The 135,822-nt window shown below is 57.0% G+C and overlaps 8 protein-coding genes across 13 annotated transcripts in view; 5 read left to right on the plus strand and 3 right to left on the minus strand.

Moving 5' to 3' along the window:
• Positions 1-6,158: 6,158 nt before the first annotated feature.
• PLEKHA6 (pleckstrin homology domain containing A6) lies at positions 6,159-46,228 on the plus strand. 5 transcript variants are annotated; one of them, XM_065740462.1, is made up of 28 exons: positions 6,159-6,215; positions 6,521-6,578; positions 30,214-30,294; positions 30,421-30,535; positions 30,635-30,739; positions 30,847-30,919; positions 31,240-31,340; positions 33,323-33,498; positions 33,691-34,179; positions 34,461-34,965; positions 35,241-35,327; positions 36,118-36,171; positions 37,722-37,802; positions 38,867-38,938; positions 39,214-39,294; positions 39,541-39,690; positions 39,831-39,926; positions 40,307-40,418; positions 40,545-40,684; positions 41,208-41,357; positions 42,105-42,228; positions 42,326-42,435; positions 42,701-42,883; positions 43,028-43,192; positions 43,399-43,532; positions 43,611-43,753; positions 44,300-44,423; positions 44,797-46,228. In XM_065740462.1, the coding sequence occupies exons 4-27, from the start codon at positions 30,434-30,436 to the stop codon at positions 44,413-44,415; spliced, it is 3,549 nt and encodes a 1,182-aa protein (XP_065596534.1). In that variant the 5' UTR covers positions 6,159-6,215; positions 6,521-6,578; positions 30,214-30,294; positions 30,421-30,433; the 3' UTR covers positions 44,416-44,423; positions 44,797-46,228. The 5 variants fall into 5 exon arrangements, with proteins under 5 accessions (XP_065596534.1, XP_065596535.1, XP_065596536.1 ...); XM_065740464.1 differs by lacking the exons at positions 6,159-6,215; positions 6,521-6,578 and adding an exon at positions 28,350-28,580; XM_065740463.1 differs by lacking the exons at positions 6,159-6,215; positions 6,521-6,578 and adding an exon at positions 28,348-28,580 and having other exon boundaries at positions 30,421-30,739; positions 43,387-43,532; positions 43,611-43,758.
• Positions 46,229-47,345: 1,117 nt separating this feature from the next.
• Positions 47,346-48,862, plus strand: GOLT1A (golgi transport 1A). Its single transcript, XM_065740217.1, has 5 exons — positions 47,346-47,477; positions 47,962-48,053; positions 48,137-48,315; positions 48,433-48,496; positions 48,660-48,862. Exons 1-5 carry the CDS (start codon positions 47,453-47,455, stop codon positions 48,696-48,698), a joined length of 399 nt encoding a protein of 132 aa, XP_065596289.1. The 5' UTR covers positions 47,346-47,452; the 3' UTR covers positions 48,699-48,862.
• Positions 48,863-52,001: 3,139 nt separating this feature from the next.
• Positions 52,002-55,962, plus strand: REN (renin). The gene is made up of 10 exons (XM_065740218.1): positions 52,002-52,102; positions 52,580-52,733; positions 52,833-52,956; positions 53,130-53,248; positions 53,389-53,585; positions 53,922-53,930; positions 54,205-54,327; positions 54,833-54,977; positions 55,053-55,151; positions 55,477-55,962. Exons 1-10 carry the CDS (start codon positions 52,002-52,004, stop codon positions 55,636-55,638), a joined length of 1,233 nt encoding a protein of 410 aa, XP_065596290.1. The 3' UTR covers positions 55,639-55,962.
• Positions 55,963-57,893: 1,931 nt separating this feature from the next.
• Positions 57,894-65,173, plus strand: ETNK2 (ethanolamine kinase 2). Its single transcript, XM_065740491.1, has 8 exons — positions 57,894-58,160; positions 61,293-61,552; positions 61,976-62,113; positions 63,131-63,273; positions 63,354-63,437; positions 63,791-63,966; positions 64,528-64,601; positions 64,716-65,173. Exons 1-8 carry the CDS (start codon positions 57,894-57,896, stop codon positions 64,786-64,788), a joined length of 1,215 nt encoding a protein of 404 aa, XP_065596563.1. The 3' UTR covers positions 64,789-65,173.
• A 2,187-nt stretch (positions 65,174-67,360) lies between these two features.
• Positions 67,361-86,013, minus strand: SOX13 (SRY-box transcription factor 13). 2 transcript variants are annotated; one of them, XM_065740478.1, is made up of 14 exons: positions 85,887-86,013; positions 72,950-73,139; positions 72,261-72,366; positions 72,039-72,116; positions 71,589-71,761; positions 70,937-71,005; positions 70,717-70,831; positions 70,558-70,640; positions 70,315-70,474; positions 69,985-70,094; positions 69,806-69,902; positions 69,579-69,722; positions 67,731-67,947; positions 67,361-67,637 (listed from the first exon to the last, which is right to left on the minus strand). In XM_065740478.1, the coding sequence occupies exons 2-14, from the start codon at positions 73,136-73,138 to the stop codon at positions 67,361-67,363; spliced, it is 1,818 nt and encodes a 605-aa protein (XP_065596550.1). In that variant the 5' UTR covers position 73,139; positions 85,887-86,013. The 2 variants fall into 2 exon arrangements, with proteins under 2 accessions (XP_065596550.1, XP_065596549.1); XM_065740477.1 differs by having other exon boundaries at positions 72,938-73,139.
• Positions 86,014-98,541: 12,528 nt separating this feature from the next.
• SNRPE (small nuclear ribonucleoprotein polypeptide E) lies at positions 98,542-100,470 on the minus strand. The gene is made up of 5 exons (XM_065740498.1): positions 100,358-100,470; positions 100,209-100,235; positions 99,762-99,824; positions 99,483-99,561; positions 98,542-98,836 (listed from the first exon to the last, which is right to left on the minus strand). Exons 1-5 carry the CDS (start codon positions 100,409-100,411, stop codon positions 98,781-98,783), a joined length of 279 nt encoding a protein of 92 aa, XP_065596570.1. The 5' UTR covers positions 100,412-100,470; the 3' UTR covers positions 98,542-98,780.
• A 25-nt stretch (positions 100,471-100,495) lies between these two features.
• Positions 100,496-107,995, plus strand: MTCH1 (mitochondrial carrier 1). Its single transcript, XM_065740162.1, has 13 exons — positions 100,496-100,602; positions 100,781-101,018; positions 101,864-101,948; positions 102,058-102,164; positions 102,577-102,654; positions 102,957-103,014; positions 103,356-103,407; positions 103,769-103,828; positions 105,489-105,582; positions 105,748-105,795; positions 105,995-106,062; positions 106,762-106,837; positions 107,219-107,995. Exons 1-13 carry the CDS (start codon positions 100,496-100,498, stop codon positions 107,291-107,293), a joined length of 1,146 nt encoding a protein of 381 aa, XP_065596234.1. The 3' UTR covers positions 107,294-107,995.
• Positions 107,996-129,612: 21,617 nt separating this feature from the next.
• Positions 129,613-135,822, minus strand: part of PI16 (peptidase inhibitor 16) — an 8,782-nt gene continuing 2,572 nt past the window's right edge. The window contains exons 3-7 of the mRNA XM_065740163.1: positions 134,625-134,843; positions 134,028-134,137; positions 133,414-133,502; positions 131,395-132,999; positions 129,613-131,014 (exon numbers count right to left, since the gene is read on the minus strand). Of these exons, the coding sequence (XP_065596235.1) occupies positions 130,875-131,014; positions 131,395-132,999; positions 133,414-133,502; positions 134,028-134,137; positions 134,625-134,843 (2,163 nt within the window). The 3' untranslated portion in view covers positions 129,613-130,874. The remainder of the gene's footprint in view (positions 131,015-131,394; positions 133,000-133,413; positions 133,503-134,027; positions 134,138-134,624; positions 134,844-135,822) is intronic.

Consider the following 135,822-nt stretch of genomic DNA (forward strand, 5'->3'; position numbering starts at 1 on the left):
TTTTGGAGCTGAAAAGTGCTATATTTCAATTGGCCAGGCTGCGAGGTGGTGCAGTGGAAGAAGTGCCAACCTTTAAATGTAATGAATTCCTATCACTTTGCAAAAAGTGGGGTGAGTAAATGCTTTGCTTCTTGGCTTGTTCCTCAGACGTAGTGCTGTTGTTGGAAGGGAGAAAGCTGTGTGCACTTCAGGTTTGGCATCTCTAATGGATTCCAGTTTGAATCCAAAAGGAAGTTATGGAGAGAAGAGCTTCATGAAGCACTGACTTTTCTGCTTATTTTGCCCTACTTCTGGCTTTAAGTGTCTCACATTTCAGAGCTCCTGGGGCTCAATCTTTTTGAGTATCCTCTTTGGGTTTAAGAATTGCATTGCTTTGCTGCGGGATAGAAGTTAACGTTGAAGGAGTGCAGAGGGTCAGCTGAAATCCAGCAGAGCTGTCACAAAAATACAGGCAGAGCTCCTTCACCTTTTGGATTGGTTCACTAATTTGGATCCCCTTGGCACCAAGAAATCCTTCTCCTCCCCTTCAAACCGTGGCCTTGGATGGATGTGTTGGAGTGACAGCACGTGGCCGTGTGGTGGCTGATAAATCCAAGTGCTGTTGCCTGCTCTTGCTAAAACACACAGCATTGATTTTTCCACTGCATTCGTTTGCTCTGGGATGGCTTGCTGTGCTCCGACCAACACACCTGGTGTGCTGCTGTTTGCAGGGAGCTCCAGGATGATGGGAATGAGCAGCTGCTCCTTGCAGAGCCCTGGGAAGGGCTGCAGCTGGGAAGGAGCACGTGGTGCCCAAACTGCATTTCCAAACTGCTGCTTCCAGCAGCACTTCTGAGGTCGTTTGTTTCAACACACAGCACTCAGTCCTAAAGCTGATGGTTCTCAGCTGCTTGGTGAGTCCTTTCCCTCCTCTCAAACCTCGTGCTTCCAAAGTGTCCAATGTTAGGTGACAGGAAGTCAGCAAACACTAAATCCACGAGCAAGCTGCTCTCTTTTGTCACCATTTTCCCTATAACATACCTTAAAATGATCCTGCAGGACATGTACAGGTGTGTGTGGGTTAAGTGAGACGTGAAAAAGAAACGATACTTGTCGAACTTTAAATCAAAACTGTAATTATCAGATTTTATTTTTGTATAATTTAGAGGAAGTCGGGAGCCCTTCCACGTTGGCTTTATACAGATTTTAATTGATTTGTGTCGAGTTTGTTGGGTTTTTATAAATCTAAAGCTCTATTTCTGTACATAAAACTATTCAGAACTAATCTGTAAATTGTAATAAAGATCTTTGCAGGATAAGGCTGAGTTGTGCTGCTTTGGGTGTTCTTTTCCAGTAAGGGCTCCTTTCTGTGCTGGGATAGATCACACAGGGTTGGAGGGGATGTCCAGAGATCATTGAGTCTGACCCCACACAGTGCTGAGAAGAGTCTGGCCTCGTCCCTTTGCCTCCTGCTCCTTATGGATGTGGATCAGATCCCCTTCGAGTCTTCTTTACTCAAGGCTGAACAGCCACAGCTCTCTCAGCCTCTCCTCGTAAGGGAAATACATCCTTTCACATCCTATTATCATCTCTGTGCCCTCCACTGGGCTCTTTCCAGCAGATCCCTGTCTGTTTTGAACCAGGGAGCCCCGAACTGGACACAGTACTCCAGGTGAGGCCTCACCAGGGCAGATAGAGGGGGAGGATCCCCTCCCTCGACCTGCTGGCCACGCTCTTAATGCAGCCCAGGATCCCATTGTCCCTCTTGGCCACCAGGGCGCACTGCTCATGGCCAACCTGTCATCCCCCAGCTCCCTCTCCAGCAGCTCATCCCCAACCTGTACTGCTGCATGTGGTTATTCCTCCCCAGGTGCAAAACCTCATCGGGTTGCTCTCTGCCCAGGTCTCTGGATGGCAGCACAGCCATTCCTCCAGCTTTGTATCAACAGCAAACTTGCTGAGCATGGACTCCATCCCCTGATCGAGGTCACTGGTGACGTTGATGAGGACTGCACCCAGCACTGACCCCTCACCTGAGGTGGTGTTGTCAGTGGGAGTGACTCAGGGCACCAAGCAGCTGAGCTCTCTAATTAGAGCCAGATCACCCCTACATTTTGCAGTGTAGAACTGGCCTTTAATTCTGCAGATTATTTCTTCACGTAGTAACAGCGTAAGAAGAGGACAGCAGTGTCTGTCCCATCTTATAGCACTGGCAAGTTTCACCCTGAGCTTGCAGCTCTTCCAGGCCCCTCTGGAACCAAACTTATTCTGTAAGAGCACTGAGCTGCACCAGGAAGAGCATTTCAAACTGCCCAGAGTGCTCGAAAGCAGGGAGCAAACCTTTGTGACTCCTGTGAGCTGCAGCAGCTTTTTGAAGCCATGCTCAGCTGTTCTGCTGGCTCCAAAATCTGCTGTAAGAAATGAACATTGTCATTTCTTTTTATTCAGAGCAGTGGCTTAAAGGAATACGGTTAGTGTGCTAACTGGGAGCTTCTCCCTATCTGGCAGCACATCGAGATACCATCTGGAGCAGAGAAACCCTGCTGGGATTTCTTTATTCCATCAGCACCAAAGCCTGCAGTCGGAGTTCAGGTGATGATTTATCTGCGTTGGAGTCAAATTGTTCCGTGGCTCCATCTTCTCCCGGGGACTTCAGAACTTGTTTGTCAGCAAAGCACGTGGGGAGTAAACGAGCTGCTATTTTTGTAGCCACTGCTGACTGCATCCACTGAAGTGCTGCTTGCAAATGAGCCCGGCTGCAGAGCTGCTTTGGTCCCACAAAAAAACGGGTTTCTCCGTGCAGGAGGAGGCAGTGGCAATTGCAGGAGGGGTGAGAGTCACACGGGGACTGCAGATCCAGAGAGAGCTGCACTGCACCTCAGATGTAATCCCAAGGTCCCACTCAGTGCAGCAGAGGTGGCAGCAAAGTGCTTTCTGAAAGGCGTCCATTAGTCTTGAGGGTATGGAGTATTAGAGCCCATTAGCAGCAGGCATCTATCTGCCCCGACTGCTACTGCTGCAGATACAGGGGTTGGCAATAAAAACACATGCTGCCCTTGTAGCAGCTGCACCAGCACATCGTGCACGCATCGCTCCCATCTCCTGTTTTCAGAGCTTTATTCAACAACAGACATCTTCCCCATTCTTCTTTCAATCAGCAGCAAAGCCAAACAAACCCAACCCAACCAAACCTGGCTCAGTGCTGAGCTGTGCTGCCTCCCAGCTCTGCAGCCCCGTGCTGGCAGCTGGACTTGAAGCTTCAAACCTTCACCTGAGTGCTCTGAACACGGCAAAGGCCATTTCCTCAGCGTCCTCTGGAGGAGCAGACCTCACAGTGATGCTTGGGATCAGCCACAGCCCCACAAAAATGAAAAAGAGAAAGCAGAGACTGACCTGAGAGCTAAGGTTCAGTGTAGGAACAAGGGCTGGCACGGAGCATAGGTGCACAGCAAGGCCAGGAGCTGCTGGGGGGGGGGGGGGGGGGGAGGGGGAAAACAGAGCCCTTCTGCACCTGGATTTCAACAGAGCAGCAGCCTCAGGTGCTCCCAGTTGTTATGGGGCTCGGGAGCTGCTGGGTGCTCAGCAGCAGCGGATGAGCATCGCGCGTAGACTCCACCCTCCCTCCCTTTAAATCCCCTTACGAACTTTTTTTTTTTTCCCCTAATACGAGAAAAGAAAAAATAAAAATAAAACAAGCCCACGAATGGGAGAGGGGATAACAGCGGGAGGGAGAGGAGGGGGATGCGCAGCAACGAGGGGAGGAGCGGAGGAGCCGTTCCCCGGGAGGTGGTGCCAGAGCCGCGCGGATGCAGAGCCACGGGCGGTGGGATGTCCTCGGGATGCTCCCGTGCTCGCCATCCCTAAAGGGATGCTAAGGGTGCGAAAGGGAGACACAGAGAGCGAGAGTTGTTCCGAGGAAGCCCTCGAAGTGCTCCTGCCCGTCCCTAAGCTGAGCGGGAATGAGCGAGGTGCTTTGAAAAGGATTTGAAACCGAAAGGAAAAAACGAGCCCTGCTGGTATTTCCCCTTTGAATTTCCATTGGCTTCAGCTATAGAGAAACAAGAGAGGAGGGAGGGGGAAATCTCATGTGGAAAGCAATAAAAGCTGCTTTATTTACCTGGCAGAACAGAGTTCAGCATTCTTGGCCTCCAACAGCTCTGCCTCCCTTACCCCAGCCTGGAGCAGCTCCACTGCTTCTGCTGCTGGCATCTGATTCCCTGCAGGATTGCCACAGATGACCTCAAAATGAATGAGGTGATCCCAGTGTTACCCAAAGCCAGGGAAAGGTGTCCAACCCCGGGGCTTGGAGAGAAGGAAGGAAATCTTTTAGGATCATCTGAGCTTATCCCACACAGACTCTGATCCCTCATTCCCCTGGGGAAGATGTAAGGGTGATGATGCTGCAGTAATCAGAGAGGTTTCACCCTGGGCTGCACGCAGCACCACGGCTGTGTGCCATGGGACAGTGCTGCTCGGGAGGTTTTGGTGTCACAGCTGTAAAAATGGTTTCAAAATAAGGGAAGAAAAAACCCAGCAGGTGCTGGCTTTGTGAACTCCTCATCCTGAGAGCTGAGATGGGGACATCTCTGCATACACTCGAGGTGGCATTGGCTCCAGGTCACCAAAGTGTTTGTGCTGAGTGCTGATCCGGGCTGAGCTGTGACTCAGGTTGGAGGTGGCTCTGAGTAAACGAAACTGTGGTGAGCAGAGCTGGGCTGGGCGGGCAGGGAAGGAGCTGTGCATTTGGGGTGACCTCGTTGTCCCCAGTGCCTCCCCGAGAGCTGACGTTGGGCTGAGCCAAGGAGAGCACGAAGGGGAGGGATTTCCCAGCTGTGTTTTGGCTGCTGTGGGTTCCCACCTTCCCGACGCTGGGATGCGTCGTGGCACTCGGCGTGTGTGGGTTTGTGGCAGGGCTGTGATGTTGGATGGGGATGCAGTAAGGGCAGAAATGCTTGTGTGACCCAGACAAGAGCTGTAGGAGCATCCTTCAGGTGACCTGGTGCCCCTCATCCCATCAGAGAAGCACGGTGATGTGAGCATTGCTCAGCAGAGCGTCCCCTTCGTCCTGCTTTGGGACCAGCTCCTGCATTCACCTCTGCACCCCCTCCCCCCAGACCAGCTTCTTTCTCCCTGTGCCATGAGAAACTCCCCAAAGGTGCCTCAGAGACACGAGGCCGATTGCTTCCCTCTCAGCCACCCAGCCCGGCTGCCTCCCAGACCCCACCTTTCCCCTTGAAAGACGTTTAATTGATGGCTAAGAGCGAGCAGAGAGAAAATCCCCATCGGGCAGCTCCGGGACTGCAGCAGATAGTCATCAGGGTGCCCTACATACTGCCTCTGCTTGGCTGCGAGATCAGACGGGGAGAAGAATTTGACATTGTTTCAAATGAACAGGAGAGGGAAGGAACATCATTACTCAGCCCAGAGTTAATTGACGGTAATTACACTGAGTAGGCAGTGGAGGAAGCAGCGATGGGCTTAGCCCCACAGAGTCACTCGGAGCCGTGCCCTCTGAACCCTGCAGCCTGGCTCTGGGAGGGTTAAGTTGATGGGTTTGGTTTTTCCTTTTTCTTTTTTTTTTTCCCTCCCTCCTTGGTTATTCGCAGCAGCAAACACAGCCCGGGTGGAAGGTCTGAGCCAAGCAAGTGTTTGCTCGGGGTGGGGGCAGGAGTTCTGCACTTCCCAAGCTGTGTGAGGAGCAGAAATTCGGGGCTGCTCGGTGCTGGCCCCATGGCCGATGACATCGACTGGCTGGACCTGCCGGGCAGGTGGACCTACGGGGTCTGCGGGGACGGACGCATCTTCTTCATCAAGTAGGGTCTCACCATGGGGCTGGGGATGGGGCATGGGGTCCTGGGGGAGTCTGGCTGCTGGGTTGGTGCATGGCTCGGGGGCTACAGGGGGTGGAGGCTCAGTCTGGGGTGAGAGCAAGAGAAAGCAACCCTCCCTGCTGCTTTCCTATTGCATGTGGTCCACGCTCCTCGCTCCCCATGTCTCCCTTCCCGGGGCTTTGTCCCAGGTGCTTCCTGATGGATGCTGCTCTTCTCTTACCCGAAAATCTGCTCCGTTCCTTTCCTTTGGCTGCAAAAGTTATCCCTATCACCAAAGAGAGTGTGGGGATGCCCGCAGTGCTCACTGTCTGCTCCTTGCCTTTCACAGCGACGAGACCAAATCCACAAGCTGGGTGCATCCTGGCACAGGTTACTCCATCCAGAGCGGGCACTTCTCCTGTGCTGGTAAGGAGTGGGCCCTGCTCCCCATGTGTGCTCCTTTGGGACAGCTGGAGACGTGTGATGAAATGCTCCAGAAATGCATTGGAGATGCTGAGAAGCTGCTTTGCAGCTCCAGGGCTTGGGGGGCTTTGAATGATGTGTGAAGCGTTGCTGCATCCTTCAGGGAATGCACAAGTGATCTGTGGGGTGGGTTTGTTGCTGGGGTGATGAGGAGGGGACCAAGTTTGCCCCTCTGGTGCAATGCCCAAAGCAGTGATGAGGGCAGGAATGAGGAAGGATGACCCCAACTTCTGCTGCATTGCTTCCAGGGCTGCCCCGAGGCTGGGAGGTGGACACCACGCTGCACGGGGGCTTCTACTTCATCAAGTAAGTGATGAGGGTTGGGGGGAGCAGCTCTGCCCTCTGCTCTGGTGCTGTTTGCAGCCTCAGCAGATGCTGCACCCTGTGCCTGCCTTTTCCCAGGGCGCTTTTATGGGGTTTGGCCCCATCCTTTGGGATGCTGCTGCCTTCTCATGCGGTTCAATGCCAGGATGTGTGGCCTGGGAGGCTTCAGAGCACATTACTTGCTGAAGTTTGGGGCTGGGCTCCCTGTTGTGTGCCGAAGCGTGACATAGAAGGTGGGCAGGGGGTTCTTGTGGCTCAACCTATGCTGCTGAAGATGCAGTTGTGACAGTGCTGTGGGTACCAGCAGCCGAAGGACAGCAGAGCTCTGTCCGGTGCAAGCCCTTGCTTTCCTGACCCTGGCAAGGACATGGGCAGTGCCTGCTCTCCTGCATTCCTGCACATGAAGGTTTCCTCCCTGCGTGCTGCGAGCAGCTCCCTTTGTGCTCCCCTCACCACAAAAGCCACCGAGGGCACCCAGCAGAGGCAGCAGGACCTGCTCCGTGCCCGCCCCGCACTGCAGGCAGCTCCTGCACCAACTTCCCATTCCGGATGCAAATGGCCCCAGGGGTCCCCACGGTGCGTGGGCAGCCCCCCTGCCCACGCCTGACCCTGCTGCTGCCCCTGGGGAGGGGTCCCTGGAGCCACTTTGCATGGGGAGCTCAGTTCAGGGCTGGTGCTCTCACTGGGGGCAAGCACAATGGGATCATAGCTCCATTGGGATAGGGGTGACTGTGCTGTCTGTGCACACTGGGGCTGTCTCACCTCCCAGAGCCTCATGCAGAGCTCCAGGTGAGGTGAGGGCATCTCGGATGGGATCTCTGAGCCTTATCAGCCTCACACAGAGGCTTTGCCGTGTGCTCAGCCCACGCTAAAGCCTGAGGGAGCAAAGATCCCGAGGCGAGCTAAGGGCTGCAGCGACTCACCGCGATGATCGGGCTGATCCACGGAGCAGAGTCAGTGTCCTTGAGTCAGCCCAGCTCCGTGTGGAGCAACGTAACGCCTCCGGGAGCGGGGCTGGATGGGTGAGAGCAGCGCGGCTGAACCTCCCTTTCAGGTTTGAGTGTCTGCAACGCTGCTTCTGCACCAGAGATCGCCCTCCCCACCGCTACCGTCGTGCTCCCATTTCCCCCTGCACCGCAGCAGAACAGGGAGAGGGCTGTGGCTGCGGGCAGGGGGATGCTCCCCCCACGAGGTGGCACTGGGGCTGGCACAGCCATGCATGCCCTGCACATCAGCCTGGCTGTAGGGACGGGGTTTCTTGTGCAGGAGCATTGCTGGATGCCATCCCTCCTGCACCAGCCTTGGGGGGGAGAGGGGGGGGGGGTGAAGTGGCAGCATCCAGCCCCTGCCCCGCTGAGTGCAGCTACAAAGGGCTCTTTTCCACCCCGTTCCTGCCTCCGTTTTGCTGCCTGGTTGGTGTCAGGAGAAGGAAAGGCCTCGCTGTGTGTGTGCCTTGGGGCTGAGACGTGATTGGGACCGACGTGACAGCGCCGTGTGGCTTTTGTCCTTTGGTAGGGGGGTAGGGAACAATTGACTCCCCCAGTCTGGGTGGAGCTGCTGTGCCCTTCCTGCTGGGGGGGGGGGGGTGCCCTAAGAGCCCCCACTGCTCACATTCATGGGCTGTTTCACACCTCTCAGGGCTCCTGTGGGTGACAGGAGGGTTGGGGGGGTGCTTGGGGGCAGCAACTGGGAGAGGGGTCCCTGAGCAGTGCAGGGAGGGGAAGGAGGATCTCACCCGTGGGCTGCAGGGGACGGAGGGGGAGATGCAGAATGCAAAGCCTAAAGTGAAAGCCACCCCCCTGCAGCCCCTAATACCTAGCAGCTAAGGGAGTGATTATAGGATCAAGGGCAGCCATAGTGTTTTCCCTCCTGGAGAGCCCCATCCCTCCCCACACCAGCCCACATGGTGGGGGGGGAGTGGGGGGTCCCTGGGGGGTCCGGGCTGGGTGCAGGCAGGGTCCTGACTGCAGTGCCTGGTGGCTGTGGCTGACAGAAGTAGGGCAGTGCCATAGATTGGGGCACGGTGCCATGGCTGTAGGGCTGGAGTTTGTTGCTCTGCAGCTCAGGAATTGCTGTGATGCCGGGGGGGGGGGGGGGGGGGGGGGTGAACTGTCCTGGCTATCTTCCACTGCTGGCATGCAGGGTTAGGGCTCGTGGTCCCGGCAGGTGGGGCACGGTCACCCCCCAGCAGCTGGGATGCACCCCCCCACCTTGCTGCACGATGCTTTCCACTCCCCACGAATGCAGAGATACTGGGGGCACACAGCGGGGTCCCCCCCTTCCCGCAGCAACGTGGGGAGCTCCGGGCTCCTCGGAACAGTGCCGGAGCCATTGGAGGGGGAAGGGGGGAGCACAGTGCGGCGGGGAGGGGGTGGTGGCTCTGTATCCCCCCCCCCCCCCGCCGCTCGGTGCCAGCCCGGCATCACGTGCCGCTCGCGGCCCCCGAGCATGCCCAGCTCCCGCTCCAGCTCGGGCTCGGGCTGCGGCTCCGGCTCGGGCTGGGGCTGCCCCGGGAGGATGCTGAGCCCCTGAGCATCGGGGGGGGGGCCGACCGCTGCCCGCCCCGCACGGTGAGTGCCCCTCAGGGCTGCCCCCTTTTCTCCTCTTCCCCACCGGATTTGCGGGGGGGGTGGGGGGGGGCGGACGTGAAGCGGCGGAGCATCCCCTCATCGGGATCAGTGCTATGGGGGCTGCAGGGGATGGGGGGTCTTTTCTTGGGGTACCTGTGTTCCAGCCAAGGGGGGACTCAGGACCCATGGGGTACCCTAAGCGTGCCCCATGGTGCTGCAGGGTGGCACCTTCTGGCTGTCCCTGGGGATCCCCTTCCTGCAGTGACGTCGGTGAGACGTGCCCCCCCTCCCCCAAGCTGTCCCCGCGGTGTGTTTGTGTGCTGAGTGATCTCTTGTGTCCCCAACCCCCCCCCCCCCAGCTTGGCCCCAGTGCCGTGGCTGTAGGAGAGATCTGTGCTTTATGTGGGGGGAGAAGAAGTTTTATCTCTATATTTCATGGTTGGAATGGGGGGGCTCAGGTTGTAGGGTTCCCCCCAGATCTGTGTGCTTCCACGGCTGTGCCAGGATGGGCTACGAGCAATGCAGCCCAGGATGTTGTCTGGCACTTCCCCGGGCTCCATCTCACTGCCCACTTGTTAGCAGCACTGAGCCCCCCCACCCCGGGGGTGCGTGTCAGCAGTGAGGTGCTGCATTTTCTCACCCCCCCGCCGGAGCACTGAGGTGTCTGGCAGAGCTGGAGACGCTCTCTGAGCAGTCAATTGCAGCTTTGTGACGCTGCTGCTATATCTGAAGGCACACGCTCTGCTCCGTCATATGATGGTGCGTGCTAAATTAACCACGAGCCTATAAACCCGTGCAGAAGAGCTCAGACTGACAGCCCCGTGGCAGTGGGGAGGGGGCACGTGGCCGCCCCTGGGGTGTACAGGGGAGCGGGCAGCTCTGCTGGGGGCCCTGCACCGAGGGGACCAAGGTGGCATTTGCTGGGGATGCTGTTCCTCTCAGGCAGATGAGGCTGTTGGTAGGCAGTGCATGCTGCTCTGCAGCTGAGAATTAGCAGCACCCGTCGCTTTCTCCCGCTGCATCCTGCTGTACATCCCATCCCATCTCACCGTGCATCCCTCTCTGCATTGCCAGGCAGAACCTGAGCACTCTGCTCTCCAGGAGGGATTGCTCCCAGCCTGCTCTGATCCACACCAATCCTTCTTGATTCCTCTCCTCTGCCGGGGAAGAACCGGTGCAAGGTTCTGGCGGAGCATGCAAGCAGCTCTGCACGGCTTTGGGCAGCCAGACCTCGCTGGGAACCGTGTTTTCCTGCTGAGTTCCCATAGAAACCGGCGGGAGCAGCAGCAGCATGGCTCACAGGGCTGAGGGAGAGGAGGGACGGGCAGGCGAGGGTGGAAGAGCGAGCTGCATGCCTGGCACTGCAGGAGGAAGCTGCTGCACCCCCCTGGTTGCTCCCTGCTGCAGGAGGATGCGTCGGCATCACCCCGTCTGCAATGCTCGTGTGTCTGCGTGTGTCCATGTGCACCCGTGCACGCTGCCGGCTGCCCCCGTGCTCTGCAGCCAGGCCTGGCACTGCCTGAATGCTGCAAACATCACCCAGATGGGCAGAGCAGGGCTTAATCCCCTGCCAGGCTGCCGAGCTCGGCTTAACCCTTTGCAGCCAGGTAGGGGCTCGGGGTTTTTCCCTTCTCCATCTGTGCCCACAGGAATCAGCTGGGCTGGGATTTAGCCTGCCTGTCGCTGCTCGCTGGAGGGGAAAGCACGGCTCCTCCGCCTGCCTTCCTCCCTCTCTTCTCTCTCTCTCTCTCAGGCATTTGTAGCAGCATCCCCCCTTCTGTTTTCCATAGCTTGAAACACGATAATCCGCAGCAGGCAGAAAGAGCGCAGCGAGGAATGTGCTGTCTCCTCCTCAGCCTTGTTTTCCCCCAGGATCTGCCAGCTCTGTGGCTGCAGGGGGACTCCCATCCCTGCAGTGCTGCCCCATCCCAGCAGTACATGGGGGTATTCAGTGCCCCAACCCCTCCCCAAACCCAGATCTGTGTGATGGGTGCAGCTGGACGTTGCAATGTGCCGGTGTGGGGTTGGCTGTGCTGGGGCTCAGGTTGTGCAGGAAGGTTGTTGTTGGCTTTTTTGTTGTTGTTGTTGATGGTTTGGGGTTTTTTTCTCCCTGGATTTTCGGTGCAGTTTTGCTTTTGGTTCAGCTTTCACTCCGTGCAAAGCAGTGAGAGCAGCTGCTGGGTGAGTCAGGGTTGGGCGATGGCAGCGGCCGGCGGTGGCCTTAATCTGTGAATTTACCAAAGCTCTTTAATAAAGATTCAAAGTCACCAACTTCTCAATTAAGGGATGAGACAGCGCTTGATCCACGTTTCTGGGTCAGCTGGAGAAAGGCCGTGTCGGCCCTGGCTGGTGGCTTCCCTTTGATGTTTCAGAAGGAGACATCCTTTGCATAAGGACCGTGCTGTGATGCGGCAGCAGAGCCGTGCTCTTCCCTCACCCCCCAGAGCCCCGAGACCCGGGGGAAACCTCTCCCTCACCGGCAGGGACGGTGCCATCACCCTGAGGGTGACACTGCTCTGCTCTGGGGCTGGGTGGGCTGCGTCCTGCCGGAGCCCCCCAGCGACTCCGGGATGCTCATAACCCTCTGTTTACTCAAACAGCAGCCTCTCGCATGGGTGTTAATTGCAGGAGCTGGCAAAGCACTAATTAGGGGATAATGAGACGGCTTTTGTGTGTGCCGGGCGTCCCGTCGACAGGCAAACTCCTCGCTCCCTGTCCGGGTGATCCTTATGGGTCCCTTCCAGCTCGGGATGTTCTGTGATCCTATGGTGATTCTGCCAACCCCACTCCGTGTTAGGATTCCCCACTCGGGGTCCCACCCGCTCGTCTTCCCCCCCCCCCCCCCACACACACACTGAGCTCTGGGCGCCCCATCCCAGCAGAGCGGGGCAACTTGGGGTTTCCTTCACACCCCCCATAGCTCCGGCCCCCCAAAACAGCCGTGCGATGCCTCTCTGTGAAGGGTTCCCCTCACTGCAGCAGAGCAGCTGTGCCCTGAGCTCCTGTGCTATTAATCAAACGGCCGCCGGAGCCTCCACAGCTCAGCCCTTTGTTCTCAGAGCAGGGCTCGAGCCGTCCCCTCTGTCCCCCTCCTCCCACTGTCCCCATCTCCTGGTGGCAAGGGACACGGGATCGGGGCTGGGTGGTGTAGAGCATCCCCTGCACCCCAGCATCCTCACACCCTGCACAGCTCTGGCACCCATCTCCCGCCGAGCAGCAGAGGCTGCTGTTCCTCTCCTGCTGCCTGCAGTTGCCGGGGACTCACAGCAGCTCTCTCCTCCTCGCTTTCCTTACGTAAGCAGCAGCAGCTCCGACAGCTCCGCACCGCCGGGGCCTGGAGCCTCACACCCCAGGTAAGGGTCAACCCCACACTGTATCTAGAATAGGTGAAGGGGGTGCTGCCGTGCTCAGCCTTGAGGGTCCCACACCGCGGTTGAGCGGGGAGGAACACACCACGCTCGGATACATCTCCATCCAGGCTGGCAGAACAGCCAGGACCAGTCTGGCAGCACTGGGAGCACTGGGCTCCCCATCCAGCTCGGCTGGTTCTCACCCAGCCCTGTGCTCCCCGTTCCTGGGGCACTGCTTGGGCAATGCAGTGGGTGCCATGCTCAGCACCTTCCTGGGTGCTGTGCCCCCGGGGGACGGTGCTCGGCGCCGGGTGAGGACGGGGTGTGTGCAGCTGTGGCACTGTGCCTCGCACGCAGTCATGCTGGGACTCAGCATCCCAAGGGCTGAACGTCCCCACCGAGCTGCAATTTGCACCCGTGCTCAGAGCTGGGCACACAGAGGGCTCCTGGGGGGCGGGGAGGGGAGGGGGCTGGGCTCTGTGTGGTGGGTGCTGAGCTGTTGTGCCGTGCTGTGATCGGGAAGGGGAAGGCTAATTGTGGTTTTGAATGAGCTGGTGCAAAGGGTTCACCTGGCACAGGTGGTGTGGGCGAGGGTCCTCAGGCTCATCCTGTCCTCTCTGTGCACACCGTGATCCCCTCTCCTCTCTGTGCCCGCAGGAGGAGGGCCCAAAGGATGAGAGATTCCCATCCTTCAAACCCATGGGTGACGTGGAGGTTTGGGTTTGAGCACCCCGTGAGTGCAGGATGGGGTTGGGCAGCGAAGCAGCACCCGTCCTCATCGAGGACCTTTGGAAGCATTCATTCCACAGGGTCGGGGCGGACATCCCCTGGACACAGAGGGAAGGGGGCAACGCAAAGACAGCAGCCCCCCCCGTCCCCCCTGGGTGCTGGCAGGGCTCAGCTCTGCCCGTGCTGCTGAGCAGGGCACGGTGGTTCCCCAGAGCCATCCGCTCGTTGCGCCGAAACTAATTTTCAAGCCTTTATTCTTATGGAGAATTTGAAAACGCGAATAGAACCCTCAGGGCCCGGGAAGAGAATCAGGGGGATGGAAATCTGCGAGTTTCACTTGTGGTTAATTGTTTTAATTGCAGAGCATTGGGCTGTGGGGCAGAGCTCCGACCCTCAGTGCTGCGCTGCTCTTTTGCGACGCGTCCCCCGTTCCGAGCGTGGGATTTCTTTTCCTCCTCCTTTTCTTTTCCAAGCGTGTTTGGTGAATGTGCAAACGCAGTGACCTTTGGTGGGGGCCGCCTGCAGCCCCGGAGCAGCCCCAGGCTGCTCTCCAGCCTGTCAAGGAGATGAGGGATTCGAGAGCTACGTGCGAACTCCGCAGCCCCTGGGCTCCAACTCTCAGCTGCGATCTCGGTGATGAGTTCCCGGAGGGGAGAGCAGAGCCCTTTCCTCATCTCTCGCTGCGTGTCGGGAGATGCGGGGCTCTTTGCTCAGCCATCAGCACTGCTGCTTCGTGCCTTGTCCCTCTCGTCTTCCCTGCCGGCTGCGAGCTGCTCTTGGGGTGACCTTGTCCCTGCTGCCATCGTTGCTGGAGGAGCGGGTGCTGATGCTTCCATTGGGGTGGGCAACCAGGGTTGGAGCCAGAGAGTCCGACTCCTTCACGGGACCACCAGCCCCGCACGCTGCCCCATCTCCCAGTGTCCTCGGGCACGAGATACGGCCATGATCTCCTATGGGTCGCAGACAGATCTGTGTGAGCCCTCTGGAGATAAGGGCCGTGCCAGCGAGGAGCCAGCAGGAATGTGATTTATGCGGGTAAAGTTCACCTGCTCTCAGGGGCCGTCCCCACTGATGGAGGGTTTGGGGTGGCCGAGGGCAGCGCAGACCTCCCTGTGTCTGTCCCTGGTTTAAATCCATGGGATGAGGCTCTTGGGGCTGCTGGGGGTGCTCATGAGGTTTCAGCATCCTGCTGAGGTGGGGATGTGCTCCAAACAAAGCTCCTGTGCAAAAGCTGAGATCTCTGAGGATGCAGAGAGAGAGGGGACAGCTGCTGTGTGCTGTGCTGGTGCCAAGTAGGGAAACTGAGGCACATCCCCCCAGTGGGGAACCGGGAGCCCTCTCTCTGCTGTACCCTGCCCTGAGGTTTCCTGGTGTGTGTGTGTGTGTGCATGCACACGCTTGCAGGATTCAGGTAACCAGCAGTCCCATTTCCTGATCAGGGTTTGGGTGTTACCATAGGATAATTATTCTATAATTGCTCTGTAATGAGGTAGCAATCCTGCGGTGGGGCTGCAATTAGGGCTTCCCCCCACTGGGCCGTGCCCTGAGCCCCCGCCTCCTCCGCAGGGTCCTTGCAGGTGGGTGCCCCTCACCCCCGTGCCAGGATGGGGATACCCAGGCTGGGATGTGCTGAAGGAGGGCAATCCTCTGCACACATCCTCCTCTCCCACCTAGTAGCCCTGGGGGCACTGGAGGGGGCTGGGGTCTGCCTGTGTGTTCCCACAGTGCCAGCACAGTGCTGGCACACGGCCCTGGCACTGACCTGTACTGCTTTTCACTCCCTCCTGGCACTGTCTCTGCTGCCTCCGAGGCCTTGTGGGGATTTCCTCTGACTCGCCCTCTCTTGCCCCTGCTGGCACAGCTGCTCCATTCCTGCTCGGGGCATCCCATCCCACCCCACCCCTAAGCCCCCTTAGTGCTGACAGACACCAGCTCAGGATCCATCCCACAGGAACACTGTGGCCAAGGGGACAGCGTGCATGCTCCCCAAGGGTCGGGCTGGCTCTGGCCAACACTGTGCCCTCTTTCCTCCCATGCTGCAGGGCTGTTCCCTTCAGTCCCTTCCTAAATCCGGATGCTGCTCAGTGCCAGGGATAGTGGAGCTCCCACATCCGGCGCTGGTATTTATAGCCTGGCATGATGCTCGGAAGCAGGCATGGAGGGGGGTTGTCTTGGTGTTATTTCTCCCCAAATCCTCCTACTTTCAAAGCCAGGCTGGCTCTGCTGGAGATAGAGGCATGCAGCGGGGCTGCCCCATGTCACCCCATGAGGGATGCTCACACCTGGGGACCCCGGATGGGATTTTAGCAGCAAGGAGGAGAAGCAGCCGAGGTGGGGTCAGCAGAAGTCTGCGTGCCCTGCTCTCACCCTTTGGGTTTGTTTTCCTCAGCAGCATCTCTCCTTTCAGCTCGGCTGAGCAGCAATGATTAGCAATTCCTGCTTTCATTGCAAACCCAATGCATGCCTCATCCCTTCCCCCCCCCACACCACCACCATTCCCCACTGTGGGGATCTGCTCCACATCTCCTGATGCAAACCGTTTCGGTGCTTGGTTCACGTGCCTTTTGTTACTTGGTTCTTTCTCCTCCTCATCCCAGAATCAAATAGGTTCTCTAATTTGGAAACAAGGAGCAGCTGTCGGAGTGTGAACGTAATGAATCTTTTAAAGCTCATCAGCGTGAGAGGTGGCATCACGCTGCAGGGGACAGAGAGAGTCTCCCATGGGGGTGGGCAAGGGGTGCCCATGGTGAGGGGTCAATGGGGGCCCTGTAGGACAATGTGTGCCATGAAGAGTGGGGCTCAGCCCCACTTTTTTGAGATCATGGGCCTGGAAGGGGTTGGGATGAGCCCCAGCACTGAGGCAGTATTTGGGGTGTGAATGCTGAGATCTTGGAGAGACCCCCTCAGCCTTGGGGGGGACGGTGAAGTGGGACAGCAGCTGCCCCATGCTGAGGACTGGAGGAAGGGCTGCTGATAGTGAAGAGGCTGCTTGGAACCTTATCTTATCCCTCATGTGCCGGGCTTATCAGCAGACATGCTGGTGCTAGAGATAAGGAGGACCTTGGGTTCAGGCTGGGGCTGGCGGGGAGACTGATGCTCCGTGTGCTGGCACTGGGTGGGCAGTGGGGATGCACAGACACGGGGGGCTGCACGCCCCCTCCCCCCCATGGTTGAGTACTGGGGAGCAGTCCCCCCAAGGCTGGAGCATGGAGCAGCCCCTCCAGCTGCGCTCCCACCTCCAGGGAGGATTAGGGTCATGGGAATGGTGTGTCAGGTTCGACCCCATCGCTTCTTCTCTGTAAGCAAAAGAAAATAAGAAGTAAAAAAGCCTTTCAGACAGCCCAAAGTCCTGCAGGGTGGTGGCTGTGGGGAGGAAATCCCTGCTCGAGGGAGGATTGCACCCAGCACAATCCCGTTGCTGCAAAGGCAAATTTGCTCTTCCGAAGGAGCATCACAAGATCCTGGGGTCAGACCCACAGGGATGGACGGGTCACGGGGCTCTGTACGCTGCCAGCACTTCCATGGGGGCAACTGGGGGTGGGGGAGGGACGTCCCTGGGAGGGACGGCAGAGGGTGCTGGGAGCTGTGCACGGAGCAGGGCTCGGCACGTCTCCCTGCAGACAGGTGGAGCGATGGGAGAGGAGGAGGAGGCAGGTGCTGGGCTTCGTCAACAGGCTGTGATTGTTTGTGCCGCAGCAGCTCCCACGGATGCTTGTGCAAGCGGGGCGGGGAGCTGTCACACCTGGGACAGAGGATCTTCAGGTGGATCCAGCCCTGGGAGCTCGAGGAGTGCAGGAAAACCCTGAGCTGTGCCTGTGCTCCATGCTGTCCCAGCTCTGGGATGCCACGGAGTGAAGGGTCCGCATGCATGTAGCCACAGAGAGCCTCTCTATGCCAAGGATCAGCAGTCGTGGAGCTCCCATTCCCCGAGGGCAGTGCCCCAGCCCTGTGTTCCCTGAGCAGGGGGTACTGCTCCTGCTCTCCCCGCAGGCAGCTGCAGGATGAAGCAAGCAGCCGAGCGTGCAGCCCGGCCCCGCCGATGGTATGTGGCTGCCCCGGTTCTGGGCTTCAGGTGAGCCTGGAGAACTGGGAAAAACAAGGCAGGGTTTTTGTCTTCTCAAATGTTTCCTCCCACTGCAGGAAGCACAGCCACGGTGGCACTGGTACAGAGATGCCCCACGGTGGCACTGGCACGCTCTGGTTGTTGGGAGATGGAGAGCAGAGGGGCTCTGCTGTGGGAATGGCAATAGGCACGGAGCCCAGGAGTGAACCTTTTGGCACCGTGGTGGTCGTGACCCTATCATGCACCCATCGCTGCTGGGTGAGGGATGCAAATGTGCTCGTGACCACGGGCACCTGCTTGGCTGACCCTGGGTGCTGCTCAACCCCTCCATCCGACAGCGTGAGGTTCAAACGTGCACCGTTTGCTTTTCCCACACTGCTGCTCTTTGCACCCCCGTGGTACTCAACCAGTGCCCACCGCGGGGTCACAACCCCTTTACCAAGAAATACAGAGCTGGGGGAAGGAAAGCCCACCTGCAACACACCATACCCCAGCTCCAGGCTGTGCTTGGAGCCCAAACCAGTGTGCTTAAGGCTGGCACTGGTGGTGGGGGTCTCCACGGCACGGCTGTGCCCGGCTGAGTGCTGGCGTGGCCACGAGCGGGCGGGAGTGGCGTGCGAGCTGGGGGTGTGTGTGTGTGTGAGTGTGAGTGCCTGTTTATATAGCACGGAGCCAACCTGCAGTCTCAGATTTCAGACCTTGCTTATCAGCCCCCGGCAGCGCTCGCTCGGACGTGGCAGCTCTCGGCAGCGGCTGCTCCCACCCCCCCCCCACTTCGCTGCAGGGTGAGCAGGTTGTGCCTGGGTCTGGGGGGTGTGTGGAGCTGGGAGTGGAGGGTGGGCACCTGGAGGAAAGGGTTTGGGATAGTGGAGGGGCAGCAGCAAGCTGGGCTTTGCTGGATGTTGGCTGCAGAGCTGCTCGTGCAGCGCTGAGAGTTTTGGAGCTGGCCCCGGTGGGCATGGATAGGGTGAGGATTTGAAGGAATGCCTGTCCCCATTTTGCTGGCCAATGCAGCAGGCAGTCAAGGCTCTGTGCCCATGAGTGCAGCACAGTGCCTGCGTGCACCCTGCCAGGGGTTAAACACCTTGCAGGGAGCTCAGAGGAGCCTGTGGGAGCACTGATAGGGCTGGGAGCAGGGCAGGGGCACCGCAGAGTGCTGGGCTTGCAGAAGGATGCAGGTTGGGGTCCTGCAGGCTGTGCCCATGCTCTGTGCCATAGTCTGACTCTGAACCCACGGAGAGCCCCAACCCTGCTGGCTGGGAAATAATGCAGTGAGCTGCTTCAAGCTGCCTGTGTAGCTGGAAACAGCACGGGGCTGCATGCTCCTGGCACCAGCCCCATCCCTCCTGCAGTTTCCACAGGCTGGCAGGGCTGCCCCTGACTCCTGCATCCCCTCCCTGGGGTGTGCATGGATGCTTTGCTCTGGGACCAGTACTGTTTTTCCGTGTCTGTGGTCGGCATTCAGTTGTGTGTGGCAGCAGACCTGTTGCCAGGGCAGTGGTGGCACCTTGTGTGTTGGAGCCGGTGACCGAGCCGTCCCCACGTCTCTCCTCTTATCTCCTACACCTCCAAGATAAGGCAGGGAGCACCCACGTGCACGGTGTGTCTGTGGTTCCAGATGGATGTGCAAAGCTGGATGTCACCTCTGCTGTCCCTGCATTGAGCCTGCCCTGTCCTGCTGAGCAGGAATAGCACACGGGGAGGGAGAATAGGCCCGTGAGTCCAAGGCATGGCTTGCTTCCTTCCATTCAGTGGTTTCTTGAGGAGTTAAGATGGGTGATCGCACCTCCAGGTGCAACTCCTCGATTCCTAGGGACTTCCTGACATCCTGGCCCAGAAATTTCAGCCAAACGTGGCTGAATCTTCATGCATGATCCTACAGTTCTGAGTGGACAGCTGAACACGAGCCGAGACTTGGCACTGGATGGATGATTATGATCTTCTGTACCTGCCCATGGAGCAGCAGGAAATCCAGCTCTGACACGAACCCATCCAGAGCTGCTGGGCTGCCCCAGCGCCTGCTGAAGGCAAGCACCCACGTGGACCTGCCTGTCTCTGCCCTCCAGAAACTCAGCACCAGCCTCTGGCTCTTCCCAGTGCCGCCTTCCTGGAGCAAACCAGTTCTTTATAGAGGGCAATAACCAGCTTTGCTCATCTCCACTGGGACAAAGAGGAAACCTGATGCAATTCCCCAGCCCCTGCTGCTGAGAGCCTCCTGTGGGGGATGCTGCAGGCAGGTGCAGTGGCAAAGGGATGCACACAGGCTCCAGCACCAGCTCAGCAGCTCCTGCCCCACCTGCGTCCCTCCCCAGGCACGGCTGTAGGCACCGAGGTCCCATCAGGGTGTCACCCCATGCCCAGGGCTGGGAGCAGCACTGCAGCCTCTGCAAGATGAGGATGGATTCAGGGCTGAGCTGCAGACAGAGCCCGGAGCACTGCATCTCCCTGCCTCACTTGGAGCTGGATTTATTTACTGGATGCTGGGGGAGAAGGGGGAACTGGCAACAGGCTCGCTTGCAAATGGGATTTCTGGGAAGTGGAAAGCTGGCTTGCTTTCAGCCTGGATCTGTCCTGATTTCCAATTGGAAACATCCCACGGTGACTAAACTTCATTCAGGGGAAGATCTCATTCTGCACAACGCGCCCGTGCGGAGGTGGCAGCGGGAAGGTGACGAGCAAAGGGCCATTTGTGGCAGAGAGGCACTGCTCAGCCTTACACTGAGTTTACCCTGACCCAGGGAGCTCTGATCCACGGGGGTGCAGAGCATTGCAGCTCTCTTTCCTTTCCCAAAGCAAATTTCTCGCTTTTCTCCCAGCAAATCCCTTGCTTTTCCCCCTGCAGCTGTCCCTGGGACCTCGCTGCCAGCTGAGAGCACTGCTGAGGACACGGCCTCGGTGATTCACCACGAAGCCGTGCCAGGGCCCTGCGACACGGGGCGTGATGGGCTGGAGGCAACCATAAACCCAGGGCACGGCCGTCCCATGGCTGCTGAGCCGGTCCCGGTGGTGATGGCTGGGCTGAACCCCGGGCACTTTAATGGCTTGTGGAGGAGGCTGATGGCTGGGTGTGCAGCGAGCCCGGCCCTATCTCCTGCAGGATGCACCGCAGCGGTGCCGCCCCTGGTTGCCGATAGGAACCGGTCAGAGCTGTGCCAGGAGCTGCTCTGAGGATGGATGGGGGACGGGGAGGCAACACCTTTTGCCCCAGGTCCTGGTCCCACCCCGGGGGTCCTGACAGCTATGCTGGGGAGCAGAGCCCCTCTGTGCTTGGTTTATGGAGCACTGGGATTTGCTCCGAGCGCTCCGAAACACTGATGTGTGTCTGCCCCAAGCACTGCTCTGTGCAGCCCCTCTGAGCACAGCAGTGCTGATGTCCCCCACCTGCCCATGATGGCACTGCCTCTATGAAGACAGCCACCACGGCAGTGAGCTCATCCAGCCCGGCCCATCCCTCTGCCTGGGCTCCGTGTGTTTGGTTTGGTCTGAAATGTGTTTGCTTACAAACAAAGCTCTGGCTGTGGGGAACCTTTGGTTCCTGCTCTGTTTGTACATGGAGGCTGTGGCATGGATGTGTGCACAGGCAGTGCCGTGCTGGGGGCTGCTGGTGACAGGGTGACAGGGCCAGGGCATGCAGCACGTTGCTGTCACACTGGAGGTGCTACTCCTGTATGCTGGGGAGCACTTGTGGCTGCTCCTCCATTGCACACCCGTGCCATGCTTGCAAGCTGCTCCCAGGGCTGTGTGCAGGACTGTGGGTGCCTGCAGGGACCGAGAGCCCCATTCACCCTGCACAGATCAGAGCTACTGCTCCCACCGTCCTTGGGAGCTGCCTGGCACCACGCACTTGCACAACTAAGACGCGTGTGCGCTCTTGCATCACAGCACAGTTGCAAGCTGTTCCAAGCCTGCAAAGGCACGGGATCAGATCTAAATCCAGCAAGTTTTCCCACTGCCACCATCACATCCGTGCAGAGGTGCAGAAAGCACAACACTGCACGAGGAAGGCAGGCCCTTGGGGTGGCAGTGCCAGGGTGAGGATGTAGCAGCTTTGCTGCAGCACAGGGACCGTGGACCATGACACAGGAGCCTCTTTGCAGAGGTCTGAGCTAGCTGCTGGTCCCCACCCCTCCTCACCACTGCAACAGGTGTGGGGCTGAGCACCTCGCCAGCACGGCACAGCCAGCAATGCCAGGAATGTGCCGAATGCGTCGGGGCTTGACTGCGGGAGGTCTGGGCACAGAGCAGCTGATGAGTCACTTGGAGGGCTGGCAGCGGCCCACGACGGGGACAAGTGAACCCAAATTCTCCCCAAATCCATGCGAGAAGCAGCCGTGCTCCCTCCTGCAGCTGGCTGGATGCTCCGAGCCCGTGCTGTGCTGTGGTGGTGGCAGAGGGGCTGAGGGGTTGGCATTGGGGGTGGAAGCAGAACTATGTACTGTGTCTTCTCCCCCCCCCCCCCCAGCATCCCAGGCTGCTGCCCCAGGAATGGGAAAACCAAAAGCTGCACCCATATGCAAAGGGGCTGCTCCGGCCGAGCCCTGCTGCAGGCAGATCTTATCAGCCGCTGCATCTGCGCTTATTTACAGCTCACTCCTGTCCGTGTGGGTTTTTTTGGCTGTTCGATGGTCTTCTATCTTGATTAAAACCATCCCCACAGCAGCCCTCTGCTTTCCAGCCTGCGCGGGGTGGTGCCGTGCAGATGTTTGTCCAAAGCTATTTATGAGCACTCACAGCCCGGACACCCCCGGGGCTGCAGCCAGAGCTGAGCTGCCGGAGAAGACAAAATCCACTGCGTGTCAGAGTCTGAAATCCCTGTCTGCATCGGGCTGTGAGTACCTCCACCCCATGGCTGCATGCATGGGGCCGTGCCAGAGGAGGGGAGCATGGGCTGAGTGTTTTGGTTTGCTCTGTTATTGCAGGAAAAGGGGAAGCACGGGGTTGGGGCAGCTTTCCTCACCCTGGGGGTCTCCTTTGGGGGCTGAGCTTTCTCTCATCCCCTCTGTGGCTGTAAGCTGTGGTGTGCTTGGCATGGGATGGTGGAGGTTGGTGGCAGCTGCTGCCTGAGGTTAATCATCAGCTGCCCCAGAGGTTGGCTAACAACAGTGGGAATGGAGGGGGGGGGGATGTGTCCGATCCCCACAGCACTGGGGGGGTCTGTGCCTGGGGAGCGGGGAGATGTCCCTGCTGAGGGATTAACCCTTCACTGACAGCACGCCTGGCACTGTCTGCAGGCAGTGACATTTGTGAGAGGGAACTTGAACCCTCCCCAGACACACGCGGACGGCGCCAGCTGTGTGCTGCACACCCAGTTTACCCTCCAGCGTCCCCCACTCTGCTATTCCCCGCTCCTCCTCGGGCTGCAGGATCAGGCCCCGCTGCACAGAGGCAGGATGCAACCCTCAGGGTCTGCACCGCGCAGGGACACGGAGCAGCACGGGGTGCTGACAACGGGGACTTTGCAATCCCCCCCCACACGTGGAATCCCGGCTCTGCAGTGCGGTGCCGAGGGGGTTAAAGCAGCCGGGCTGCGGTGGCTGTTAATGATTGATACTGACCGCGGTCCCGAGGGCTCTGCAGGAAATCATCCAGCGGCAGCACACAGCCGCCGGCACACGGTGCGGACGGAGGGGACGCGCGGTGACAGCGGTGAGTGCGGTGCGGTGACACACGTGGGCCATTGTCTGCGGTTGGGGACCGCGGGGCGACGCGGATGTGGCCGGTCGCCGACGGGATGATGTCGCGATTATCGTGCGCGGCGGCTTAAGCAGGTGCTGAGGATTTGGCCCGATAGGATTTCCCCACGCTGCTGCCGTAATCCCCCACTCCTGACCCGAGCTGCCCGAGGAGGGCTCGGCTCCGGTTTGCCTTCTGCCTCACACCCGCGATTGCTTCAGACAGGTATTTCTGCTGCTGGAAGTGGTTTGGTAAAGAGCTTAGGGAGAGCTTTATATCCCCCAGGCTTGGGGTTGGTGAGCATTTCTGGGGCCGTGCAGCACTTTGTTTGGAGGTGGTTCCCCTCGCTTTGCCCGCAGCACCGCACCGGACCCCGCACCCACGTGCAGAGCCGGAGCGGTTCCAGGTTGGTGGGGGATGTGGGGCGTGGGGGGAGGCTGTGTCCTGAGATGTGCACTCTACATCTCGTGTCTGCTCGCCCACACTGTGCCGTGTGCGTCTCAGTGTCCGTGCAGCACTCCGTGGGCACGGTGGGAACTGGGATGTGGGTTTGTTTGGCCCCAAAAAGGGACGGCTGAGCGATGCAGGTGAAATGGGGAACGGGGCTGTGCTCTGCTCTGCCCCCATCCTCGCGTCACTGCTGTCGCACCGCTGGGCCATTCCCAAAATGTCAGCCCGTGGATACGGGCTGCCCCGAGCTCTGCGTCTCCCGTTTCAGACAGGCTGTCCCTTTGAGGGATGCCTTCACCTCTCCCCCCGCCAGAGCCGGAGCTGTGATGGATCTGGAGTTACCACGGAGATAAAACATAAACTCTCTGCTTCCCCCGGACTCCTCTCCTTGGCCGGAGCAGATGATGGGAGCGCCGGCTCCCCCCCTCCCCCCCCCGCCGCAGGCAGTGCTGGCTGCCAGCAGCCGCTTTGTTCTCTGGAAATCCCCTGAGGTCCCCAGGCTCCGTCCCGCCTCACCATCCTATCTCCCATCTATCACGGCCAGGACCCCAACCCCATTAGGGTCCCTCAGATCCCAGCCGTGGGGACGTCCCGCTCAGTGCCACCACCGCCCAGCTGCGTGGTGATGACGTTACGTGTTGTGCTGAGTGATGCAGAGTCACCCCGCGGGACGTGGGCACACGGGCAGCCACTGTGCTCCCTCCCTTCCGGGGACTTTGCCCAGCAGCTGCCAGCCCCGGTGCTGCGTGCAGGATCCAGCTCAGGCTTTGTGCCTTTCCCTCCTCGTGCATCTCCCACGGATTTATTGCCAGGGTGTGTTTGCAGCCCGGAAAGCCCGGCTTGGCTGTGGTGCTGGTGGGCTCGGTGGCTCACCCCGTGGGGTGCACAGGATGCAGTGACCCATGGGTGCAGGCTGACGTTGGTGATGGATGGCGAGGCGCGGTGCTTGGTCGCTGCGGTAGCAGCTGACGTGTGGGGTTTGTCACCAGGGTGGGGTGGCAGAGGGGACGGCTGCTGATGGCATTCTCCCTCCTGGGGCTGCTCAGTGTTCCCCCATGCATGTCCAGTCTCGGTGGTGCTAAATAGCACATGATGCCCAATGTGTCCCAGTGTTGTCACCTCCCGGGCTCAGGACAGGGGAGGAGGTCCAGTTAACCCATTGCATTTATCCCCAGCAGCTGAATGGGGAGCACAACAGCACCGGGCCTGCAGGAGCAGGGAGTGCAATACTGCTCAGATGCATCGCTGTGCTGTGCCAGGAGCAGCAGGAGCTGGGAGCTTGTTGTTAGTGTGGGGGCTGTGCTGGCTGCTGGCCCCCATCCCCACCTCGGCGGTGAATGCGGCTCTGGAAACGTTCTCTCAGCTCAGCTGGGGTTAGGACATGGATTGGGTTACAGAGGAAAACCGGTGTTGAGAGGGAAACCTCTGTGCCTGGCTGTGCACCCAGTGTGGTGTGTGGGTGCCCTCAAAGCGCTTTCAGCCCATGGCTGAGCTCACTGCATTTCCAGGCTGTGTTGAGCCCGTGTCAGTGCCCGGTGAGGATGTGGGGCAGGCCAGGGGAGTTACGTGGAGCTCTGCCCTCCTCTCTTTGCCCCTGTGTCCTCCTGTCCCCGCAGCCTTTGCCCCCACGAGCGAGCCAAGCCTCACGCATAACTCCTGCAAGTAGAAGGGAATTTGGAAACGCTGAGAGCAGCAGTTCCCAAACTTCTCCCCCATCAGCTCTGCTCCTGGCCGAAGATTCCCCGCTTTGTTCCGCTGAATTCCTGTCCTCTTTCACTGCCCATCCTCCCACGGTGCCGTGACCCACGCTGGGGCCAGCACCGGGCACCCCACACCCCTCATTATCCCACTTGGATCAGTTGGGAAGGCTGCACAGGGAGCAGCCCGGCCCCCTCCTGCTGCCTTCCCCGTGGCCCCTCGCTCTGTGCGGGGACGGCGGAGGAGCCGAGCGCTGGCACTCATCCTCTGGCTGTCGGGTCGCTGCTGTGCCTGCAGAATTCCTTCTATTTATTTTCTTCTCTCTCATCCTGCTCTGGCCCGATGTGCAGAGCTGAGCCCTGCACTCCGAGCAGCACTCAGAGGGTCTGGTTTATTATCACTCGGGGGAAAATAAATCATCCCGGAGCGTCACCGATTCCTCGCAGACAAAGCTTCTCCTTTGTGCTCCCGGCTGTGTGATGGGGCCGCAGTGTGGATGGAGGAGAAAGGCTCCATTTCCTGGTGCTTTGCTCCCAGAGCCTTTGCCCCGTGCTCCCCTGGGCTTGGCAGATTGTATGGGGTCACTTGGAGGTGGGTTTCTCTCCCACCTCCTCGCAGGGTGCCCGTGGGTGACGCCGTGGGTGCTGCCGTTCCCTTCTTACTGGGAAAACAAACAGATTTCAAGGGCTTGGTCGGAGGACAGGGATGTGGCTGAGGAGGAGGGAGGGAGGTGAAGAAAGGGCTGGAAAAAGAGAGGAAGGAGGCCAGGATGCAGGGCGTGTTTGGCTCACAGCCACCTGAGCCCCTCACCCGGGAGCCGCCTGGATGCTCGTCCCCAAAGCCGCTGTCGGAACATGTGCAAATGCTCCAGATTTACACCTCCAGATTTACACCGGGCCCCTCGGTGGGGCTGGGGCCAGGGCCAGGGGGTGGGGAGGTGTGTTCAGAGCTGAAATTCGGGTTGGGGTGTGGGAGGACAAGGTGCTTTGTTCCCAGTGGCGTGCGGCCAACGTGGGAGCCGGGGGATGCTGTTAGCAGGCTGGGAGCGTTTGGAGGGGTTGGCGTGGATTGAGCCTGATCGAGGAGGGGAGGGTGGTCAGGATCCCCCTCCTCAAAGGTCTGCTGTGTGTTCAGTGCTTGTCAAGCTCCCAGGGATGGGAGGAGAGGCTGCACTCCCCTCCTCCCCTCCTTTTTCCAGCCCGTGCAGGTGACAGTTTGCAGCCCCGACACCGCAGTGTGGGAATGGTTCCTGGGTGCAGCTCAGAGCTCTCCCGAGCTCTGTGCCCGGCTCCAGCTCTCAGCTGGCTGTGAATCCTGCCATGAGTGCATGGTGCCACTGATGGCCTTTGGTGATGTGCGTGTGGCACAGTGCTGCTTGCACCAAGGGGCAAAGGATGCACCCATGCAGCACGTTGGCCACTGCAGGGTCCTTGGGTTGCGCTCCTGGCTGTGTCCCAAGCTTTTGTTTGCAAGCACTGGGCAGCAATGACCTTCACAGTGCAGGAAGGGCACCAGGTGAGCCAGGAGGGTTTTCCCCATGGGGAAAGGGTGGGGTTGCACTCCCTGCGCTCAGCAAACTTTAACTTTGGGGAGGGGGAAGAAAAGCAGCACCCAGCAAAAGTTTGCTCTTCAGTTCCTGTTGTTTATTCCCTTCCCTTTCTCACTACCTTCAAGACAAAGCAAAGGGAGACTGAAATGGTGCTTTTGGGGTTTTGTTTTGTTTTTGGTTTTGTTTGTATTTATCCTAAGGAAAAGTCCCAGCTCTTCTCTCCTGAGAGATCCAGGGCAGCCCCCAGCCAGAGCTGCTGCTCAGAGCTGATGGCTGTGACATGGCCCGGATGGCACAGGGAGAACAGCACTGCTGTGACACGGCACAGCCAGGCCTGGACCTGGGTCCACAACTCCTGAAGCCACCGCTGAGAGCAGCTCTGTGCCACCCTTGGGTGGGACCTGGGATGGGGAAGGAGGTGAAGCACTGGGGCGTTTGCTGGCTCTGGTATCTGGTGTTGGTGCTGGCACCGGGTGCTCAGCAGCAGGTTGGCACGTACCCATGGGCCGTTGGGGGACCTTGACCGCCCGTGGCAGATGGTGGCAGTGATTGGGGAGCTGCAGTGGTGCGGATGCGTGCTTCTGTCCCACCCCACAGCCAGGAGTGTGCCTGCAAAGGGAGCAGTGCATTGCTCCTGGCTGCTCCCAGAGCATCAGCCCACGGTGCCCTGAAGGAGTGCATGGGGTTGGCTGGGAGCTGCCATCTCAGCCTGGCAGACACAGGGACTGCTTGTGCTGGACAAGGTGAGCGTTGGGGTGGGCGCCAGCACTGACCCTGCTGTGGTCAGTGAGGCTGTGCCTCCAGGTCCTGCTTTTTGGGAGGAGCAGGTGAATGATGCAACACTGCTGACGCTGGGCTGAGCAGCACTGCGTGCTGGCGGTGTCCTGAGGTGGTCCCAGGACGCGGTGCGGTGGAGGCCGGCTGCTTGCTGAGCTCCGCTTCCTTCTTTGGAGGTTTCCTTGCAGGGGAGGGAAGGCAGCGCTGACATCGCAGCGCATTATCATAACAGTCCTGGTGCATTCGCATTGGCTTTTTGAAGCGCCGTGCCGAGGGGGAGGGCTGGGTAACCCCATCTCTGCCTCCCCCCCCTTCTCCTGCTGCGTTGCAAAGGGCTCCCCAGACCCCATCCCCGAGTGTCGGAGCCCCACGCCGTCCCCATCCGCCGCGTTGCGCAGCGGTGCTGGTGAGGGTCCCGCTGCTCCCTGGGCTTTTCTCCTGATGTGACCTGGGAAGGGACGGAAGCGCAGCAGGGGGAGAGCGGGGAGGGTTTGGGGACAGAAGCAGGGGGAAGGGACGCAGGCAGCGAATGCGGGGCAGCAGCATCGCCGGCACCGCGCGGCTCCCCTCCTCACCGCCGCCCCATCCCCTCCCTGTGCACACCGGGAGGAGGGGGGACCCCGCAGCCCCCATCCTGCCCCGCTCGCCCTTCTCTCTCCGGATCGCTGCACCTGGGCTGGGGAAGGGGGGGGAGATAGGAGGGGGGGAGGTGGGAGGCGGCGAGCGCTGCGCTGCCCTTCGCTTCTCCTCTGCGTGGGGACGCGAGCGGGAGCTGCGAGCTTGTCCCCGCTTTGCTGCCGCCTCGCCAAAGCCGCACCGCATCGGGGCTGCCAGCGCCCACGGGAGCCGCGCTCTGAGCTCCACGGCGGCCACCGTGGGAAACACCGATGCCACCGGCGCGGGGCTCAGCGGGTTGGCACAGCTGGGAAAGGACAGCGAGCCCCATCTCGAGCTGTCGGTGTCCCCTTCCCCGTGCGGCATCGCCGTGGCACGTGTGGTGTAAGCGGTCGTTGGGTGGCACGGGAGCTGCTTTGCCCGCTGCTGCCATGGTGGGAGCTGGCAGCTGGAGCTGAGCTCGGAGGGCCCAGGCATCATGCTGAAGTTTCGGGCGGATCGCAGGGTGAGGTAGGAACCCCCACTCCCCCCCCCCGGGGTGGGCAGGAGGAGGTTGGGAGGTGCGGTGCTGGCTGGGGACCCTCAGCCCGGGCAGGGACTGCTGCATTGCAGTGCTTGGGAGGCGATGTGAAGTCGGAGTTTCTGGAGCAGGGTCAGGCGTGGCAGATGGTTTTGGGGGGGGTGTTAGGAGCTTCTCTCGTGTTGCTGAGGTCTGGGGGTGGGAGAAGCGTGGGGAGGGAGCGTGGGTGCCTGGGTCGGTGTCGGGTGGAGACACAGGGGCTGCGATGCTGGGTGGGCAGCTTGGCCTTGGGGCAGAGCTCAGCCTTTGGGCACAGAAACCCACTGCAAAGTGTGGCTGATGGGCACGGCTGGGGAGCCAGGGGACCTGGGGGATGGCTGTGCCAGTGGCTCAGGGAAGCCTCCACTATGTAGGGCTGAGGATTGGGGTGCTGCGAACTCACTGCATGCATCCTCCCTGCGTGTCAGCATTGCGAGCTGCCCTGTCACTGCTGTGCTGTGCCTCTCCAAATTGGGGGCAAACAGTGGCAGAAAGCCCCCCTGGTGCCTTCAGAGTGGGAGCAGGGACAGGGGACATTGCCTCTGTGGAGGACTCACATCAGATGTGCTGTCAGCACAGAAAAACCTCGTGCCAGGGGAGCAGGCGCTGCCCTCACTGCAGGTTGAAGAGGTTTTTAGGGTGACCCCCAGCAAAGGGGACAGTAGAGCTGGGTTCAGGGCCAGGACAAGACCTGCACTGTGGGGCAGCTCCCAGTAAGGCTTTTTTTGGCAGAAAGCAGTGACCATCCCCATGCCTGGCTGCAGCCCAGCCTCGGGGTGAAGCGTGTGTGGATGGGATGGTCTTGACAGCTGTTTTCTTGCTCAAACTTCCCCTGTTTTGCTGACACTCAGTGCTTCGGCAGCGTGATGGGCTGTTTGCACGCTGCCTTCATGGGTGGCCGTGGGCAGCTGTGTCCCAGTGCCTGGCTGTTTTGGGGGACCGTCACTGAGAGGGGGTCCTGTGCCCCCCCCCCCCAGTTGCAAAGCAAACTTCCCAGGATGGAGGTGGCAGCCTGCAGCCAACACGGGGCAGCTGTGCTGCATGTGGGGCTCAGCTGGCTGCCAAAACCCCACCTGGGGGTCTGCTGAGAGCCCTCCCCATCAGCAGTGGGGCCAGGTGCCTTGTGACCCTCACCTTGTGGCAAATGGCTCTGAAAGCAGTGAGCTCGAGCAGAGGATGTGACGTCGGCGTTGTTGCTTTTGGTACAGCCCAGGCTGGGCCACGGCTGCTGCTCCTGCAGCGATTTATTCCGACAGCTTGGGGGGGGAGGGGATGGGGGTTATGGAAATGTCTCACCACGCGACAGCCGCTGCTGTGTGATGTGTCCAGCAGAAGTAATGAGGTCTCAGCTGCCAGAGACCTCATTCCAGCTCTCGGTGAGGCGAGCACATTCTGGGAAGTGCAGGTGAAAGCCGGTGCAAACGGTGCGAGGCGCACAACAAAGCGCTGGTGCTGGAGCAGCAGAACGATGCTAAAAGCAAAGGGATTTGGGGGGTGAGCAGCACCTCGCTGGGATGCCGTGCACACTCAGACCCCGTCCTCCTCCTCCCTGGGGGCTAACGGAGCCCACCGTGTGTCTTGCAGCCACAATGAAAGGCGGAACACCTTCCTGCACCCAGTGACGGGACAGCTCCCGGAAGAAAACTCAAGATTAGACTTGCAAAAGTAGGTCGGCTCCCACCTCCCTTTGGTTTGGGGACCAAAGTGGGATGGGGGAAAGGGGACCGTCACCTCCTGGGGGGAGGGGGATGTGGGAACGCAGCCATACTGACAGCCCCCTCTGTGCCACAGGCCGACCTTGGACATGTCAAGCAAAGCAGGCAGCAAGCGCCCGGCCAACAGCAGCAGCGAACCCTCCAACCACACCATGGTGACGGAGGTGACCCCGGAGCGGCCCGGAGGCCGAGTGCGTGCCCGGACCCACATGGCACAGCGGACAACGACAGAGCAGACGGGGAGTGGGGGCCCCCCCCGGGCACTGAGCACATCCTCTCCCCCTCTGCAGGCGTCGCGCTCCTCCCGTAAGGGCATCGCCTTCGGGAAGCGCTCCAACTCCATGAAGAGAAACCCCGACGCCGCCGTCACCAAAAGCGGTTGGCTCTACAAGCAGGTGCCCCGCTGCCCTCCATCCCCCCCACCTGCAGCAAGGGCTGCCCCACAGGGGTGCACCTCCTGATGGGTGTGTGCTGTCAGCATCTCACTGCTGCTCTCTTGCAGGCCAGCTCGGGGGTGAAGCAGTGGAACAAGCGCTGGTTTGTGCTGGTGGACCGCTGCCTCTTCTACTACAAAGGTACAGCATCATCTGTGGGCGGTTGTTTTCTTGCAGGTGCTTGCTTCTATGGGAGCTTGCTCCTGCAGGTGCTCACCGTGCTGGGGCACGGAGGGGGTTAATGCCCTTCGCCCGCCTCCTGGCAGCTCACTCAGCTCAGCTCTCCCTGGCAGCTGAGGGCGAGCATGAATTATTGAGCAGGTTGGCGTGCCGAGCAGCGGCACTGCTTGCAGGGGAGGGTGAAGCAACAGGAAGGCAGCACGTTGCCACAGGTGGGCTGCTCACCATGCATGCCTGCCGGGATCCCACTGTGCCTCTAACCACCCCCATTTGCCCACCAGATGAGAAGGAGGAGAGCATCCTGGGCAGCATCCCCCTGCTCAGCTTCCGCGTGGCGGCCGTGCAGCCCTCTGACAACATCAGCAGGAAGCACACCTTTAAGGTGAGTGTGGGGCCAGGTGGGGCTTGTGGGGGGCTGATGCTTGTGGGGTCCCCGCTGTGCCCTCCTCTTGCTTTCTTGGTGATGGGGCATGGAGCAGAGCCCAGCTGCAGAGAGGGAAACTGAGGCACTCAGGGGGTAAAGCAGCATCACCTCCCACTGGGTGGGCTGGGGATGCTTTCTCCTCCGAGCCCTGCTCTGATCCAACCCATCCCTTGGCATTTCTCAGCAGAGCTCTCTCCACCAGCCACAGACTGTCCCCAGCTCCATTTTTTTGGCTTGCTTTGACTGGTGCTTAAAGGAAAGGAAACACGACTGCAATTAGCTGTAATTAGTTGCTGCTCATCCTCCCCCCCTGTGGTGAATGTAGGAGGGCAGAGCTGTAAGGCAGAGTGTGACTGCCCCACACCTGACCCCGAGCAGACCCCATCTGTTCCCCCACCACAGTGATGTTCGGGGTCACTCACGCAGCACTGGAGGACAACAGTGTGCACCTTGGGGCACTGCCACCCCCTGCTGCCACAGCCCCCGAGCTCCTGCTTGCTGCCCTGATGCACAGCCTGTCTTGTGCAAAGCCAAGCACACACCTTCCTGCTGATGAGCTGCACAGACCCATCCCTGCACCTCTGCACTCCCTCAGTGCGTGTGCACCCTGAGAAACCCACCCTCACTGCATGGGGTTCCCCATCTGTGGGCAATGCACACTGGTGGCTGTGGGCTCCAGGACCTCAAGCATCACTCTGGATTTGCTGTGGGGATGTTTTTGCAATCTGATGGGTGCACTTTTGTAGCTGCCACCCTGAAACCCACAGTGAGCGTGGCTTAGGGTGAGTGCTTGCAAGCAGTGATTACCACTTGCCCGTGCCCAGCAAGCTGTGTCTGTGCTGGGAGCAGAGCAATGACCCAGAGGTGGCTTGTGATGCTGGTGGGGAAGGAGCCTTGGAGGGCTGATATTGGCCAGCCGTGCTCTAAGGACGAGGGGCTGTGTTTTTGTGTGCACCTAAGTGTGCTGGTAGATGGCTTTTCCATCCCTGGAGGTGCCCGAGGTCATGGACGGGGCCCTGGGCAGCCTGAGCTGGGAAGGAGGAGTGCAGATTGCTCATGGCAAGAGTGGGGCTGAACGACCTTTAAGATCCCTTCCAGCTCAACCATGCTACGGTTCTCAGATTCCCTGGGTCCTCCCACTGTGCTCAACACACACCCCAATGTCCCAAAACTGCGGTGTCACAGTGATCCCCATCCACCTCCAGGGCTGAGCAGTCCCCAAAGCAAAGCGAGGGCTGTGCCCGCGCTCCCCCCGCTGCGCTTTGACCCCATCTCTGTGTTTCCTCCTCTCTCCACGGGCGAGGATCCCCCTGGGCAGGAGGTCTCCACGCACCCATCGGCCACACCAGCACCCAGCAGCATAGGTACATCCGCTTGCGTTATGGGTGCATGCAGAGGGTGAGGGGCTGCATGCTTTGCCTGCCCCGCTCCCACTAATCTGGGGGAGGAATTGGTTTGGATTGAGCTCTCGCTCAAAGCTCTCAAGCTACGAGGGCTGGAGGGGCCAGGCAGGAGGCATCCCTGCCCCCAAATGGGAACCATGAATGGAAACCCAAGGGAAGGGTTTTGTTCCCCATTTCTTCCTCCTTGTTGCCTTCTGTTCCTCTCCAGAAAGGGGGAAGGTGGTTGCTTCAAAAAAGCCCAGGGCAACCAAACCACCCTGTCCCCAGCACAGGGCATGGAGAGTGAACCCAAAGGGATCTTTTACCCCCCTAAAACATTGTCTGAGCCAAGAAGCCACCTTCCCCCTCATCCTGCATGAAGGGTCTGACCAGCGCTGGGGTGAGGGCATCACAGTGAGCCTTCATCCCACCCAAAGCTGTGAGGATGCTCCTGGGGAGGGAAAGGTGGAGCACTGCAGCACCAGGAACTCATGCCAGGCTGGAAATGGAGCTCTCACACCTCCTGTTTGTCTCTCTCCCCACTTTGCCTCCCTGCAGGTCACAGTGTGCTGGGTGGAGGAGGTGCCAGCGAGTAATGAGCAGTCCCTGTCTCCCCAGGCCGAGCACGCTGGCATCCGGACGTACTTCTTCAGTGCTGAGAACACAGAGGAGCAGGAGTCCTGGATCCAAGCCATGGGCGAGGCTGCCCGGGTGCAGATCCCCCCAACCCAGAGGTCAGAGCATTGTCCCTGTCATACAGGGCTGGAGATGCTGCTCTGCCTCTCGGGAATGGGGTGGGGGGACAGAATGGAACTGGGGAGCATCCGCATCCCACTGAGGCTGTGGGAGGGATGGGATGCTGACAGCCATCCTGAGGGTGTTAGAAAAGAAAAGTAATGCTCTGCTTGTGTCTCCATGCCCCCCAGACACGAGAAGACAGACTCTGAGAACATCCCCCCCAGCAAACACCACCACCAGCACCGTAATGCCCCGCACCGCGAGCACCCCAAAGCCGACCCCGACACCAAGACCCGGGGTGAAGGCGACGGCCGTGGCTCGGAGAAACTTGAGAGGAAACCAGAGAGGATGGAGAGCAAGAAGGAACCCTTGACCAAAGCCAACGGCATCGCCGGGCAGGAAATACCCTCAGAGCCTGGCAGCCCTTACCCCGAAGCACCGCGGGTGCCGGCGAGCACAGAGCGGCCGCCCCAACCCAACGGTTGGTCCTACACATCCCCCAGCCGCCCTGGCAGCACTGCATACCCCCCACCCGATGGGGAGAGCGCTGCCCACCGCCGCAGCTTCGCCCCCCGCACCAACCCCGAGAAGATCGCGCAGCGGAAGAGCTCCATGACACAGCTCCAGCAGTGGGTGAACCTGCGTAGGGGCAACGTGCCCCCCGAGGAGCTGCGCAGGTGAGGGCTGCGAGGTCCGGTGGGGGCTCTGGGGGTCCTGCTCCGTTTCTCTATGGTGATGTTCTGGCAATGTTTTGCCCCTTTCTATCATTGATATCCCCTCCTGGGGTCAGCAAATCAGCTCCGTGCTGTAGGATGACCCAAAAGCCAAGCAGGGTGGGTTTTGGAGCAGATCACCTTGGGGTCCCCAGGATGCCAACCAGCTTTCTCGATGCTGCTTGCTCTAAGGGTGTCCTTGCCCATCGTGACCACTCGGTTCTCACTCCTCTCTTCCCTTCCAGCCCCACCAGGTTTTACCCCGTGTCTCGACGGGTGCCTGACTACTACCCCCCCTACTCACCCCAGTACCCAGAGGACTACCAGTACTACCCACCCGGCGTGCGCCCCGACAGCATCTGCTCCATGCCCGCCTACGAGCGGGTCAGCCCTCCCTGGGTGCTGGATGACAAGCGGCATTCCTTCCGCAACGGGGGCCCCTATCAGCTCCGGGAATGGAAAGAGCACCCTGGGTTCTCCAGGCAGGATGTCCCAGTCTGGCTCCCTGGTAGACAGCCAACTTATTTCGATGAGGTGGATGCTGCCTCGGGATCGCTGAGGAGGATGTCACTGCAGCCCCGCTCCCGCTCTGTGCCCCGCTCGCCCAGCCAGGGACCCTACAGCCGGGCACGGGTGTACTCCCCTGTGCGCTCACCCAGTGCCCGCTTCGAGCGGCTGCCGCCCCATGGAGAGGAGATTTATGCTGACCCCAGCACCTTCGTGATGAGGAGATCCATCAGTTCTCCCAAGGTAAACGCTGGGGTGGAGGGGACCCCGGTTGAGGGCTGCAGGGTGGGGACCTTAGGACCACCATGGGCAAGGCAATCCCAAAAGGGACACGCTGGTGTTCCTGTATGGCTGCTGAACTGCTAGAAGTCAGCTCTGAATCTGCTGCAGGGCTGGGCTCTGCATAGAGGGGAGCAATCTGCCCTGAGTTGCAGCATAGCAAAGAGGGGATTTATGGGGAGCTACCATGCACCCCTCACCTGTCCATAGGGTTTGATGGGGGTCTGCTCTCTCCTCAGTACGACTACCTGGGTGACAGGCGGCCCATCCCTGCAGGAATGTACCCCTACCACTACCCAGCATCCCCCACGGTCCACGACAAGATGGTACGTATGCTTCCAGTGCCAACGGGCTGAACTGGGGGGACTCACAGCCAGGGGGCTCACGGCCATGTGCTCCTCGCTGCCCTCAGCCCCATGGGATGAGTCTGCTGTGGGGCACAGCTCGGGGCTCACCCTGCCTTGGATGGGTGAGAAGGAAACGGCTGCTCCAGGAGGGTCGGAGATGGGATGCAATGGGGCATGTTGGGATGGTGGAGCTTGGACTGATGTCTCCAGTCCCTCCTGGCTGTGCTTTGTGGAAAGTCCCCGGCCCTATGCTGGGGCTGAGGGTGCACTGAAGCTCCCTTGTACCCCATTATGCTCTGCGATGCCCATCTCTGCTCCCCTGGGGCTGGAGTGAGGCTGGCACGCTCCCTGCACCTCTCTCCTCCTGGTCCCTCACTTTGGGCTGCTGCTACTGCTTGTCCCTGGATGGTGTTTTTTCCCCTCGATCATGGAGCTGGAGCCGCAGGTGCCCCGTAGTGCAGCACAGCCCTGAAACTGCACAGCAGGAGCAGCCACTGCAGGAGGGAGAAGCACAAATTTTCATCAGCTATCCATACCGCCATCCATCCTCACCAGCAAGAGATGCAGGGACAGTGAGCAGAGCCCCAGCGTAGGGAGAGGACTCTACACTGTCTGCAGCCCTCCTTGCTTTGGGCAGAGGAGGTGGCACTTTGCTTCCCCAGCCAAGAGAGGTCTTTGCATTTCTGCAGCCTTCACCTAACCGCTTTGCTTCTTCTTTTATATGTTTTGTGTGTTCGTTTCTTGCCGCATGCCTGCTGGCTCCGGGTAGGATGAACTTTTAGACCTTCAGTTGCAAAGAAACCTAGAGTATTTGGACCAGCAGGTAGGCAGAGCTGGCTGCAAGCCTCACGCTGCTTACGTCCCCATGTGCCCCGTTCCCCAGCAGCGTCCCCGTCCCTCCCAGCGCAGCATCTCGTCCCCTAACATCCATCCTCACCCTTCTTGGCACTAAAGCAGCACGAGTCATCTTTGATTTGCTTCTTCCATCCTTCCCTTCCGTAGGGTTGTTCATTGCTTGGCAGAAAACCACCCCCAACAGTGCCTTCTGTGTGGTGTGCTGGAGCTGGGAGGCAGTGGGGGGGCATCCCTGGGTCTGGGGGTGCCTACAGCATCGGTGCTGCAGGAATGATGGCCCAGCACGTGGCACCCATGGGCACAGAGGTGCTGGGGGCTCGCCCAGGATCCGTACTGTGCTGCAGCAGCAGGAGGGCGAGCACGGTGGACGTGGCTTTGTTGACACAGGGGCTCACCCTGCACATCCTCCAAGGAGAGAGGTGGGATGCAGGGCTGGGATTGGCTGACCGGCACTGAAACAGCAGCTCCAGGGTTTGGCATGTCGCAGGGTGTTTGGAGGAAAGCCACGAGCTGACCTCATTGTGGGAGCAGGGAAAGGGAGAGCCCTGGGGACAGCTGTGGGAGTGGTGGGGTGGGAACCATCGGCACCGGTTGCCACCAGCGTGGGGACAGGAGCCAGTGGCTGCTGCCGCCGCCTGGTGCTCGCTGCAGGAGCCAGGCTTGCACTGAGGGAGCTGTTCCAGTCCAATCTCATTAGTCTGTGAATCCCCATCGGTGCAGCAATCACCGAGATCTGTGTCTGCCTTGGAGCAAAGCCAGGGACACGCAGGAGCACTCGGTGCAATAAAAGCTCCCTGGATTATTTCAGCGCCGTCGGCAGCAACGCTCCCTCGCCGAAGCACTTTAAAACGCTCCCTAAAAAGGCTTTCCATCTCCTCCTCCTCTCCTGCTGACCTCTAATTCAGGGCAGTGCTGCCGAGGAGCTCTTTTAAAACAATTTGCTGCTTCATTTTCACTCTCCGCGTTTATCCGGAGAGCTGCGATGTGTCACAGCTCGGCTCCCTCAGCTGCACCCCGACTGGTGGTGCTCCCCAGTGGGATCTGCTCCTGGATCTGTGCTGTGAGGGCATTGTCACCTCTGTCTGCAGCACACACATCCCCATGGCAGCACTCAGCTCCACTGCTTGAGGCCGCCAGGCTAGAATGGGGGATACTGCTGTCCCCATCCCTACTCGAGCAAGGCCATCCCTGTGCTCCGAGGGCAGGACATGGAGCTGTTTGTTGGCCTGACCTGTCTGTCTGTCTGCTGGGGTCGTGCAATGTGTTGCAGCCGTGGGCATCGTGCAAGTTTGTGTCTGTGCGTGCAGTTTGCTGCCCAGCCCAGGCTGGGTTCAATTTGTGCTCATCCACAACAAAGCTTTCAACCCCTGGGATGATCTCAGCCTGGGGCAGCCGTCCTGATGTGGCTCGAGCCCCTGGGACATCTCTTGGAGGTGGCACCTCGCAGCACAATGCCCCGAGGGGTCCTGGCCAGCACTCTCCTCTGACCTCTGACATTTCCTTCCCTGTCTGTCGCAGATGAGTGAGAGCGAAACCCTGATCAGTATGGTGAACAGGATGGTGGAGAGCTCCTCCCCTAGGGCTCAGCTCTACATGCAAGTAAGCCTTGCTAATGCCCGTGCATGGCAGGCCACGCCAGCCGCCCCATGCCATCCCTGAGGTCACCTCCTGTCATTCTGCTCATGCAAACTCCAGCATCCATGCAGTGCTGGCACATCACGCTCTGGGGGTCCCGCTCGTCCATCCCAGGCTTTGCTAAATCCATCCATGAGCCATTCCAGCCCCGTAAATCCTTGTGGTCCTGAGAGCACGAGGTGGGGAAGCAGCAGTCCTGAGCTCTCACCTGCATTCGGGTGCTTCTGTGTGTCGACGTGACCAGAAGGTGGATCTGGAGGAACCCAACCCAAGGCTCTGCAACCAAAGCAACATCAGGGAGAGGAAGCATCCCGTGCACAAAGCTGTGGCATGCTGCTCTTCTCCTGCCTGGAGCTGAGAGAGGCTGCAAAAGCCTGGGGACATCTGTGCTGATGGGTGCAGCTCAGAGTGATGATGCTTCCTGAAGAGGGGGGGAGGAGTGTGTGGTCCCATCCACGTGCCGAGGCAGTGGGGATGTGCTGCAGGGTGAAGCCAAAGCTGCTGTGATGCCTTCGTTGGCTGAGTTCTGTGCAGGGTCTGCATCCAGGTTTGGGCCTGTTTGCATTTTCCTGTGATTTTAAATCACTCTGAAGTAGCATCTTGCTTTCTAGCAATAATGATCCCCTTTTTCCTATCTTACGCCTTTCATCTCGAGGTCTTGGAGGCATTTAATTGGTGAGGTCCCATTAGTAATTTAGATTTCCAGGAAAGGCAAATGACTCACAGAGAAGCTGGATGGTAAACAGGTCCTGATGCGGCAGCTGATTTATAGGCGCTCTGACTCCGCTCAGTGAGATTACAGCTTAATCTTGCTGCCTTCATTTCCCTGCCCATGGAACGGTGGTGGCTGTACACCAGGCACTTAAAGAGTCACGAGACATCTCTTGGCATCGGGCAGAGAGCCTGGCTCAGTGCTGCTCACACAGCCCATGGCACCAGGGCTGGAGCAGAGGGGCTGCTCCTCCCCGCAGGGCTCCTGGCAGCCCCTGGGATCCCAAACCCAGACTCACCCCGTGCTCTGCTTGCAGGTCACAACGCCCTTCCCAGAAGCCTACAGGGAGACCCTGCATGGCTACAAGATAAGCGAGCAAGACACTGATGTAAGAGCAAATGTCCGTGCTGCATGTTCCCGTGCTATTACCCCTGTCTCCATGTGCTCTGTTTCCTGCAGGCTGGAAACCCTGGGACCACACGTTGTCCCATGCAAACAACACCATGTTTTATGCCCTGGCTGCATCCTTTCTCTCCTGGAGAGAGATCTTGGCCCTCCTCTTGGCCCCGGTTGAGCACAGATCTGTTTGCAAGGGTGTCTGGAGCATCCCACACCCCATTGCTGGGCTCTCACCCTTCCCTCCCTTTCTCTTTTTGGGAACAGAAGCTGCTGGGGAAGCTCTGTGAGCAGAACAAAGTGCTGCGGGAGCAGGAGAGGCTGGTGCAGCAGCTCCGAGCAGAGAAGGTTTGTGGCATGTGTGGTTCTGTATGGTGAATACCCCAGGGCTGAGTGCATCTGGGGACAAACTCCACTGCAAGGGAACAGGGATGCTGAGGAGGTGCCACATCCTGCTTTCCTGGGGGTCATCTGTGGGCTGGGGGAGATTTTGTGCTCATGTCATGGTCCCGTGCATCCATGGTCCATTGAGAAGGGAGAAAGCTACTCCTGCAGCAGGACACTCACAGCTGCAGCATCTCTTGTTCCCCTCAGGAGAGTCTGGAGAGCGCCCTGATGGGGACGCACCAGGAGCTGGAGATGTTTGGGAGCCAGCCAGCCTACCCTGAGAAGCTGCTGCACAAGAAGGAGTCCCTGCAGAACCAGCTCATCAACATCCGTGTGGAGCTGTCACAGGCCAGCACGGTAATGGTGCTGCTCCACGCTCCCTGTCCCCACCCACCCGTCCCTAATGCAGGGAGCACCCAGCAGAGCTTGCAGCAGGTGACTGCTGCAAAACTGGGGGACGAATCCGCCAGCCCAACTCTCCCAAACTCCCTCCACAGGCCTTGGCCAACAGCACGGCTGAGTACGAGACCCTGGAGAGCGAAGTGTCCGCCCTGCACGACGACCTCTGGGAGCAGCTGAACCTGGATATCCAGGTGAGCATCCCCTGTTGTCCCCGGTCCTGTGCAGGTGGAAGCTGCCTGGCTCCTCTGCAGAGAGCTGATTTGCAAGCAGCTGCTGGTGCTTGGTGTCCTGCTTTGACTCTGGCTAACAGCACACAGGTGCTGATGAAGTTGCTTTGCCTCGGGTGCTGGTGAGGGGCTGCAGGGGGTCAGGGGTTCCACCAGCTCCACCCCCAACCTGCAGCTCCCTGTGGCATTCGAGCTGTGGGAGCGATGGCTCAGCCCCCCCTCAGGGCTGAGTCTATCCCAGCTGAGCCCCCCAGGCCCCGATGCTGGGATGCAGCTGGGATGGGATGCACAGGGCTGGTGGTATTTAGGGCTGCTCTGATCACTGCCTTTCTCCCCTTTTGCAGAATGAAATGCTCAACCGGCAGATCCAGAAGGAGATCTGGCGGATCCAGGATGTGATGGAGGGGCTGAGGAAGAACAATCCATCCCGTGGCACCGACACCGCCAAGCACAGAGGTGAGCAGGCTCTGTCCCTGCATGGCACAGAGCTCAGCGTGCCACAGCTTGGCACATCCCTGGTGACAGCACTGCTGGAGGGACCGTGCCGTGGTGCACACACTTATTTCTGTTTTTTTTCCACAGTGGCCATCGGCCCCTTGGGCACGTACAGCTCCAACAGCCCTGCCAGCCCACTGAGCTCTGCCAGCCTCACCAGCCCCCTGAGCCCTTTCTCCCTCATCTCTGGCTCTCAGGGCTCACCCACCAAGCCAGGTCCCAGTGAGGTGAGTGAGCCAGGGTGTGCCCTGGGAGCCCTTCGTCACCGTCAGGTCCTTCCTTGTCACTTTGCTCCTGAGCTGGCCCAGTATCCTTGCTCTCAGGTGATGGATGAGCACGTGGGGGATGTGGGGATGTCTGAGTATGTGCCCCTCGCGAGGTGTTGCAGCCTTTGGGGTCCTACACCAAGAGTTGCTCAGCTCTTGCTGCCACAGCATCCCTACTCGGTCAGGGTCCGGCTGCACTGAGCTCAGTCACATCCATGTGAAGCTGAGGGTAGGAACGTGGGGACTCCCCACAGCTGTGCCAAGCAATGCTGATGTCTTCTGGGGGCTGACAGCTCCTGACTGTACTGGGACGTGGGAAACGTCCCCCCCCCCTCATGGGGAAACCCATCAGGCAGCAGCCACTGCGCTCCCTCTTCTTTCCCTGGCCTTTCACTGTGTTTTGTCTCAGTCTCTTTCTAACTCTCTTTTCCTTCCCATCTCTTAGTTTCTCTGCTCTCACGCCTCATGCTCCTCTCCACCCCAGGAACCCGGCCCGCCTCGACCTCCCCTCCCCAAGTCGTACGTACCCCTGGAGCCTCCTCCGACCGTCCCTCCGCTCCCTAGCGAGAGCCGCCCCTGGCCGTACCCCACCTCCCCTTCCTGGCAGCAAGGCAGCGAGGCACAGAGGGGACAGGTACCAGAACCTCTCCAGAGCAGCTTCAAGAAGTGTCCCACCCCTCCCTCCCTCCCTCCCTCCCCAGAGGCCGGGATCAGAGGATGGGGCTGCACATGAAGGTGATGCTCGGGGGACAGCAGCACGTGGCACTGCATCCAAGGAGTGCAGTGTTCCCATGGCAGCTTCACCGTGTCCTCTCCAGGTCCCCTGTGCCCCGTGCACATGATCAGGACAGGGACAGGATGCTCCTGTGCAGCTGGAGGAGATGCAAAGCTGCTGCAGCCTCTCTGTTTTTCTCTGCCCTCTCCTCTCATGCTGTTCTTTCACTCCCCACTGTGCTGGGGGCTCGGCTGGCCTGGGGTGACCACATGGGCACACCCGATCCTAAGGATCCCTGGTGACATCTCTGCCTGGGAATGGGACCATGTTTGTACTCTGGAAGAGAGAAGGGTCCCTGCAACCCCCGAGAGGGGCTCAGGATGCGTGCACTTGGGGCTGTGAAAACAGGGAACATTTGTTTGTGCAAGTAGCACCCTCAGCATCCATGCAACCATGGGGCACCACAGACACAATCAGTGGGCTGGGATGACATCTGCAGAGCCCTCCCAGCCCACGTCCCCACTGGTGGAGCACGTTTGGGGGTGTGGATACTGCCTCGCCAGCAGCTGTGTGCCCACCTGAACCTGGGGCCGTGTGCTGCCCCCAAGCAGCGTGTGACCACCCAGCAGAGCAGTGGCTCACTGCACGCTCACTTTCTCCCCACAGCCCAAACCAAACTTGGAGCAAAACAAGAAGGAGATGCAGCGGACGGCTGCTCCCGGCCCCACTGCTGAGGGGCTGCAGAGCCGGCAGGAGCAAGAGGTGGAGAAGCAAGCCACCCTCAACAAAGGTAGGTGCCACCCAGTGGGTCTTTATCAGCACCATGGGCAGGATCCTGCTCTGTGACCTCAGGGGGGCTCAGCTCGATGTTTTGCTTTGTCTTGCAGTGGGCATCGTGCCGCCCCGAACCAAGTCCCCGACGGAGGAGGAGGTGGTGCCCGCAGTGGGGATGCTGAGGAGGAGTGCCAGTGGCATGGCCAACGGGCTGGGCTCCCGGGTAGGGGCTGCAGGAGGGGGTTGGGCCGGGTGGGCAGTGCCAGGGGCTGGGCTGGGAGCTGGAGGCTCAGCAGTGCCATCAGGAGAGGAGGGGGGGACGCATGGCTACGTCCCAGCACCTGGCTGGGGGTTCCCCCGACAGTTTGGGTGCCCCAGGATCAGGCTGAGCGCAGCAGCCCTCGGCAGAGCAGTGCAGCACAGGAGAATGAGGCTGGGTCCTGTTCCCTTTTGGGGAGTGTGACGATGGGGGTCGGGCTCTCACCCAGGAAAGGCCAAAGAGCGCTGTGTTTGCCAATGAGACGAAGGTGAAGATGAGCGTGGAGGAGCAGATTGACCGCATGAAACGTCACCAGAGCGGCTCCATGAAGGAGAAGCGGCGCAGCCTGCAGCTGCCTGGCAGCCAGCAGCCCGACCCCCCCGGCACAAAGGCACCCACGTCCTACAAGGTGGTGAGTCCCTGCACCCACATGGCTGGGTGCAAAGCTCTGTGGGATGGGCTGAGGTCCCTGAAGGAGCAGAGGGGGCACTCGGGGCTGTGGCAGGGCGCTGTTTGCTGGGTGTGGGGGGGCTCAGCAGGGCTGGGGTCCCCGCAGGTGCGTCGGCATCGCAGCATCCATGAGGTGGACATCTCTGACCTGGAGGCAGCGCTGCGCTCTGATGATCCCAGCAAGGTGCACGAGACGCCCCGAGAGGAGATCGCCCGGCTGCGCAAAATGGAGCTGGAGCCACAGCACTACGACGTGGACATCAATAAGGAGGTGAGGACAGGAGCTCCGTGGGGATGTGGGCACAGGGCAGCCCTGTTGCTGGAGGGTAGATCCAGCCCCCTGCATTGTGTGGGGCCCTGAGCTGTGTTGTGCTCATGGCTGTGCCCGAGGTGCTGGGGGAGGGTGGGTGGGGAAGGCGTGTGCTGGTGGGGGGATGGGTTCCGGGTGAGTGGTGCTCAGCTCAGCTCTACACCCAGCTGTCCACGCCGGACAAAGTCCTCATCCCCGAGCGGTACGTTGAGCTGGAGCCTGACACACCTCTCAGCCCAGAAGAAATGAAGGAGAAGCAAAAGAAGGTGGAAAGGATAAAGACCCTCATTGCCAAGTCCAGGTGAGGTGCAGCACCCGCAGGGAGTACCCCTTCCCCAGCACCCCGGTGCATCCCGCTGAGCCAGCGCTGTCCCCCCAGCCTGCAGAATGTCATCCCCCTGGGTGAGGGTGAGGTGGATGCCCCCCAGGACCCTGAAACGCAGCTGCAGGAGCAGGAGAAGAGGATAGAGATCTCATGTGCACTGGCTGCTGAAGCATCCCGCCGGGGCCGCATGCTCTCGGGTAAGGCATGGAGGGACACAGAGGGCCCGGGGCACACACTCACTGCCTTCCAGCCCTGCAGGAGAGGGACTGCAGGTCCAGATGGGCAGGAGCAATTGCTGCAGGGGGGGAACAAGCAGATTCTGTGAGCAGATGTTGGACCGGACAGGCAGCAAAGAAACAGGGGCTGTGCACACAGAGAGCATCCTGCGTTGCTGTAGGGCAGCACCGTGCAGCAGCCAAGGCAGGCGGTGCCAGCAGCTGCCAGGGCAGCAGCACAGAGCATTGAGGATGGAGTGCTCACCATCAGGGAAGGAACCCAGCTCGGAGTGCTCAGGGATGGGGATGCACCGACCATGCCCAGCAGTGCCACGCAGCCTTGTCCAGGAGGAGCCCTGGGGGAGCTCACGTGTGCGCTGCAGCCGGGCTGTGGCTGCTCGTCCTGCTTCCTCCCTTCCTTCCTCTTGGTCTTCCTCCCCTCGCTAACCTGCCCGCCGTGCCGCCTCCTCCCCTCTCGCTGCCCTCAGCTTGTGTTCTTCATGCCCTTCTCCCATTTCTTGTTTCCAGCTCAATGCGCTACCCCAAGCCCTCCCACCTCCCCAGCCTCCCCGACTCCACCGACCAACCCCCTCTCGTCTGAACCATCCCGGGTCGCCGACTGCAGCCATTTTATGCGTGTCTGAGCCATGAAGTAAGCACCTTTTCTCTTGTACTTCATCCCATCCTCTCCATCTGGGGACGGGCGGAGGGTGCCTCTCCCCCCAGTGTCCTTTCCACCCAGCCTCCGTCCATTGCTGCTTGCTCCAGCTAACACCTCCGAGCCACGTCAGCCCCATCTCCTCCTATGGAACAAGTGCAGTGCCCTCTGCGGCGTGGGATGCTGCCAGGGACCCCAATTTGGGGATGGGGCCGAGCAGGCTGCTGCCCAACCCCCCCCCCCCCAAAGGAGGTGCTGCACCCCAGGAGGTGCTCGGCATGGGGTTGAGTCTGTGGGGTTTTACTCCAGGCTGCTCAGGGGGAATCTGTAGGGAGCACAGCACTCAGCTCTGCTCTTCTTCCTCCAGCTCAAGCCCTGGCAGCTGCCGGTGCCACCAAGTTCCATGGGCCCACGTTCTAGCACAGCACCACGTGTGCCCTGGCTCAAGGTCGACCCTCTCTGCGCCATCGTTTTTGGTTCTCCCGGACCCCCTCCCTCCTTCCCATCGATGGCATCACCCCGGGATGGATGAATGGGGAGATGTGGTCCCGACACTCTGCCCAACCTGGAGGAGCCGTGCGGGTGCCGCAAGCGTCGTCCCCAAGGACAGGGGACACTGAGCTTCCACCCAGCACAGGGACACAGCTGCAGCGTCCTGGGTGCATGGAGGGACATGTGCAGCTGGGACAGCCCTGGAGGAGTGCAGTGTCCCTCAGCTCTCCGTGCATCGGTCATACGAAGGGGACCATCTCCACCACGGATGGTGCAACCTCCACACGTGTCTGTGCTCCCGGCTGTGCCCTGAGACTGCTTTCAGCACCTTGCTGGAGGGAGGTGCCAGCCCCACGGCGGCTGTGCTGGGGACAGGGTGCATGGAGAGGGGACACAATGGGACACAGGTGTCCTAGGGGCCGGGATGGTGAGGGCTGCCCAGCGTAAAGCCATGGGCATGGAGCAGCAGGTGCAGACAGGGAAAGGGAATGTGGGGAAGGAGCAGAAGAGCAGAGCCAATGGGCCGAGCAAGGATCTGCAGGATGGATGGGGCGGGTGATGTGGAGGGGGCCGGACAGGAGCCATGAGCTCTTCCAGGTGGCAGAGATGCTTTGTGCGTGGTCACCTCTGTCCCAAACTGGGGGACCCAATGGGAGCTCCACGGGGCTGCACACAGCCGGTGCTCCCTGGGCAGCCCTCTGTGCTGGGGGAGGGGTTCCTTCTTCCACGGCACCGGGGACGGATGTGGGGACAGGATGGGGCACCTCCACTGCACAGCATGGACTGGATCCCTCTGATCTCACCCCACGGCCTCGCCGTTGCACTCCAACCACATCAGCTTGGTCGTTTCTCCTATCGCAAGCCTACCCTTAATTTTATTTTATTTTCGCTTTCCAAACGGAGGGGAAAACGCTGTTTCTGCCTGAAAACACAACACCACTCATCGGGGGGAGCGGGGCAGAGCTGGGGGGATGGGAGGAGCGGGTGGGTGAGGAGCCAGGTGCTGCCCATCCCATGGCAGTGTCCCCATGGCCGGATCCTGACACGCTGCCCCCCAGTGCCCCCACTGCGTCCCCATCACCCTCCCCCCCAACTCTTAGCAATACTCATAGGATCCCAGGAACCCCTCTCCCAAACCTCCCGCAGCCCCCTGAGCTCATAAAGCTGGCCCTTTATTTTGCTATTACATGCCTTAATATATGTTTTATGGAAAAATTATACATTTATAATATATATATATATATATTTGTTTTTTTCTCTCTCTTCTTTTACGGGAGGTGCTGATCTCTCTGCAGGGTTTTGGACAGCAGACCTTGCCAGCCAGTTAAGGGAGCAGATTCTTCACCGATTTATCAGAAAATGAAAAATAAGAGGGGAAAAAACAAGGGAAAAAAAACTGGGAAAAAGGGGGAAAAAAAAGGAAAGAAAAAGGAAGAAAAAGAGGGGAGGGGGGAGAAGGAGAAAAGGAAAAAAAAAGAAAAAAAGGAAAAGAAAAAAAGGAAAAAGGAAAATAAAAGAAAAAAGAAAATAAAACCTATTTAAATATATATATGCCTATATTTTTTTTGCTTTTATGAAAAGCAAATTTATTTTAAAATTATATATATATATATATAAAGAGACTGTAAGATGGAAGAGGTGGCACCTTTATTTCCCCAGCTGGCGTGCAATGGGGTGCACAGGGCAGAGCCCTTTGTGCAGAGGGGGTCAGGGGTTGGCCAGGGGGAGGGGGGAGTCACAGATCACTCCCACAGCTCTAGGAGGGGATGTCCATCTGTGTCCTCATCCCACAGCTGCAGTGCGTAGGAATGGGTCGTTGTAGGGTTTTATGTTTGTTTTGTTTTGTTTTGGAGATGACAGCAACCAAAAGAAAAGCAAAAAAAAAAAAAAACCAACCCACAAACCAGAGGTTTCGATGCTCAGTTTTTATTTTGGTTATTATTTTTTCATGGGACACTTCATACAGCGTCGACTTGCAACTGAGAAAAGAGTTTGCATTGGGAGGAAATCTATTTATGCACCGGAGGGTTGGGGGGGGATATTTTGTTTTCGGGGGGGGGGGGTATTTTTTTTGGCTAGTGTTAGAAAAATAAAAGTATCTCCGAAGCGATGTGATGTCAGCATCGTTTGTGCGGTGGTGATGATTCTGATGTTGGGCTGAGTGGGTGTGAGACACACAGCCCCCATAGCTCAGCCCATGTGTGCCCTCCTCTCCCCCTCTCGTGGGGTTTCTTTTCCCTGCAGTGCCTCTTTTTGCAGTGGGGACTCTTTTGGATGCAGCTGCATCCTCATCCGGAGCAGGAATCACATTGATACCTGGACGACGTGTGAAAAAAAAACATCCCAATGGATTAAAGCTTTGCAAACAGAGCTGTGGGGTGAGCTGGGGTGGCCTGTGCCCCATAGGGAGATCACCCCCCAACCCTGAGCAGCTGCGGGGCCGTTAATGATTTGCAGGATGACGTGGGGACTAAAGGGCTTTCCAAGGGTCACTGCCAGGAAGCGCCCAGCCCGCCGAGCACTGGGGCAAAATGGTGACTCTGAGCGACTTCCAGCGTGAGTGGGCACTGGGGTGGGATGCTCTTGGGGTGCACTGGGGGGTGCTGACCCCACAGCAGGGCTGGGGGCACTGGAGGAGGGAGAGGGTTGATGGCAACCCCCCTGCGCTGCTGGTGCTGGGGGCATAGGTTGGATGTGTTCCGTAGGGGGTCTGGCACTGTGGGGTGGGGGCTGTGTAAGGAAGGCAACCAGAGAGGTGTCTGGCCCCTTGTGCCCACCAGAGCATCTCCTCCACCCTTTGTGGATAGTGCCAGGGGTGGTCTTCTTTTATGGTTTACCTTGTGACTGATTCTGCATCTCGCAGCCCCTCCCCCTGAGTTTGTAGGGTTTACAGCCTCCCCAAGGCTTCGGCAGCTGGAGAGAAATCACAAGGACATTTCTGGGAGGGAATGGGATGAGGTGGCCCTGGGAAGAGCAAGCATGGCCCCGGGGGGGAGCAGAGCAGTGCACACAAACCCTCATCTCAGCCCATCCTTCGTAGGGATCGGTGTGGGGCTGGTTGGCTTTGGCATCTTCTTCATCCTCTTTGGGATGCTCTTGTACTTCGACTCGGTGCTCCTGGCCTTTGGGAACGTGAGTATGGCACAGGAGGATCTCTAGAGCAAAGGGGCCATCGGATAGGGCCGCTCTCACCCCTTCCCACTGCCTCCTCCCAGATCCTCTTTCTCTCCGGTTTGGTCTTCATCATCGGCTTCAGGAGGACCTTCACTTTCTTCTTCCAAAGGCAAAAGATGAAGGGCAGCAGCTTCTTCCTCGGAGGGGTCCTCATCGTCCTCATGCGGTGGCCGCTCCTGGGCATGCTGCTGGAGGCTTATGGTTTCATCACACTCTTCAGGTCCTCATGGACCCACACAGCCCAACCCATCTACCATGGGGTGAAGCACCCCTGCAGCTCGCTGCCCATGGCACAGAGCTGCTCCCAGGCTTAACAGAGCCTTTTGTTTTGGTGCAGGAGTTTTTTCCCCGTGGCTTTTGGCTTTTTGGGCTCGCTGGTGAATATTCCTGTTGTGAACAAGGTGAGCAGGGTGCCGTGCGAGGCCGTGGGTGAGGTCCTTGGGGGATGCAGTCCTTGGGGGATAGAAATCGCTGCCATAGCTGAATTAAAGCAGCACCATGGGTGTGCAGAAGAAGGTCAGCACGGTCTATTGTGCCACTAATGAGGGACGGTTCCTCTTGCAGCTCTTGGAGAAACTGGGTGACAGCAGCTCCATAGTGTGACCACGGGATGGGTCACGTCACAGGTGGGACAGCACAAGATCCCTCAGTCCCTCTGGGGATTGGAGATGGCTGTGCTGCAGGGACAGTGCCTCGCAGGCTGAGCCAGGCAGGCTTTGTAATTATTATTATTATTTACTATTATTATTGTCTTTCCCTCGTGAGAGATGGATTTAATTAAAAAAATATATGTGTCTGAGACCATACCGAGACTGTGCTCCTTTTTTGGGGCTCAAAGCCTACTCCTCTTAGTGCCACTAAGAAGCATCATGGCCAGGGCATGGGGACCTTCTGGTGGCAGTAATTGGAGGTGACACCAGGACCTTCCTATGGCCATGGCTGGAGGTGGCACCAGGACATCCCCAGCAGCAGCAGAGCACAGGGAGCAGTGGGAGAGGGCAGGGGAGGTTAGGAAAACACCCATTAAACCACATTAACATTTCATGACCTGATCAGAGGAGAGCGAATTACCCCTTTGAAATCCAGTGACCTCAAGAAAGAAAAACAAGGTTATTAATTAATTGTGATATTTGGGTAGGGGGGGGGGGATGAAGCACTTGTAGGGCAGCACACGGACATGGGGCTGCTACCTGAGCACTCCCATTTCCCACAGGCCCATTTCCCAGCAGGGCTGGGTGTACTGGTGGCATCACAGTGGGACTGGTGTGGGGACAGCTCTGGGCAGGGGACAGGACCCTCTCTCCAGGAGAACCCCACAGCTCCGCTGTCAGAGGAACAAGCTAGATAGATATGAGCACTTGGGAAGCCAGGTGCAAGCCATGAGTTTAATTAAACCAAAGCAATCACATCAAAGCTGGTCCCTGCGCTGATAGTTTCTTAAACAGCAAGAATTAATTAAGGAGTCGGTGTTCAACCTGTTCCCTTCTGATTGGAGCGCAGCCTGAGCAGTGCTGGCAGGGTCTGCAGCAGGTGAGAGCAGATTTGGGAACAGCTCAGCTGATGTGGGGATGGTGTCTCCTCTGCCACACCTGAGGTTTCTGAGCTCTCCAGCAGAGATAAAGCATGGCATCCCCTTAGGGTTGGGATTCTTCTGCTGCGTGTGGGGCTGTGCTTTTGGGATGCTGCTGTTTGGAGGGGGATGTCTACAGCGTGAGTTGCTAGCTCTTCTTCTCCCCTGGAAGCTTCCTCTGCAGTTTCCTGGTGTGAGCTCAGAGGAAAGCAGAAGTGGCACTGGGCCTGCTGGCATTAAGGCCAGCAAAGCACTGAGGTTTGGAGCAGGACAGCTGCTTGGAGAGGTTGGGTGGGCTCAGCCACCATGCAGGTACGTGGGACCCACAGCATCCCTGGTGTGTGGTTATGATGCTGTGTCTCTGTTGGCAGACAAAAGCCCTCATTTGGGCTATAACACAACTTCTCGTGTCCAAGCTACACCTTTGAGATGTTCATGAAAAATTTTTCTGTGTTTTTCCCTCTGATTTGGTCAGGATGTTGTTTCAGTGTGCCCTGCTGGAGCAGCACTGGCTTTAAGAGGCATTTTAGGTGGAGCCCCAACATTGCTGATGCCAATGGCCCAGTTTCCCCAGTGCTGGTGCAACCCAGAGCCTCCCCAGTCCTTTCCAAAACTGCTTTTTGTCCTCAAGCTTCTCAGTCATTCAGAATGAGGATCTCATGAACCTGTACAGTTTTTCTCATTAACAAACAGAGGAGTGTGTAAAACACATGGGGAGGGCAGAAATGCTTCTTCCCCCCTTTTGTGATGTTTTAGAGACCCCTTGAGAACTAAATATATCAACAGGTTGGGATGATATACGCTGAGCAGAGCTCCTCTGTGCTGTAAAGCTGCATGGGAAGAGCTCAGCATTGCCCCTGCAACTCTGCTCTCCCAGGGGGAAGGGATAACATCAGCAAATCTCAAAGCAGCTGCTGTCCCTGGGGCTGTTCCTCCTGCAGTGCCCTCCAGCAAGCTTAGCAGTGCTCCTTCCCCTGCAGCCCTGTGTGCAAATGCTGGGGCTCTTTGCCAGGTCTTTCCATCACCGCTCCCGTGTACCAGCTGCTTGTGTTGGAAAATGCCTCCTGGGGTTTTTCCCTGCATGGAGGAAGGCTCCGTGCACCAAGGAGCATCCTTAGGGTCCCATGGATGTGCTTCCCCCTGTTCACATCACAGCTGGAAACCCCGGAGCCCCATGCCCTGGGTTCACCTTCCCCAGGCTGACGTGGCCCCTTTGGGAGAGGCCAAAGCCCCTCCTCTGAGGACTTATGAGCACTCAGGATGCCCGGAAAGGGGATTTATGCCTGGTGGCTCCTTGCCAGGGGCTGGGCTGCTGCCTCCTGACCCCACGAGGCTGCCCCCAGTGACGCAGCCCCGGTGCCTGGCATGGGAAAAGACGTCAGGACTGGGAGAAATGGGGCTGTGGCCGATGAGGTTTCCCCCCGGGTTGAGCCTTTCCCTGGCTCTGAACAGTGTAGCCCAAAGCCCCGAGGAGATTGGGGTGGAGGAGGCTGTGAAGCTTCAGGCTGGGACGTGAGGCGGGGGGGAGGTGGGGATGGGCACACTCCTTGTGCCCCCCATGTTTTTGTCCCCAGGTGAGGGTGCCAGCAGTGCCCTGAGCAAATGTTGGCTGCAGCAGGAGCACACCAGTGTGTTTGTGTAGCTGAGGGCTTCAAGGAAGGGGCAAGTGTGTCATCAGGTTTCTTCTGAGAACATTTTTATTGCCGCTGCAGTCATTTCCCACCGAGGTTCCCTGGGTCCTGAGGTCAAGTGCTGGGCTTGGTGCCACAAGACTCCATGCAGCAGCCATCCCCTGTACAGCAGGGGATTTTTCCCCTGGGCAGCCCCCCATGAGAGCAGCAGGGTTTGGTAGGTTTGTGGGCAGCATCTGCATGGCCACAGGGCTGTATTTGCCATTCCTACCCCCAGCCCTATAGGAAATTCCTATTCCTCTACTCCCTTATTTTGCTGCTCCTTGGCAGCCTGGCTGGACCAGACCTGAGCTACCACTCCGTATGTCCCCACCATTATCCATCACTCTTGCCTTATGGCTCTTGCTCCATGCCCTGCATGTGCCATGTTAGTGGTGCTCAGGGCTGCTACATAGCAGTGATATAGACAGCAAAGAGTGTGGGTTAGCAGCTCCCAGCTGTCCACATCTGCCCTTGCTGGCTCTGATAACTGGCTGTGCCCACCTACAACAGTGCTGCCCTCCATTGTGGGCAGCCCCAACACTTCCTCACCCAACTGGGAGGAGAAACCCACGGGGAGGCAGAAACCCAGGCTATAAAAGCATCCTCCCCTTTGGGATGTGGAGAAGTCTCTGGTGAAGGAGGAGGCCACACTGGGAGAGCAAGATGCTGGCAGGAGGCAGCAGGAGGATGCAGCAGTGTCTGCTCATCGTGGCCATCGTGTGGGGCACCAGCTTCTTCCACTCACCAGCCCTGGCTTTGCAGAGGTAGTGTGTTGCTAGAGGAGCACGATGCACCGGGTTCTGCTCTCTCCTTGTTTTTTGGTGCTGAGGACAGAAGAGATCTCCTCTCTGCTCCTCCAGACCTACTGAGAAACACCTTCCCTCCTCCTCCTCTCTCTGGCACTGAGCACACCTCACCCTCCTTGCTTCTCTTCCTCTCTCTGAGCACTGCATGGCTCAGCAGCACCTCTCCCTCCAATCCAACCTCCGAAGCCAGCACGACGCTTTCCACTCCCAAAATCAACGAGCTGAGCCTCGGGCTGAACTCAGCACAGCGTGAGCCCACGGTGTGGGGGGGTACCCCCACAGCAGGATGTCACCCCCCCGTGTCCGCGCATCCCTCTGCGGGGCTGGGACCCAGCGGGCAGCTGCTGCCACCTAGAGCCCGGATCTCCCAGGGCAGGGAGCTGGGGTCTCCTGGAGGTGCTCCCCACCCCTCTCAGCCCTCTCCTCTGCACTCAGGATCGCGCTGCGGAGGATGCCCTCCATCCGGCAGACGCTGCAGGAGATGGGCGTGAAGGTGTCCGACATGCTCCCCGAGCTGCGGCAGAGGCGCGGTGGGGCGACCGGCCCCCGAAACGGGACAGCTCCCACCCTCCTGACCAACTACCTGGATGTGAGCCCCTCCCCCACCAGTTTCCCCAGCCCGCGGGTCCCGCCAGCCGCAGGAGGAGCCGCAGCCCGAGTAATTCTGCTGGTGCTATGCCTCTTCCAGACGCAGTATTACGGTGAGATCAGCATCGGCACCCCCCCGCAGACCTTCAAGGTGGTCTTTGACACGGGCTCAGCCAACCTGTGGGTGCCATCCTGCAAGTGCTCCCCACTCTACAGCGCGTGCAGTGAGTGCTGGGGTTTTTTGGGGGGGGGGGGACGGACACTCTCCAGCCTCGCCCTTTGGTTTCCTGCTGGATGTGGGTGGGCAAATCCCTTCCTCTCAAAGGATGCTCGGAGCTCTTGCTGGCCCTGCTGGCCCCTCCCTCGCTGCTTTTGATGCTCTTCTGCCTCTCCCCAGTTTCCCACAGCCGCTATGACTCTTCCAAGTCACGGACATACATAGCCAACGGCACGAGCTTCGCCATCCGCTACGGGACGGGCAGTGTCAAAGGCTTCCTCAGCCAGGACGTGGTCATGGTGAGGGTACACCCTGAATTTTGGAGCAGCTGGCTCTGCTCCCCTTCGTGAGCACACCCATTTACCCAAGAGTATGGGGGCTCTGCTGGGATTTCCCCCCCACTCCCATCTCCATGCAGAGACCCTTGTGCCCTCCCCAGGTGTCGGACATCCCCATCATCCAGGTCTTTGCTGAGGCCACGGTGCTGCCTGCCTTCCCCTTCATCTTTGCCAGGTTTGATGGGGTTCTGGGCATGGGCTACCCCAGCCAGGCCATCGATGGCATCACCCCTGTCTTCGACCGGATCCTCTCCCAGCAGATCCTCAAGGAGGATGTGTTCTCTGTCTACTACAGCCGGTGGGTCTCGGGATGGGGTTGCTTTGTAGGGTTGTGGGTATTGCAGCCTCAGCTGTGTTGGGCCACAGCTTGGGGTTGTTTAGAAGCTGTGGTTGGGGGACCCAGGCTGAGTGGAGGGTGCCTGTGAGAGCTGGGCTGGAATGAGGCAGCACGAGAGGCAGATGCATGCCTAAGTAGATCTTATCCCATCTAAAGATGGGTTCCTTAATAATGAATAAGTCTCAGGGATGCCAGCAGCCACCACAGCCTGGTCAGGATGCTGCTCAATTGCCCTTGACACTCTGGGATGCAGCCACCCACAGATCATGGGCTCATAGGGCATCACTCTCTTTGCAGAACTTCAAAGTAAGAAGATGAAAAGCACGAGACCTCTGGAAGCAGCACCCACTGACAGCATCCCATTGCTGGCTCCTATAAGCTCCATCCCTACACTGGGCTCTGCCCTCCCCTGTCCTCAGCACCCACCTGCCCCAATCCTCACCCTGTGATCCCACATCCTCTACCCTAACTCAGAGTTTCTCCTGCTTTGCCGCTGCTCACCAGGCTGACATCACTGCATGTTCCCTGCCCCAGGAGCCCTGAGTGAACGAGGGTCAACCTGCTGTGCTTTGCACCCTAGGAATGCTCCTCTGAAACCCGGTGGGGAAATCATCCTGGGGGGCAGCGACCCATCCTACTACACTGGGGACTTCCACTACCTGAGCATCAGCAGGAGTGGGTACTGGCAGATCAGCATGAAGGGGTGAGGATGAGGGGAACATCGTCCACATCCTGCAAACTGCCCAGGGCACGTGAGGGTGGGCTTGGGAGAGAGGGGCTGTGGGTGGTAGGGTGCTTTCCCTTCTGGGAGGGAGAGGGAGTGGGGTCAGTTTCTCCAGCACAGAGCTGCACCACGATGATGCTCAGCTCATCTCACAGCACTGGGGAATGCAGAGGGGGAGGCACCGTGGGCTGATTGCACTTGGAAGCTGTGGTGGAAGAATTTAACCCATCAGCCTACAGGAGCAGTGTGAGATGCCGAAACAATTCTGCTTTGTTTAGCTTTTAAAAGAAAAAAAATATATACCACCACCACCACCCAAAGATACGTGATGAAGCTTTGCTTTCACGTTGGAGGAACTTGAAGGGAGCAGTCCTGGAGGGTTTGTGTGCAGGAGGCTCTGGGAGCAGCACGTGCTCTGCTGCTTCCGAGCTGTGGTCATCATGAGAGCTCAGGGTCCCCCTCTCCCCTCCTCCTCTTGTCCCAGGGTGTCTGTAGGAGCTGAAATCTTGTTCTGCAAGGAGGGCTGCTCAGTGGCCATTGACACAGGAGCATCCTACATCACTGGCCCAGCTGGCCCTGTGTCCGTGCTGATGAAAGCCATCGGGGCAACAGAGATGAGCGAAGGAGAGGTGAGCAAAGCCCGGCTGCATCCCCACGCTGCCCCAGCCCGGCCCTGGGCTCAGCACTGCCTTTTCCTCCTGCAGTTCGTGGTTGACTGTGAGCAGGTCCCCCAGCTGCCCAACATCTCCTTCCACCTGGGTGGGAAGGCGTACACGCTGGGTGGCTCAGCATACATCCTCCAGGTAAGCTGTATCCCTGCGTGTGGGCACGAGGGCAGGGATGGGACAGCAGTGGGGATGCACTTCTCCTGGAGCATCCGTGGGGAGAGCAGTGCAGTGCTCTGAGAGCATCCACAGAACGATGCTGCTCGCTGTTTCCCCACACCCTCCTGTGCAGCATGCGACGTAGAGCAGCCCAGTACTGCTTCCTTCGGTTGGGGAGATTTGGAGCCAGCCAGGGCTATCCTTTGGTGGTAGAAGGGAAGTCGATGCCAAGCACAGGGGGCAGGGCACTGAGCTGGAAACTCCCACCTGCCATCTCTACCACGGGGTCTGCTCCTCTCTGCAGCAAACGCAGTACGGGGAGGACATCTGCGTGGTGGCTCTCTCAGGGTTGGACGTCCCCCCCCCAGCTGGCCCCCTCTGGATCCTGGGAGCCAGCTTCATCGGGCACTATTACACCAAATTCGACCGCCGCAACAACCGCATCGGCTTCGCCACCGCCCGCTGACATCTGGGGGGGGGGGTCGGGAGCCAGCTGGGAGCAGAGAGCATCGCCGGGGAGAGAGCGATTCAACACGCAAACGAGAACAGCGCTTCCTTAAAGCACAGCCACCTCCTCTCTGCACTGAAGCAACTGCAAAGCCTCATGTTCTCCCACTCCAAAACCCCCGCTCTGCTTCCCGAGAGCCTCTGGGGGGGGGGGGGGATGGGGGGAAAGCCGGAGCCTGGGAGCATCTCACCGAGGGATCAAAGTGAGATCTGCAGCTGGAGCTGCACCTCCAGGGGCTCTGCGGGGTGATGTGCAACGGTGCAGCAGGCACGTGGAGCATTACTGCTGGCTGGGGCAGAGGTGCTTGCAGGTTGCAGACCCCGTGGAGCGATGTTTCGTTGCCGTTCTTGTTGTTCTTAGGTGGGAGGGAAATGAATGGGTGTAATCAGGCTGCTTGCAGCAATGGTTCTTTCAGCTGGTGTTAACTCTGCCCCTCTCTGTAGTTTAATATTAAACGATCCCAGAGCAGCAGGAAGAGGTGTTGTTCTGAGAGGAGGGAGAAATGAGCAAAAGTTCTCTTATGGGAACTGGGGAACAAGTGTTTTCTGCCGAGATCCCCCCTGGCAGCTGCAGTGGGGTGGGAGGGGTGGGCAGCGCTGCCAGCTCCTCTTTCCAGTCGTGTTGGAGAGCTGAGGACCAGCTGCAAATCTCAGTGCTTCTGATTTCAGAGCATGCTCTCACCTTTCCCTGGCTGTGAGTGCAGCTGAGCCCTGGCAACATTGCCTGTGAGGAGCCCAGCACTGCGTTGCAGGAATGAGATGAGTGCAGCCCCATGCAGAAGCTTCTCATCCTGCCACCAGCCGTGGCTGCTGCTGCTTTCCCAGAGCTGACCCTGGAGATGTTTGGGAGCAGCTCTTGTTCCAGCACAGCATGAGATGCTGCCAGGCAGGCTGCAGCATTGCCAGCCCCCTTTTCTTGCAAGGCCCAGGCTCTGAGCAGTGGCCAAGTGGATGGTTTTCACCCTTGGGGGGGGGGGTGTTGGGCAGTGTGTAGCCAGGCTTGAGTATTTAAACCTCTTAGCATCAAGCTGCACATCCCTGGGATGGGGAAGGCACCCTGGGCGTCCTTGCTTCTTTCCATCCCCTTCTGCAGCGCTGTGAGAGCGGTGGGGACGGCTCCCGGGGCGGGGCAGAGGAAAACAGCCCCCACCGCGTGCTCTGATCCGGTGCTTCCTGAGCACTTTCACAGCATCCAGCCGCTCTGCAGCAAAGGAAACCCAGGGAATGGGGAGGGGCAGCCACGGGAGGGGTCAGTCTGCACGGATCAGCTCCGGAGCCGCAGCCTTACAGCCACAGGGAGATGCTGGGAAGCCTGGGTCCCACCGCAGACAGGATGCTCCCGTTCAGCACAGTTGCTCGAAGCAGCAGGAGAGGGAAAAAAAAAGGAAAAAATATACCGTCGGCCCTGCAGCCTTCCCATTAGCACCTCTAATAGCTTGTGCCAGGGCGATTTCCTGGTGCCTGCTGTGCAGAGCTGGCTGCAAGGCACTGCTAACCCTCAACTGCCCCGTATTAACACTTGTGATCGTTACAGGCAAGCAATTAGGCTACGCTCGGCCCAGCAAAGAGGCCGGAGCAATTACAGCCATCCTATTAAAACTGACAGCGCTGGCTCTATATATAGCAACGCGGGGAACTGGTTTATTTTCTTCCCCTTCCTTAAACGATTTTCCCCAAGTCTCCATGGTCCATTTAGCCGGTTGCAGCTGCAGCCAGCTGTAAACTTCGGGAGAGGGGGGGGGGTGGCATTCTCTGCTCGGAGCTGTTTTTATTTCCTCTGATAATGAACCGGGGCCGGCGGGTGAGTGATGCTCTCTCTTTTAACCACCCAACCTCTCTGCAGCCCGCCTGGAAATCCCAATCGCTGCGAGGTGTCATGTGGGGATGGAGAGGAGACCACAGTGGGAACTGGGGGAGGTCACAGAATACGATTTCCATATGGAAGGGTCCCAGAGGGACAACCTACACCTCCCCATCCTCACCCCACCACCTCCCTTCCCCACCTCTGATCCCCAATCCCAAAGCCGAGCTGCACGGCTCCGAGCTGCCCAAATCCCCCCCTCCTCCAAGACACTCCGGCGCTCCCGAGGGTCTCGGCGATGCCCGGAGGTGATGAGCACCGCGTTCGGAGCATTCCCCGGTGCGGGGCCGGTGCGGGTCCCGCTGACCTCACAATGCGGGCGGGCGCTGGTGCGGGAGGCGGGCCGGTGACTCATGGTTTCCCAGCGGCGGACGGCTCCTCCCCGCGGCAGTCCTTGGCACACGTGCCGTGGGTCGGGTCGCTCGGAGCTGGGGATGGCCGTACCGTCCGACGGCTCTCCGGATTGCTGGGAGACGGAACGGGGAGGAGGTGGAAGTCGAGGGGTTCCCGGCGTGCCCCAGCTCGGTGTGTTGGTGGATGAGGGGGACGTGCTGCCCGGAGCGCTGCGGCTGATGCGGGAGCTGAGACCCAGCTGGGAACTGGCTAGGGTGAAGACCAAGGTATGGGGGGTGCGCAGGGGGGTCCCGAGAGGGCGGCTGTGGGATGCACTGCGGGGGATGTAGGGCCTGATGGGGAGGGTATGGCACGCCGCTGCCCCGTTCTCACAGAGGCTGAGCAGGTGTGCAAGGCTCTCAGACCCCCACCGGGGGCTTTGGGGACACCGTGAGGAGCCACGGCACGGGGGCTGTGGATGCAGCAGGTCCCTCGGGGCTGGAGGAGGGGGGTCGTGCTGTCAGCCCCCGGCATTGGCCCGCAGGTGCTGCACTGCATGGCGGTGCCACCGGACACCACGCGTCGCGGCTGCAGGGCTCGTGTGGGTCAGCAGCGGGCTTGCGCTTTTTCCAGGTCGGTTCATTTGCATTGGGTGAATTCAGATGGGAGCTGATGGGAGCTGGCATCCCGGACCGAGCAGGGCTCGCTTGTCCCAAGCCTAGCACAGCGGTTCCTGGGGCTCTGCAGCCCCCATCCTCCTCCACACCTCTACCCGGGTGTGCCAAGTGTGGGGGCAGAAAGGGGGTGCATTGCCACGGGACATCTTGGGGTGGGCACGGAGCAGGCAGGCGGTGGAGCTGGATGCACTCAACCACACGTACGTGTGCATGCATGTCCTCTGAAGGCACACGCTTCCTGTGTGCCTGGAGTGCCATTAAAAATGTATTAATAGCCAAGTGTAATTAAATACAAGAAGCTGCAGGAAAATACATACGAAAGGGCAGATGGTAAGGACAGGAAGTTTGGAGTTAGAGTTCCTCAGGTTGCGTAGCTGGGAGGGCAGGAAATGTCCCAGGCAACACCTCACCCAGCTCTGTGGTGCTCATGGGGAACCCAGAGGGAGTGGGACTGCAGCTCTCTGCTACCCAGGTTCTGCCCAGAACTTTAGGGGAGTCTGCATCCAGCAGCAGTTTGCACGTGTTTTTAATTTAGGAAAGAAGAAAAAAGAATCAAAGAAAAACTTAGGAGACCTCGGAAGGGGGGGGGGGGGGAAATCCTCCGGTTGTATTTCTCTTTGTGAGAGCTATTGGGAGAGGAGTGGAACAGTGCGTGGTTCTCAGCTGGTTCCTATTAGAGTCCCTGTCAGCTTCCCTGTGTGGACTGGAGTGGTGTGTGGTGTTGGGGCACAGCTGCCTGCAGGGACTGTACCAGGCTGTGCCTGTAGCATGGAAAACCCTCCTGGTTCTTGGGGCAGGGTGCAGAAAACAAGGAGGATGGGGTCGGGTGCTCGGCCTCTTCGAGCTGCTGGGCTCCTCGGCACATTGTGCTGCTCCTCGTCCTTTTGGCTCTGCGGGCATGGCAGAGGGCTCTGCTGTCCCTCTCAGGATCCCATCCTGTAAGAGATGCTCAGGAGCAGCCTTCCAATGAGAAGCTGCTCACAGCCACAGCAGGTTGTAGGGACGCTGACACCAGGATGGGGCTTTCAGCTGCGAGCTGAATCCCTGCTGGGGCACAGTGGGGCCCTTACTACACCACGAAGGGGATAAGTGTTGTCTGAATATCAACCAACTCAGTCCACCTTACTACCCGTGCTCTAATCCACGGGATACTTCCAAGTAGGTCCTTGAAGAGGTGAAACTTCAGCAGCAAGGTGCCCTGCTGCAACAAGGGCCAGCACTGCCGCGATGTGCTTGGTGCTCAAGGAGAGCTAGCGTGGGCATGGGGACGCGGGGCTGCAGGAGGGGAGTGCAGGGACAGAGCTGCACCTCCTCAGTGTCTTTGGATAAGGTTTGGGGCTTGCTATCCTATTAATTGCTGCAGAGCTCCTGGTGCACTCACTTACTCCCCCCCTCATCCCACCATGCCGTGGAGGAGCTGCCCCCAACCTGGGCATGCAGGTTACTGCCAAGCCACGTGCGTGCAAGTCTCCAAAATGAACAGCCTGGAATTCAACGGGGATAAGGCTCTGTAATCCCATTAAATCTACTGGAAAGGGCTGATGGGGCCATCAGGCAGCAAAACAAGGCGCTGCGTGGCCCCGGAGTGGAGGCAGTGCTGAGCATCTCGAGGAGGAGCTGCTCACCTGCAGCTGGTGGACACGGGCACAGTGCTGCAGCATCTGGATTTCTGGAGCCTGGCAGGGCAACGAGAGCTGAAATAGTGGTGGGAACTCAGGTTGGCTGGGAAACACCAGCTGCGGGTGTGAGGATGATGGACACCGCAGCCCGTAACGCCCAGCTGTGTAATTCCAGTGCTGACTTTCCCCTCGGCAGGCTGCATAGGGAAGCCCTATATATAGGCACCTCATATAGGAGCGTGAGTTGCCGAGTGAGATGTCTAAAATTAGCTGTCCCACCCCCGAGCACCGCTGCTCCCTACCACGCACCCTCCCAGCATCACAGCGGCTCCGTCTCGCCAAACAGAGAGGAGATGAAGGCAGGGATGGTTCCCCACTGTGGCTGAGCATCGTGCCCGTGTGGTGGGGACCCACACCGAGGGGATGGGGGCTGCTCCATGCTGCAGCCCAGGGCAGGGTGAGGACCCCGGTGCAGGAGGAGCAGGGCCTGCATGTGCGTGGGCAGGCGGCCAAGCCGGGGCTCCGGGAGAACAAAACTCTCTTTCCATCTGTGAGGAAGCATCAGAGCAATGACAAGAGACGTCCCCAGCAGAGACGTCCCTGCCTATCAGCGACTCGTGGCCCCATGGGGTGGGTCAGGAGGAGGAGATGGGGTGGTGGTGTTTGCTCAGCCTTGTTTGCTGTGCTTTTGGTGGGGTTTTTTTGTTTTTTTTTCTTGCTAAAAGGTTTGCACGGGTTTTTTTGGGACTGATTCCCAGGGTCACTGAGATGCCGGCTGCGCTTGCAGCACATCTCGCTGCCCTTGAGCAACAAGGTGAAAAACAGCAGTGGGTTTCCCCCCCCCCCCAAAAAAAAAAAAACAACAACCCACTCACAACTGAAGCTTTGTGCCCATGCAGGGCCCCAGTTGCACCTGAACCCTTTCAAACTCATGCCACCTCCCACAGGAGCTTTTCCTGCTGCGTGTTCCCCTTTCCCCATCGCCTAGAACTGCCAGTGCTGCGTTGCTTTCTCCCTGGGATCCGCCCATGGGTGGCTGTGCCATGAAGAAGGGGGTTCCCAGTGCCCACCCCGCTTGGCAGGGACGTGCGGGCATCGCTCTGCCACCCCTTCTCCCCTGCAGCTCTTCACCGACGGCATCACCAACAAGCTGGTGGCCTGCTACACGGACGAGGACATGGCAGATGCCGTGCTGGTCCGCATCTATGGCAGAAAGACGGAGCTCTTCGTGGATCGGGAGACGGAGCTGTGGAACTTCCAGGTGCTGCGTGCCCATGGCTGCGCCCCCGACCTCTACTGCACCTTCCAGAATGGGTTCTGCTATGAGTTCCTGCCTGGCATTGCCCTGGGGCCCGACCACGTGCGGGACCCCCACATATTCAGGTGCGTTGGATCCCTTTATGGGATCAGGAAGGGAGCGGGGTGAGGTGGGACCATGTTTCCAGCTCTCTTCCTCTCTGGCTTCGCTCCAAACTGGCACCAGTCCTATCCTTCCCTTGCCCAGACCTGAGTGGTGATGGGGTCAGAATCCCCAGTAGTGTCCCCTCCTTCACCAGTGAGGCTGAGTCAGCAGACGTGATTTTACAGCTTTTTGTGGAGAGAGACTGCACGAGGATCGTGGCTTCTGTCTGAGCTCACCCTGGAAAGGTGAATGCTGACGCAGATGGGGGTTTGAGATCCTTCAGAAGCTCAGGGCTGGCATGGAGCAGGGAGTTAGCTGGGCTGTGCGTGTGTTTTGGGGCATCTCTGTTGAGCCAGCTCCATCCCCCAGCTCAGGCTCTCACCCACATCTCTGCTTGTTTCCAGACTGGTGGCCCAGGAGGTGGCCCGGGTGCACGCCATCCATGCCAATGGGAGCCTCCCCAAGCCCATCCTCTGGCAGAAGCTGCACGAATACCTCACCCTCGTGAAGATGGACCTCAGCCCAAAGGTACCCAACACCAGGTAAAGGCAGAGGGATCCCAAAGAGCCAGGCTCTGGCTTGGGCACCCACTGCCCACCTGTCTGTAGGTCTTCCTCCTATGGGACATGGGTCCCCAGGTAAAGCCTCTGCTGGAGCCTGGGCTTTGAGAGCAGGGGTTTGGGGAGTGTTGGCCACATATGGTTCATGGTTCCTCCATGAGTAAGCTTGTGGACAAACCCCCGAGAACTGGAAGTGCTCATGAGATGGAGGCATCCTCAGCTGTCTGCTGCAGGAGGAGCTCTGTGCTCTGGCTGCAAAGCACCTGGGCAGGATCCAACCTGAGCCATAGACACCCACCTACTGATAGAACCTTCCTCCTCCCTGTGAACCTCGCCTGTGTTTCATGCCATTGCTAGAAGAAGATGAAACCCAAAGCCCTTCTTACAGAGCAGCAGGGCTCTGCTTGCATTACTGGAGGGGATGCTGGCAGCCCAGCACCACTTCAAAGCACTTTGTCCCATTGCTGGGTGGGCAATGCTGTGCTGGGAGCCCGGGTTCGTGTCAGGTGAGTGAGGGCGTGATGGCAAACTGGGCCCTGTGGAAGGATGCAGGCAGCCCCCAGAGGTAGCAGAGGTGAATGAACCCCAAATCAGGCAAATAATTAACCTGGTCCATGGGATGGGGACGCAGGGCTGATCCCAGTGGTTTACCCAACTCTGCACCTTACATGCTGCCCACTTGGTAATTATTAACATGCTCCATTCTTGGAACTGCAGCTGCAGAGGTTACTGAGAATGGGGCCTGGGGGATTCAAAAAATTCCCATCACCTTTGGGTTAGTCTTGGAGTTGAAGGGAAGGGCTGAGGCCGTGCTGGGTGCCCTGGGGGCCACAAGGGATGTGCCAAGCACCAGAGCTGAGCTTCCCTACCAGTCCCTGCTCTGTCACTAGTGAACTCATTTATGACACGCACAGAGGGAAGCGGGGGCAACACTTCTTTTCTGCCCCTATGGGAGGTTCCCTGTGAGCCAAAGTGATTCCACCCCTTCCCCTTCCCCAGCCTCCACCAGGACGTGCCCAGCCTGGAGATGCTGGAAAACGAGCTGGCGTGGATGAAGGACACACTCTCGCAGCTGGGGTCCCCCGTCGTGCTGTGCCACAATGACCTCCTCTGCAAGAACATCATCTACAACAGGGCACAAGGTCGGTGGCAGCAGCAGAGGGGTCGCTTTGTTCCCCTGCCCCCATTGCCGATGGCTCCAGCCCATTGCTTTGCTTTGCAGAGCACGTCCGCTTCATTGACTATGAGTACACAGGCTACAACTACCAGGCTTTCGACATTGGGAACCACTTCAATGAGTTTGCAGGTGAGCTGGTTCCTCTCCGTGGTTCTGAAGCTCCCCCTGGGTTGAAGCAGCTCCCCACTATCCCCCCATCCTCAAGGAATGAAGGAGGAAGCTGCATCTCTTGATCCATGATGTGAAATGGATGTGGTGATGTGCAAGGCAGCATCTCTGCTTGCCTTAATCCACTGGTTGTGATGCCTGCCAAGAACTCGGCTCTATTAACCATGTGGGTGTCTCAATCAGAGGGCTGAACCCCACTCTGTGCAAGCCCAAAGCTGCAGTGGCTTCACTCACATGGGGAGAGCCCCTTGGCCACGTCACTGTGCCCTGCAGGAGCCATCCTATGGCCACCACTATCTCCTCTCCCCTCGCAGGTGTGAAGGAGATGGACTACAGCCTGTACCCCAGCAAGGAGACCCAACTGCAGTGGCTGCACTCCTACCTGCAGGCCTACAAGCAGCTCACACAGGGGGGCCGGGGGGGTCCTGGTGTCTCTGTGTCTGAGAAGGAGCTGGAGGCTCTCTATGTGCAAGTGAACAAGTTTTCCTTGGTGAGTGCTGGAGGTGCGAAGGGGCTGACTTATCCCCATGCTCTCCCTTCTCACTTTCATGGTTCAGGTGCAGTTGGGGTGAGGGCTGGGGGCTGCCCCACAGAGCCTGGCTGTGTTCAGAGGTGCTGAGCTCCAGGACAAGGTCAGAGATAGCACTGGGTGGGGACACTCGGGTTGCAGCAGGGGTGGTTGGCAGCCTGAGCAGCTTGATTTGCCAAGAGCGTTTACAAAACTGATTTTCAGAGAGGCTGAAGCAGGAGCTGACAGCTGAATTGCAGCCCTTTGGACTGAGGCAGGCAGCTGTGCACTGGGAAATCCATGCTCTGCCCTCACCCCTTCTAGCAGAGCTGCAGCAGGGACCTGTCCCAGCGTGGCCAAATCTCCCATTGGTTGTGGGCTCAGGAGGGACTTGCAGCAGCAGAGCTGTCCCTGAGCACTCTGCACTGCTGCTCAGCATCCTTCCTGCTGGCACCACGCACCCAGGCTGCCATCCACCTCTGGACCTTCTGGAAATCCAAGCCTGGGCCGTGCTACTTCTGAGTCCTGTTCTGTCTGTTGCAGGCATCTCATTTCCTCTGGGCATGCTGGGGACTGATCCAGGATAAATACTCTACCATAGATTTTAACTTCTTTAGGTGAGTCTGTGCTGAACTCTGCAGAGCTGAGGGGACCGATCTCCAAGTGCTCCGTACTGGATGGATCCCACGACCGGGGCTGGGTGTGTCACATGTCCATCCCTCTTTTGGCAGATATGCAAAGCTAAGGTTTAGGCAGTACTACAAGATGAAGCCGGTGGTCGCAGCCCTGCAGATCCCCAAATAGCAGCTCTGGCCCGTGGACCCCTGAGCTATTTTGTCCTTGCTGCATCCACAGCCCTGGCACCTCCCTCGCCCCCCCCCTCCCCACCCAGGGGTGAGGGCAGGTCCCAATGGTGGGAAAGGGGAAGAGGAGCTTTGTCCCAGCCACCGATTTAAGGGGACGCTGGACATACCCAAGACTGGACCATGAGAAGCTCGAGAGGACCACGGAGAGGTCCCTGCTTACACAAGGACACCTCATCATCACCTTACAGCGAGCCCAGCTCAGCCCCGCTGCCCAGCAGCCCCATGCCTTGCTGGTATTGCTGCTGCTGGGCCTGGCACTGGGAGGAAATGGGACCCTCATCCATCCATCCAGGAGCACAGAGCGCTGCTGGGATGCTTTAGCTGCCCCACACTGTCCCCTCTGCCCTGTCTGCACAGTGCTCTCAGGCTCTCGTCCCCAAAACCACCTTCCATGGGGCTGTGTTCAGCCCAGAGCTGGGGCTGAAGCTGAGCACGGGACCCTTTTCCAAGTGGGGTGGGTGCTGCTGCAGGAAAGGCAGCATCCTCAGCAGTGCACTAAGCACTGCTCCGTGCTCAACCCAGGGCTGCCCCTCCCCATGGCCCCACTAGCTTCACCTGCAGTGTCCCACACCACAGCAGAGGGGTTCCCAGCCCCATCACCCCCCCCACGTCCTCCAGCAGTGGGGGGCTCAGTGCAGCCATAGGTAGAGCTGCCCCATCCCTGCACACCTCTCCCCTTAGTGCAGTGCTGGAGGCCCAACGTGAGCTCCCCTGGCAGGAGGTGGATGGAGATGATTTGTCCCAGCTCGTGACACTGTTGGTGCACCAGGTTGAGGGACAAGGCCGCTTGCCTTGGCTTGCCTGGCAGGTGCCATGGGACAAAGCATCTGCCCCTTCTGCTAGGACACAGGAACTGCACCCAGCAAAAACCTGTGACTTTTGTTGCATCCAGTGATTGTTTTGGTGCACAATAAAAGCTGCTGGTAGCTGGAAATCGGGGCTGATGGATCTGTGGTGCCTTCTGCAGGACTTGGGCTGGAGCAGGAGCTGAGGGGGACCCTCCTAGGGTGTGCTGCTGCTGTCCCCCCTGGCAGAGCTGTGTCCCTGCTCTGCACAGGGCAGCATGGAGCATTGGGCTGCAGGAGGCAGTGCACAGAGGAGGCTGAGACCCAGATGTGAGGATGAGACAGATGAGAAGGCAAAAGGGGGAGGGGGACAGGGGGAAGAGCAAAGGAACAGCACAGAAAAAGCATTGCATGGAGCTGGAAGAGGGGCAGAAAGGGGGGAGGAAGCCCCCATCCCTCCACTTGTACCTGGTGATCCCAAGCCCCCGTGTTGGCCAGACCCAGCCCTGAGCTCAGCTCCAAAACATCATCTTTATTGTGCCAAGGGGTGGGGAGGGCAGTTTGTAAACAAGTATGTGAAATATACAGGTTAAGTTACTCGTCGTCTTATTAACAAAATAAAGCTCTATCTATATTTACAGTCTTTAAAAAAAAAAAAAAAAAAGAGAAAGAGAGAGAGAGGAAGAGCTGCCCCCCTCGGTGCACGCGGCCGCATCCAGCCCCCAGCCTGAGCTGGGTGGGCTTGGGTTGGGGGGGGAATAAATAAAGCACTGAGAAAGGGGGAAAGAGAGGGATGTGGAGGAAGAGAAAGGGCCCCCACCGGCTGCCGTGGGGGAGCAGCAGTGATGCTGCACAGCACGGCTGTACCTGGCTGCTGCCACACGGCGGTGCACGGGCTCCGTGCTGCACTCAGAGCCACAAACCCTGCAGGGGGAGGGGGTCCATGGGTGCTGAGAAGAGCCAGGTATTATTTTCTTTCCATGTTTTCCTTTTTTTTTTTTTTCTTTTTTTCCCCTCTCCCCTTGCTGCTCGTTGTCACGACGCAGAGCTGCAGTGCTGCAGGAAGGCAGTGGGGGGGGGATGTGCTGGAGCCAGCGGGGTGCAGGGCACTGGGGCTGCCCGAGGGTTGGGGCACAGCCAGGGAACAGCACCCGCTTTATTTACAAAGTGGGGCAGAGCGTCGGGAGCATAAAGGGCTCCTCAGTGCCCCTGGTTCTCACTCGGGTCAGGCGAGAGCTAAAAAAGGCTCCGCAGGAGTTCACTGGCAGGCTGTCAGGGGGAACCGTGGTAGGGTGGGGAGGGCTGGGCTGAGCGGGGCTCTACGGGTGCCCCTATGGCTGGGGAGGGGGCGGTGGGTGGCACAGGTAGGGAGTAGAGGGCTGGAGGTTTTCCCACATCCCAGTCCCCCCAGGTCTCTGCTGGGGGCTGAGGACGGGGTGGGGGGGAGGGGGTGACAGCTCAGTGGCACCCACATCCCTGAGCCATCAGCTCTCAGCCGAGCTGCAGAGCCCCGTTCCCTACAGCAGCACCGCCACGTACCCAGACACCCCCCTCCCCCCCCCCCCCCCCAGCACTGCTCCTCTCCCCAAAAAGTGTCTGCTGGCTGCACAGGGTGGTCAGCAGCACACATACAGCTGGGCCCCCACCCCACCGGGGGTCACCACCGTGCAGCGCCTGGTGCCAGCCAGCCCCGCTGCCCCCCCCCCCTCCCCCCCACAACCCCCCTCAGTCCGTCAGCACCACCAGCTCGCCGTCGCTCTTCTCCTCCCCCTCCGAGTCCTCCTCCTCGCTGTAACGATACATCTCACCATCCGCCACCGAGTGCCCGTCGTCCCCTCCCCCGTCTCCTTCCTTCAGGCTGCGTGCGCTGACGATGACGGGCATGCTGGGGTCCACCCCACGGGGCAGGTAGTGCTCCATCAGCGGCGACGGCAGCTGCATGCCCACCGGCCTCGGGTACAGCACATCCGAGGAGCCAGGAGGCAGCTGGCTGCCCTGGGGACTGCGGGATGAAGGGGGAACACCATCAGCAGGACGGGATGGCATCATCCCTCCCCCCCCAGTTGCTGCCCCCGGGGGCATCCCACTGGGTTACCCTATTAAATAGCCCTGCCGGGCGTCCTGCCGCCGGTTCCGCATCAGAGCTTTGTATTCGCCCACACGGAGCCGTTTCCCCTCCACGATGCACGTGCGTTTGGGTCGGGGCTTGTACTTGTAGTCGGGATACTTCTCCAGGTGCTGCCGGCTCAGCCGGGCTTGCTCCTCGTAGTAGGGCTGCTTCTCCTGGTTCGTCATCGACTTCCAGCGGGAGCCTGCGCACAGAGGAGCCCCGGGGTGGGCTTAGACCCTGCCACGCTTCAGCTGCCCCGGGGAGATCTGTGTGCACGACCCCATGGCAAGAAGGGATTCACGCTCACGGGGGCTGGAATTAGATGATCTTTAAGGTTCCTTCTAAGCCAAACCATTCTGTGGTTCTAGGAACGCTCGCACGCTGCCCCGTGCAAACCACACCCGGATGCGCAGCAGTGGGATGCACCCCTGGAGCTTGGGGCCCTCGGGTGAGACAGGAGCCAGGGCTGGGGCTGGTGGTACCCCTGGGATCCCTGCCACGCATGGTCCCCAGCATGGAGTGGGGTCTGGGATGGCTCAGCCCAAGAGACGGTACAAGGGCTGAAACTGCAGCTTCCACGGCTTAAAGGGTATATGGGGAAGTGCTATCCCAGCTCTCCTCCCAGGTGCACAGTGAAGGACGAGAGGCAGCAGATGTGAGGGGAATTACAGCTGGGCGTGAGGAAATGATTCGTCCTGCTGGGAGTGAGGAAGCCCTGGCATCTTCACCCTTAGAGATGCTCAGAGCCAACTGGAGAGCCTTGAGCATCCTCATCTGCAGATGCTACCGTCAGGGCTTAGGGCTTCAGACTTCCAGAGTCCCTGTCCCCATTTCCTAAAGCCTCCCTCAGCTCTCCATCCCCCAGCACATATCCCACCCCAGCACCACCAGTTGGGTGTCCCGGGTGAACCGAGACACAGAGCCACGCACACCCCCCATCCTCCACCTGCTCAGCCCCTCGTGCTTGCACGAGCCCCACATTCTCAGCAGCAGCCACACGGGAGAGCACACAGCGACCAAAACCCCCAGCCTTGGGTGAGCACCGACCCCAGCCGAGCTAAATTTGCCCCAGTGAGCAGCTCCAGTTCCCCAGGCACAACTGCACCAGCTATTTAAAGCCACGGACATCGAGTGTGACAGCAACCAGAACACCACACGCGTCCGCTCCCGGACCCCCCCTCCGACCCCCAGCGGTTGCGAGCAGATCCTGCCTGCCTGCTCTTTCAAAGGGAGAAGCAGAGCTCTTGTTTCGGTTCTTTCTTAACGAGCGGAGCTGCTAAAATGAGCCGGCAGAGGAGCGAGGTGCACGCGCCCTCGGATGGGCTCCGGGGAGACCGCACCGATTGCTTTTAATAGCCGGGGTGAAATCGGGGTGACAGCAAGCTGCTCGTGGGGGGCTGGGGGGACAGGGCTGGAGGATGCTGCCAGGCACGGAGTGCAAAATCGCCCTGCTGGGACACGGCGGTGTGGGGTGCAAAGAGCATCGTGGGGGGGAGGGGGGTTCATGGGAGGCCAAGTACAGAGCTGCCCTCGGTGGAAGGCAGTAATGAAATGGTGCTGGGCGTGGGGGGTGGGATTTGCCCCAAAGATCCCTGCCCTAAAAGCCCCTTGCCCCAGAAGCCGTCCACAACCCGCTGGTGAGAGCAGCATTGGGTCGAGGTCCACTCTCACCCTGAGCCACTGCCTCAGCCCCTTCTTCCTCTTGGCACTCCTTTGTCCATCTGACATTAAGGCCCCGTTGCTGAGCCCTGCAGTGCTATGGGGTGCCCAGAGAAGGGTTTGCTCCTCCGTTCCATCCCACACCACGGGCACACGGTGAGCTGGGGCACTCACCCAGGATCTTGCTGATGCTGGAGTTGTGCATGTCTGGGAACGCCTGCAAAATCTTCCTCCTCTCATCCTTCGCCCACACCATGAAGGCGTTCATGGGCCGTTTGATGTGGTTGTTGTTCCTGGACTCGGGGAAATGCCGTGATCCTGGGAGGGGAACCCAAGGGCTGGGTCAGAGAGGGAGGAAGGAGCAGCATAGCACTGCCCCACGGTGCCCACCGTCCCCATACCATCCATCTCACAGCTCAGCAGAGCCTCATCCAGGCGGTGTGAGGGCGTCTCCTCCATCCGCTCCTTCACAGGGGAAGCATCGATGCCGACGTGGTCCTGTGAGCACCACAGCAAATGGAGTCACGGAGGGGCGGGGGGGGGATGGAGGGGTGAGGGGGACACCCCGGGGTGGGCTCACCTTGCGGTAGGGGTGGCTCAGAGCTCCCTCCATGGCCCCGCTGTGGCCGTGCAGCAGCTGCCGAGCATCCTGGATGGCTTTGGTGATGGCATCGCCCTCGCCCAAGAATCCTGGTGGGAAAGCAGCCCGGGGAACCCATCAGCATCAGCACTGCAAAACCCCATAGTGCCCATCCCCAGCCCGGCTGCAAATGGGGCTGCGTGGCCCTGTGGGGTGGCATGGAGCATCCAGGGCAGCACAACGAGATGGGACTACACAGAGCAGAGCTGTCTGCTGCATCTGGGAGGTGTCGTGGGACTCTCCATGGGGGGGGAGGCCATGGGAACCCACCCAGGGGGAGGTTGGAGGGGCTGCTCTGCAGGTCCCGCACGGCCCCGTGGCTCGGCGCGAGGGACTGGCAGCTGCTCATCTTCAAACTGGGTGAGCTGGAGGCACTGGGGAGGTCGGAGCCTTTGGGTTTGGCCGTCAAGTTCAGCGGCTGCGAGGTCTCCTGGGGTAGAGGGAAGGCAGGGTGTGATGTGCAGCCCTCGGCCACCCAGAAACATAGGGACAGTGGGTGCTTTGGGGCCATACCTGCATCTGGAGGTGGCCAGAGCCGCTGGGTCTCTTTAGCGTGGGAGGAGGGGGGCTGTGCAGCAGCTGCACGGGGTAATCCACTGCAGGGAACAGAGGAAGCGTTGGGGGATGAGGGCATCCCACAGCCATCCCCGTGCCCTGAGGACTCAAGCTCACCTGGCTTGCAGGGGATGGGCTGGATGGGCAGTGCTATCTGGGGGTCCTGTGTCACGGGAAGGGGTTGGTGGCTGGGGGTGAAGGCAGGGATCATGACGTAGGGCATGTTGACCTGCTGGAGGAAGGAGCACCGCAGATCATGGTTGTGGGATGGCGTAGGTGGGTGGTGTCCCCATTATCCAGCTCTGGGGGATGGGATGGGGGTGTCCCCCGCTTTTACCTGGATCTGTTGCTGCAGCAGGTTGATTTTGTGCTGCTGCTGGATGAGCTGCTGTTGCTGCTTTGCGATCTGGCAGAAGGGAGACAGGGGGACTGAAAAGGGGGAACAGGGGCTCCTGAGCCCCCATGGGGCACAAGCTGCCCAAATCCAGCAAAAGGAACATCACTGTGGGCACGGTGTGTGGTTGGCACAGATGCCTCAAGGGTCACAGGGAGAGAAATGTGCTAGGAGGGCCCATCACCCACACAGTGTGTGCCAGAGATGTCATCCCTGCACTCAGCACCGTGGGGTCACCCATACCCTGATGTCCTCCCCACACTCAGCACCATTAGGGATAAGAGGAATAAATCAACGTTCAAAGAGTGAAGGTGAGGGCAGTCAGGAAGGGGTAATGTTAAGGACCTCCTATGAATCTTCCCCAGTGTGCACACAGGGGATGGAGAGCTCTGACTCTGAGCCACCCCACAGCAAGCAGCAGGATGGAGAGTCTTGGGATGAGCACAGAAATGGGAAGGCTTTTGGGGGAGACACCAGAGCTTCCTCCCCATCACTTCCAGAGGGACCTTCCCCCCCTGACCCCCCTGTCCTGCCTCTGTGGCCAGAGAGTGACCAAAGAGACCCCCCCAAGGGATGCAGGTCCCCTGGAGCCCACCTGCTCCTGCTGCTGCCGTGCCAGCTCCATCTGCTGCTGCTGCTTCTCAAAGAGCATCGCAGCCATGTTCTTCTGCTCCGAGTGGGCCGTCAGGAGCTGGTCCCGCAGCGTGGACAGCTGGTTGATCATGACAAGCAGCTGGAGCTCTTTCTCTGCCAGGCTCTCCTGGGTCCCTGTGCAGGGAAGAAACCAAAGTGAGGGCTCAAAAAGCAGCGTCACCAACACAGGTGGGGGGGGGGGCTGTGGTTGGGGTTGTTCAAAAATCCCTCTGTGCCATCAGAGCAAGCATTTATCAGGAACACCCAGTTTTGGGTAACGAGCATTTGGATTAAACAACTACAAATCTCCACAAAACACAAAGCTGCAGACACACCTCCCCTTCCACTGAGGGGAACACGTGGGCACCAGAGGGGGGCACAGAGCACCGAGGTGGCACGGAAGGGACCTCACCTTTCACTTCTTTGGCATTTCGGCCCAGCAGCCTCTCCTTCCAGTCACTGGACAGTAACTTCTCGATGGTTGGCATCACTGTCCCCATCAGCAGGCAGCACAGTCAGCAGAGCAGAGCAGGGAGCAGAGAGCCAGGTGAGCACAGCCCGAAGCTCTGCACTGTGGCTATCCCCACCCCAAAATCTTTCCAAAAAATAGAGAGGTCCCAGAAACCTTTCTTACCTTCTTTTAAGTTCCTGTTGAAGTCCAGCTTCTCCTGGCTGCCAACAGCTGGCTCGAAGGCTGAGCACCGTGGCTCCAAAGCATCACCAGCAGGGGAGCAGGACTCCTGCACACACAGAGCATCACTCGGTGGAGAACACATGGACAGGGACATCTACATGACTCCAAGCAGCAGACAACATGCTGGAGTGCTCGGAGCTGATGGGATGCTCAGTGAGAGCCTGCACTGCATGCTCCTGCAGCACTTCCCTAGCTTGAAAGCATCTCAACGACCGAGCCCTGGAGCTTGCTGTTGTTTCTTTGGAGTGCCCTGCTTCTCCAAGTCCAGAGACTGAGGATATTGGGCAGGGAGAGAGGAAGCTTGAGAGTAATTAAAACAGGAAAATCAGAGAGTGGCCCCCGTCCTACACGTGGGGACAGTGGAGGACGTCTGAGGGTGGCCCTGGAGGGCTGCACGCCAAAGGCAAATCCCAGGGCTGACCCCAGAGCACCGACAGCAGCCAGAAAGCCTAGGGGGAACCTCAGGTTTCAGCTTCATTTCCTCAGGATGGAGAATAAAAGCTCAGGGAAACGACAACCTCCGTCTGCGCGGGGCGGGATGCAGTGCACTGCCAACCCAACGGGACCAGGGCTCGGTCAAGGCCAGGAGTAGGAGTGGTCACAGTGATGGGACCCACCTGTGGCAATACCTGGGGGTCTGTGCCCTCTCTTGGAGGTGGTCCTGGGGGGTCACTGGGACGGGGCTCGGTGCTGGGGGCAGCCCCTGGTGGGCTCTCGTAGCCACCTTCCTTCTTCTCCTCTGTCTTGATGCTGCAGTTCACCATGCTGCCCGCCCCATCGAGCTCCAGGTGGGGAGAAACAGGGCTCCTCATGGACATCCTGCAGGACACAGGGGTTGTTAACAGAGAGATGGGGATCTCCCCTCCTCTCCCCCCCACCAGGGGGGGAACCCCTTTGCCCAGCCCTGCCCTGTGCTGCTGGTTTGTAAGGACAATGGTCTCACCTCCCACCACAGCTTGGTGAAGCTGAGCCCTGGGTTCTCCATCGCCACCCCTTGATGGGACACCATGGGACTCCAAAACGTCCCAAGGGCACCCAGTGGGACACCAAGCTTGGCACAGGCTGTGCTCCCCAATGGGGCACACCGGGATCCTGCTTCATCCACTGCAAAGGGGTCACCCGTGAGTAAGGAAAGGGAAAAGCAGAGCTCCTAGCAGGGATTTCCCCTCCCCAGACCACCAACCCTCCCATTGCACAGCAACAACAGCACCAAATGCCCCCTCCCCACACTTCACCTTTCAGGGAGGAATCGTGGGGGAAGGAGACCACCCGGGATGGGATTTACACCAGCACAGAGGGCACAGGACCACAAGGGCCATGGTGTGCACCCTCCAGCAGGGACCCTGCCCCCAGGAGGGGGTCCTGCCTGCACCCCACCATCTGGGGGCCCCCAGAACCGGGCCGGGGGCTGCAGCACTGGGGGCAGCAGTGACACAACAAACAAAGCCCGGCTCAAGCTGCGAATTAATCAAACCGCTGAAAATAAAACCTTCCTCTCAGGAACTTCAAACAAAAGAAACGAAAACAACAAGGCCGGCTGGGTAATGAAAAGCCAGGGCTCTGAATAGGGGACAAAAGGAAGTGGAACAATAGGGTGTTGGACAAAAGCAATAAAGTAAAGGGAAGTGTGACAGCTCAACAATGGGGCACTGTGCGCGCCAGAGTTTCTGATCTTAGCAGGGCTTTTTTTAATCTCAGTTCCCTGCCCTTCTCTGAACAAACCACCACACTCTCCGGGCTCTGGGCTTCCTCCAGGCTCCGGCCCTGCACGGTATCTGCCCTCATCCTGCAGCACGCCCGCTCCCCCTTCCTGCCCCCAGCCCACCTCGGGGGGAACCAGGCAGCCCCGAGGGATGGGGAGGAGGCAGGTGCCTTTGGCAGCGTGGAGCCCAGAGGATGCTGTGCATCCAGGTGCCCCACGCACCTGATGTGCTGCAGGTGGGGAAACTGAGGCAGCAAAGCACAGCCCCGGGTGCTTTCGTGGCTCAGGGGCTGATGGAGGAGGTAAGGAGGGAAGTTTGGGTGGGCGCTGAGTGCTGCTCCACCTGCACAGCCCCTGCATGGGGCTGCAACAGCAGCAAGATGAGCTCGATACAGCAGAGAAGAAGCAAAGTCGTGCTCCTTCCTTCCATCCCTTTTGAAAGCACAAAGCCCCACTCCATGTGCTCCTGCCATCATTTCCCCTCCCTTCCTCCAGCCCCAGCCCAGGGATGCCCATGCACTGCACAGCACAGAGCGATGCCTGAGGCTGGAGGAGCACAAAAGCAAAATCCCACTGCTCCTCCAGGTCACGTTCCCATTGTGCTTCACCTCCTGGAGCCACTGGAAGTTGACTCTTAAAACGTGCCCGGTGCTTTAATAGGGGTCCGTGTGAAAGGGGCCTCATTGTGGGATTATTATATGGTTTGCTGAACAAAAAATAAAAAAATATGACAAAAAAAAAAAGAGAAGAAAAAGGAGAAAAGTGAGTGGTTATCTTGTTACAGGGCTTGTTCCCGTAGCGGGGCTGCGCTGACAGTCTCAGGTGTGCTCAGCTCAAGGGCTCCTCTGTTGCACAGACAATAGGGACAGGAACAATTACCTTGGCACAGGGAATGCATCTTCATGTAAGAGATCTTCGCCTTTAATGTTTCCTATTTAATGAAGGGCGGAGGGGAATGGAGCGAACAGAGCACGGATGAGCAGTGCCAGCCTGGAGAGCCACAGCAAACTGCAAGCACAGGGACAAGGTGCTCCCAAGGAGCAGGGCTCCTTTCCAAAGCCCTACAGCTGTACATTGCTTTGCTCACCTTGCCTGCAACCAGGCTGCCCCTCAGACCCAAGGGCTGAGGTTTGGGGATGGCGACAGCCAGCTTTTCCTTCACCATTCGTACCCCTCAATGGCACATCCTGCAATTCTCCCCTGGTGCCGTGCCACCCTTCCTGGCTAGGAGCTGATCCTATCTGCCCCGTTTGTGTCGCAGCCAAATGGCTCAAAAGGGCAGGGGCAGGGCCAGCAGCAGCCTGGCACCACGGGCAATGCCAATGTACCTCTTGCTGAGCCCCCCCCGCAGACACCTAGAGCATCCCCTTGCTAGCTCACAACCTCCAGCATTGCAGAACGCAGCACTCACCTCCACAAAGCAGCCAAGAGGGAAAAAAAAGGCAGCAGAGATGCACTGCAGGCCGCATCAGGCTCAAGACTGAGGGTCCCCGACCCTCAGCCCAGGGTAATTCCATCCCATGGGATGGCAGTGATGAAGGACCCTACAGAGTGAGTCACAGGAGAGCATCCCAGTGGCTGATGGGGTGAGTTGGGCTGCCTGGATTTCACGACTGGCCCCATCTGCCCATCACCACGTGTACCAGCAGAGCCAAGAAGCTGTTGGCTTTTTTTCTTTCCCTCTGCTCATAGATTCTCCCCCCACCCCCCATCACCAAACCTGGATGCAAAGCACCAAGCATGCCCAAGGGCAAAATCCACAGGCACGAGCTGCAAGCATCCCCAGGAGAGAGAGCAGAGGGAAAAATAAACCACACTCAGGTTCTCCCCATCCAAAGCAGGGCCCAAGGAATCCCTCTGGCCACCAGCACAGACAATAGCCCATCTCCTGCCAGACGAGTGGACTGCTTTCCTGCCAGACTTGGAATGTCCTTTCAGGGCCCTTTCCAAGCGTTTCCGCCCAGCGTGCCTTCGTGCATAAAAGGAGGGATGGTTTCCTCCCACTGTGTGCCCAGGAGGGGTGGTCGAGGTGAGGGGCACAGCTGGGAACCTCAGGGCTTGCCATCCCATGGGGACAGTGGGGTGCCTGGTGGGGAGCAGGCAGCGCTTCCTACACTGGGATCGGGGCTTTGGTGTGTGTAAAAATAGAGGGTCACAGGGTCAAGTCTCACCTTTTTGAGCTCGCAATGGATCGCAGCCAGCCTCTGGCACTTTGCACTAAAGCATATCTGCTGTCCCCAGCACGGAGCTGTCACTAGCGGGAGGAAATGGTGACCTTTGGGGACGCTGGAAGCACAGCCCGCGTGGCACCCGGCCAAACTGCTTCAGGAATCAGCTCCTGCGCAGCCCCATTCACAAACACCCAACGGCTGAGGATCCACACCCAGAAACACCCGGCCAAAAGAAAGCGTAGCACCATGAAAAAGCAGAACTGAAGCCCGGGAGACACCTGGATGCTGAAGATGAGATCCAGGAGACGAGACACGGATGGCCAAAGCCATCTCGTGGCAGAGCTGCCATCGCCTCGTGGCAGCCACAGCCCCACGTGTCCCCTCCAAGCGAGGCGGTGCCGCAGCGGAAACGCTCTGCACTGGGGCGAGCTGATGCTCTGCACATCCTCTGCAACACCTCACCTGCAGAAAGCCCCAACCTCTGCCTCCCCAGCAGGCTGCAGAGAGAGCAACGACAGAGAGAAGGGAGAGGTTTGGAAAGCACTGCTCCCTGTTCATCTCGGCATAAAGCTATGGGGGTGATGGGCAAAGCTGTAGCTCTGGTGAGAGCTGGGCTTTCCCAGTGCCCACTGGGAACAGAGCACTCAGTGTTTGCTCCCTGAAGGCAGTGTGGCTCTGCATGGGGGGGTGATGGCTCCGGAAACGTCCCTGCACGCTCAGAGCACAGCGGTGACGTTGAGGTGACAGTATTGGCATCACGGAAACTCCCAGCAATGGGAAAAAGTGGGGGTCACCCCTCTGCGTGCCATCCCAGCACCCACTGCTGCCCACGTGCCCTGTGTCCCAAGCCCAATCAAGCCTGGGCCCCATATCCCACAGGGAGGACGATTCCCCCTTTGCTTTGGCCACGTTCAGCTCTCACCACGCTAGGGCTCTTGGTGGGGTGCAGCATCAATTCTACGTCGCTCAAGTGGAGTGCAGAAGTGCACTCTTCTGCTGCACAGCCCGTGGAAGGTTTAAGCCTAAAATAAGAGGGGGACCCTGGAGGAGCAGCGAGCGGTGCTGCGTGATGCTCAGCAGGACAGCAAACCCCCACCATGATAACAGAGAGGTGAACGCCGTGTGCTGCCATCCCCAGTGCGTGGATCCCTTTAGTGCAGCCTGCAGAGCTCTCCATGTCTCACCACACCACATCCCCGGGCTCCCAGCGGCCCTTTTCTTACTCACACTTTCCAGCTGACCGTGAATTCTGCTCTCACAGGGCTTCCCAAGCTGCTCCTTTACCACGTTGCTCTGGTTTTGGCTGAGATGGCAGAGGGACACATCACTGCCACACGGCACCTTCCTGTGTCCCCGTCCCCCCCAGCCCAGCACAGGAGCTCAGCTGGGACCTCCCCTACTTCCAGCACCCCACTTCCAGACAGGGGGCAACGAGCCTCAGAGTGCCACTTTGGGGGCATTAAATCACATCTGACATACCCACGTTCACCCTAAAGGTGCAACAGATGCACTACAATAGAGAGCAGCATCAGAGCCACGCAAAGGATCCAACCCGACACCAACAGCCTTCCCAGGGCATCAGCTGGCACACGTCCACAGCAATGACCCCAGCATTGATGGGATGAGCTATAGGATGGTTTGAGTAGGGGGGGATTTATTGGGTGGGGAATTATGGAAGACCCAGCCCCGCACAGCAGGACACGTGGTCATTCCCTCTCCCTGAGCTGGATGGGTTTACCACCCAGGTCACATTTGGAAGCATCCTTAGAGAAAGATCTGACAACACCCACCTGGGGACCAGGACACAGTGGGGACAAGAGCAGCACGGGGACAACGCAGCACTGAGGTTGGGGGGCCCCCCCTCCCCGTCACCCTGTCCTGGGGAAGGAGCAAACAGGGCTGAGCATCCCCCCAACGTGGCAGGAAGCCGTGCAGCCGCGTGCAGCATCGCTTTGCACACCGGACACTCAAAGTGTTCTCATTTGCACATCTTCGAGAGAAGAGTTGGTTTTTTTTTCTCTCCCCCCCCCCACCCCCGTGGGTCTCAATACCGCAGCAGACAGCGCAAGCCCCACAGCAGTAATATTTTCCAAGTCCCCCATCCTACCGTGTCTTTTTTCCTCTTTTAGATACTTTTTAAACGCAAAGCTGGTCATTCGTGGAAGGCTTTGCATGGCTGGTGGATGGCCACGAGACCTGGAGGGGTCAGCGAGTGCTGAGCATCCCAGCATGGTCGGGTCAGGATCACAGAAGGTCCTCAGGGCCCCCCGACCCCCCCCCCCAGTTATCCATAGAGCACTCAGCCCCCTGCCCTCTCTCAGCACGATCGATTCACAGCCAACAGTCAATTATGAGAAAGAAATTAACGGAGGTGTGTGGGGGGGGGGGGGGGGGAAGAAAGAGAAAATAAAGGAAACCTTTCCCATAGGAGGTGAGCATGGGGACGACTCACCCGGAGTGCACGGAGCTCTGTCTCCCTCCTCTTCGTCGCAGTTTCTGCCTTCTCCTCACCCCAAAGCGGCCCTCGGCCTTATCGCAAAGGCCAATCTCGGTGCAGGTTTTGTGCTGTTTCACTCACTCAGCGTTTCCAGGCAGAGTTTGTTCACAAACAATACTTTCCAATCGCGTGATGGAGGGGCGAAGACGTTTGACCCTTCTCCTCTCCTGCTCATCGCTTCAGCAAGGAGCTCAGCTCAGCCACGCTCAGCCCAGGGTGTGCATCCCCCTCTCTCCCACCCCTCGCTGACCATCTCATGCCACTTTACACCTTCCACCACTGCCACTTTTCTCCAGCTGCCCCCGGGCTTTCAGATTATTGGGGAGCCTCCTCTTTGAGGGACTCAGCTTTGGGGTCTCCTCTTTGTGGCCTTAACTTTTGGAGACTCAAATTCAAGGGTCCTCACTAGGATTTCTTCTTTGGGGGACTCAACTTTGGGGTCTCCTCATTGGGTTTTCTTCTTAGGGGTCTCAACTTCGGGGGACTCAACTTTGGGGTCTCCTCTTTGCAGTCTCAACTTCAGGGCACTCAAATTCAGGGGTCCTCGCTGGGGTTTCTTCTTTGAGATCTCCTTTTTGGGGGACTCAACTTTGGGGTCTCCTTATTGGGGTTTCTTCTTAGGTGTCTCAACTCTGGGGGTCCTCACTGGGGTTTCTTCTTTGAGATCTCCTCTTTGGGGAACTCAGCTTTGGGGTTTCTTCTTTGGGAGCTCTTCTTTGAGGGACTCAGCTTTGGGAGCTCCTATCTAGGGAGGGAGGGGTGCCTCTCTTTGGGAGCTCTTCTTTTAGAGAGCTCCTCTCTCAGGGGTTGGGGGCTTCTCTTTCGGGGTCTCCTCTTTGGGGTTCCCATCCAATGGCACTTGCCTTGTTGTTTCCCACTAGAGCCAGCCTCACACACACGTCCCCAATGCAGTTCAGGGGCCCCTTGAAGATGGCACCAAAGCTCAAACCCCACAGCTGCGCATTTCCGCCCGTGCCAGCGCCGCTCCCCAAAACCCACAGCGTCCCAGAAACCGTCAGCTTCACCTTGTATGGGTTTGTAACAGCAGCAAAAAGCCCCATGTGCTCAGCCACAGAGGGACAAAGGCTCTATCGAGACCACCGGGGGAACCTCACCCTCCCCAGCTGCTGGGGGGGGGAGAGGGGGGGCTGGGGCAGGGGTGACGGCCACCTCCCAGCTGCGGGGGCCATCTGACATTTCACCAACAGATTTTTGCTGGTGTGTGTGACAGGAGCCACCATCGGGGGCTTCCTTTGGAAAGCAGAGGGGACCTGGAGCTCAGCGGTCGCAGCCAGGTGGCTCGGGATGGAGATCCCCAAGGGCAGACTTGAGATCCTGTGCTAAGGACTCGGTGGGGAGCTCGTTCCCCATTGTCCCTCCCAGTCCAGGTTGTTCAGCCCACGCCAAGTGCAGGGGAAGAGAAGGGAGAGCTCATGAGACAGACCCCTCTGAGCAACACCCAGACAACCCACGACCACCCCACGCAGTCAGGACCACCTCTTCTCTTCCCCTCCTCATTTCAGTGTAGATTGAGACCACGAAAGCCACACAGAGGGATGTAGGGACAAGCTCCTGCTGGCCCACCAGGATTATTTTCATTGCACAAGGCTGCAGACACGCCAGCAAGCAGCAGACATCCCTCCCTACTGCAATGGGGTGTCCGATTGCCCCTGACCACCCCCATGTCCTGCAGCAAACAAGGGGCTCTTTGTGCCCAAGCAGCCACGGTGGCACCTGTCCCCTGCTGTGTCCCCACATCCCCTCGGGTCCCCAAGCCCCCCTTGGCTCCACGTGCCCAGCTGGCTCCTGCACAGCTGAGCAGGGCTGGGGGGTGGCACAGTTGCTCTGTGCACACACACACATGCACACCCTGCTGCTCTGCATGCTGTTTTTTGCCATGGGGTGCATCTCAGGCAGCATAGGGAGGATGGGCACGATCAGGGGGGACTTAGCACCTTCCCTAAAGAGAAACGACTTTGGGTCAAGGGGTTTGCAGCCTGAGGTGCAGTGCTGGCTACGGGCAGCACAGAGCCTGCTGTGGGCTCCTCCGGGCTGAGCCCACTTGGTGGCCGCACCTGGGAGAGCCACATCCCATAACCAACCCCAAGCAACCCTGCCCTGCAAAAAGCATCCTTTCCCTAGCTCAGTTCCCATTTCCAGACCCACAAACCCAGTGCAACACAGCAAGAGCTGGGCATAGGAAGCCCAAGAGTGGGTGCTGCAGGTGAGCACGCAGACCACAGCCCGAGAGCCCCAAGGAAAGGCAAAAATTGCCCTCCTTCTGCTCATGCTACAGCCCACGAGGGTACAAACGGGTCCTACAGCTCACAGGCTGCCCCCAGGACCCCCACACACAAACCCACCCGAAGTGCCCTCCCCAGTGTCCGTGTCACAGCAAGAAAGGTGAGCAGGAAAGCTCCCGAGCCTCATCCACTTGGGAATACACCTGCAGAGCCCCAAGGGCTGGGGATGTCCACGTCCGGGTTCGTGTCCTCTCTGCCAGCAAAGCCCCACACAGAGCGGCCCCACAGGCAGCTCCGAGCAGCCCCTGCCCCAGGGGACTCGCTTTCCGGCTGGGCGTGCAAGGTAGAACAATGGGGCCGAGCCCTCTATTGTTCCAGACAAAAGATAAGCCGGGCTCTGGCATTCCCCAACGGGCGGGCAGGGGCTGGCCGAGCCCTTCCCTGCCCCTGCTCCATGGGGGCAGGTGAAGAGGGGCCGCAGGAGGTGGCTGCCCCCTGCCCAGCCCCCAGCTCCGTAGATGTACACCCACGTGCATGGATGCGCACCCGCTCCATCCCCACAGCCCTACAGGCTTCGTCCCAGCTCTGCACTGGCCCCCATTTCTGCTGCCTCGGGTCCCCAGTGCACTGGGGATAAACTGCACCCAGCACCTCACCAACCTCCTTCCAGCTCTCGGTCCCATTCTTTCCTCTCCCTGAGCTGTTCCTCCTCTCCAGGACCGCTTTATGAGCTCTGCTAACCCGGGCTGCTCGTAGGGACCACGCACCCTGCCAGCAGCAGGGCAGTGCAGCAGGGCTGGGGGGTGTCCAGTGGAGCTGAGAGGGCCCCCCCGGCTACGCCCACTGCCGCACAACCATCATCCACACCTTTACTTCTGCTGTATTTACTTGGGCTGCCCCTTCTCCATGCCAGGGAACAGCACCCTGCTGCACAGTGCTGGCAGTGCCTGTTTCTATCCCTTTGCTTCTCTCCAGACTCCAGCCCGGCCCTCAGTAACTCCATCTCACAAGGGCGAAGAGAAGCAAACACCCCATCACAACCCCACATCCTTTTAGTTCCCTTTGCATCCTTTTATTTCCCCCCCAGCAGACAACCAACTGCCACGATCCCCCTTCACCAGCCACAAAGAGCAAACAGCACCTCAGACCACCAGATCTCAGCCAGGGTCACCCAAAACGCTGCTGGAAGGATGAGCCCCATTGTCTCATCCCTCTCCGATAAGGTGGCAGGGGGCTGGGCTGGGGGGGAAGCTCCACTTCCAGCACGTGCTCAGGACTTGCACTGACGCTTTGTGGAGGCAATTCGGCCGCTGCTTTTCCCCTTCCCCCTGCTCCTTTTCTCCCTGAGCCGTCCCAACCCCAACCAGCAGTGCCCCTTGAGCTTCCCCAGTGCCAAAGCGATGGCACCGGGCACAGCAAGGGCCCTTGTTTGGGGCTGGAGCACATCCAGCATCGGACATATGGCCCCGGAGCAGGTGGGGCAGGAGGAGAAAAGGGAGAGAGGGGGGAGATGAGGGCTTCCAAGTGCAGAGCCCTCTCCAAAAGTCAGTGCCTTTCCCATCGCTCCTCCTGCTGGGAGCGGCAGGGCTGGGGGAGCCCCACGCTGAGCACAGGGCACAGCCCGAGGGAGAGGGTTTGGCTCTGAAATATTCTCCAAAAGGCACAGGATGGGGGGGGGGGGGGCAAAGGCACCGACCGCTCTCCCAGCAGCACTGTCACAGGCCGCCCTAATTTATTTCCCTTTTGTCTGTTTTGCTGGGTGGAAACGGGTGATGCATCGCAGCAAACTTCTGAAGCAGCTCAAATCTCCATCAGCAGCACAATGAGATCCAAACCTCCGAAGCTGGTGAGAAACCAACAGCAGGGATGGGGACAGCCCTATAGGGACACCACGGGGCTGCAGACCCCCAGGATGAGCCCCAGTCAGACCACGGCCAGACCCAGCCACTGTTGGATGTACAGAAAGAGGCAGCTCGGACACACTGCTGTTATCTAGCGGAGAATGAACACATTTCACCAACAGTTCACAGCTCAAGCACACAGCCAAACCAGAGCAGAACAAAAGAGTCCAGTGGGTTTTCCCTGTGCTGTTGTCCAGAGCTGTAGGGAACAACTTCCCTGCCCAGGAGTGGGGGTTTGTTTTGATTTCAGTGTGTAAGAAAACAAATGTGATGCGTTTTACTGGCACAGCAGAGCACTTTTGGGGTGTAAAAGCAGAGCAGAGCTGCACTGACAGGTCACTGCTGTGCGTTGAAGGCCGTCCCTCTGGTGATAAAAGCCTTCCTGCTCTGCAATCACACGCACAAAGCAGCTCTGACTCCAAGTGTTCACAATGGGACGGGGCTGAGCAAGCAGGAGCCCGGCATCGTGCCGGCCAGACAAAGCACATCAGCCAGCATGCCACGGGTCCATGGACAGCCAAGAGCAGAGCCAGACTGCACCCAAAACCTTACAAGTTGGTTTGGTTTAGTTGCAAGGGATCATCAAGCTGCCACAGCTCCATGGTCCCAAGCATCCCACAGACCACCCTCACCCACAGGGATGCTCTGAACCACCCCATGGGCTCACAGGCAAAGTCCAGACCTCAAAAGCCACGAGGGGCCCTGCATCCCTGCCCCATGGCACCGAGCCCCCACCATCCCCAGGCACTCACCTCGGCCCAACCCACACCAGCAGCCCCCAGAGCCCCTCATCCCCGACCTCTGCAGCGCAGTGATGGCAGCCCAGTCCCACCGTGGGTCTCTGTTCCAGGAAGGCAACGGGCAGCAAACCCCTCCAGCAAGTAGCAAATGTAAAAATAAATGCGCTGAAAGGAGAGATTTACTGTGCTGCTGCATGGAGGGAAAAACCCATCCTCAGCTTCTCATGGACGGGGTTAAATCCCCTGCAGCAAATAGCAAAGTTCACAGGCTGCTCCATCCTCAATGCCAGGGCTCAGCACCCCATGAAATGGGAACTGGTTGGGGGGGGAGGGGGGGCACAAAAAGCTCAGCTATCCCCCTCCCTCGGGGCACTTCATCCCAACGGAACAAACTTTGCTCTCGGGACAGTGCAGGGCACTCTGCTTTGCTTTGCACAGCCAGCAGCTCTTTGCAAACAGCCCCCAGCACCCACAAACGCACTTAGAGGAGAAGGTGGGGGGGGATTTTTAAAGTTCACGGTCTCTGCTCCTACCCACTGGTGTTGCTCAGTGGGTGCTGACCTCCTGTGGGGTGGCAGTAGAAGGGGGAGCTGCTAAACCCCACGAAGCCAACCTGCCCACCCCCACCAAAGGACAGTGGTTATTTTCTTTTAATGCGACGGCCCCAAAATCTTTGCCTTCCAAAAGAAGAAAGAAAATAGTGCCACGCTGTATCAGTGTCAACAGAATGGATTCTGCACGAAATTAAATTGAGCTAAGAGGAAATTGCATGGATTACAAACACGAATTATTGGCTCGATGGGGGAGCAACCGAGGGATGTTATCTGGTCCGCGCTACGGAGCAAATAACATTAGCTGAAGCTAATGGTCCTTTTTCACTCCTGAAACCTATTACTCCAGATCTGCTTTGGAAGCTGAGTGTTTTCCACGTAGGTACTCTGTGAGATGGAGCAGATTTGAACACCGTGCAGCCACGGTGTGACATTTTTCATGGGTCGCATCCCTCAGTGCGGCAAAGTAACCTGGAATTCAGCACTGGCAGTGCACAGGTCGGGGTGGAAAGGAGCAGAGCTCTGCATCTGTTGATGCATTTCACATGAAAAACGCTCACCTGCAGCTCCACGGGTGATGCAGCTCCGGGTTTCTCTCTCTCAACTTCGTGTGAGCTCCCTCCAGCTCCCACCGCACGCACAACCTGAGCCGAGGGGTCGCTCCAGATGGAAACCCCCCACCTCACTGCCCCACGGGGAAGCCGGCAGCCACAGGAGCCCGCTCCCAGCCCACGGCGGCGACCCAAACCTGCCCCGAACGGCCCCAAAACGCGGCACCGGTGCGCGGGCAGAACCGGCACGGCTGCGGGACGCGGTGACACGGATCAGCCGTAATTAGGGCTCAGGCAGACGCAGCTCTGCGCTGACCCCAGCCCTCCCCCGGCTCTGCCCCATGGCATTGCTCCTGGAGCACTTTGTTGGACGGACAACAGCCCGCACGCGGTGCTGCCAGCGAGTTTTCCTGCCCTCGCTCCGTGCCGGTTTTCCGACGGCGCTTCAGGGACGTAGTGGGGAGAGGGAGGAGGGATGGGGGGGGGGGGTTGGAGTGATGCTGCTCGCGGACAAATTGCCTCATCCCTCCAACGGGACAGCAACATCACATCCGTCCCTATGGGGGAGAAGGGACGCGGTCGCAAAGGATGGGGACCCCAACCCTGCACCCTCCGAGCTGCGGAGCTCCACGCAGCCCCGCACACCCCGTGGGTGGCCCTGCGTCCACGGTGTGTGCCATGACATGGTGTCTGTCCGGCTGTGCACGGTGTCTGCCCGAGGCGGGGGGGCTGCCAGCCTATAAGCCCCTGCCCCTATACCCCACAGCCCTAAAACAGCGCACAGCACGGACGGGGGCTGTGAGCCCACGGACACGTCCCACTGGAGGGTCTCGGGGAGGGGGCTGCAATGGGATCACACCGAACACGAAGCATGGGGAGGGGGGAGTAGGTTGCTGCGGCTTAACCCCTTCCCTGCCGGGTCCTCGCTCTCCTCGGCGCTGCTCTCGGAGGAGTTTTCAGCCCCACAACTTTTGAACAGGACTGGGGCCGGGCGGGAAAGGACGCGGAGCTCCGCTTTCCCCCTTTTCCCTTCTGTTTAAGCAAAGGGGTCCCACCATGCCGCCCCACAACCCATCCCAGCCGAGGTATGGGGCACCGCGACCGGGGACGGTGCTCAGCACCCCGGGGCCGTGGCCGTGCACTCTCCTTCCCCCTCCCCTCATTGCCCCACATGGCCGTGCCCGTGGCCGTGCCCCCCCCCCGCACTCACGGCTCCGCCGCGCTGCAGCGCTGCGCTCGGGTCCCGCTCCGGTCCCGCACCGGTACTGCCCCGGTCCCGCTCCGGTCCCGCTCCCGGTGCGGGCTCGGCCGCCTCTCGCACGGCTCAAGTCCGCTCCATGTCCCCGGCGCCTCCGCTGGGAGCTGCCCCGGCGCCGGGCGGAGAGAGGGAGCAGGGAGGGGGAGGAGGAGGAGGAGGACGAAAAGGAGGAGGAGGAGAAGAAGGAGGAGGGCCCAGCAAACCAGCAGCCGGCTTAGGGGCGGCCCCTCCGCCCGTCCCCTCCCCTCGGGACCCCCGCTCTTCCCCGCCGGCGGATCCACGCGGGATGTTGCTCGTGCTCCGTCCCGGACTCGTGGCAGCGGGAGTGGGGGGGGGGACCCCCAACGATTTGGGCAGGGTTTGGGAGAGCCCTCCCCGTACCCCGCATCGCAATGCCGGGAACCAAAGGCGGAGGGTCTCGGTTCCGTTGGGGCGCACACGTGTTGATAAACGCTCTGCTTTGTGGAGTGAGATCTTTAAAACGTTATGTCAGCATCGAAGGAGGACTGTTTACGTTTTTGCCAACGGGGAAAATTCCCATTGACTCGAAGCCATTTCCTCCTCCCTCCTCTCTCCCCCCAGCGCACACACAGTCACACACCATCGTTTTCTTCCATGGGAATTTCTGTTTTGTTTTCATCCAGCCCCGGGAGGACGGCACAACAGCTCCGGGGATTTCCTCCTGCTCAGTGTAAATGGAAAATGGACTTGGGGGGGGGGGGGGGGGGGGGAATAGCCCCCGGCCGCCCCCGGGCCCCGCAGCCACTCCGCGGGCAGAGCCGCATCCCCTGAACCGGAGGGGGAAACAATTAACAAAGGGACCGAGGACCCACGCAATGAAACCCAAAAGAGGGAGAAGAGGCTTTGTTCGGGTCGCCATGGTAACTGCCAGCCCCAGAGTAGCGGCCACGGACTTTCACTTTCCGTTTCTGGAGGTGGTCCTGGTGGCTTCTCCGCTGGGTGCCAGTGCCCACCGCGGTCCCCTGGCTCTGGAGTCACCCCCAGATCGGCGCTGGGATGAGGTGGCACAGCCGGGGCTGTCACCACACAAGGACCTTGTCCTCCTTCGAGCAACACCAGTTGCACCTGCACCTCTCTCTCTTCACCTTCTGCAGGGCACCACCGGGACCCACAGAACATCACCGACAGCCGTGGAGCACCACTGGGACACACAACACATCCCCGGCACCCAGGAAGCAGCCCCAGAATCCACAGAGCATCACCAAGATCCACAGACCAGCCCTAGCAGCATCCTAGGACCCACACGGCATCCTCAGGGCCACGAGCACGAGGTGGATGCGATGGTACAAACATGATCCCCCCCACTCCAGAGGGGTTCACGTGGTGCCCCCATAGCTCCATCTCTCCCCACCTGGCCACACTCACAAGCAGAGCAGCTCCGTGCCTGTGGTTCCCCCCACACCATTCTGCTTTCCTCAGCAGAAGGAAGCCAGGACAATGGGTGGAGGGAGCAGGGAAGCTGGTGGGGGCAAAGATCCCATTGCCTCCAGCACAGGGGGCATGGAGGGGAAAGGCACGGCCAGCACTCGCCTTCCTTTTCCCAAGCCCCCCCACCCCTCCTCGCAGCCTCTGGCCGCGGGAGCAATGCCTCCTGCTTTGTGCTGGCTGCAAGTCCTGGCCTCCAGGTCGCAGGATGCTGTTGCCTGAGTCATGGAAATGGTTCAGACAATGGCTTGGCCCCTTTATAAGTGGCCAGAGGGGGCAAAGCAGGGAGAACAAATCCGACCTCGCTTCCTTCGAGGAAGTGGGCCCATTGTTTGGGAACGGGCATGTGCTTCGCTCCTCACCAGCCTGGGAAAGCTGCAAAGCCATTGTGAGCAGGGAGTGAGCAAGGTTGCTGCTGCTGCCCTCAGCAGGAGCAGGACCACTGCTCCAAAAGTGCCAGGGGATGCACACGTAACGTGGGCTTGCACACAGAGGCAGACAGACACGCATCTGCAGCCCATTAGCGCCGAGCTGATACGACAGTGCTGATGGAGGAGCTCAAACTCTCTCAAAACTCAGCAGCAGCTCCAGGGCTGTCCTCGCTTCACCCCTTAGCACTCTCGTCTTGCAGGCCACAGGGACATGGCACACCAAGGGTCCCCTGCAGCCAGAGTGGGCAGTGCTGTGACACAGTCAGCCCTGCCCACAGCACCCAGCAGCCACCACGGTGGGACTGCTCTGCTCTCCTCAGTGTCGACAGTGCTGTTACCCGGGGGGGGGGACAGCAGATTTCTGCTCCCATGCTCTCTGGAATGGGGGCCCCCCTCATCCATGGGCAGCTCAGTGTGATGGCCCCGTCCCACCTTCATGCTCCCCTTGTGTGGGCTTCCCCTCCATCTGCCTTCCAGCACAGTGCTGGTTTCCAGTGGGACTGGGACTGAGAGTGGGAACACAGAATCATTGAATATCTCAACTTGGAAGGGACCCATCAGGATCAGAGTCCCACTGGGGGGAGAATGCTGTGACAAAGGGGCCCAAAGCCCCCACCTACCCACCCACACTGTCTCCCCCTGCTCCTCACAGCACGGGCTCTGAGCAGAGCTGCAGGAATGAAGCTGCCCACTGTCCCCACCCAAACTCCACCATTCTCCCGAAGCGCTGGGAGCTCCGTGCTGCCTTCCTCCCCAGCACTGACACTGCTCTGCTCCTGCAGGGAGCTCTCCTGCAGCCTCTCAGGCTCTAATCTGGACGTAATAAAACCAAGATGCTCAGGGATGCAGACCCTGACCACGGGTGACTTTTGCTAGCAGGTGCAGAGAGGCATCCCAGGCACAGACTGTCACCATCCCAGGGCTTGGGTGTCAGAGAGCCCTCAGCACTCTCTGGGGAGAGCAAACCACGTGGAGATGCATCTCTGCCACTCTGCTCCCAACCTGAACGCCTCTGTTTGTAGTGCACAGCCGACCACAGCTAGGCACACCCAGGGCTGCAGCTCTCCTAGGGGCAGGCCATGGGCTGGGGAGCACACAGCCATCCTGATGCTGGGTGCTGGGCCGGGGTGATGCTGAGCAGCAGCACTGCAGAGCTGCAGGGGGTGGGAGGGGGTGCCTGGACCACCCAGCGGGCGGGCAGGGGCCGGGGGCAGCATGGTGGCACAGCCACATCCCCGGGCTCCCTGCTGCCACCCGGGACGCGGCGCTGGGGGCCGAGCCCGTCAGCTCTGGTTCAAAGGCAGCCATGGGCTCCGGGGCCCTGCGCTCCCAGTTGGGCTCCAGTGGGAGTGGGGCACCGCCTGTGCCACCCACCGCCCACCGGCCGGACCCTCCGGCGCAGCGACAGAGGGGCTTTTCTTGTCCCCCTCCCTTTGTTTTCTATTTAGTGCTTTTGTTCTCCTCTCTTTGGTCCTTTGTTCCAGCTTGTCCTTTGTTCCAGCGCCTTTGGTTTCTCGTCCCTTTGATGCTTTGTCACTCCCTTCATCTTGGAGCTTTTCTTTCCCCGGGTTTTGAAGCTGGCGGTTGTTTTCTGTCCCCGCTCTGTGCTTGGCATTTTTATCCTTTCTCCTGCCTCATCCACTCTTGGGTCACATGGGCCCAGCCCGGATTGTCTTCAAATCCCCATTTGTCCAGTGTCGGTGCCCGGGTTTCCCTGCCTTTATGTCCTTTCTTAAGAGACTCTCTGCGATTTCTTTCTCCTCGCTGAGGAGAGCTGGGGGGGGTGGGGGTGGGGGGGTGATCGGGCTTAATTAATTACTCAGTGTAATCTTTAGATGTGCGGCACCGCAGGATGCTCGGAGCGCGATCACTAATCGTTATTATTGTCGTTGGGATGTTAAGGGTTAGCGAGGGTTTAAACAGCAGCTAATTGCAGCGGAGAGCTCCGACTTTGCAGGAGCACGTCGGGGAGAGGCAGGCTTGGAGAGGAGCGGCACTGCCACCGCGCACAGACGCGACAAAGGGCTTTAATTTTGAGAGAGAGCTGCAGCTCACGCCAGCACGGCACCTCGAGACACCGCTCACAGCACAAACACGACCACAAAATCAGATACGGGGCGGTCAGGATCAGGGAACCGTTTTCCTCCGAGAGTGAACTTCAACGCGTGACGCCGTTGCTCTGCTTTGATTTAGTGCCCCACGTATTTCCCACCCCTCCCCGGGACCTCGGTGAGGCCGATCCCATCGGGATCTGCAGGGCACGACCCTATAAGGGCTCACTGCACAACCAAGGATCCCTTCCCACCTCAACCCCCTCTGCCTCCAGGCCTCCGCCATCCCCAAAACACACGTTTCAACATCTGTATCTCACTGCAGCAACAGCTGTTAACCAGAGGAAGCAGTCAAACTTAGCAACAGGATGTACCCTCAGATAACGTGATCGATATCAGAAGTGCAGCTTGACAAGCGAGCGCCCGAGCCCGTCTGCTGAGCCGGGTGTCAGGAGATCGGCACCGATACCGGATCGCTCTGACGCCGTCTTTGTGACACCCCGAGTTCTCCTTGGGGTACCCCAGTGACATTTCCATGGTTTTGAGGTGGCACTGCAGGACCTCTCAGCGGGCAGAGGGGGCCGGGTGGAGCAGGGCACGGCCGGGTGCTGCAGGTTGGGTGCTTTGATGTCGGGTCCTGCAGTGACAGCCCCGTGCTGCTGTGACCCAGGGGCACACAACTCGGGAGGCTCCGCAGAAGGGTTTTGTAGGAGAGAACGGGACCAGACGTGCACCAGCTCCACCAAAAGCCACAAACCCTCCTGGAAAGGCTGCAAAGAGCCGTGTGACGGCCACCCTGATCTGCAGGCTGGGTGTCACCGACCCCCACCAGCGATGCCATCGCCGTGCTGGGTGCAGCGTCCCGGCCCAGTGAGCCCCACGCCCTCCCAACAAACACCAACCTCCAGTGCTTTGTCACAGCGACCAGGAAAAGCCATCGTTCTGGTCTGCCCGGTTCTGCTTTCAGGCTCCCGAGCACACTCGGGGCTGATAAGAGCTGGATGTGAGCCATCCTACATCCCACCCCGAGCAGCTGGGAGCTCAGCCCGGGCTGCTGACCGTCCCACGGCCACGCAGCCACGCTCACTGCTGTCAGAGGATGCTCTGTGGCCCCGCAGCGAGCTCCGTGCTGCCCGCCCGGCCCTCAGAAGGGCTGAACCTGTTTTTATGACAGATCTGGCACCGGGAAGGCAGAAAAAAAACAAACCTAAAGAACGAACCCCCCTCTCATCTCTCTATCTGCAGCCATGCAAGGAATATTGTTCAGCGCAGCACAAAAGCATCCCTGAAAATAGAAGCGGAGCGGCCAGGCCTGCCAGTGGCTGTGTGAGATAACGTCTACTTGCAAACAGTGTGCCTTTGTGCCGCTGTCACTGTCCCCATTGTTCAGGAGCCTATTGCCTCGGGGATATTGTTCCCTCCTTTTGTCTCAGCCCGGCTCCTTTTTGTTTGACTTTACTTACCATTTCATTCCTCTCCTTTGTGCCGGGGTTCTTTCTTTTGTCTCTCTCTCTCTCCCTTTTCTCTGTGTGATTTGTATTTAGCGATTGTTCCCGGCCCATTGGAAGCACAATGTGCTCGGGGCTCTTTTCTCTCCTCCATTCATTACCTATTCAGGTGGGTTTGGCTGCCCGTAGGTAACCGGGAGGAGCGGGGGCTCAGAGCTCCATCCCAAAGCTCGGAGGAGGCTGAGCCCTGCGATGCATTGGGGGGAAAGTGGGGGGGTGAGGGGGTCCTGTTGTTCCTGAGCCCTGCACTTGGGTTCCCAGTGGGCTTGTGACACATGGCAGAAGACAAACACAACGCAGGCAGAACGCGACCCCAGCTCTGCTCTCAGCAGATGACTGCAGACCTCACCATGAGCAGTGACCGTGTGCCACAGACTGTCTGCAACAGACCCGAGCCTGGCCAGGCAGCCCTGGTGGGTAAAGCTACCCAGAGTGTCCTGTGAGCCAGCTACGGGACGAGGAGAACTTTTCTCCCCCGTAGGGAGAAGTGGGGTGGGGGTGTATGCTGCCCCCAGGCAGCCCCCAATAGCTCCGGGGAAGGACAGGGCAGCTGCAGGCCTGGCCCAGCTCCTCTGGGGCCGTCTGGATGCAGCCAGGAGGCAGAAACAGAGCAGAGATGCCCCAGAGAGCCTCGGGGCAGAAGAAATGCAGCTCCTGCAGGGAACTGGGACCCTGCACCCCACCCCACCCCCAAGCTCTCCCTCCCATGCGATGCTCTGGGAGGTTTGGGTGCCTGCATGGGCACAGCCATCGTGGCTGCTCCTCCTGCACGAGGAGGAGGTGAGGACGTATCAGGAAACCTTCAGAGCTGACAAGTGGCCATCCCCAGAAACAGCAATGCCGCACTGTTCCCAGGGCTCGCACTGCGTGACCTAACAGGACTGCTCCATCCCTAACGCTGATGAAACCCCGAGGGTCAAAGCTCTGCTGGAAGCTGCTTCCTCCTCCTCCTCCTCCTCCTCCTCTCAGGCACAACCCATGGGGCTGCAGGACCCCGGGGCTCACCCCACAAACAGGGGACAGATGGGAGAGGTGGGTGCAGGATGGGAAGAGGGACGTGGGCTCCTTGGGGACGGCACAAACCCCCGAGCCCAGGCAGCACCGGGCAGCAGGAGGAGCACTGGGAGGGGGGGGAAGAGAGGGGGGCGTGCCTGGGAACCAGCGAGGCAGTCTGGGGTCTATTGTTTCATTGTTACGGCTTCAAAGGACAATGGGGCATTGTTGTCTCTGGGGATCCCATTGTTTGCTTTCGCTGCAGATCCCAGCCGCGCCGGGGATGGAGGTTTCCCGAGGGCCAGGCAGGCTCCGTGTGTGGGACACTAAATAACGAGGCAGGCATGTTCCCTTCCCACCCCCTCTTCGCCACCCTTCCTAAAAAGGCACGATGAGCTGCAGCACGCGTGTGCCCACACAGGCCAGGGTGCAGCGTGGGCACTGGGACCACCCATCCAAGCAGGGAGCAAAAGCCAGTGCTACCAAGAGGAGCTGAGCTCCCCTCTGCCATCACCAAGCTCCTGTAACGGAGCTGGTGTGTGCTGCCAAGGGAGCCAGGAGCATCCCGGGGTATCCCAGCTGTGGCCCTGCTGTGCTCCCACTGATCCCACTGCACCCCCAGGAGATGTGGGAGCACTTTGCAGCATCCCTTAAGCCCACAGCATCCCCTGAATGCCAAGCACGTGGCACAAAGGCTGCGTGTACATCTGCTGCAAAGCACAGTGTCCCCTTCAATACCTGGGCAAAGGACAACTCAGCCCTGGGTCCCCAGGCCCAGGACCTGTTTGTGCAGCACCATCGTATGAAAAAATAAATCTGAGCACTATGCAAAACTGGGGAGGGGATGGAGCAGGGAGCTGCCCCAGTCCGTGGCTGAGCCCTGCAGGCCTGCCACTGTCCCAGCTCATCGGGACATGGGCAGAGCAGGAGAGGCTTTCTCCCCGACACCCTTAGAGCACAGGGCTGCTCCAGCAGCTGGGGAAGGGAGCGACTCAACCAGGGAGCTGAGGGCGAGCCTGGGGAAGGGACAAGTTCACTCAGTGCACTGGGGGCTCGCTTACACAAATACAGACGCACACGCATGCGCCCTCAGCCCCTTGTATAATACAATTTCCTCTCAGATAAAGAGTTCCTACCGCAGCCCCCCCCCCCCCCCCCCCCCCTTTCCCTCTCCCCCCAAACTAGTGCACGTCTCACGCACCCATTGCGGAGCCCACCTTGGGCTCTGATATTATCTCACTTCCTCGATATGAAATATTAGCTCTGCTGCTGATTTACGATAAAGGGATGGGCTCCAAAACACTGTACTTCGGGGAGGAGGCAGGGGTGCAACAGGGCCTGCCGTGCTCCGAGTGAAAACAAAGCCTTTGAAGGAGCGGATGCTGGTACCCTGACACCTTGCCCTGACACCTGCACGTGGCAAACTGGGGGGGCCCTGGGAGCAGCCCGCACTGCCCGTGCTCTGCAGGGAGCTTGGGTGCTCCCACTGCCCCTCTGTTTTGTAACTTCCTAAAGCACAAAACGCAGCCCAGCTCTGGAAACCTCGCACGATGCCACACCAGCTGGTGCTCGGCCCTGCTGCTAGCTCCATTCACAAAAGCCACCACTTGAACCATCTCCTGAACTCTGCTCTGAGCCCCATCCAACCGAGAGCATCCCCAGAAAACACAGATCTATTTAGGGAGCAGATTGGCAGGCAGCAGGAGAGCTGCAGAGACAGCGGGATGGTGTGCAGCATCACTCCACTCAGCTGAGGACATCGCATCGCTCCATCAGCCACCACCCCCAGGGGGCTATTAGATACTGCTCCTAGTTTGAAGATAAGAGAACAACAGATAAGGGGAAAATCTGACAAGCTGGCTCAGGGAGGTAAGTTTGGTCTGCTTTTGGAGCTCTGGCCCTTGCAACAAAGCAAGCCCTTGGGCAAACCTGATCCCATTCGACTTTTCTGGTGAAACAGACACAGTCTGGAATAGGACCCAGGCATCCTGGGTCTGATGGTGAGTAATAAACACTCGAGTGTGAGTAAAACAAACTGGCCAAACCCCCAGCAACCACGTGGCTTTGTTTTATCATGCCCCAAATCCTGCAGCGAGATGCCACACCAAGCAGAGCTGTAAAGAAACATCCCCAACCCTTCTGCTGACAAACTGCAAGAGACCAAAACTAACACAGTGCACCACGGCAACACTCTGGGTAAGGAGCACGGCCCGAAGAGTGCAGGAAGCCTGGGCTGAAGTATTCTAGCTCAAGGCACGGGAGAGAAGACAACCTGCAGGAACAGCACCTTGTGCTGAACTGCTGCTGTGCATGCAAAGCAGGGGGTAAAGCCCTCCCCGGGGCCCAGGTTGAAAAGCAGCAGTGTCAAGCAACCTCAGCAACACAAGGCCAGCTCCTCGCACGCAGGGGCCCGCTGGTATGCGAGGCAGCAGAGCAGGGGGCGGGCGTTGCTGCTGCTAATGTGGCAGAGTGTCCCTGCTGAGGGCAGGCAAAATGCCCATGACTCATTTTTCCAAGAGATGCTACAAACAATAGTAATGATGCCCCTGGTGGGTATGAATGCGAAAAGGCACGATGGGGGGGGGGCAGCCATGCTGGGCACCTTGTGTGTGGGCTGCCAACGGAGGGTACTGCAGCGAACAAAACCTGCTGGAGCCAGTTCTTGGCATTGTGTACGGTGAGAACCCTTCGACAAGGACTTCAGGGGAAGAAGGGCGAAATGGCTGCACAGCAAACTCCCCTCCCCAGGCATCTCATCTGCTTTTGACAGATACCCATCCAGCCTTCGGACTCAGGGGAGACCATCTTTTATTACCCACAGAGAAGAACAGAGAAAGAGGTCCCAAATTATCCCATCTCTGTGCAGGACTGGAACCAGAACAGCAAGCAGGGACTCCAGGGAAACATGACAGCACCATTTCAGGCTGCTCTTCCCAAGCTCCTGTCTCTGCCCTCCACACAAGTTTTCCATATTGAGATGCTGCCCTAAGGGTACAGCTTCTAAGCCATTTGAGTCTTTGACCTTCCACTGTTGTCAGTTTGATACTATTATTTTTAGGCACGCAATCCTTAAAACATACCAGTACTCAAAATATGTTCTCAGATAATGTGCACTAAGTCTGGGAGGACTCTCTGTGGGATGAAGGGAAGGTGACTCCAACCTTGTAAAGGCCACACAGATGCAAATCCCATCCCCAATCCCACCTGTGGTCCTCCTGTCAAGCCAGGCCTGTGTCCTGCCCAGGGACTGAGCCCAGCACCTCCACAGAACATGAGAGAAGTGAGCAGAAGTGCAGCAGTGACTTTCAAGAGCAGGGAAAAGCACCCAGAAGCACTGCTGGTGACTGCACCAAAAGCAGGCCATTGGCTGGCTCAGAGGTCCAGGTTCCAACAGTCACCCCACAAACCACAGCATCCTACCAGAGAACCACTGAGAACTCCCCTACAAGAGAGCCAGGACCACTGTGCCTCCCTGCTCGAGGCTGTTTCACAAGCACAGTGCCACGAAAAGACTGGGCTGGGCCAGGGCAAGCAATTCCCAAGTGCAGCAGGGAAGAAATGCAGCCTTTTTTTTCCCAGAACCCTGAAGCCAGCAGCAGAGAGAGCAGGCAAACATTTACTCAAGGTACCTTCCAGGGCTGTTAAAGGTGGGAACAGCATCAAGAAAAAAAAAATCAAAGCAAACATTGCACAGCTCCACCTGGACCTGAGAGGGCCATCATCTGCTGCCACAATCAACACTCTCAAAATGAAATGCAGAATGCTCTCTGTCTTACACAGTTGTGCCATCGTTAGCACAGACACAGGTCTCAACTGCTCGTTTTTTAAGGAAGACCAAGCTCTGTTTCTATGAGAGGGAAAATCAAGGTGCTACCTGAACCTACCATCAGCTTGAGTTTTGCTTCTGATTTCTCTGGCCATCTCCACCATGGGGCTTTTCTCTCCTGGAGATGTGTGAACACTGCTGCACAGTATTTTTCTTTTTGCCACACCACAATAACTCAGCATGGCAAGCACTCCCAATAATGTCACCTCAAGGCTGCTTCTTCATAAGGAGCCTTTACCCACCCCCCAGGCCCACCCTGCTCCTCCTCACTCCCGCACTGGAGGGAAAGGAATTTGCACATTATGGAAAAGTACTTGCAAAAGCAAACACAACAGGCTTCAACACAGCAGAAAGGCAAGCAATGGGAGCTGTCTAAACACAGAGCTCAATGGTAAGCATTCACTCTACCTTGCTCCTCCTCACTGCTTCTTGCTCAGTCCAAACCAGAGCTTTGTGCTCCTCATTCCCTCCAGGAGCAGGACACCTCAGCTTGCAGGGCAGGGATGAGCTGGGGAAGCAGAGGGCACCCTGCCTGGCTGCTGCCCTGGCAGAGCACAGCCCCACGCCAGACAGCTCAGTTTGCTTTCTTCCAGGTTGTTTGGGAGCCAATAAAGCTGCTTGAACGCTGGGGAACTCTGTGTTCCTGCAAAGGCTTATGACACTTAGCTGGAGGGGCAGGGAGCTGGCCGAGCCCGCAGCACCCTCTTCTGTCTAACACACTCTTGTGCAGCCAGCTCGGGTCACCCTCTGCCTGGCACTGCGTGCCCAGCCCGATGAAACATTACCTTCTCTCTGCCTCCAGCCTGGAAAGGCACAGGAGGCTGGAAGGATTCGGGGTTAAAAATAATAATAATAAAAATCGGCAAGCACTTAGATGAGTCAGCCCTGTGGTTTTTATGAGGACAGACAAGTGCTTCTTGGGAAGGCAGTTCGGCAAAAGCAGAATTGTTTTTGAGCCCCATTTGTGTGCTGGTAATGCCTAGGAGCTCTGTTCTCAGGCTGCAGTGCTCCATTGCCAGGCGCAGCACAAACAATGGGGCTGTATTTCCTCCTGGCCATTCACACACACTCGGACACTCCTGCAGGCTCTGTGCAGTTTGTGTGGCTTCCTGCCTGGGAGCTTCTCTTTTTCTTCTGCAACTCCCCCACACACATCATGACTGCCTATTTTGGGGCCTTATCATGAGATGCTTCAGCGATGATTAGCCTGGACTTCCTTCCTCCCATCAGCAGCCTGCTCCTATACTGATGTTCATTCGTGCTAATTTGATAATATCAGAGAGCAGAGGAGCTCTAGGAAGCATTACAGAGGCTCAAAGTACACAATTTGGAGTTGGCAGCAGCACTACTGATAAGAATAAGCTGTTCCTCCTAATGGCCAAACCTTCTCAAAAAGCAGCCATGCACAAGAAGGAAGGATGGACCCTGAGTCAGTGCTACTTCAGTGGCCCTAGATAAACCAAGCAACATGAGGCAGCAGCTCCCTGTTAAATAAGCTCTTCCCAGCTCCAATCCCTCATGGTATTTTCCACACAAACTCAGAAAGAAAAGCGATTAACTCAAGTAATTAATTTTAGATAAAAGTCTCGGGGCTGTGACCTGTCCATAATGACAAAGAGGTGCAGTGCCCATAACGTTACCTGCCTGCATCATAAATATCCCACACTGCAACACCTGACCTGACTCGGACAGCTCTCACTTCCCTGAAAGCTTCAGTTGGTACTCCAAGGTTAAAATAAAAAGCAAATGCAGGGGACCTCATAAAATACAACTCTATTTCATACGTGCTCCCTGCTGTGACATTTAACATCACCTATCCCAGAGAACACTTGTAGGTTACTTCTTTTTACAGCCTACTTAACAGCACAAGGATTTAATCTAGAGGCACTGGCCAAAGATGAAATTATAGACTTAATCCCAACCAGTTGCCCTCTCTAAAGATGACATTTTACAAGAGTACAGATGTTAACAACATTTTTGATGTCGGATTACTATACCACAGCCCCAAATCCATCACCAACCCACGAAGATGCTTTTACTGACTGATCCATAATTAACATTCCTTAAGAAATTAAGCCTCGTTTATGTTACTCAGAAAACACCTGAGGAACCAACTGCTGTGACAACAAAGGGTGGCAATTGCATGTAAAACCTCTAACAAACTTACTAGAATCACACAAGCCCAAGTCACCAAGTGACACCACAGCCCATCCTGTCTCATATTGCACATGTAACTCCCCCAAAAAAGCACAGTTATCAGAAAATTATCAGCTCCACAGCAAATCACTTGATAAATACCTCTCTGCCTTCTCCCATCACAGAAAGACAAGAATAAGAACAAGCAGATGTTGTGTTTACCATTAACATGAAAAACGTTTATTTGGGAAATACATCCTGTATTGTTTCAAACTACAAAAAAATTACTCCCACAAAAAAAAGGAGACTTTTTTTTCTTTTTTTAGCTCGGCATGCATTGCCAATTACACAAAACTTTCTATCTACCAGCACGTCACGCTCCCACTAGCACTTTCTTCATTCACTCCAAACCATTCTGAACTGCAACCACTGCTCTAAATGAACAGCAGTGACTTCTAGTTAGAAACACTTTGTAGAAGAGTGATATTGTCCCCTTTTAACATGATCCGACCTGCAACACAGAGAAAGGAAACAGGGGATTAGAGAGATCCCAGAGCCAAGAACAACCTCATGTTTTCAAAAGATATCTCACAACAGAAGATTCTTGCAAGAAGATGCCCCCATCGCAGTGGAGGAGTTGCACTGATCCCTTTTCCTCCTGGCAGCTCCACAGGGAAACCATGGCAGGGCAGGACATTCACAATCCACTCTCAACTCTCAGACACCATCTCTGCTCCAGCAGTCCCTGCTAAAATCCTCAATGCATCCCTTGTTTTTATCTTTGCCAGCAGTGGTGAACAGTAAATACCACCACCCAGAGTCGACCCAGGCAGTGTGAGAATTGCTCAGGGCTACCAGATTGAGATGCAGGCACGTGGGAGTTTTGACCAGGTTCTTCCAGACACTTCAGTTGCAGAAAGACAGCATTTGAAAGATAACAACTGGTCTTGGGCATACAGAGACTCTCCTTTACATTTAGCAAAATCAACACATTAAAAAAAAAAGCAGGATGAAAGACTGAGCCAGCATCTGCCCACTGTGCTTCCAAACCAACACTTGGCACGTGCTTTCTACCTCCAAGTGCTGCTACAGGCCAAGCTCACCCAACCAGCTCTCACAGCACACAGCATTCAAGCTACACAGACACAACAACGTACCCAGCTGCTTTCTTGATTTTGTTTTGGAGTGAATCTCCTCTGCATCATCCAGCACCAAATTCATATATTCATCAAAGCCCTAAAAATCAGCAGCAAAAGCACTCAGTTCAGCAACAACAGTGCAAACTATCATTAGGTTTCCTAACATGGGCTGGACGTTAAGATCAATCATTAGACATGCACAAATTGTATTTTTCCTTGTGCTAGTTTTTCTCAGTAGCAAGCAGATTTGTGAACATGGGAAAGCAAACAGTAAGATGGGGACATGCTGGTACTCACAATGATGCAGCCTTCTATCCGCATGTTCACCTGCTCATAAAGCCACACCTGGATCCTGGACCTCTGCAAAACGATGGGGGGATGAGTAAACTGGAAAATAAACACTTTAAGCAACACTGCTCTTCTCTGTGCATTAAGAGAGTCTTGCTAGCGACACGTTAAGAAACCCTTGCAACCAACAGCCACAACAGCTCTGAAATACTTTAAGGAGCAGCTCCCAAACACAGCACATCACACCTCACAGGCGCTGGGCTGCTGGGTGCACGTTACACACAGAACACACACCTTCAAACAGCCACGCTGCTGCACTCCCGATTCAGGAGCACACTCCCGACGCACCCGAACAGCGCCCACCTAACGCTGACGGGCTCCGAAAGCCGCCACGAAATAAAGCTACAGACCGAAAGGCGAACCCCCCCGCCCCAACCACAGCCCCCCGGTACTCACGTTCTGCAGATATCGGAAGATGAGGTTCTGCAGCGCAACGTTAAGGACGGGGACGACTCCTCCGCGATACGGCCCTAGGACCGCTCCTTCCCGCCGCTCCCCGCCCCGCGGACCCCTTCCCCCGCCCAGCCCCCGCCGGAGAAGGATACGATGGGCTGCACCATCACCTTCTGCACCTTCTGGCCCTGCCCGCGGTACGCCATGGCTGCTCCCCGCGCGCCGCCGCCGCCGCCACACGCCCCGCCGGAAGTCGCTGAGCAGGGCGGGAGCGCGCGGGGGGCGCTGGGATGTTGGGAGAGTCGCTCTACGCGGCCGCTCTAGGAAGGCGGGAGGACCGCGTCTCTACTGCTCCCGCCGCCTACGGGCAAATCGCGCCGCTGCTGTCCCGCGCCGGGTTCGTTTAAAAAACACGGGAGCAGATCTCGAGCAGCGCGAATGGCATGCATTCAATTGAATACGAACGCGAAGTGGAAGCGGAATAATGTAATCGCTTTCATTAATAATTCTCAGGAACACAAAATTCTGCCACGGCCTCTTCACACCCCCCCCCCCCCCCCAAAACCGCCGCGTAGCCCCGCCCAGCGCGGTGACGCACGACGCAACGAACCGCGCAGGCGCAGTGGTGGCGGCGGCGGGGCCATGGCGGGCGAAGCTCCGCTGCCCTCGGCGGCGCGGGCGCCCCCTGGCGGCGGACCTGGGCCTGGGGCCGGGCCGGGCCGGGCCGAGGGCACCGAGGGGCTGTTCGTGGTGCTGGGCGCCGGGCTCGCCGCCGCCAGCCACCCGCTGCTCTACGTCAAGCTGCTCGTCCAGGTCCGGGGCCGTGGGGGTGGGGGGGGGCTGAGACCCCCGTCTGGGGGCAGGGAGGTGGGTATCTCTGTGGGGTGATGGCCTGTGTAATGATGGGGAGCCCCTTCCTTGTTACAGAGGGAGATGGGGTGAGGTACGGGGACTCCCGTGCAAAGGGAGCACCCCTTTGTCGCAATGGGACCGCCTTATAATGTGGGGAGGGGGGAGGACCCCTTGCTGTGAGTGGGAGTCGTCTGTGCAGTGGGGAGAGCTGTGTAAGGGGGGGCAGAGGCTGTGTGATGGGGTGAGGAGTGCACAGGATCCTGCTGTGGCACTCTGTGACCATGATCCCTGCAGCAGGGAGATCCCGCATGTAACCGTGAGGATGAAGGTGCCTTTAAAACAAGGAGGCCTTGAGAGAGGGGGAATGAGGATGCTTCTGTGTCAGGGACTGCTATATGTGTGTAACATACAGTGGAGGGACAAAGACCCACATAGACAGCGGGCACCCCTTTATTTGACAGGAGTGAGGACCCCATAGAATGGGACAGATGAAGATACCCACACAGTGGGGATTCCTATATAACAGAGGATGGGAAATCCCTACGTAATGCTGTGGGTCTTCATCCCTCTCCATCCTGAGAACCCTTTTGTAATAGGGGCCCCTATTAAATGAGGGGGTGAGGCCTTCCTATCCCAGGAACTCTGTAACAGAAAGGAGACTGCCCACATCACGGGGCCCCCATTTGTTATGGGGTGGCAGAGGGGGACGTGGCCGTTCAGCAGCTCAGGCAGATGGGAGTGAGGTGTGTCAGGTTCAGGAATGCCAGAACCACTTTGGGGACCTGCTCACAGAGTTTCTCCTGCAGGTCGGGCACGAACCACTACCTCCAACTGTTGGAAGAAATGTACTGGGAAGGAAAGTACTGTACCTGCCTGGCTTCTTCACCTACGGTGAGTCTTCCTGTGGCCAGCCCACGCAGGCTGTGCTCTGGCAGGGCAGGGTGCTCTCCGTGGGTCGGCTGCTTCCCGACTGACAGCAGCCTGGTGTTTTCTCACCCAGCCAGACACATTGTGAAAGTGGATGGGAAGAGAGGCCTCTTCCGTGGCCTTACTCCTCGCCTCATCTCAAGCACTTTATCAACCATCACCAGGGGGAGCGTGAAGAAGGTAAAGGGCAGCTTCTCTCTCCATAAATCAGCTTGCTCAGGCAGCCAGTGCTACTGCAGCAGAGCCACAGAGGCTGCACATGCTTGCAGCCAGCCGTGACTGCACGTGCTGTCTCCTCATGGCTCCAAATAGTCCTCCATCACAAAAGGAAGACAGTACCCATATCCCCAAAACCTATTTTCTTGGGAATTTTAATTTAATTTGGACATCACTTGCTTTTTGCAAACAATTTTGTGAGTTTTCCTCCATTTTTACTGTCCACCCACCCTTCTCCTGTCTTCCCTTTTTCCTGGATTTTTTTCCCCTGCAATCTAGAGGACAGCTGCTTATGATTTTCCTCATCAGAAGTCAAGGGCTTGCAGGTCAGCATCTCCATCAGTTTTGACCATATTTTTCTTCTCTTTCTCTTCAGGCCTTTCCACTGGACGACATGGAACATGTGTCTAACAAGGATGATGTGAAGACTTCCCTTAGGAAAGTGGTGAAAGAGGTGAGAAATGGATAGTACATGTTAGTGAGGGATGAGGGAGAGGGAGATCACAGTGGGGATGTGCCTTGAAAGCAAAAGCAGCTTAAACTGTGGCTTGTGGGTAGAATTACTTGTGGAGACATGCCAGGTAAAAAGCTTATGGTGTTCAGTAGCCACTGTGTGCAGATGTGAAATATTTCATAGAAATGGAGGCTTACCATGAAAAACAGATCTAAAAGCAGGTCTGGGACCACTGAGGGAAAGGACCTGATCCACACGGGAGGAGCTTTTCATGCAGCTTTTCCATTTTCTCCCCTTCTCAGACGTCTCATGAGATGATGATGCAGTGCGTGTCCCGGGTTGTGTCCCATCCGCTGCACGGTGAGTCCTGTCCCTCTGCCTGTCCTCCCCAGACTGAGGAACTCTGCCCTCACTGAGGACAACCCCTACCATTCTGATAGAGAAATGTAAACAGAAGTGGCTTTGTATGAAACCAGAGAACCAATGTGAGTCCCAAGTACTGGGGAAGCTGATAATCAGATTGGTCTTCAAGGACCAACCCATAACTACATATCGAGGGAGAGAACCAGTTTGTAATGTGCCTTGCATTGATGGGGACCACTGAGAGGAGCTGATCTGCATGAAGAAAAGGGACAGCAAGGAGGAGGACGTTTTCCTTGGCATCCATTGCAACCCAAACTCATTTCTTTCTTTCCTCTTAGTGATCTCTATGCGCTGCATGGTCCAGTTTGTCGGCCGGGAAGTCAAGTACAGGTGAATAGCTGCACTTCTGAAGAGTTTGGGTGCACAAAAATGCAAGTCCTGGAGTCAGGCCTGCCCAGTGCTCCCACACTGCATGGGATATGGTGGGCCAGGAGGGCTGGGAGACTGACAAATGGATCCGAGCTGTGTTTAGAGGGTGGATGACTGCGGGGTGAAGGGATGTGGGAAAGCTGAACCCTGTCCCAGGAATCCCTTTCAGTTCAGCTTTGTGCCAGTGGGTGTTTTGGTGGCTGCAGTGCACCTTGCTAATTGCTCAGTGAGTTTCCTGCCTTTTTGTTTTAAATGCTAATAGAAAGGGGAGCCATCTGAGAGACAACACCACGTGCTTATAGCTCTTTTCCTTTCTTGGCAGCGGTGTGTTCAGTGCTATTGGCAGGATATTAAAGGAAGAAGGGATCCTGGGATTCTTTGTGTACGTGAGTTGTTTGAATACCTTCTCCCATAGTCTGAAGGTGCTGATGATTCCCTGAGTACCTCCTGCCCCAAACCTTGTCTGACTGCAGGACTCTCACATCTCTCACATCACGGATTGAATCTGTGCCTTTGACAGAGCTCCAATTTGACCATTAGGCTTTCCCCAGATCTTATCTTCAATCCTAATTTCAGAGCCCAGGGAAAACTCATTTTTTTCCCTTTGCTTCCCCCCCCTCTCACTGCTCGTGCTTCTTTGTGTTTCAGCAAAGGAGCATTTAAAGCATTTGTTTGTGCGACAGGCACCAAGTTCAAGTGCAACAATGAGGCTCCTTGTTGAAATAAGAGCCAGGGCCTGGATAAGAAGCACATTCCTCTGAAGAGCACCGTGGGTGCTTGTAATCAACAGGTGGTTCATGCTGGCAACAGGTTTGCCTGTCTGGTAGGAGCAGGACACTGCACAGTGCAGCAGTGCTGCCCAGAGGAGCTCAGACCCCACGTGTGAAGCGTGGTGAACTGACAGCATCACTAAAGCAGAAGTCTAGCAGACACCTTGCTTCAATTCTTAATTAACACTTCCTGATTTTGTCTCGCATCCATAAGACAGAGCCTCCTGCTGCCTCTGCTCCTGGTGGGGAGGTGACTTGCTTTGTTACTTCAATAACGGTAAAGGCAGCTCTGAAATTTCAGGAGCTCTGGAATCACAAAATCTGAGCTTCCAGATGAAACATGAACACATCAGGGAGGGGTGAGCAGGGTGTCTCACTGTTTTTGCCTTCAGGGGAAAGAGCTGGAGGTCTACAGAGATCCCCCCACTTAATCAAGTGTCCTCACATCTAACTGTTGGAGCCTACAGATCACCAATAGTGATCTGTAGTACCAATCATCAATAGTGCTTCCTCCAGGATGCTCCCTGAGCTTTGGCCCCAGTCCCCTCTCCTTCAGCTCCCTAGAAAACAGCCCGTGGAAGGAGCTGGCTATGTTCCCTTTCTCCACGTAAAATAAACACTGTTGGTTGCCCAATTAAACTTAATAGTTCGCAGGAAAGGTTTTAACACAACCCAAAATGTCTCGGGAGTGCTTTGAAATTATATACGCTCTGCAACTCCACCAGGAAATCACACTGCCACGAGGGGAACACCAACTGTATCTGCAGGACCAAACTGTTGCTGTTTTGCTCTCAGCACTCTTAATGCCACCTGAATACATATGTTCCCTTAAAATCATTGAGGACCACTTCTTCCTCATTGCCTTACAACCTCTACGTAGCCATAACAGTGGCACATGCTCTTTCTGAGGGCGTGCCCAGTTGGAGAAGAAGATATTGCAGTGGATGGACTTACTTTGCTTCCCCTGGTATCTGCAGCAGTCTCTGAAATGCTCTTGCCAATAAAAAGGTTGTCTCCAAAAACTATAAAACCAAGCAAGTGGAGCAGGCTGGTTCAGAGTATGTTTTCCCAACTGCTGTTCTACTGCTGCAGCAATCAGAGCAGGAAACAAAACGGATCCCCTAAGGTCCAGGAGAGCTCTTCCCTGAAGTCTCCCCTTCTCCTTTCAGTTCCTCCCCGAATAAACATGTATTCTGGGGAGTGGGATTCCTCTGTGTTGGCAGAGGAAAGGGAACCTTCTGCACCTCACAGCTGTGTTTTTTGACATTGCAGAGGTTTAGTCCCTCACATCCTGGGGGATGTCATCTTCCTCTGGTGCTGCAACCTCTTGGCTCACTTCATCAACACCTACGCAGTGGACGATAATGTGAGTGGAATTGGCCAGTGAAGGGTCTGGGAGCTGTGAGGAGTCAGTGGGGAGGGGGGACCAACACTGAAATAGACTAATCCCTTGCTCAGAGGATGTCACGTAGTGACAGGGACAGCCTGGTATTATCCACCTCCTCCTTAATCCTTTGGCTTCTCTTTTCAGTTCAGCCAGGCATCGGTGATCCGGAGCTACACGAAATTTGTGATGGGGGTACGTAGGCAACTGCCACATCACTCCTCTGCTTCCTGCTGTGTGTGGGGTGAGAGCTTGTGGTCTGGGGGCAAAGCAGGTGCATTTGAAGTCTGTACTTTATATCCAGAGATGGGGATAACTTAACTAACATGCAAAAGCTAGAACTACTGCTTTTGACACGAACGTCAGAGGTGCTACCAAACTTCTGTGCTTTCAGATTGCTATGAGCATGCTGACGTATCCATTCCTTCTCGTGGGAGATCTCATGGCAGTGAACAACTGTGGGTATGTGTGTCACACTGAGATCTGATGCTTTCCCTCCAGCTTCTTGTTGTCTGAAGCCTTTGCTAACAACTGAAAAGCTTTCACGCAGAACCATAAACTATGTGGCACTTTGCAGAGTCGCCTGGTTTCCCATCCCAGGTTACTCACAGTGTTAGATCAGAGGGCACGGATGAGCAGGCTAAAAGTTCAAACTGAGAGGAATAACTGGGAGAGCTGTGGTGGTGCAGCCTGATCTGAGCTAGACCGGAGGCAGAAGGGATCAAAAAGGGATCAAAGGGAACATTCTGGCACCAGGGAACAGGCATGAAGAAATGCAGAGCTGTTAATGCAGCACAGGGAGATGAGTGCAGGTAGAAACAGGACCAAGCAGCAGTATCTCCTTCACCTAGCCTGCTTTCCCAGTCCTACTGCTTCTTGTGTCTTGGGAATGGATTTGAGTCTCACCCACTGATGTAATGCTGCCTCTGTATCTGCTCCTTCTTGAAGGTGTAGATACAGCATATAGTCCTGCACTCTTAAAGTATCCAGGTAACACTCCTGGGGTAATTCAATTACATGATCCACTGTGGTGTAACAAGCTGGTCGTTTGGCCTTCAGCCCAGTGCAGACACTGTTTCTGTGTCTTCACTTACACTTGTGCTATCTCTGGATATTGTGACAGCTGTACAGATCATCTCAGCTGTTTTTGTTGCCATGCAGGTTGCGTGCCGGCCTCCCCCCTTATGCTCCTGCGTTCACGTCCTGGATCCATTGCTGGAGGTATCTCAGTAGCCAGGTGAGGCACACACGGGGCTTTGGGTGCCCTCCACTCCTTCCTGAGGGCTCTGCCACTGCCCAGGGTGTATCTGTGCTGCATCCTTGATGTGCTCTGTAATTGTTTCCATCCTTCCAGTTACAGTAGCAGGCATGGCAGTACTGCTGTGTTCGTGTTACCTTAGCTTGCAGCCTGCAATCTCAGGCGTTGCATAGAGCAAAGCCCCACCGCTGTGCCCCTGTCCATCCATCAGGTATCCTTGCTACCCACTTTCTCTTCTAGACCGACCCAGGGCACTCAGGGCTTGCAGCCCTGCAGCAGACACAGCTTAATTTCCTGCTAACCTAGCAGCAAAGCAGCACTTCAGCACGGATGCCCTAACCCCAGTGTTTTCCTCCTCAGGGGCAGCTGTTCCGTGGCTCCAGCCTGCTCTTCCGTAGAGCACCCATGCAAGCAGCCTGCTTCCCTATCGACTGACCCAGCTTGCAGGGAGAAGTACGAACTTGGACTCCTCAAAGAACCCTAAGCTTGTTTCCATATGTATATTTGTTCTTTTTGATCCAAAGTCTGCAGTGCCAGAACAAGACACCTCCTCTCCAGCAAGGCCAGCAGCCAGTTGGCCTGCAGTGATCTGGCTTCAGGCTCCAGCTGAGTCAAAGCCCCTTCTTCATGGCTATCTTGCTCAGGATGCATAGGAGAGAGAGCAGAAGGATGTTGTTTCTCTGGTCTGGGCTGTGAATCTGAAGACACTGGGAAAGTCTGTGAAACCAGGAGATGCCCAGATAATAAAGAAACCAGCCCCAGGATGCAGGGACAAAAGACTGCTTCATTCTGCCTAAGCTGAGAAGCGACAAGAGATCCAGGGCTGCTCTGCTGGGAAAGCAACAGCAGCACATCCAGCTCCTGTCTTGACTCTCTTGAAGAGGGCAGGTGTACGTGGCTGGTAGCTTGTGCTGGACAAGATCAAGACTGAGACTTATACTTTAGGGTTTCCAAACACTAGGGAGCACCCCAGCTCCCTTGGGCATGAAAGGGAAATAATAGTTTCAAAACAGAAAAGAGAAACAGTCCCACTACTATGAAGTACAATGCAGTCCTTAAGAGAAAGGTATGACTTGTCTCCAGGACGGCATCAGGACTTGAAGATGGAGAAGGTACTGAAGGAGAGATCTGCATGGCACGTGGTGTCTGCTGTGGGAAGGCCTTTTGCAATGGGAAGAGTGCATTTAGGATGAAGCTGTGTGTGCTGCAGGCAGTGTGTGTGTTTCTTAAGGGGAGGGTTTGGTCCCTGGTTGGATCAGCCCCTGCTCTGGTACAGCGTGTTTCCATGCTGGATCATGCTTTGTCGTGTGAGCATCTTCTACCCAGGAGGGCATCACCACTGCACTGCTGGACACGGAGCCACGTTGTGGTGCTGGGCTGTTGTGAGGTGTTGATTTGCTAACTGCTGCAAGCAGAAGAGTTCGTCTTGCAGCAGAGGCACTGGGACCATCTCTGTCTGAAGCAAAAGAATAAATCTCAGCCAGCCAAAGTCTTGGGAACAAGAGTTGCAGGCTCCTCATGCACGCAGGGCCACAGCATGCCCTTGCACAGCTGAGCTTACCTGTGACAGCAGCACAGGATTTATCCTCAGCTCCTAGACAGAGAATTACTGGCTTCCCCCCTTCCCCCCCCCCCATAAATCTGTGCTGCTACCAAAGCCAGGCACATTTCCCCCACTTCAGATCCCCACGAAGCAGTCTTTTGCACAGAGTTCAGTGTTACTGCACTCCCTGGGAAGAGGTTTTGGGGCCCTGAGCAGGCTGCAGGGGCAGCACCAGCACACGTGGAGGCTGCTGTCCCCAGAGTAGCCCCCTTTGGTGTTGTGAAGTCAGTCCTGTCTGTCCTCCCTCCTTCCCTTCCTCCCGTACGGTTTGTGTTACAGTAACAACACTCATTGCATGGCCCTGTCCCCTCACCAGAAATTATTTTAAAGAGGATTTAACTATGCTCCAAAATACAGCTATAAAACAACTCTCCTTGCTTGTTTCTTCTTTCCCAAGGAAACGTTGATTTGTTTCTCACAGTAGGCGCTTTTGCTCAGGAAGGATTTCCATTTAAGACATTTCTTTCAAAGCATTAGCTGATTTCTCACGTATCTGAGCCTCAGGTGCTGCGTAGCTCACATCACACAGCTCTTGCCCAGGAACTCACTCTTTATCCTCAAAATGAAGGTTGCCTTTTGCAGGTCACCTGCAAGGCCTCCAGTAGCACCACCTCCACCCTGCACTGACAAGTACTATCTTCAAACCAGCTCACCTAAACCTGAACCAAGGCCACCGTTTTGATCTCTATTCAGCTCACAAACTTGGCTGGAAACAACTCTTTGCACGCAGCTTTTGATCAGCTTAAATGAAAACCATCCATACGGTCGTTAACTCCCTTGCCCTCTGCCTTCTGGGTCTTCTTGTCCCTTGCTTCATTTGAGGGGTCCCTCAGCTGCCCTACCCAGGCAGCCCCTCCCCTTTAATTGCAGCCTGGCAGTGGGTGCCCAGCCCCTGCAGCACGGGTGTGAAGGATGGGGCCCTGCTCGTACAGGAGTGAAAGTGCAGTTGGGAGAACAAATGAAGTGGTATGGAAGGAGGGTTGGGTCTGGTACCTAGGACCCATGCACAGTGCTGGCGTTTCCCTATCTAGCCAGGAAGCAAAACTGTGTTTAAATATTGACTCTCCAGCACAGAAATGGGATGGGTGGAAGCTGCAACCGCCCGGTGCCTGCAGTTTATCATTCCCCAGTGCAAAGTAGAGATTACTGGGACTTTGACCTCATCTGCTCCCAGCTGCAGAGAGGACAAAGGACACAGAGATGGCAGCTGGGAGAGGGAAACTCAGGTCAAGGCAGCCCGGAGCCTCCCTGGGGCCCTTTCCCCCTGCAGAGCTCCTCTGCTAAAACCCTCTGGCTGAGCACACCTTTCCCAGTGCCCAGTCACCCCAGTGTCAGGCTTTTGGGGAGCAAGGGAGCAAGGGAGCAAGGCTCATGGTGGGGACTGGGGACAGGGGCAACGTTGTGAGGGTGGGGAGGAGTGGGGTGGCAGCAACCTCTGCCCAAATCAGGAGCTGATGACCCCACGGCCATGCTTCCTCCCTGCGAGGACACCCCAGGCCGAAGGGAAGACTGAGGCCTACAGGCCTTCCTCCCACCCTCCTCCCCGGTGGGAGGAGAGAGCCAAGGACACGACATTAAGTCTCCCCAGTTTGCAACACAGCTCCTCTCCCCCCAGCACAGCCCCACACGGGGCCATGGCACCGCCGTCCTCGTGGCCGCTCGCCCCAGTGCCGTCCGTCCCGGCCGCCCGCAGGCCGCCCCTCCGCGCTCCCTTGATTAAAACATCCCCTTCATTCTCTAATCTGAACGAATTGAGTTTCTTCCTTAAAAGCCGCCCGCGCTCTCCGATCCCGGCAGCGAGGTTCTTGTCACCGTGCCAAAGGAGGCTGGGAGCAGCGTCACATGCCGCAAAGTTTTACAGGGAGAGGAACAGCGGAGAGAGACGGACGCAGGCACACAGCGAGCGCAGCAACGGGCTCCGTCCGGGTTGACCTGAACGTTTATCTTTTTCCCTTATTTATTTTTTATTGTTTGGAAGAACAAAGACTTCGGGCTGGGGTTGGTGCTTGTATTCCAAGGGCCGGTGTTGGGGAGGAGGAAGAGGAGGAGGAAGGGTGGAAAGGGGGGGGCGGGGGGGGGGTGGGGAAAGGAGGGCAGAGCTGTCGGCCCTCAGCCCCGCGTCGCCCTGGCCAAGTTGCTGAGACCTCGCCGTGAGATTTGGAAGAGGAAAGAGGTGGAGGGGGGGAGGGAAGGGGGGGGGGGGGGGAAGGAAAAAAATATATAAAAATAATAAAAAAAATATGATGACGTCACTTGGAGCAGGGGTGCCTTCCCCGCTGCCTGTCAGATGTGCCTGAAAAGAACAGGGCAATAAAAACAACAGCCGCCTCCGTCTCCCTCGTTAAACACGGCGCTAATTGGATGTTAATTTCTCCTTGCTCTTCTCGCTGCTCGATTGTGAGGGCTCTGCCTCTCGCCTCTCCCTCTCTCGCTCTTTCTTTCTTTCCTGTTGCAATGCTCTTGGCAGCTCGGAGGGGCTCCGGACTGTGCGCTCCCTCCCGCTCGTGGACTGGAATAATTCAGGAGCTGGGAGCAGCGCACGGACCAAGTGTGGGGATGAGCGGTTCCGGACCGGGGTGGGCGAGATGGACCCCGATCTCCCCCACGCATTGTCCTGCTGGCTCGGAGCTCTTCCCATTTTTCTTCTCTTTCGCGTCGGGTCCGGCAAAAAAAAAAAAGAAAAAGAAAAAGAAAAAATATATATATGGTCAAAAGAAAAGCAAAAAAAAAAAAAAAAGAAAGCGTGATTCAATGACGACAAACCCCCAAACCTCCTCCCAGCTCCCCCCGTCTCGCCGCACACCGCGTGGAAACAGGCGTCGGAGGGAGCCGGAGCAGGAAGTTGTTGTTCTCGGTGTTGCCCAGGTCATCCTTCACGGGTACGTGTGCAAGAGCGCGCGCGTGGGGCGGCCCCGTGGGCACACGGCGTGGGGCGACGCTGGGCCTCGGGGGGCAGAGCGGGTGGGGAGAGGAGGGAGGGAGGGAGGGAGAGAGCGGTGGCGGCGGCTGGGGGGAGCCATGTGGGAGTCGAGTCCTACCTGGGAGCCGTGCCAACTTCCTGCAAAGGGTTACAGCCCCGCGGCTCCCAGAGCCCACCAGAGGCGAGTTGGCTCTTGTCACGCATCCAAGGCGAGAGGAAGACAGCGGGAACGGAACAGGTACCGCCAACGCCGAGCGGCCTCGTTCGCCCCCCGAAAGCTCGGCCGCTTGTTTTGATTTAAACCCGCCCAAGGGAAGGCCCCGCACGAGGCCGACGGGTGCCAAGGGTGGGGTGGACGGGTTGGCGGGAAGGGAGGGGGGGGGTTGTGTGCATGTGGGGAGGGGGGCGAAAGGGGGGTGAGGGGTTTTTTTTGGGGGGGCTGGGTGGGGAGGGGGGTGATGCTGGCACCGCTCGCTCCTCGCCGTTTGGATTAACATGCGGGAGATGCGCCTGTCACTTTGCTTACTGTCAGCGCCTGCTCGGGGATGGGTGACGGCTTTGTTCGGGGGAGCCGTGCCAAGGAGGACTTGGCAGGCACTCCCCCCCCCCCCAGCCCCCCCCCCGGGGTGGCCGCAGAGGGCTGCGGGGTGCACGGCCGCCCCTCGGTCCCTCCGCCGCCGGCCTGGTGCGGCCGAGATGAAAACGTGTTTTGTTCCTTGCTTTTGGCATCTCCCCAGCAGCGCTCCCAGCCCCTCGGCCCCCCTCCCCGGCCCACCGGGACTCCCTTTTTATCATCGCCACAACCCCCCATGTGTTGGCAGCAGCGACAGAAAGGCCCCAAAGATGCCCCAAAACGTGAGCTGCCCCCGATCTGCCCCCGTGGAGGCGGCCGCTGCCATGCTGCCCTCATGGCGGCCGCGTCGCTTTTCGCCTTTTTTTGTTGTTTATTTTCTTTCCCCCTTTTTTTTTGTTTTTTTTTTGCTTTGTTTTTGCCCTTTTTGCTCAGAGCACGAGGCGGCACGAGGGGGTGTGCGGGCGGGAAACAGCACACGGCAGTTGGGAGTGGGGTGGGGGGGGGTGGGGGGGCAAGGAGCCATACCCACAACCCCCAGGCCTTTTGTTCAACCTGTGTCGACGTGCGGGAAGGTCTTTATTCCCCCCCCCTCCCCCCCCTTTATTTTATTTTATTTTTTGTTATTATTAGTGGTACGATTTTTTAACCCCCCCGTGCTCGCGCCCTTTTGGGGCCGAATGGGGCAGAACTCTCCAGGGCGGATTTTCGGAGCTCTTGAGTGCAGGAATTCCTGCCAGCTCGCCTTTGTGCCAGCCTGCCCCGGCCTTCGTTCGGATGGAGCCTGGCATCCAGGCACCGCCCATTTCTTGGCGTTGAGCTGAGAGGAGAAGGAAAGGGGAGAGAGAGAGAGAGAGAGAGAGAGAGAAGGGAAGGGAAGAAGAAAAAAAAAGCTGTCTCACTCCAACCGGCCTTTCTCGGAAAAGGATCCTTCCCCGGTGACTGTCCGGAGAAGCGGAGCTCAATGCAACCACGGCTCCACCGCACCACCGCTCTCCCCGCGGTGCATCCCTCTCTCTCTGCCCTGGTACGGAATCGAACCTCGCTCTTGGTTTTTTCTGCTTGGTTGGTTGGTTGGTTCGGGTGCTTTTTGCCTTTGATTTGAGATAGCGTTGCGCTTTGTTGCTGCTGCACTCCGCCTTCTCCCCCAAAACCCCTTCCCTGCAGCCCGCGCTGCCGAAACTCGGATCCATCGACGCGGAGGGACGTGCCCCACGCGTCCCACCTCGAGGTGCTTTATCCTCCCACCCCGGTCACCGCCGTCCCGCACGCTGGTGCTTTGTGCTTCTGCACCGGGCACCTCCGAGGAGGGGGAAAAATGAAGAAGGAAAGATGTCGACTCATGTCGGATTTGCAGTCCAACATGGCAGCCGCGGCGAGCGCGGTGGGAGCCCGCAGCCCCCGAGCCCCGCGCTGGTGGTGGGCATGGGACGGGTGCCAGGAGGTGGTCCAGGTGGGTGGAGGAGAGGCTAAGAGGATCATTTCTTTTCTTTTTGGTGGGGTCTGAGGGACGAGGGAACCTCTGCAGTGTGGTTCTGTTGGTGTTAACTGTTTAGAAGCCGGCTCATTGCTGGCACGACGTGCCGGGATGGGCGCGGGGCCGGGGCCAAGCCCCACAGCTGGGCACAGGGATCTGCTGGGCAAAGACAGGCAAGGGAGCAGTGTGGTGGAGCAGCAGGGAGGGCTGTCACGGAGCCGTGGTGGCCTCCAGGATCCGGAGATGGCTTTGGTCGGGAGGGGGCTGCCTGGCAGAGGCTCGGGGCGTTGCAGAGGGCGACTCATGGAGCTTCACACCTCTCCCCGTTGTGCCGAAGCTCTCCGGGCCTTGCTGAGCTCGGGGGTTTTGTCCGTAGTGCATGGGACTCTGTCCTCTTTCTGTCAGACTTAATTGAGGCCCGTTCGGGATGCAACAAAAGCAGCCTGTCTGCAGGGCAGGGTCCCGCTGCCTCCTTCCTGCCACGCACTATGCAGGTGCTCAGGAGCCATGCGAACTGCCCCTCCTCCTTCACCAAATTTTTCCTCCTCCTTCCCCACTCCTGGCTTCCCCCTCCTCCTCCCTTCTCCAAAAACAATATTCTCTCTTTCAGCAAGTGACGCACAGCCCTACAGCAGAGCCTTTGAACTGGCAGCACAGCACCCAAACGCCCCAGCTCAGCTTCACCTCCATCTCCCACCCCGCTCACCTCCTACAGATGCTTTCCCACGTGCTGGGTGTCTTACAGGCCCGGCAGCGACCTGTGCTGCTTCGTGCACTGCAGTTTGGATGCTGGGCTTCTGCTCTGAGCCTTCCCACTCCCTTGCTCTTCAGCCCTGAGGCAAAGCAGTGCTCGCAGTGGGCCGAGCAGAGGCAGGAAGATGCTGAAGTGGGTTCTGAATGCAGCTACCAACCTCTTCCTCGGGGGAGTGCAGCCCAGGGCTGTGGCCCTTGCTGGCAGTTCCCATTTTTGAGGCTGCTTGCTGTGGCTCTCGTGCTGCCCACGTTGCTGTCAGCAGGAACTGGGGGCAGTCAGATCTGGCCCCAAAATGCAGTGGGATGCCCTCTGCAGCAGAGCCCGTTTACATCTGGTTTACATCCAGACCTCGAATGCTAATGAGAAGGGAACACGAGTGTTTTACTCATCGCTCTAGCTTTTCCCCTGCAGATTTTTGACAGAAACAGGGGCTGGGGTGGAAGCAGACCTTTCCCAGTTTGCCCCCAGTTTCTTTTGCTTCCCTGGGAGAAGTTGGCAGAGGGCTGCTACCAAAAAAAACCACACTGAAGCTGATGGCATCGCTCTGGCAGGCTGCGTGTTGGGCAGCCCCCTGAGCAGAGAAAGTCTGAACTCGAGAAAGACACTTCTGACATGTCCTAAGCAAAACATCTGGCACCTCTGTAGGAGCCATCCAGCCAAGGGACACAGCTGTTTTATTCCACACGGCTCGCAGCAGAATAGGGCTTGGGTTTCCAGAACATGGCTCAGCAAAAAAAAAAAGAAAGATTCTTGAAACTGGCAGGCAGACCGTTCCGATGCCGACTGCCTTTGAACCTGGAGTTTGCTCCCTGGCTTTTCCAGTTTGAGCTCTGCACCATCTCTGGGGGGAAGCAGGAGTTTCCCTGCAGGGCTGTAACCCCCCAGCGGCCGCCTGAGCTGCTCTGGATTTGCACTGACATTCCTGAGAGCAGGATCAGGCCTCTAGGTTTGTCGAGGGTGGCTCTGGGAAATTTCCTTTCCTTAAAAGGGCCAGCTTTGGCCAAGGCACAGTCTGGATTGTGTTTTCTTTTTTTCCTTTTTTTTTTTTTTTTCTCTCCTCTCTCTTTTTTGTAACTTGAAGCAAAACTTACACTGCTGAAACCTGCCTGATGTGCAGCTGCAGCAGTGCTGTGCTCTGGGAACAGGCTGAGCCCACAGGGACCATCACCTATTGGGTTGCACGGTCCATACCCTCAGTTTTACCTCTCCAGCAATCACTTCTGGCAGGGAGACAGGATGCTAAAGGCAAGAAGAGCAAATTTGGCCTTTGTGGGCTTCTTCATCAGCCTTCTCACTAGCTTGTTGCAGTGGATCTGTGAGCACAAGTTGAATGGGATCCCAGTAGAAACAAATCCAAGGGACAGATGATGCTGACAGCTCCATGCACCATAGGAACACGGGTACCAGCTCACCACTGAACCATCCCACAGCTCCTCTTTAGAAGAATCAGCATCATTTACCTTTCTTGCTGCAGTATTTGCTCTCTATCACCTCTTTCATTCTCTGATTTCCATCCACTTTTTCCATTCTCCTGGCTTGCTGTTGTGGGGTTGCCCGTGGCTACTCTTAATCTTTGATATTACCTGGCTGCTGTGAAAAGTGAGGTGAGGGAGGACAAAGCAAGGCAGCTGGTTTGATTTGTAGGGCTGTCCATGGGCACTGAGCCTTGCTGTCTAGATCTGCAGTTGGGAAGCAGCACTTTGCATGCTGGGTTTGGCATGCTGAGCTTACTCATGAGCTAGACCTGCCTGCAGAAAGCATAGAAGAGGCAGCCCGACGAGGGGTGTGCTGCACAGGGTGAGGTCCGTGGAGCCTTAGAGGTAGGTGTAACATTATTCTGATGATGGCAGCACAGTATAACCCTGTGTGCACCACCTGGTGGTTTGGAGAGGTCTGTACCCAGGTGCTGCTGTGTCCCGTGGCTGCTGCCAGCACATCAGTGTCACCGTTTTGCTGGGCTAGGGACACAGGAGCTGCCCAAGGGGTTGGACAGGGAAGGAGGCTTCTCCTCACCTGCAAGACCATGCCAAGTGCTGTGCTTCCTCCTCTTCCTCCTGGCTGGAGGGGGCTGCAGAGCAGCCACGGCTCTGCTAGGCAGTGGCTGGCTGCTCAGTCAGCATCCTGGGGTGTGATTTGAACTCGTGGGATGGCTTGTGCTGATATATCAGTGCCAGGCATGGGGACCTGAAGCAGCTTTGGCTGGGCAGGAAGGTTCTGGGAATTACACCAAGAATGCAGGGAGTGGTTCTCCTCTCCTTTGGTCTTGGCTTGCTCAGCACCGTGCATTAGCTCGCAGGGGCAGCACGTGGCATCCCATGGCATCCAGAGCTGGTGCGGGAGCTGGTAGTGCCACAGGAGCAGGCTGATCTGTTTACACCGAGTCTGACAACACAAGCCTAGGGCTGGGAACAGAAGCACCCTCGGTGTGCAAGGAGAAAGGGTCCCCCAGAGCCCCACTTGGAGCAACAGCTTGAGTTGTAGCATTTTTCAAGCTTATTCCTCACGTGGAAACTCCATCGTAAGTGAGGGCAATGCTGCTACCAACATGACCGACAGCTTGAACTGCCATGCATCTGCTCCCAGGGCTCCTGTTCGTGGACACCTGGGGCCATCCCTGCAGCCACACTGCCTTGGGAGCAACTTACTGTGGCTGAGGAGAGCTGGGATGGATGCAGAGAGACGTGGATAACGGAGGGTAGGAGGTTTCTGCTCCTTTTTTCAAGCTGGCACTAAGCAGGCTATGAAACCCGACCACTCGAGATGCTTCAATCACCCAGAGACAAGAACGTAGTGAAGTTTTCCAACATCACCTCCCAGTTCAGCCCAGTGAATCATCATGCAGCCTGCTGGAGGATTGCCTCTGACGCTTTAAGCCTGCAACACCCTTCTTTATTCCCTGGCTTCAGTGGATGCGTGCCAAACACATAGTGTACATCATCTCAGAAGTGGCTGCATCTCAGTGCAGGACGTGGTGGCACACCATGCACTGATCCCCAGTGCGATCTTTGGTGCACAACATCATGCTCTCATTTGCCCTGAATTCTTCCCCACTGTTCAGAGAGGCAATGGAGGGCAGAAGGAGTCTTGCAGTGGGCTCCCCAAGCAGGAAAACACGAGCCAGGCTGTGCCAGAGCTGAAAGCCAGGATAGGCCCCAGGGCTGGAGCTGCATCCAGCCGTGCCCAAGTGCTGTGGGAGATCCCATCTGGATGTCAGCTCTGCAGTCTGGACCCAGGGAATTAGCAGAGATGTGGTTCCCAGGGTGGGGGAAGGGCCTAATGAACAGAGACAGGATAAAGAAGCAGGTAAGGGCTTCCTGTCCTTCAGGGCTCGGGAGGAAATCCTGCAGCTGGTGAATCTGGATATGATTAGTGTCCATTTCTCCCTGTGTAATCAACCCATCTGTTCATCCCTGTGCATTAGCAGTGCACACCCTGCTGCAGGCAGATGCCTCTTGGGTACTGCTTTTATCTATGTCTGCCATGGCTGCTCCATGCAACTCTGAGCCATGGATGCCTCAACCACAGCTGCATTCTGCTCTATAGACTTGGCCAGAGCCCTGGCAGAGCTGTGGCCACCATGATCACAGTGAATGGCAGGGCCAAGCCCAGGAAGATGCTCCCCAGGGGGACAGTGGAGGGGATATTCTCCAAAGGGCTTTGCACTTTCTGGAGAGACCTTTGTACTGTTGATAAGCTCAGCCTTCCAGATGCTGCCTGCTTCCTTGAGCTCAGCTCCACTGTAAGTAGGTAAAGGTAGCTTGGTTTGGGCTGCCACAATGAGACTGTAGAGTTGCACTGATCCTGAGTACAGTTTATGCTGTCTCACTTGGTCGTGGGAGGGAACCAAGCTTTCAGCCTTGCTCTATAGGAATGCTGGTTAAAGTTGATAGGTGCTGATGGCACGTCCTGAGGAGTTGTTCCACCTTCTTTCCCTTGGCAATTTTGCTCAACTATGCAAAAGCTTGTGACAGCCCTGCATTGGCTTGAAAACACAGGGCCAGATGTCAGCCTGGGCTGAAATGAGGTCAAAGAAAGAGCTAGTGTGTGGATCAGTCTATTGTTGTAATGCAGTGGCTTGAGGCTGCATGGTCTTTTAGGGTCTTTGGAAGGGTCCATCTTGGTGACAGAGTCAAGACAAAATCTAACAGCAACCATGCCCAGCTCTGGAGTCCTATATACTCACACTGTGTAATCTTGTGGTTGTGTTAGCTCTTGCTTGAGTCCCATTTTGACACTGGAACACCGTACTCAGTGCTGTCCACAGGCAGAAGATGAAGATGGTCCTTACCCGAAGCAGTGTGCACGCTCAGCCCAGATCTCTCCTGTGTGCTAAGTAATCCAGGCACATAAGCTTCTGTCATCTCCAGAGAGAGCCAAAACCCAGCCACAAACATCAGAGAGGAAACGTTTGCTTTCAAGGGTGCATTTGTTGCTCAGCTTCTAAGTGCAACCTGTCTTCATCTCCTGTTGTATGGCACAAGGCAACACTTCAGGTCCTACATCTTCTGATTTTTGTTTGTCTTCAAGTGCTGGGACTTACCACTATAGAATAAATGAAAAGCAAAAGAAAACAGCAGCATAGACCCTCCCTTGTTCTGCCTTCTGCTGCTACTTAAACAGAAGCAGTAAATCCTACTCCCTGGACAGAGAGGGGCTTTGGGGTAAGGGCTGCATACAAGGACGGGGAAGATAAACAACCAGAAAAATACTGCTCTTAGGAAATGGCAGTGGAGGATGGCCAATCCACCGACTGCTCAAAGCCAACACAGTGCCAACAGTTAGCAAAGACTTACTGCTATTATCTCTCCGAGGCATTTTTGCATCAACAAAGAGGAAAGAGATTGATCTGTGTTATGGTATCTGTGGTCAAACTTGGCTGCAATTAGGAATCTGTATAATTTCTGAGTTGGAACGGGGAAGTTTTGTAATGAGCTATAGAAAATATGGGCAAACTACCTCCATAAGCAGCGATGGTCCCATCTTTGTTAGGACCCATAGCAAACAGTATGAGCAATGCAGTAAGTTCAGCTCTTCTCCCTCTGGCAGAGGGCAAGGTGTCCTGGCTGATAAGAACTGGGAGCCTGTCCATGTTAAAGCCAGTGTTAGACTCAGACCTCCATGAAATCTATTGCCTCAAACAAATGCATTGTTCAAAACACGTTCAGTTAATTAGCAGATTAACTAATTAACCTTCCCACTTTCCCAGGTAGGGAGTACCTATCTCCCAAAGGAGAAAAGAAAGGCAAAGTGACTCAATAAGCCTAGATGCAGGAACTCAGCAGTGCAGTTGTAATTAAGTCTGCTATTTTCCTTCCCAAATCATTTTAGTGTTGTACATAGTACCCCACAGACAAAAACAGAGGATTCATAAAGACTTCTGAGAGAGTGCTCAGGGAAATAGGAAGAAGTGCCATCAGACAAGGCTGAAGACAAGAATCAGCCCACGAATGTACAGAGGAAGCATTTTGGTTCACCCATGCGCTTGCACCAAGGAAAAAAGCTGACACCCTTCCTCCCCATTCAAAGCAAAAGTTTTTCTCACCATCAAAGGGATAAAATCCCTTTGCTTCTTACTCACATTTTCATCCCCTCTAAAATTCATGAGCCAGAAGCCAAATGGTCAGTGTGGGGAGGAGGAGCATCTGCATTATAAGGCAGCAGGGCTACGTTTGTATGAGCTCACACTGAGGGAATAACCAGAAGGATAAGACCTGAAGAGACTCCAGTAAACAGCCAGAGGGAATGCTTTGATGCTGAGGAAGTCCAAAGACACAAACACAGAATGATGAGCAGCTGCCTGCCACAACTGTACAACATGGTAAGAAAAAACAGAGCTAAAGCACAAGGACTTTGGCTTGCAAGACCCCTGGCAGCATCACAGACCCTGTCTTAAGGGCCCTGGTCTCAAACAGAATTTGATGGTCTCTCTCTCCCCATCCAGCTCTGATCCAAAGCCAAACAGCATTCTTCGTTCTACGTGCCACCAAATGACCATCCTTGGCAGAAAGTAGGCTTGCACTGAAGGGTGACCACCAACTCCTGCATTCAGTTGTCCTGAGGAAGAGTCTCCTGGGGCTGGAGGATGGGCCCACATTCCTTACCAATGCCACGCTCCTGGTTTGCAACCAACTTTCATCCAGATAATGAAGCCTTCATGGCACTGATAGAAACCAGCACCCAGCTCTCTCAGTAGCTCACGTCCACAAAACCTATGCATTCACAACCTCTTTCCCTCAGTTATGCAGCCAGATTACCATCCCTGTGAAGAAGCTCTTGCAGCTGCCCACCAAGCCTGCTTGAAAAGCTGGGAGGGATGCTGACAGTTTGCTACAGGCGATGCCCTCCTTCAAATAAAGAAAGCAAGCACAGCAATTTAAGAAGTAACATGTCCAATTTAAGAAGTAACACGTCCATAAACATTTTCACCTGGAGATCTTAGCATCACCTGCAAAGAGCTGGGGGAGATAGTCAGAAACAGCAGTTGTTAAAAGCCTTAGCAGCCTTGGTTTCTTTGTAGGGACGCTGGCATTGCAATTCTGCTCCAAATCACTCTTCAGGAAAATTGCCCTCTCTGCTGACTCCATAAAGCTTCCACGTTTGTTCCTCTGCCTTGGTGTCCCCACTCCTTCCTTTACTTTTGAGCCCCACTGCCAAACCTCCATCCCAAACTGGCTGCCCCGGGTTCCTCTCCCCCTCCCTACACCCTCATGTGGGTGTTATTTACACCATTTCCTTCCCAGGGAAGTACAGGAGTTGGACACGACCAGACTAGTTTCCATTCTGTGTCATGCTCCTGTTGGGAGCTGTCACAGAGAGCAAGCCCCATGGAGATGGTCATAGTGGGGCCAGAGGTGTTGGCCAGGCCCTGGAAAGCCACATAACCCCTTCCAGGAGCTCCACCAGCTCAGGTGTGCTGGAAACCCTGACCCATGGCCACTGTGCTCCAACTATGGGGTTGGACAGGGCCACTCAGCCCATGGTGACAGGCAGGGAGGGAGGACAGAACCGGGCATCTCTGCCAAGCCGTTTCAGTTCCCATTGAATCCAACCCTCCCCTTTCTCCTCCCTTCCCTTTTTCCCTCCCATCTCCAGCGGACAAAATGGCTGCATGGCCATTTTGTTTTCTGCCTGGAAGGGGGAAGCGAGGACGCCGGGACTTGGCTCTTCCTTGGAGGCTGCGGCCATGTTCGAGCCCAACTCTCATGTCTTGACGTGGCACCGGCTGTAGCAGGGAGGAAAAAAAAAGAAGGACCTTTTGGAAGGCAACCAAAGTCAGAGACAGAGAGTGGGCAGTTTTGGCATGTGTTGAGCACTGAAAATGCCTGGAATTGCCAAACCGAGCTTTTGTGTTAGCAGGGTAAGGCTACTCGGTGCATGCAGAGCCGTGGGGCTGCACAGCACAGCCGGGCTGCAAGGTTTGTTGGCTGCATTCAATAAAACAGCCCTCCTTTCTTGTGTGTTTAGAAAGTACCAGCGAGCACTGTTGTCTGATTTGTTTTTGGACGGGCGGATGGTTTTACACATTGGCTTGGTATGATGAGAGCCGGTCAGCGCCGGGCGGCAGCGGTTTAACCTGTTGTGTGTCCTTCTGTTTTGGGTGACTATGAACTGTGACCTCTCCACAGATTTGGCAGTGCCTGAATTTAGCTAACGGGATCCGGAGCATGTTTTTATTATTATTATTACATATATTTATTTACTATTTTTTTTAGGGATTTTTTTTTTTTTCCGCCTATTGCCTGGAGAGTTTTCATCTCGGGAATAAATAACAAATCTCGATTTAAATCTTAAAAGACTGAGCTACTCCTGGCTTTTGCTTTCCTCGCCGGGTCAGTGCAGTGCTGCGATAGTGAGCAGTTCACTGTGAGTGTGTGTACCCCGCAGCACAGCACAGAAGCCTTAAAAGTTGAAGGGGACTGTGGTGGCGTTGCCATACAACGCTGCGCAGAAGCATGGCAAAAAAAAAAAAAAAAAATTAAAAAAAAATACCAGAACATGCGCCAAATAAAGAGATTTTTTTTTTTTAAGTGATTCTGCATTTCCCTCAGTCGCTGGGATGGCTTTGCAGTTCACACTCACAGCTCCTCGCTCCTGGACAACAGAGGGGAATGGATTTCTGGTGACATAGGGGGGATCGGCTTTGCTGTGGGTCAGCATTGGGGTGGTCCCAGCCCTCCTGGAGGGATTGCCGGACGTCTGGAGAGGTGCTGGGAGCAAGAGCAGGAGCAGGAGACCACTGCTCTTGCACAGAAAGGTATTTGCCTCCGTGTCTGCTTGGCTTTCTCACAAAAGGACAGTTGTGGTAGAAATGGTGGTCTTGGAGCTGATGTGCAGGGGTGGGCAGCGGGTTCGCGTCACAGATGCAACGTTTCGGTCCAGATATATGTTGGGGTGAACATAACCCCTTTTGCAAGCAGATTTTGAACTGAAGGAGGGCAGTATTCTTGGGAAAGTCATATAGAATATTGCAGGATCTCTGCATAGCTCTGTGTTGTCCTATAGCATTGCGTTATCCTATAGAGTTGTGTTATCCTATAGAGTTGTGTTATCCTATAGAGTTGTGTTATCCTATAGAGTTGCATTATCCTATAACATTGCATTATTGTATAGTGCTATCCTATAGCATTGTTATCCTTCAGCATTGTGTTATCCTATAGCGCTATCCTATAGCATTGCATCATCCTATAGCACTGCATTATCCCATAGAATTGTGTTATCCTATAGAATTGAACACAGAGCTGTTAAAATGAATTTTATTCCTCTTTTTTTTCTTGATTTTCACTCTCCCAAAGGAATTACAAGACATCGGTAGCGCTTGTTTTTGGTTTTGTGACCAAAAAATAATCCAGGATTTTTATTTTTCCTTCAGGAATATGTATTTGTTGTCCTGATTGACTGGGAAAATTAATGCCTGTTTAGAAGAAAGCCTTACCTTTGTGGCTGCCTTTAATAATGGTTTTATGAAGGGTTAATCAGAGATAAATAGTGTAAGGAGCAAGTTACAGATGCACATGTTGTAGATAAAAGTACCAAATCGATGAATGAGGACCGAGAGGTTTACAAACATCCAACGGGACTCGAGACAACCCCTATCAGATGAGCAGGGATCCATTAGGATACCTGTTAATTGCTTAATAGAAAAATAAGTGTTTAATACAAACAAATGCTGCAACAGCGCTGATGTGGAGTACTCCCGATGTCATTACAGCGCACGGAGGAAAGCACTGCTGAGATGTGGGGCTGTTTTGGGGATGAACTTTCCAGTTTTCAGCGTCCATTTCCCCTTTTCCTATGTGCAGTGCCTCCAGTTAACTCTTCTTCGTCCCCATGCTCAGCCCCAGGGTCAGGTCCGCTTTGCTTTGCCTTCAGGTCAGCTGCTTTGTGAGGACTAAGAGAAACGTGGCCCGTTTGGCACTGGAGCACAGCCCAAACCACTCATGGCAGCACACGACTGATGGAGAGAGATCAGAGTGAGCAGAGAGCACAGGGATGGTGCCGGCACACGGCACGGCAACGTCGGGAGTAAAAACTACTCCCGAAAACTTTCCCAACTTCTTTTTTTTTTTTTAATTTTATTTCTATTCTTTTTGTCCATTTGCTTTTCATCGCCCCACTCGAGGCGGCGAACATGTGAGGATGTTACTCCTTCCCCACTGGCAAAGCCACGGCGACAAAATGGCCGACGGGCAGCCATTTTGTGGGAGCACGCAGCGGGCAGCTCTGTGCTCCCCTGCCTCCCTCTGCCCGCTCCTGCCATGGCTCCGTGGGGCTGAAAGGGCTCTCAGAGACGACACAGCGTTTCCCTCTGGGAAGTCCTGCCTTTGCCCGGCACGTTTTGGCACCGAGCTCAGTGCTGCAGCTATACAAAGGCTGAAAGCTGTGCCTGCTTTGAGCGGAGCGACCTTGTTGTTGCATGGTTTCCCCCCCCCCCCCCCCCCCCACTCCATTTCATTCAGTTCTCCTTAATAAGCCAGATCAGCTCCTCAAGGCTGTTCCAGCTCTTTTCTCAAGCCCTATACCACCATGATTTGAAAGGCAGAGGCTCTGCTCGGCCTCTTCAGCCTTCAGACCCACAAACAGTTGTGGGTCCACCATGAGGCATCTCCTGGGTGTCCCCAGTGACAGCTGCAGTCACTTGTCCATCCCAAAAACCTGCATGAAAGCCGGGCAGGACGGGATATCTTGCCTGCATGAAGGATCTTGCTGTGAGGAAACCTATCCATCATTTACCTGCCAATTTCTTTCACCCCTCCAAAGACACTCAGACAGCAGGATTGGGGCAGCAGCACTCCGAGCACGGTGATCTTCTTGCAGAGCTTCTCCTAAAAGAAATACATATGTCTATCTCATATTTGGCTTATTTTTAAGTCCTCGTATGGATCTGGGAAGGGAGAGCAGCGGCACCACTCCCCAAAAACCTGTGCACAGAAAGTGGTATTTTTCAAAGAGCTCCGGCTCTTAGTGGTCTAAAAATATCCCCAAACTTTGGGCTTCGTCAACTCAGAAGGCAGTGGGTGTCTTTGGGGTGTGGGTTCCTGACCCTGTAGTCTGTGGCAGCAGCTTTGGGAAGCTAAAACACTTCCAAATAGAAAACCCGGAGTCAGAAGGAACCCACGGGGATCTCCGAGCCCAACTCCCAAACTCCTGACTTTAAATGAATCCTTCTGTTCCTGATGGTAACTGGCTGCTGTTGCATGCATTGAGGAGGGAGGTTTAACCTCTCTGCACCACTTGCTATGCCAATAAAACAGGAAGAATATTATTTCCTATCAGAAGGCTGTTTGGGATTCAAAGTGTTTGGCACTGTGGATGGGTTGGGTACTAAAATGCTATAGGAATCAGCCCTGCAACACTGATTTTCTGACACTGTTTATATGTTATCACACAGGGAGAGGCCTGGGCCAGATGGCCAGGCACAGTAGGTCATCCCAAGGCTGAGTTTGTCAAAGGAAATTAAAAGAATTAACTGGGCTGTGCTGACTGCTAGTTGAGAAGGATTTCTGGACAGCTCAGCAGAGGAACGCGGGCACTTTCCAAGCCTCGCTGCAGAGATATCCTTTTTCCTGCCCATATCCAACTCTCATCTCGGGTACCCCAGCTACAATGGCTGGCCATACCTTTGGAAATCTCACCCATGCACGCTGCTGCCTGTTAGCTGTGGAAACACAGAGCATCAGGCATCCTCTGACCCCTTGGTGACATCTGCCTTAGCCCCTGCATCTCCTGTCCAGCAGTGGGCAGATGGGACCCCTCCAGCTTCACAGCACTGAGTCCCTTTGGGTCTCTGCTGTGCTTAACGTGCTGCTGGAGGCTCCCTTTTTGTTAGATCCTCCCTTAATCCTCAAGGGGAGATCTTTCTCACTGCGAGAGAAGCTCACACATCTTTTAAATCGCCATTGTAATACTTTGCATCTGTAGTTAGGTGTACGGAGAATGAAAAAGCCTCAGAAGGGGAGCCAAGGGCTTGGGGGGAAGCCAGTCTGTCTCTGCTCCACGCTAATAGTGCCTGGCTGTGCTATAGCATTAAAGGACACCAAGCCTGCATGCTGCTCTCATTTGTTTGGGAAATGAGATCTGCCTTGATATACTCAATACCATTACATGTGCAGCCTAAAAGCTTCCTTGTACTCAGTCATTTCTAATCTGCTCAGTTCCCTGGAGTGCATAACAGCTAAATTGATGGATTATCTTATCTAGGCTGGCAGGTTTGTTCTAGATACGCTGTGTGTTCAAGAGGTGAGGTCAGCTTGCCTGTATATTGTGCAGTGTTGCTGCTTCAGGAAGGCTGTGCTCTCTGCACACACGGTCCTGGGCTCTATCAGCAGAGCTGCTGCTTCCGTAAGCCCTTGGGTGCATAAAGCTTGCATGACTGCCAGGGATAAATTACAGTCCAAGTGGACTGAAGGAGGTATAAGGAGGAAAGGGAGCTCCACAACAGGGTTGAGTATGAGCCTTGCTGCTTTTAGCAGCACAAAGCCTGATGGATTCTCGTGCCTTTCTCTTCACAGGAGCCACTGAGCAGTCAGTTCCTGGACAAGGATCATCTCATTGCCCTAGATGGCAGTGGTCCCAAGCTGTCCTTGAGGCTGAGGTAGTAGATTGAATAGTTGTGGAGTCCTATCCTCCCTTTGAGCTAACTATACAATCTACTGTCTTTCCTAAGGAGACAGTCAGGTCTTCAGTTCATCTGCTTCGACACCAAGCATGGAGACAGGTGCTGCAAGAAATCCTGCTCTCACAGAGCCAGGGAACCACAGCAGACCTCCGCACTGCTCTGTGGAGGTGAGGTAGTAGGTTGTATAGTTTGGTGGGAGGGATTCTATCCCATTTCAGGTGATAACTATACAGTCTATTGCCTTCCTTAAAGAGCAGCAGTATCAGCAGAGGAATGGCTCAGCCACAGAGATCCTGAAGCAAAAACAGCACACGGCATTGCTGAACAGCACAGGGGGTCTTCTGCAGCACCCGGGATTGTGTTCATATGTTCATAGCTATCCACATAAAGAAAAACATCTCTCTCCTTTTTAATGAGTGCAAGGGAAACAAAGAAATGAGCTGGCTTAGCCTATGGACTCAAAGCCCCATGAGCTGAGCTGATTTTGGCTGGTTGGCCCCTGTAAGTGCATTTTGGGTTTGGACAAGTTCCCTGCTTTCCCGTGGGACAGAGTTAGAGGGTGGTTCTTTCTGATTTGATAATCTCTGCCAACCCAACTCACGTGCAAGCCCTGCTGGAGAGATTAGGGCTCCTATGTATTCACGTAGGATCAGCCAGCAATTCAGACCAATGCCCTGTCCTGCACAGATCACAGGAAGGAAAGAGAGATGAGCCAAAAGCAGTGAGTGCCAACCCTTCTTGTTTCTCCCAGGTAGGTGGCACTGACATCTGGCAGCAGATGCGGGGGGTGACAGCCTGCTTCAGAGCTCTGGCACTTGACGAGGGACGGGGAATAGTTATTTCTTCCCTTTGTGAGAAGCAGATGGGACAACCCCTCTGCCATATTCCAGAGTAAATGGAATCCAGATCACGAGAGGGACGGTAACTCGATGAGGGCTGCACCAGTTTCTCAAGACTGAAGGATGTCTCAGGGCACTATCACTGGCATCTCACTGCCAGGGAAACATGTGAGATCTGAGACACTGAGGAGCAAGGGCAAAGCAAGGACACCTTCTCAGATGAATTGGGAGGAGGAGAGCTGCAGTAAGAAATCGGAACCCTCAAATTTCACCCTGGAAGCAAAAGACAGGGAGGCTGACCTGGCTGCTATGGGACTCCCAGCAGCGAGGCAGCTCCATTAAGGCTCCTCTGCTTCTTGGGAGAGGGCGTAGTTTCAGCAAGGCTGGGACGGGACTTCCTCGGGCTGGGCAGCAGCTGGAGGGTGGGGATGCTGGAGTATGTCGTAGTGGAGGAATGCAGCCCTCTGCTCCATACATCTGGCACATCAGCTTCGGATTCAAGAGGTGTCCCCTAGAAAAATACTAATCCTGTGGTCCCAAACAAAATAAATTCAGTCCCCACCCACCGCACTGACTTTAATGCACACAATTTTAAGCAGCAAAACGGTACGAGATGAAAACCACAAATAAAATACCACTGGAGATACTCTTCTGTGAAAATAAACTCGCTTTAGCTGTGTATTATTATTTTCTAATGGTGTCTTTTACTGCCTTGAAACAAGCATGGCTGATGAACAGGGACTGGGGCTGGCCAGTGCTCCTGACCGTGTGTCACCCAGCAAACCCTCCACGTGACAAAGCCCCGAGCCCAAAGGGGAAACCAGGACATGGCAAGGGTGTGGGGCAGGCAGGGTTGGCCAAGCAGCAGAGCCCATAGGAACCACTGTCAGCACACACTGCCCTGGGCCCGGGATGGAAAGAGGTGCAGATCTGTTGGGACAGACCCCCGTGGCAGGCAGCAAGGCCTCGTCCAGCTGGGGTCCTCCATACCAGGGAAGGAATGGCCACGTGCAAACCACCCCTGGCGTGACTCTGGGACCCCCAGACTCCTGCAGCAGCTTCACTTGGCTCTTTTCCTTCGGGGAATCTCCCACCAACTCATTTCAATGGCTGAGCATCCTTCATGCCATCCCCAGAAACAGAGCTGGAAATGCTGCACAAGTCCCCCTTGAATGCTGCACGCCCTTCCCTGCTTACCCACCATGCTCCCGACCCATCTTTGCCATGCAGCCACCTTTCCTCCTTCCCTAAATCCACTCCAAATCCCCACATTGGCAGCACTCAGCCCCACTGTCCCAGGGCACAGAGGGAAAAGGAAGGGGAATCTGCCTCGTAGTTTTGAATTGGCTGTTGCAAAGAATTGGATGTGAGTATCAAAACCTTCAGGAAAAGAAAACTCAACCAGAAAATAAGATAAAACACTCGTGAAGGATTTGCATGGGCTCACGTAAACTCTGTTACCGCTGCTCTGAGCCCCACAGTGGCTCTGAGGCTGCGGAGGGGGAGGCACCCAACTCTGCCAAACAAATCAGATGCTGACTGAGTGCTTTGCTGGGAGGAGGAACACTTTCCTGCTCTTTTAATCGTTGGTGGGGAATTAAGGACGTGCTCTCCTTCACCCACATGGCCCAACAGCTGCAGCCCTGCAGTGCTCTCCCAGCTCTGCCCCTGCCTCACCCCACACGGGGCTGCGGGCCCTTGCTTATTTTTCAATCTGATTCTTAACTACACCCCATGCTTGTGATTAAACAGAGCACTGAGCAGCGAGGTCAGAGCTGCTGTCTGACTGTCCCACTGCCATCTGCCGGCCACCATTCAGCAGGGTGAGCACTGACTGGGACCTACCAGCACCCCACGGGCAGCTGCTGCCCAGAAGGGAGCTGTGCTGCGGGCTCCTGCAGCAGATCAGGCTCAGAGCATCCTCAAAGCTACAAGCAGAAGTCCGACGTCAGCATCCCGTGCTGTGTTTGCTCCTTGCAGGGTGGGTGCTGAGATGTTCTGCAGCTCTGGGGGAGGGACAGGGGAGCACATTGCACTGAGCTTCTTTCGTTGCTGCAAAGATGAAGACGTGCACCTCGTAGCTGGGAACCAGAAGCACTCCAGCATTAGCTTCAACTTGGTGGGTTTTTGTTATACTCTGAGCTCCCTTCCCCTTGTTTTCCTTGCCCAAAAATTCCTGCTGGAGACACATTTTTGCTCAGCACTCAGCTGGGGGAACAATCCCCTCCTGCTGCTGCTTTTAAACGGGCTAAAAACATAAATCATAGAATCGTGGCTTAGGTTGGAGGGGACCTTACAGATCATCTTGTTCCAATACAAAAAAAAAGCTGCAACCTTGCAGTAAACCAGTACCCAGATGCTTCTGGAAAGCCAAAAAAATTAATAACAGCATGAAGCACTTGCTGGGAGCCACAGTGCAGCAACCAGGATTGTTTCTGGATACCCCAAAAAGACACTACGTGCCCCACAGCAGACTTTGAGAACAGGGTTTATTCAGTGCATGCTCTGGAGATGCACAGCACACAGCATCTGGGGGAGGACTCAGATATTGGACTGAACGCCGTTCTCCACCTCATCTATTTAAGAAACCAAAGGATGCAACAACCACAGAAGGACTGGATCTTCTCATCCCTTCTGCTGGTCTGCAAAACTCATCCCGTATTTAATACACCCTACTGGGAATCTTCAGATGAACAGAGCAGAAACATGGAGGAATACAACACACAGTGCTCCAGAGAATGAAAGCCATCCTGCAACAAGCCCTGGAACCACTGGTAACCTCTAACATCATTCACTTGGCTCTCTCAAGCTGAAACTGCACCAGCAGACCTGACGATTTTTCCTCCTGGACCCACAAATATACGTCAACCAGGATCTGTATCTAACTGCAAATACATCGTACACTTAAGTTCTGCAAAGAGGGAAGCCATGCAGAAGAAAGGAGCCAGTAACTCCTCCCTGGTGCTGAAGGATTTTCTTCTGTGCAGGCACACACGTGCGGGCACACGCGTACAGTAAAGGCAAGGCAACGGAGTAACTGTTGGATGGGTTCATGCACACAGCAGAAGTGAGAAGGCAAAGGCTGCAGGGAGATGGCAGAAGGAGAAAGGAGCACGTCTAGACACTGGCCATAGCTCTACCAGAAGGAGGAAGGAAACACAAACCTCTTCTGTGGAAAAAACATCATGCCATTTTTGGACAAGGAAGGAAGAGGTGACACTTCTCCAAAACTGAGATGAACAGACACATGAGGAGGGAAAGAGAGCGCTTCTGTTCGAAATCCATCCTGATATACAGACATCAGACTCCACAAGCATGTCTTGCCTCCAGACAAACACCAAAGCCAACCACCACGTCCCACTGCCATTTGGGTTTGCAGGGCATTCTGCTTTCCCTGGGCCGCGGACCTGCCGGCCGCACAGGGCAGCCAGAGCTTATCGTGTCCTGTTGGCAACAGAGCAGAAGCCCAGGCTGGCTGGGAAGAAAGGAGAAGCATTGGTGCCCAAGTTCACTAGCACGATGGCAGACACCCTCCTGCCCTGGGCTGTCTCAGGAAGGGCACTCAGTGATGGCCAGCTGCCCTTGGCACAGCAGGGCTGGAGTGGGTGAGCCAGAGGAAGAAGAGAGTGTGTCAACCTGAATTGTCTGTGGTGTCTCCCAAGCCTACCAGGGTGGTGGGACAACCAATGCTGAAGAAAGCCTTGGTGAGCAGTGCAGGGACAGCTGAGAAAGACTGCTCAAAGCAGCAGGCCCACCAGGAGGACACTGGGCAGGAGGAAGAGTGAAAGGCCACCACAGGAACTGGGAGCCCCACCTGTGGGCTGCTCATTGCCTTGCTGGTCTGAGTTTGTCTCCAGTTCTTCAGTGTTCAGGGCATCTGCTGGCAGAAAAGAAGAAAACACAGAGTTAGAGGGGAACTTGTGGGCAAAAGTGAAACTCCTGTTCATGCAGGTCCGATGGGGATGCGCACCACAACACTACGAGGTGCAAGGCAGCAGCACAAAGGTCCAACGAAGACACGACACGGCTGGTGGGTGTTAGTGAGGAGCACGTAACACAAAACCATGCTTCAGAAACCAGACAGCCAGACAGATCCTTCAAGCATTAGGGGAAAGAGTGAGGAAAAGGGTTGTTGCCACAAAGACGAGGATCCAAAGGACCAGTCTGACACTGGTTCCTCCCAAGTGTGCTCCATGCTGCTTGGGGATCACTCAACGTCTGCATGTCCATGCCAGGCGGACCCCACAATTTCCTTACCTGAGAGGGAGGTCTGGAAAGCAGGGCTCTGCCCCTTTTCTTTGGAAGATGATGTTAAACGCATGAAGATGGGTTCTTCAGGGCTGGAGACCACTGACTTTGAGGAGGTTATGAGCTCAGCCTTATTGAAACCTAACTTGATCTCTGGAATAATTTGGCTGGGGGATGGAGTTGGACTGGAAGAGAAGGCTGATTTCTCTCTCTCTTCCTCTTTCACACCGTTATGTGTTTCTGGGACTGATTTGGGACTGAAGGCTGTGCCCATACTTTCTAATAAGTCTGGATTCTCTGTAGTTAAAGAGGCAATAGGCTCTTCAGTATCTAACTCTGCTTCTGGAAATATTCTATAATCCGGGTCTATTGTGGGCTCAAAGGAAAGTGTTAACCCAGTTGTCACAATATAATTGGGACTTTCAGTTTCAGTGTACTCTGTTGTGGTGGTGGATTCTGGCTTTGTTGATGTTGGCATGGTGGATGTTGACTTGGCTGAAGTGGTGGTAGATGTTGGTGTGGCTGCATCAGGTTTTGGCTTGGCTGTAGTGGTGGTTGTGAGTTTTGGGATGGTGGGTGTTGGCTTCACCACAGTGGTGGTTGTGGGTTTTGGTGTGGTTGGTGCTGGCTTGGCTGTAGTGGTGGTTGTGAGTTTTGATGTGGCCGTTGCAGGCTTTGTTGTACTGGGTGCTGGCTTGGCTGTAGTGGTGGTGCTGGGTTTTGGTGTAGTGGGTGCTGGTTTGGCAGTAGTGATGGCTGTGGTGGGTGCTGGCTTGGCTGTAGTGGTGGTGCTGGGTTTTGGTGTAGTGGGTGCTGGTTTGGCAGTAGTGATGGCTGTGGTGGGTGCTGGCTTGGCTGTAGTGGTGGTGCTGGGTTTTGGTGTAGTGGGTGCTGGTTTGGCAGTAGTGATGGCTGTGGTGGGTGCTGGCTTGGCTGTAGTGGTGGTGCTGGGTGCTGGTTTGGCAGTAGTGGTGGTTGTGGGTTTTGGTGTAGTGGGTGCTGGTTTGGCAGTAGTGGTGGTTGTGGGTTTTGGTGTAGTGGGTGCTGGTTTGGCAGTAGTGATGGTTGTGGGTTTTGGTGTAGTGGGTGCTGGCTTGGCTGTAGTGGTGGTTGTGGATTTTGGTGTAGTGGGTGCTGGTTTGGCTGTAGTGATGGTTGTTGGTTTTGGTGTGGTGGGTGCTGGTTTGGCAGTAGTGATGGTTGTGGTGGGCGCTGGTTTGGCTGTAGTGATGGTTGTTGGTTTTGGTGTGGTGGGTGCTGGCTTGGCAGTAGTGATGGTTGTGGTGGGCGCTGGTTTGGCTGTAGTGATGGTTGTTGGTTTTGGTGTGGTGGTTTTTGGTGTGGTGGGTGCTGGCTCGGCTGTAGTAGTGGTTGTTAGCTTGGTGGGCGTTGGCTTGGATGCAGCAGTGGTGAGTGCTGGTGTGGAGTACGTTGGCTTGGTGGTAGCAGGTTTTGGCTTTGCCTCAGCTGTGGTGGTGGTTACTGGTGTGGTGGCTGAGGGCATGGTTGTGGGCTCTGGCTTGGCTGTGACTGTGGTGGGTGCTGATGTGTCTGGGGTGGATGGGCTTGCCTTTGTTGTCACAGAGGGTGGAGTGGTCTCTTCTACAGTGGGTTCTGGTAAGAGACGAAAAGTGCCATGGGTTAGCACAGGGGTCAGGTAGCCTCAACTGATCAGGGCCAGCAAAAATCAACAACGGGCAGAGGGAGCAGCCAGGGGCTGCTGTTCTGGGCCATCTCCCACTCTAGAGTTCCCAAGCTGGAGAAATCTCATCTCCTTTACACAATCTCCTTCCCTTTAAGAATGGGGCATCCTCATGGAGCAATAACTACTGGCAAAGGGAGGTCTGAGGTCCTTGTTTGATCCTCCTCATCTTGTGGCAGTTGACCTTTCTCAGGGGCTGCCATCACTTGTGATGTCTCATGGTCCAAACCTGGAGCTGCTGATCCAGGTTCAGAACTTGGACCTCAACCCAAGGGTCTCAGTCCCAACAGCCTGTCAAAGCACACGCACGGCTCTGCTTCACTTACCACACAAGGAATTGACACAAACTCTGTCCTCGGGACACTGTGAACAAGAGGGTCCTTCCCTGTATGGCTTTCGGCCTTTCATGTTACCCCTGGAAGCAGAAGACACCAAGAAAAAGAAAATGTGAGGACAGGAAGAGCTGTTGCTCTCCATCTTGGAGTGAGCTGTCCCCAAGGTTGGTCCCAGAGCTTCGCAGGCAGGCACCCACCCTTCCTCCCATGTCTTGCCATCCTGCTGGTAGAAAACATGCCTCCCCTCCCTCCCTCCCCAGGCTATCACTGCTGCTGCTGGGGAAGTACGAGGCACAGAGCAAGCAGGTGACGTCTGCACTTTCAGCACCAGCCCTGGGCAGCTTTCCGAGGGAGCTCCCACCCTGGTCTGTGCCAGGAGCTGAACCAGAGCACAGGAATCACAATCGTGGTAAGGATCTCCAAACAACCCTTCCTTCCTTTGTGACCAACCCAAGATAACAAAGACCTTTCTCAAAATGGCTTCGCCTTTATTTTTCAGCAAGTCCAAAGGCTTTTCCTGCCACCCTCTAGGGACCAGCAGCAGGATATCTCCAGCACAGATGCCCCATCAAGATGAACCAAATCACGTGAGGCACGGGACTTACGGGGGATAATAGTTGCAGACAAGCAGGTACATGTCCTCAGTTTCAATTCCATCAATCTTCTCACAAAACTTTGACCCACAGCCAATGCGGTGCGTGCTTGCCCAGACCACCTAAGAGAAAGACCAGGGGGAAGGTGAGGTAGGCAGACACCTTGTTGGCATGCCATACTCCGGCCTTGGAAGCTGCATACGTCTGAACCACCTTCCCATCCTAGGGCCACAGCTTTTCTACTCCATAGAATGACTCCCTCTGCTTTGGTCCTGGGCTCCTCCATAGACCCGTCCTGATGGTAACCACCACTGTGTATGCTCCTCTCTGCTCCTTTCCACTCACTCAGGCTTCAAAGACACACTCAGACTTCATCTGTGCCTGGGGCAAGCTGGCACCCAGCTCTGCCACGCTGCCAAAAAACAGCTGCAGAGCTATTTTAAAAGAGGTCTTATCCAAAAGGCACCGTGCCCAGGTCCCCTTATATCAGTGATTCCTGGCTGGTGCCCAGCACAGGATTCCCATCCCTTTGCAAAGACTCCAGAGCACCCAGGGCTCTGACACAGCTCCTTTCCCACCAACCCCCCCCCTGCCCCAGCAGCTTGGTACCTGGGTGTAGTGGCCACACATCTGCCCGGAGACACACGTGGAAGTTGTCAGGTTGTAGAATTTCTCCTCTGCATTCCAGTCCTCCACAGCAAATTCCAGATCCAGTGTCGGGGCCATAGCAAAGAGGTTTTCCCCCCGTCGGCCCCTCTCCTTGTTGTGGTCCCAGATGCATTTCTCTGCGTAGGCCTGGGCAAAGGCTGCCAGCTCTGTGTCCCAGCTCTGCAAAGAGCTCAGTGTCAGTACATGGAGAGGGACACCAGGCTCTCAGATGCACACAAGAGGGACTCCTGGGCTGCCTGGTCATAATTCTCCCATTCAGGAGTGACATTCAAATCCCTACTCAATTTGAGGGTGCCTTGAGTGCCCTCTGTGGGAAGCTGAGGCCCCCAGGGTTTCCTTGCAGGGAGATGAGGGGGGAGCCCAGTGCTGCAGCTGCATGGACCGTCCTCAGTCCATTTGATGGAGACAGCAGCTTTGCTTCTGCAGCAGGCTGGAAGGCAGCCCAGCAAACAGAGGGTCCTCATGGGGACCTTCCCAGCTTGACCCAGCCCTGGGTGCAAAGTGGCACAGAACACAGCTCCGACACAGGACATTTGGCCATCAGGGTGTCGAGGAGACAAGGAGAGCCCCTGAGCAGCAGCATTGTGGGGAAGCACCAGAACATCTGGGTGGGGGGACAGAGAGCCAGCTGACCTCCCACCATGGCCCCAGGCCAGGCTGAGAGCAACGGGCTGGAAACTCTGCTTGGGAAACACACACCATCTCCCTCTGGCACAGAGCTGGGCTCCATAAACACTGGGCTTGCACCTGTAGCATTTGCCTCATTTTAAAAGAAATGGCTCTGGGCTCTGCATCCCCTCATCACTTAACTATTTCCACGGTAACCAGACCCAAACAGAAACAGAAAGCAGCAGGAGAGGTGGGGACAGGGACAGCAGCATGTGTCCCAGGGAGGAAGGAGAGGACAGTGCTCTCAGGAAACCCCTTTAACAAGGGACTGTCAGAGCTGCTGGACACTGCAGCATCAGGGGGTCCCGTGTGTTTAAGCAGATTGGATTAAACAAAGAAACAACACAGCCCTGTGGGGGGGAGCATCCACCTCAAAGCAAGCCACTGCTGATACAGCTTCCACATCACCAACGTAACCATCCTGACCCACATTTTAGACACGTGAGAAATTGTTTCCCCCATGCTTTCC

Source organism: Cyrtonyx montezumae, unplaced genomic scaffold, assembly GCF_038088225.1.
Source record: "Cyrtonyx montezumae isolate F1298 unplaced genomic scaffold, pur_monq_1.0 scaffold_26, whole genome shotgun sequence".
Classification (NCBI taxonomy): domain Eukaryota; kingdom Metazoa; phylum Chordata; class Aves; order Galliformes; family Odontophoridae; genus Cyrtonyx; species Cyrtonyx montezumae.

Coding starts and splice junctions, on each gene's coding strand:
- PLEKHA6 (XM_065740463.1), top strand. CDS start 28,549: ATGCTGAAGTTTCGGGCGGATCGCAGGGTGAG. Junction 39,927..40,306: donor AGCTGAACCTGGATATCCAG/GTGAGCATCCCC, acceptor CCCCTTTTGCAG/AATGAAATGCTCAACCGGCA. Junction 42,884..43,027: donor CACCCACGTCCTACAAGGTG/GTGAGTCCCTGC, acceptor GGGTCCCCGCAG/GTGCGTCGGCATCGCAGCAT.
- GOLT1A (XM_065740217.1), top strand. CDS start 47,453: ATGGTGACTCTGAGCGACTTCCAGC. Junction 47,478..47,961: donor GACTCTGAGCGACTTCCAGC/GTGAGTGGGCAC, acceptor CATCCTTCGTAG/GGATCGGTGTGGGGCTGGTT. Junction 48,054..48,136: donor TGCTCCTGGCCTTTGGGAAC/GTGAGTATGGCA, acceptor GCCTCCTCCCAG/ATCCTCTTTCTCTCCGGTTT.
- REN (XM_065740218.1), top strand. CDS start 52,002: ATGCTGGCAGGAGGCAGCAGGAGGATGCAGCAGTGTCTGCTCATCGTG. Junction 54,978..55,052: donor CAGAGATGAGCGAAGGAGAG/GTGAGCAAAGCC, acceptor TTCCTCCTGCAG/TTCGTGGTTGACTGTGAGCA. Junction 55,152..55,476: donor GCTCAGCATACATCCTCCAG/GTAAGCTGTATC, acceptor TCCTCTCTGCAG/CAAACGCAGTACGGGGAGGA.
- ETNK2 (XM_065740491.1), top strand. CDS start 57,894: ATGGTTTCCCAGCGGCGGACGGCTCCTCCCCGCGGCAGTCCTTGGCAC. Junction 61,553..61,975: donor CGGGACCCCCACATATTCAG/GTGCGTTGGATC, acceptor GCTTGTTTCCAG/ACTGGTGGCCCAGGAGGTGG. Junction 63,274..63,353: donor CATCTACAACAGGGCACAAG/GTCGGTGGCAGC, acceptor TTTGCTTTGCAG/AGCACGTCCGCTTCATTGAC.
- SOX13 (XM_065740477.1), bottom strand. CDS start 73,138: ATGTCCATGAGGAGCCCTGTTTCTCCCCACCTGGAGCTCGATGGGGCG. Junction 72,367..72,937: donor ACCCCCAGGTATTGCCACAG/GTGGGTCCCATC, acceptor CTGTGTGTGCAG/GAGTCCTGCTCCCCTGCTGG. Junction 70,641..70,716: donor GCCCATCCCCTGCAAGCCAG/GTGAGCTTGAGT, acceptor TGTTCCCTGCAG/TGGATTACCCCGTGCAGCTG.
- SNRPE (XM_065740498.1), bottom strand. CDS start 100,411: ATGGCGTACCGCGGGCAGGGCCAGAAGGTGCAGAAGGTGATGGTGCAG. Junction 99,825..100,208: donor TCTTCCGATATCTGCAGAAC/GTGAGTACCGGG, acceptor ATCGTTTTGCAG/AGGTCCAGGATCCAGGTGTG. Junction 99,562..99,761: donor GGATAGAAGGCTGCATCATT/GTGAGTACCAGC, acceptor GCTGATTTTTAG/GGCTTTGATGAATATATGAA.
- MTCH1 (XM_065740162.1), top strand. CDS start 100,496: ATGTTGGGAGAGTCGCTCTACGCGGCCGCTCTAGGAAGGCGGGAGGAC. Junction 100,603..100,780: donor CCGCTGCTGTCCCGCGCCGG/GTTCGTTTAAAA, acceptor ACCGCCGCGTAG/CCCCGCCCAGCGCGGTGACG. Junction 105,796..105,994: donor ACACGAAATTTGTGATGGGG/GTACGTAGGCAA, acceptor CTGTGCTTTCAG/ATTGCTATGAGCATGCTGAC.